The 144,179-nt window shown below is 45.7% G+C and overlaps 1 protein-coding gene across 2 annotated transcripts; it reads left to right on the top strand.

Moving 5' to 3' along the window:
- The first annotated feature begins 38,474 nt into the window (after positions 1-38,474).
- On the top strand, positions 38,475-109,929 carry ZBTB44 (zinc finger and BTB domain containing 44). 2 transcript variants are annotated; one of them, XM_038754643.1, is made up of 6 exons: positions 38,475-38,533; positions 79,364-80,437; positions 86,937-87,021; positions 93,761-93,924; positions 99,230-99,530; positions 108,627-109,929. In XM_038754643.1, exons 2-6 carry the CDS (start codon positions 79,420-79,422, stop codon positions 108,907-108,909), a joined length of 1,851 nt encoding a protein of 616 aa, XP_038610571.1. In that variant the 5' UTR covers positions 38,475-38,533; positions 79,364-79,419; the 3' UTR covers positions 108,910-109,929. The 2 variants fall into 2 exon arrangements, with proteins under 2 accessions (XP_038610571.1, XP_038610572.1); XM_038754644.1 differs by having other exon boundaries at positions 99,230-99,313; positions 108,627-108,844.
- Positions 109,930-144,179: the final 34,250 nt, after the last annotated feature.

The raw sequence follows: 144,179 nt of genomic DNA, 5'->3' as shown, positions 1-144,179 counted from the left end.
GCCACTTGTCAGCTGTGTGACGTGACTTTGGGCAAGCAGCGTCAAATCCCGGCTCCGCCACTTAGCTGTGTGACTTTGGGCAAGTCACTTAACTTCTCTGGGCCTCAGTTACCTCATCTGGAAAATGGGGATTAAGACTGTGAGCCCCCCGTGGGACAACCTGATCACCTTGTAACCTCCCCAGCGCTTAGAACAGTGCTTTGCACATAGTAAAAGCGCTTAATAAATGCCATCATTATTATTATTACTAAGTCACTTAACTTCTCTGGGCCTCAGTGACCTCATCTGTAAAATGGGGATGAAGACTGTGAGCCCCCGTGGGACAACCTGATCACCTGTATCCCCCAGCGCTTAGAACAGTGCTTTGCACATAGTAAGCGCTTAATAAATGCCATCATTATTATTATTATTATTAATAAAGACGATTGAAAGAATGAATGAATGAAAGCACGGCACCAGCTGAAAGAAGAGAAAGAACTCCCTCCTCTTCATGTCCAACTCTTCGCATCTTCAAAGTAGCATGGAAGCAGTGTGGCCTAGTGGAAGGGGCACGAGTGTGGGAGTCAGAAGACCTGAGTTCTAATCCCGGCTCTGCCACTTGCCAGCTGTGTGATCTTGGGCAAGTCGATGAGCCTCTCTGTGCCTCAGTCTCCTCAGCTGTAAAAAGGGGAGTCAATACTGGTACTTCCTCCTACTTAGATTGTGAGCCCTATGTCAAAACTAATGATTTTGTCTACCCCTCTGTTTAGTACAGTGCTTGGCACAAAACAGATGATTAACCAATACCTTAATAACATGAGTAGCAGCATGGCCTAGTGGGTAGAGCATGGGCCTGGGTGTTGGAAGGACTTGGGTTCTAATCCCAGCTCTGCCACTTGTCTGCTGTGTGACCTTGGGCAAGTCCCTTAACATCTCTGTGCCCCAGTTATCTCATCTATAAAATGAGAATTAAGACTGTAAACCATGTGTGGGCATGGATCGTGTCAAATCTAATTAGTTTGTATCTACCCCAGCGCTTAATACAGTGTCTGGCACACAGTAAGCACTCAACAAGTGCTTTAAAAAATCCCTTTAATTTGAAGCCCTACTCAAATCATATCTCCTCCAGAAAACCTTTCAATCAATCAATCAATAATATTTATTGAGTACTTACTATGTGCAGAGCACTGTATTAAGTCCTTAGGAGAGTACAACAGAATTAGTTGATGTGTTCCCTGTACATAATGAGCTTACAGTCTAGAGGGAGAGACAGGCATTAACATGAATAATGCCCGATGAACCTCTCATCTGTCTACTCTCCTTCACTTCTGCATCACTTATGCACTTGAGTCCACTTCCCCAAAGCGTTTGGCTAGTCACCCCATCTCCATTCCCACAGCACTTCCGTGCATATCTTATTTCTGTTGCTTCCTTTATCTGTAATTTATTTTAATGTCTGTCTCTCCCACCTGATTGTGAGGTCTTTGAAGCCAGAGATTGTGTCTACTACCTCTATTGAATTCGCTCAAGTGTTTAGGACGGTGTTTTGAGTATAGAAAGAGGTCTTTGAAGCCAGAGATTGTGTCTACTACCTCTACTGAATTCGCTCAAGTGTTTAGGACGGTGTTTTGTGTATAGAAAGAGGTCAATAAATACCCCCCCCCCCCCAAAAAAAAATCTCCAGTGGTTGCCTATCAATCTTCATATCAAGCAAAAACTCCTTACTATTGCCTTCAATGCTCTTCATCACCTTGCTCCCTCCTACCTCACCTCCCTTCTCTCCTTCTACGTCCCAGCCCACACACTCCGTTCCTCTGGTGCTAACCTTCTCAATGTGCCTCATTCTCACCCGTCCCGCCGTCGACCCCTGGCCTATGTCCTACCTCTGGCCTGGAATGCCCTCCCCCCTCACATCTGCCAAACTAGCACACTTCCCCCTTTCAAAGCCCTACTGAAAGCTCACCTTCCCTAGGAGGCCTTTCCAAACTAAATCCCCCTTTTCCCCTGCTCCTCCTCCCCTCCCCATCGCCCAGACTCCTTCCCTCTGCTCTACCCGCCTCCCCACCTCACACAGCACTGGTATATGTGTGTACATATTTATTATTCTACTTATTTTATTAATGACGTGTATATATCTATAATTCTATTTATTTATATTGATGCTATTAATGCCTGTCTACTTGCTTTGTTTTGTTTGGTTGTCTGTCTCCCCCCTTCTAGACTGTGAGCCCGTTGTTGGGTAGGGATTGTCTCTTCTTGTTGCTGAATTGTACTTTCCAATCCCTTAGTACAGTGCTCTGCACACAGTAGGCACTCAGTAAGTACAATCGAATCAATAAATATGATTGAATGAATGAATGAACCACTGACTCAGTTGATAAATTGAAAGGACACAATGTTTCTGAGAGATTCTTAAGGGATCTACATGGAAAGGATTGAGGAGAAGATCTGGGCTCTAGCCGTGTCTAGGGCTAAATCAGGGATCTGCCAAGGTGCTTATCCAGGCAAGAAAAAGAAGGGGGTCCCTGCCTTCAGATTTGGACCACCTGAGCTAGGCTGGCCAAGAACAGAGTCAGTCAATTATTGAGCATTTACTGTGTGCAGAGCACTGTATTACACACTTGAGTGCAATATAACACTAAACAGACACATTCCCCGCCCACAGCAAGCTTACAGTCTAGAGTGAGGAGACAGACATTATATAAATAAAATTACAGATATGTACATAAATGCTGTGGGGCTGGGAAGGGGGATGAGTAAAGGGAGAAAGTCAGGGTGACACAGAAGGGAATGGAAGAAAAGGAAAAGAGGGCTTAATTAGGGAAGACCTCTTGGAGGAGATGTGCTTTCAGCAAGGCTTTTAGGGGAGGGAGAGTAATTGTCTGCAGGATATGAGGAGGGGGGGCATTGCAGGCCAGAGGTAGGATGTGGATAAATAAGATTGAGGTGTTCCAAGCCCCAGCCTAACCCCTCAGCAGCCACCCACCGAGGTCCAGGAGAGAATCGCATCACAGGGATCACATCACACCTGCCCCCCGAGGAGCAGGAGGAGCAGCTGGCAACAGCTGGCAACAGTTGGCAACCCAGGCTGCCCAGAAGCGGGGGCACCATGCCAGGTGCTGCCAGGCACTGGCCAGGAAGGGACATCTGGAGATTCCCCTGGGACTCCGGGCATTCAGTCTGAAGCATTTCAAGAAAGCTGGCCAAAGGGCCCTTCTCGCCCATCTCGACTTCCACCCCCTAAAAATGCCCAACTCAGAGGTCTGTGCTCTACGGCCTCTCACTTCTAAGCACCTCTAGAGCCCTCCTCCCTGCCCTCCCAGACTCCCCACCCCAACCCTCATTCAGAGCTCAGAACAGCCAGGCCAGACCCAAGGCCGCAGGAAAGACCCAGATTTCCATCAAAGGAAGCCGCCCACGGTGGGAGAGGAGTCCTTAGCAGGAGTGCCTGGAAACCAGCTGTCCCGCCCAACCATTCCCATCTCCCAGAGCCAGGGACCTGCCTCCCCCCACCACACAGAAGAAGGGAAGACAAGAAAAATACCCTGTAACCACCACCTTCCCTCCCCTCACCGAGGGTCCCCGCTCCCGGCATGGTCTGGGCATGCCAGGCTGAGGATATAATCAATCAATCAATCAATCAATCGTATTTATTGAGCGCTTACTATGTGCAGAGCACTGTACTAAGCGCTTGGGAAGTACAAATTGGCAACATATAGAGACAGTCCCTACCCAACAGTGGGCTCACAGTCTAAAAACAATGCTGCTTCCACATGCTTTCGGACTCTTCCATCACCGCCGAGACTTCAAGCCTCCTCTGTGTATTTGTGCTGTTTTTTAATGTTTCATCACTCCTGATGTGTCTGTCTCCAATCCCTTCTCCCCACTTTAACTCTTAGACTGGGAGACTCCAAGAGACAGGTGCATATTCTCACCCATGCTCTGCATCCAATGAGCACTTAATAATTATGGTATTTGCTAAACCTTTACAACATGCCAAGCATTGTTCTAAGCCCTGGGATAGATACAGGCTAATCTGATTGGACAAAGTCCCTGTCCCACAAGGGCCTCACAGTCAGTAGGAGGGAGAACAAGTGTTTAATCCCCATTTTACAGATGAGGAAACTGAGGCACAGAGAAGTCAAGTGACTTGCCCAAGGTCACACAACTAGCAAGTGGTGGAGCTGGAATTAGAACCCAGGTCCTCTAATTCCTGGGCCTGTGTTATTTCCATTAGGTCATGCTCCTTATAATAATAATAACAATAATAATAAAAAACTAATAATACTGCCAATCAATCAGTCAGTGGTATTTATTGAGTGCTTACTGGGCTTACTAAGCACTTGGAAAAGTGCAGCACAACAGAGTTAAGACATTCTCTGCCCACAACGACCTTACAACCTCGAGATGAGCTTACAGTCATCAGCTTACAGGTGAGTAGGAGATCTTTGTAGGACTGGAGACTAGTTTTTCTCTCTCTTTCTCCCTCGGGCCCCCCAACCCCCATCTCTGTCTTCCTCTCTCTTATCCTTCCACTCCAGAATTGTGGAGGCAAGCTGGCTACTCCAACACCAGCCCAGCAGCCCAGAGTTTGGCTGGAAATCCAGTTCAGAGAAGGCTGTGACCCAGAAGACACCATAGAAAATGCCACCCCCAGCTAAACACACCATCACCACCACCAACACAACACAACGCAAGGTCCCCTCATCCTCTGGGAGCAATGGCACAAACCCACCATTCATTCTCACTGCAGCTCAGGACAAAGATGCTTAGAGAAGGCTCCGAAACTCCCCCCTCCCCTCAGGGCAATTGCTCAGAGGGCTGAACCAAGGTGATGGGAGGAACAGCTAGGCCACAGACAGAACGGGAGAGAAGAATTCCAATGTCGGGCTGTCATGCTGAGAGACCAGATAGATAGCCATGCACCTCCCCTCCCCTTGTCCAAGTCCTTTGGCTTTCCCATCTGCCAACAGGGATAATTCCTCTATTCTTGCAGTGTCTCTCTCCAAAACTCTCAAACTGCTTCATCGGAATTCTCCAACTAGACTTCCTATCATCCGTGGGAGGCAGGGAGGGCTGCTGGAAGGAGAAACTTGGGCCCGGGCAGTCAGTGAGTCAATAGCATTCACGGAATGCTTACTGTGTGCAGAGAGCTGTACTAAGTGCTGGGGACAGTACAATATATCAATAAACAGACAAATTCCCTGTCCACAGTGAGCTTACAGTCTAGAGCAGGGGACAGACATTAATATACTGTGAGCCCCACGTGGGACCTTGTATCCCCCCAGTGCATAGAACAGTGCTTCACACATAATAAGTGCTTAACAAATGCCATTATTATTATTATTATTATTATTATTAATATAAATAAATAAATTACAGATGTGGACATCCGTGCTGTGAGCTGGGAGGGGGTGAATAAAGGTAGCATGTCAGGGTGATGCAGAAGGGAGTGGGAGAAGAGGAAGGGAAGGCTTAATCAGGGAAGGTCTCCTGGCGGAGACGTGCCCTCAATAAGCCTTTGAAGAGGGGAGAGAGTAATTGTCTGTCAAATATGAGGAGGAAGGGCATTCCAGGCCAGAGGCAAGATATGTGCGAAAGGTCAGCGGCGAGATAGATGAGATGAGGTACAGTGAGAAGGTTGGCATTAGAGGAATGAAGTGGGCGGCACGGGTTGTATTAGGAGAGTAGCGAGATGAGGTAGGAGGGGCCAAGGTGATTGAGTGCTTTAAAGTCAATGGTATGGAGTTTCTGCTTGATGCGAAGGTGATGGTCTCCATTAGGATTTTCCCCAGAGCCAAATCCAAGGACATGAAAGGATTAAGGGGACTTACAGGAATTTGCATAAGATATACACATTGTGCACATCTACTGTCCTTTGGAGAAGCATATGGAGACAGTGCAATGCCATTACTGATACAGAAGATTCAGAGGGAATCTTCAAAGGAATGCTTGTTATTGCTCCTCCAGTCATTGCTAATTTTTGAACGGTTCTCCTCTCAAGACTTCTCTCCCACTTCCCAGTTCCCTCCCGAGGGGGCAAGAGTGAAAGTGAGCAGAAGTCTCTGAAACGTTGCCAGCATAAAGGTGGACGAACTCACATCCAAGCCGTCACCAAAACCTGCCGGTCTCAGCTCCGCAACATTGCCAAGATCCGCCCTTTCCTCTCCATCCAAACTGCTACCCTGCTCATTCAAGCTCTCATCCTGTCCCGTCTGGACTACTGCACTAGCCTTCTCTCTGATCTCCCATCCTCGTGTCTCTCTCCACTTCAATCCATACTTCATGCTGCTGCCCGGATTATCTTTGTCCAGAAACGCTCTGGACATATTACTCCCCTCCTCAAAAACCTCCAATGGCTACCGATCAATCTGTGCATCAGGCAGAAACTCCTCACCCTGGGCTTCAAGGCTCTCCATCACCTCGCCCCCTCCTACCTCACCTCCCTTCTCTCCTTCTACTGCCCAGCCCGCACCCTCCGCTCCTCCACCGCTAATCTCCTCACTGTACCTCGCTCTCGCCTGTCCCGCCATCGACCCCCGGCCCACGTCATCCCCCGGGCCTGGAATGCCCTCCCTCTGCCCATCCGCCAAGCTAGCTCTCTTCCTCCCTTCAAGGCCCTGCTGAGAGCTCACCTCCTCCAGGAGGCCTTCCCAGACTGAGCCCCTTCTTTCCTCTCCTCCTCGTCCCCCTCTCCATCCCCCCGTCTTACCTCCTTCCCTTCCCCACAGCACCTGTATATATGTATATATGGTTGTACATATTTATTACTCTATTTATTTATTTATTTATTTATTTATTTATTTTACTTGTACATTTCTATCCTACTTATTTTATTTTGTTGGTATGTTTGGTTCTGTTCTCTGTCTCCCCCTTTTAGACTGTGAGCCCACTGTTGGGTAGGGACTGTCTCTATGTGATGCCAATTTGTACTTCCCAAGCGCTTAGTACAGTGCTCTGCACATAGTAAGCGCTCAATAAATACGATTGATTGATTGATTGATTGATTGGTCTGATGCCGTTTTGGAAATCCCGGGAAATCATACCCCCTCTTAGCCCCAAACCTCTCATTCACCTCCACCTCTTTCCTCCCTAGGTGAGGTGGGTGGGAACAGTCAGTCAGTCAATTGTATTTATTGAGTGCTTACTGTGTGCAGAGCACTGTATTAAGCACTTGGGAGAGTACGATATAACAGTAAGCGCTTAATAAATGCCATTATTATTATTATTGTTATTATTAATAAACAGTTACAGTCCCTGCCCACAATGAGCCTACATTCTAGAGGGTGCAGGACAGTCCAGAACCAGGAGTATGTAGGTCTTAGATAGCATCTTACTGATCTGGAATTGCATTTTAATTCCATGGGCCAGAGAGATGGAGTGGAAGCCCCTGGAGGGAGGAGAGGGAAATAGGAGAGGGAAAAGTAAATAGTAAACATCAACTACAGAGATGTTGGGGTGGGAGGAGGTTTTCGATGCATTTTTTTCTGTTCAGTCTTCTGCCTTAATGCGAGTGTGGGTCAGTCAATCAGCAGAAGACAGTGCATTGCCCAAAGTCCTTAGAGAAGCACCATGGCCTGGTGGAAAGAGTGTGGGGCTGGGAATTGGGGTTCTAATCCCAGTTCTGCTGCTGAACGGCTGTGTGACTTTGAACAAGTCGCTAACCTCTCTGGGCTTCAGTTTCCTCAACTGCAAAATAGAGGTAAGACATCTGCTCACCCAACCTCTCAGACTGTGAGCCCCATCTGGAACAGAGACTGAATCTGATCTGGTTATTTGAGCGTGGTGCTTGGCAATCAGTCAATCAATCAATGGTATTTATTAACCAATTACTATGAGCAGAGCACTGTACTAAGCCCTGAACTGTAGTAAACACTTAATCAATTTGATAATTGTCCTGATGATACTATTTTGCTTTGAAGACAATGGGAAACTCTGAGACATTGTTCTCTGAGAATCAGAAAAACCCTTTCAATCCGAGTGGATTCATGTCTAGCAGGGTGAGGAGGGGCTATTATTTAGGGGGCAGTGGGCTGTCATTTGTGAGCTTCAGACTGAAAGCAAGCATTAAGAGAAAGACGACAATAGAGGACTGTTGGATGAGAGATGACAAGCTGGGATGGTATGCGCATTGTGCAGCTGAAATATTTATTCCCAATTAACAGGCAAACATTAGACAATTGTCTCTTTCAAGAGCAGCGTGCTGATGTATACTATGCAATCGGAGAACGCCGGACAGCAAAACCAAGCTCATCAGCTGCTTCCAAGTCTTACCTCCCCGAAACAAAAGGGGCTGTGGTCTTTTAAAGGCCTAACCTCACCATCTTCCCATCAATCAGTTAACGGCATTTATCGTCCTCTGTGTGCAGAGCACTGCACTAAACACTTGGGAAAGTACAATACAGCACAATACGACACACAAGAGCTTAGTACAGTGCTCTCCACACAGTAAGCGCTCAATAAATACGATTGAATGACACAATCACAGCGTAAGTCCAGGTGGACAGTTCCAGATTCAGAAGAGCCAGCACGGCTTATGGGGAGAGCAGGAGACTGGTAGTCAGGAAACCTGGGTGACTGCCGCTGGCCTGCTGTGTAACCTTGGGCAAGTCACTTAACCTCTCTGGGCTTCATTTTCCTCATCTGTTCTCCCTGCTCTCCCTACCTCTTAGGCTGCAAGGCCTGTGGGAGACAGGGACTCTGTCTGGTCTGATTAACTTGTATCTCCTGCATTGCTTTGCACACAGTAAGCGCTTAATAAATCCCATAATTATCACGAGGGAAGTTGAAAGGGGAAAATTGGAGGTTCCGACCACTGAATTAAATTAGGGCAGGAAGTGCCAAGCTCAGAGGCTCTTAGACCAGGAGTCCCGTATGGGACAGGGACAGTGTCTGATCTGATCATCCTATCTGTCCCCCACTTAGCACAGTGCTTTGGCACAGTGCAAGTGCTTAATAGAGCCCATAATCAATCAGTCAATGGTATTTGCTGAGCACTTACTTTCTGCATGCAGAGCATTGTACTTAGCACTTAATAAATCCAAAATCCACTCTCCAGCCCCACTGGCCAGACCCCCTCTCTCCCTCACACCAGGGCCGTGGGCCCGGCTGCCGGGGAGAGCAGCTGGACTCTGTGAGGGATGGTCTGGAATGGCCATGTCCCTGGGTGACCGCCTGGCAGATACCAAAAGGCTTGTGTCACACCGCTCAATCCTGTAGGACTTGGCAAACCCAGGCAAATGTTCAGAGGATGAACTCACTCCCGCTCTGGCCTCGCACAGCTGCCAAAGTCTGAGCAGCTCGGCCTGCGGGGACGAAGAAGGCCTCGCGGTCCGGAAAAGGGGAGGGCTGGAGAGCTCCGAAGGATCGCTGGGCTGCTCCTCCAGCGGGCACGGCCCAGAGCGAAGAGCTGTCCAGGGTGGCTGGCCGTGCCAGCCGGCAGAAGGCATAACGCCTTTTCCGAAACTGGCAGGAGCCCACCTCTCCCAGACCGAGCCCTTCCGCTCAGAGCCAGCCCCTCCAGGAGCCCGCAGGCCAAAGCAGGACAGCGCCCGGGAACCAACTTCATCCCAACGTCTCCCATCCCCGGGCCCCCTGTCCCTGGGAATCGTCTCACCAAAGGGGCCCTTGGCAAGCGTAGGCCCGGGAAGGCTGTGCATACTCAGAGAAAGAGCGTGACGGACAGCTGGGAGCCTCGGCCTTCCGTCTCCCACCCCACAGAGCCAAGATCCCAAATTAGATCCAGTCTGCTCCTGTCCGTCAGCCTGTTCCCTTCTTGTGCCAAGGTGAAAGCTCACTCCTCTGCCACGCGCCCAGACCGCAGCCCTCCCCATCTTCGGAGCCCTCCGAGAAATCCCACCTCCTCCAGAAAGTTTTCTGTGATCAATTCCCAGCACCCCAAACCGTGTCAACCCCCAGCCATTCTCAGCACATATGCATATGTAAATTACTCAATGTTCACTATACACATGTAGACTGCTCAGTTATTGAATATTCAATGTATGTTTATACTCAATAGAACACTGTTATTTATTGTGATAAGTAACTGTTATTATTTACTGAATTTTCTAAGCGCCAAGTGTCAAGCACTGCTCTAAGCACTGAGACAGATACAAGTTAATCAGATTGGGCACAGCCTAATAACAGGCACTGAATCCCCATTTTACTGAGGCACTGAGATGTGAAGAAACTTGCTCAAGTTCACACAGCAGGCAACTGGCAGAGCTGGGATTAGAACCCAGGTCTTCTGTCTCCCAGGGCTATGCTCTTCCCACTAGGCCACACTGCTCCTATTTCTTATTTCACCCCTGTTCTTTCTCTGGCTCCACTCTAAATCATATTTGTTGATCTTCCCCTTTAGATTGTGACCTGAGGGCAGGGATTGTGTGCTATGTTTCCGTGTACTTTCCCAATTGTTAAGCATAGTGCTCGGCTGGCAGTAAGTGCTTGATGAAGACCACTGATTGACTGAATGATCGGGTGCTGTTCCCCCTCATCTGGCTGGCAAGAGTCAGGAAATGGACCACATGACACAGTCTCATTCTTCATCACTGTGGCAACTTCCCGGGCTCAGCCACACTCCAGCACCCAGGCAAATCCCCTAGAATCCCCAGGGCTACTTTTCATACTATGCAAACAAACCCTTTTCTCAGAAATCCATTACCATCTATGAAAACAGCCCTCCACCTGCCTTCTCTCCCTTTATCCCATAAACCTGGGCCTAGGAAAATGGAAAATTTCCAGATCGGTTGTGGGTCAACCTGGAGATTGGGAGAGTTGCTCCAGAAGGTATCATTTGTGGGCAATGGGGCTAGGGCCAGGGCCAATTCCTAGAACATCTTACAGATACGTATTTCACAGAGAGCAAGCATGAGAGCGATGTGGTCTATTGGCAAAGAGAGATTCTGCTATTGGTGTGATGTGTGACCTCGGGCAAGTCATTTAACCTCTGTGAACCTGCGTTTCCTCATCAATGGAGCTAAGGCACCTGCTCTCTCTTCATCTTAGATAGTGAGTGTCCGAGGGTTAAGGATGGTGTCTGATCTGATTGTCTTGTATCTATCCTGATGCTTGGCATATAGAAAATGCTTTATAAATACCATTTTAAAAATAGAGCAGGATTCCCTCACCTTCTCTTATCCTTCCTGGGGATATCTGCAACAGCATCCACTCCTCAGAGACACTCTGCTCATTGTCCCGGCCTGAAACTGCTCCTTGGAAGAGATGGAAAAACCTGGAAAAATTGTGGAAGGAAAATCATTTCAATCCAAGACTTTCCCCCTCCATGTGCCAATTGAGGAAACCTCTGAAAAACCTCTTACGCAATATTTTCTTTTAGAATGATGAATGAAATGCTTTGCAAGACAGACAAGATTTTTCCACATTGTTCCCACTGCCCTTTGCTGGAGTGGGCGGTGGGGAGGTTTCTGAACTCGCTTTCTAAAAGTCCCTTCTTTCTCAGTTTTGTAAACGTAGATCACAATCACTTTGGGATCCGATTGCACATGCCACTTGACTGTTGTACGACCATGGGCAAGTCACTAAACTGCTGTGCTTCAGTTACCTCATCTGTAAAATAGGAATTAACTCCTCCTCCCTCCTACTTAGACTGTGAACCTCATGTGGGATAACCTGATTACTGTATTGGTCTCTTTGTTGACCTCTCTGCCTCCTACCATGTCCCTACTCCAGTCCATACTCCACTCTGCAACCTGGATCATTTTTCTACAGGCCATGTTTCCCCACTCCTCAAGAACTCCCAGTTTCTGCCTTTCCACCTCCGCATCAAACAAAAACTTCTTATTGGTTTTAAAGCACTCAGTCAGTTTGCCCCCCTTACCTCACCTCACTACTCTCCTACTACAACCCAGCCTGTACTCTTCACTCCTCTAATGCTAACCTTCTCACTGTACCTCGATCTCATCTATCTCACCACCGACCTCTAGCCCACATCCCTCTTCACATCTGACAATTACTCTCCCCCACTTCAAAGCCTTATTGAAGGCCATCTCCTCCAAGAGGTCTTCCCTGACTAAGCCCTCTTTTCCTTTTCTTCCACTCCCTTCTGTGCCAACCTGACTTGCTCCCTTTGTTCATCCCCCTCTCCCAGCCCCACAGCACTTATGTACATATCTGTAATTTATTTATTTATATTGATGTCTGTCTTCTCCCCTCTAGACTGTAAGCTCATTGTGGGCAGGAATGTGTCTGTTTTATTGTTATACTGTACTCTCCCAAGCACTTAGTACAGTGCTCTGTACACAGTAAGTGCTCAATAAAAAAGATTGACTATCTTGTATCTACCCCAGTGCTTAGTACAGTGCCTGGCACAAGTACCATTATAAAGAAAAACGTGACGAACTGGCGTCGTTTGACACCTCTGAGTTCGGGCAGCAATAATAATAATAATGATGGCATTTATTAAGTGTCTAGGTTCTCCCTGTGACAATGATCCTCTCAAGTGGTACCCAGCCCTGTCTTCTCCCCCTGTCCCCGGCCCCCAGGGGGAAGGGGAGGCGAGAGGGCTCTGAGTAAATTGATAGAGTGTGTCCTTGTCCAGGATAGATGAGATTGAGGTACAGTGAGAAGGTTAGCCCTGGAAGAGTGAAATGTGCGGGCTGGGTTGTAGTAAGAGAGTAGCGAGGTAAGGTGGCAGAGGGCAAGGTGATTAAGGCCCCCAGAGGCAGGAGCTGAGTTGAGGGGGGAGCAGGAGGGATGGGCCTGACTGATCAAGAGGAAAGGGTTGGCTAGGCCAGCTGTGGGCAGAGTAGCCGGTGAGCCCAAACAAGCCAGTGGATTGAGTCCCTGGAAGAGCCTGTGGGAGCCTAAGATTCCTGAGGGCAGGGATTGTGTCTTTATCCCTACTGTTATCTCCCAAGGGCTCTGCTAAACATGTACTATTGGTAATTGCTTTAAGTTTTCCCTCTCCCAAGTGTCTGGACACCTGTACACTTTACAATGGATGGAACCAGGGAGAAGGGGATGCTAGTAGAATTTTATATAGAAGCAACATTGCCTTGCTGACAAAGCACAGGCCTGGGGGTCAGAATGACCTGGATTCTAATCTCACTCCGTCACTTTTCTGCTATGTGACCCTGAGGAAATCACTTCACTTCCCTGTGCTTCAGTTATGTCATCTGTAAAATGGGGATTGAGACTGTGAGCCCCATGTGGGAAAGGGACCTTGTCCAACCCGATTTACTTGTATCTACCCCAGCATTTAGTACAGTGCCTGGCACATAGTAAGCACTTAACAAATACCATAATTATCATTATTATATAGAAAGGCTATTGTCTGACAAGAACTCAGGCAGCTTTTATGATGAAGGTCAAAATTTCTAATTCTGTGTACTGTCGATTATACTTAATACATTTTCTGTTCTTAGAGTTAAATTTAGATTGAACATAGTTCTGGTTTTCCCCGAAATTTCTGGCTTTTTCACAGCTGTTAAACTTCCAAAAAATGTTTTGCTCTTCTCCTGGGGCCCTTTTTGTAGATAAACGTCCTTGGATCTTCTAGCACCAGGGCACCCCAAGAAGCTGGCTAGTTTTATACTAACTTTTCTAAAAGTCAGGGTTTCAGCAGGTATGTACCCAGCCCTGTATAGATTTGATGCCCCTATGGTCAGGATTTCTATTTTCTCTGAAAAGTGTCTTTCCTCATCCGCTCCTCCAAGAGTTTTGTGTACTATAAGCAAAAGTTGTGTACAGAGGGAATGAAAGAGGAATACAATAGTTCTGGAGCAATTCATTCATTCATTCAATCGTATTTATTGAGCGCTTACTGTGTGCAGAGCACTGTACTAAGCACTTGGGAAGTACAAATTGGCAACATATAGAGGCAGTCCCTACCCATCAATGGGCTCGGCTCAGTGGAAAGAGCACAGGCTTTGGAGTCAGAGGTCATGGGTTAAAATCCCGCTCCGCCAATTGTTGGCTGTGTGACTTTGGGCAAGTCACTTGACTTCTCTGTGCCTCAGTTACCTCATCTGTAAAAATGGGGATTAAGACCGTGAGCTCCCTGTGGGACAACCTGATCACCTTGTAACCTCCCCAGTGCTTAGAACAGTGCTTCGCACATAGTAAGTACTGAACAAATGCCATCATCATTGTTATTATTATTATTAGAATGGGGAGACAGACATTAAAACAAAACAAGTAGACAGGTGCCAATTGAGAAGCAACATGGCCTAGTGGAAAGAGCATGAGCATGGGAGTCAGAAGGACCTGGGTTCTAATCCTAGATCCTCCATTTGTCTGCTCTGTGTCCTTGGGCAAATCACTTCACTTCTCTTTGCTTCCATTACCTCATCTGTAAAATGCACACAGTAAGCGCTCAATAAATACGATTGAATGAATGAACGAATGAGGTTTAAAATGGTGAGGGCTGTGGGTCGTGGGCTGTGTCCAACCTAATTAGCCTATATCTACCTCAGTGCTTAGTACAGTGCCTGACTCATGTTAAGTGTCTAACAAATACCATTTTAAAATAAAATTGAGAAGTGTGGCTCAGTGGAAAGAGCCCGGGCTTTGGAGTCAGAGGTCATGGGTTTGAATCCCGGCTCCGCCACATGTCTGCTGTGTGACCTTGGGCAAGTCACTTAACTTCTCTGAGCCTCAGTTACCTCATCTGTAAAATGGGGATTAAGACTGTGAGCCCCACGTGGGACAACCTGATCACGTTATATCCCCCCAGCGCTTAGAACAGTGCTTTGCACATGGTAAGTGCTTAACAAATGCCATCATTATTAAGTGTCTAACAAATACCATTTTAAAATAAAATTGAGAAGCAGCAGCACGGCCTAGTGGAAAGAGCACTGGCCTGAGAGCCAGAGGACCTGAGTTCTAATTCAGACTCTGCCACTTGCCTACTATATGACATTGGTCAGGTCACTTAATTTCTCTGTGCCTCAGTTACCTCATCTGTAAATGGGGATTAAGAATGTGAACCCATTATAAAACTGGGACTGGGGGACTGGGTCCTATCTGATTATCTTGTATCTAGCCCAGCGCTTAGGATAGTGTCTGGCACGTAGTAAGTGCATGACAAAACCATTAAAAACTGGGGGGTTACGGTACCCCAGGGAAAATGATCCTGGTTCAGGTGAGATTGGGTGACTCTCCACCAAAACATCATTATGGGCAAGAGGACAAATACCAATGCACGAACCCCAAATTCCTGTACCCCTTCTTTTGCTGCCATGACCCTTTGTCTCAAGCCAAGGGGTTTCCCCAAAGGCTAGTACCATTCAGGGGCCTAGGTTCCCATCCCTCCCCAAATATCATCCTCACTCCAAGACTGGCTACGGGAAGCTTGAGAGAAAGCCCTCCTTCCCCATGCCCCCCTCTCAGAGTCCTGGGTCCACGTATCTCCCCAACATCCGGGGTTTCTCCTCCAGCCCTACCGCCAGCCGAAGCCAAGATCAGAGATCCCAGTATGTTTTAATAGTAATTTCAGGGCATTAATTAATAGGAAGCAGTATGGCATAGTGAGTCAGATGGTCATGAGTCCTAGTCCTGACTCTGCCACTTCTCTGCTGTGGGACCCTGGGCAAGTCAATTCACTTCTCTGTACCTCGTTACCTCATCTGTAAAAAGGGGACTGAGACTGTGAGCCCCACATGCAACAGGGACTGTGCCCAACCTGGTTTACTTGTATCCAACCCAGTGCTTAGTACAGTGCGCGCTTAACAAATACCATCATCATCAATCATCATTAGGTGACAAATAAAACAGAAATGTGATCCAAATAGTCTTTCCCTTCCTCTACCACTAACCCCACAGGACCCTTTCTACTTTCTGTGGCTGGTTTCACATTCCTCTGGTCCTCCCCTCTCTTCTCTCAAGGAGTCCAGGGTTTCAGTCTCACCCTCTCCTAGTCCTTTGGATGCTGGAGCATTTCAGTATCTGTTTTCTTGATTTTTTTCCTCTGGAGTCCTGTTCTCCGGACACCTAGAACTTCATTCATTGTATTTATTAAGCACTTACTGTGTGCAGAGCACTGTACTAAGCACTTGGGAAAGTACAGTACAACAATAAACAGACACATTCCCCGCCCACAGTGAGCTTACAGTCTAGAGGGACAAGTTTACAGCCTAGAGGAATGATAAAATGAAAAAATGATGACTTCTGGGAACCGTAACCCTCCAGGGTCATAGCTCAGCTCTTCTCTGAATCCTAACCTCCCAGGTTCACAGCTCTAAATGGACTGCCTTTCAGAAGGCAGGCTTCCCAACTACCTCTGATCTTCCCAACACTATCCTCTGATTGGTTGGGTTCCAGGTTTATCCCACATGAGACTTAAAACCTGCTCTGATCAACCTTCTCTCAGGGAGGGGCACTTAGGAGTGCATCTCTTCCATCATCAAAAACTGCCTGTCTCACCTCCGCAACATCGCCAAGATCCAAACCGCTACCCTGCTGGTTCAAGCTCTCATCCTATCCCAACTGGATTACTGTGTCAGCTTCCTCTCTGATCTCCCACCCTAGTGTCTCTCCACACTTCAATCTATACTTCACGCTGCTGCCCGGATCATCTTTGTGCAGAAACGCTCTGGGCATGTTACTCCCCTCCTCAAAATCTCCAGTGGCTACCAGTCAACCTACGCATCAGGCAAAAACTCCTCACTCTCGGCTTCAAGGCTGTCCATCACCTCGCCCCCTCCTACCTCACCTCCTTTCTTTCCTTCTCCAGCCCAGCCCGCACCCTCCGCTCCTGTGCCGCTAACCTCCTCACTGTGCCTCATTCTCACCTGTCCCGCCGTCGACCCCTGGCCCACGTCCTCCCCCTGGCCTGGAATGCCCTCCGTCCGCACATCCGCCAAGCTAACTCTCTTCCTCCCTTCAAAGCCCTACTGAGAGCTCACCTCCTCCAGGAGGTCTTCCCAGACTGAGCCCCCCTTCCTCTCCCCCTCCCCATCCCACCCGCCCTACCTCCTTCCCCTTCCCCACAGCACCTGTATATATGTTTGTACAGATTTATTACTCTATTTTACTTGTACATATTTACTATTCTAATTATTTTATTTTGTTAATATGTGTTGCTTTGTTGTCTGTCTCCCCCTTCTAGACTGTGAGCCCGCTATTGGGTAGGGACCGTCTCTATATGTTACCAACTTGTACTTCCCAAGCGCTTAGAACAGTGCTCTGCACACAGTAAGCGCTCAATAAATACGATTGAATGAATGAATGAATGAACTCCATCAATCAGTGGTAATCATTGAGCACTTTGTGCAGAGCACTGTATTAAGCACTTTGGGAGAGTACAATAAAACAGAATTGGTAGACATGTTCTCGGCCCACAAGGAATTTACAATCCAGCGGGGGAGGCAGATATTATAATAAATTACAGATTTCCCCACCCCTTAAGAACCTCCTGTGATTACCCATTCACCTGCACAGTAGACAGAAACTCCTTATGGTTGGCTTTTAAAGCAGGCAAACACCTTGTCCCATCCTACCATACCTCTCTGATTTTCTACTACAACCCGGCCCAAACGCACTTTTCCTCTAGTGCCAACCTACTCACTGTATCTCTAACTTGTCTATCTTGCCACGGACAGCCACTGCTGACATCCTGCTCTGTCCTGGATAATAATAATAATAATAATAATAACAATAATAATAATAATAATAATAATAGCACTTGTTAAGGGCTTACTATGTGCAAAGCACTGTTCTAAGCGCTGGGGGGGTACAAGGTGATCAGGTTGTCCCACATGGGGCTCACAGTCTTAATCCCCATTTTACAGATGAGGGAACTGGGGCTCAGAGAAGTTAAGTGGCTTCCCCAAGGTCACACAGCAGACATGTGGTGGAGCCTGGATTAGAACCCATGACCTCTGACTCCCAAGCCCGTGCTCTTTCCACTGAGCCACTGCTTTAATAATGGTTAAATCACCACCCCTAAAGTTATTCCTAGGCTTGGAGAACAATGGCAAATTCACTCCCAATTACCGCCATTGTAGTTTATAGAGGGAGGTGCCTAAGTGCCTTACACTGAGAAGGGCAACCATTCACTGAGAGGGAGGCAACCCTTTGCTGGAGGGAGGTGCCTTCTCTCAAAGGAATTCCCTTTTGACCTCCCAAACCAATAGCTCTGGCCCTGAAGGCAAATTGGTTAAGTGTCCTACCCCCAAGCCTTAACTTGCAAATTCGTTGCAAGTTGCTGGGTGATTTCATGAATAGGTGAGAGAAGGGAAAAGAATTAAAAACCCCAGGCCAATAAAATGACTCTCAATCAGTGGAGCTACCCAAATTCAGCTAGGAACTTATCTTCAATGAACAATACACGTTTTCACAACACTGGCCAATTCATTCGAACATAACTTGTCTTAAACACACTTTCACACCGACACTGGGGTAAAACCAATTCCCCCGTATCAAACAAGTTGTTAATTTCCGCCCACCTTCAGGACAAATGCCTAAATCTTTCTTTGTTCCTGTTCCAACCCAGACATATACATAATCTTACTATAGGCATCACCTCAAATCAATCAATCAATCAATCAATCAATCGTATTTATTGAGCACGTACTGTGTGCAGAGCACTGTGAGAAGCAGCATGGCTCAGTGGAAAGAACACGGACTTTGAAGTCAGAGGTCGTGGGTTCAAATCCCGGCTCCGCCACTTGTCTGCTGTGTGACTTTGGGCAAGTCACTTCACTTCTCTGGGCCTCAGTTACCCCATCTGTAAAATGAGGATGAAGACTGTGAGCCCCACGTGGGACAACCTGATCACCTTGTATCTATCCCAGCGCTTAGAACAGTGCTCAGCTCATAGTAAGCGTTTAACAAATGCCATTATTATTATTATTATTATTATTATTACTAAGCGCTTGGGAAGTACAAGTTGGCAACATATAGAGACGGTCCCTACCCAACAGTGGGCTCACAGTCTAGAAGTGGGCTCACAGTCAAATCTCAACTACTTGGCATTCTCAGAACGTCCTCCATTCTAAGCACACAAAATCCGACGGGAACATGCTCAGGCAATCATTTCAATTCTTAAAGCAGAACGCTCTGCATGTTATCACTCTTACTCAAAGAGGAAGGTGTGCCCAATCCCACATTCACACATGGTTTCCAGTACTTTAAAACTGAACAGAGAGTTTTTCTGGTCATCATCAGGAACTTCTTCAGTAGGGGCGTTAAGAATCAGCTTCCAGCACACACAGATCTTTCAGGTAAGAATGGTTTGGTGCCTGCAACTGCCTAGATCACCCTCCCTGTTCACATCCAACAGACAGTCACTCTCCCCACCTTCAAAGCCTTACTAAAAGCACATCTCCTCCAAGAGGCCTTCCCCTACTAAGCCCTTATTTCCTCTTCTCCTTCCCCTGCGTTGCCCTGGCACTTGAATTTGCATCTTTAAGTCACCCCACCCTCAGCCCCATAGCACTCACGCATATATCTGTAATTTATTTACATTAATGACTGTCTCCCCCTCTAGACTGTGAGCTTCTTGTAGGCAGGGAATGTATCTACCCACTTTGTTATACTATACTCTCCCAAGCACTTAGTACAGTGCTTGCAGATCATTTTTCTACAAAAACATTCAGGCCATGATTCCCCTTTCCTCAACAACCTCCAGTAGTTGCCCATCCACCAATGCATCAAACAGAAACTCCTCACCATCAGCTTTAAAGCACTCAAGTCATCTTTTCCCCTCCTATCTCACCCTTCTGCTCTCTTACTACTCTAATGCTAACCTTTTCACTGTGCCTCGATTTCATCTTTCTCGCCGCTAACCTCTCGCCGAAATCCTTCCACTGGCCTGGAACGACCTCCCTCCTCATATCCGACAGTCAATTACTGTACCCCACTTCAAAGCCTTATCGAAGGCACATCTCCTCCAAGAGGCCTCCCCTGACTAAGCCCTCCTTTCCTCTTCTCCCACTTCCTTCTGCATTGCCCTGACTTGCTCCCTTTATTCATCCCCTGAGCCAGCCCCACAGCAATTTTGTACATATCTGTAATTTATTGATTTACATTAATGTCTGTCTCCCCCGCTAGACTCTAAGTTTGTCATGGGCAGGGAATGCGTTAGTACAGGACTCTGAACCCAGTAAGCACTCAATAAGTACGACTGACTGCTCTGTACACATTAAGCTCTCAATAAATATGATTGATTGATTGATTACGGATATGTGCTATGGGGCTGAAGGTGGGGTGAAATCCTGCTCAGTGGCCTCACATGATTCTCACCAAGGAACCGCCGGGTCTTTCCCAAGCTCCTCTCAAGAGCCAAAAGTCATTCCCTCACAGATAACAAATCCAGCCATCCGAAACATGCAAGCACAGCTGCCTCATGATGTCAGCCGGGAACAGGTCCTGATGCAATTCCCCACCTGCATGCAGCCCCATTCCATAACCTCATCTGTTCTCCACTGTCATCCAACCGCTTCAGCGATTTCTAATTGGGTTCCTCAACAATAACACTCGCTTCTCTCCAACAAAGCTCCTTTTAACCGAGACGTGCTCAGCTGCGTCACTGCGCGCCTGGCTATTTCTGGTTTCACAAGGCTCCGGCGATTCTTCGGGCTGCCGTTTCCTGTTAACACCAGGTCGTGTCACATCCATGTCGGCCCAGATTCATCACGGATCGGATTGTGTTTACCCTCTGCTGGCCGGCAGCCCGTGAAGCCACAGGGTTTCCAAACGGGCTTGGGAACTGCGGCAAAGAGAGGTTTATGCAGGTTCGTGTTGTTCCCACCTGCCCTGCCTCCCTACTGCCAGGCAATGATCTGAGCCTTTGAGAATCAACAGCAAAGAACCCGTAACGCAGAAAATGGCATGTCTGTTTAAACTCCTTTCCCATCCTTCGTCTGTTGAACATTCCTTCCTTATTGGGCCATCAATAAATGCGGTTGGTTGACTATCCTTCCTGAAAAGATGTTCCCTCCCCTCCGTCCTCCTGCCCTTGTTTAATGTAAGTCCTATTCCTTTGCCCAACTCACTTCGGTCAGCCAGTCAGTCAGTAATATTTACTGAACACTTACTGTGTTCAGAGAACTGTACTAAACCATGTTAGTACAGCCATGTTCCCTGCCCACAGTGAGCTTCCAGTCTAGGTTCACAGGAAGTACTTCGGGTTCAGCCGAAGCATGGGAGAAGCAGAGTGGCCTAGTGGAAAGTGCTCGGGCCTTGGAGTAAGAGGACCCGGGTTCTAATCCCCGTTCTGCCATTTAATTACTGTATAATCTCAGGCAAGTCATTTGACTTCTTTGCGCTTCATCTGTAAAATGGGGATGGAGACTGCGAGCCCTGTGTGGAACAGGGATTGTGTCCAACCTGATTATCTTGTATCTATCCCAGTGCTTAGTGCAGTGCCTGACACAGAGTAAGCTCTTAACAAATAACAGGCTAAAAAAAGTCTGGCTAAATCTCTGGGATCGACTTGAGACACGACAGAGGTCATGGGTTCTAATCCCGGCCCTGCCACTTGTCAGCTGTGTGACTTTGGGCAAGTCACTTAACTTCTCTGTGCCTCAGTTACCTCATCTGTAAAATGGGGATTAAGACTGTGAGCCCCATGTGGGACTTGTATCTCCCCCAGTGCTTAGAACAGTGCCTGGCACATAGTAAGCACTTAACAAATGCCATCCTTATTATTATTGATCCATGGTGCTGAGGAAGTGATTTTGAAGCACCAGAGTCTCAGGCTAGGGGTGAAAGAAAGGTCTAGACTTGAAGTTGGGGGCTTTTAAAATGTATGTGAAGATTGATTCTTGGCCTTTGATTGTTCGGCTGAAAATGCTCATTCATTCATTCAATTGTATTTATTGAGCACTCAACTGTGTGCAGAGCACTTTACTAAACGCTTGGAAAGTACTATTCGGCAACAGATAGAGACAATCCCTACCCAACAGTGAACTCACAGTCTAGAAGGGGGAGACAGACAAAAAAAAGTTCCGCCCTTTGTTTACTGGGTAACCTTGGGCAAGTCTATTTCTGTACTTCAGTAGCCTCATCTATAAAATGGAGACTCCCATGCCCCACCCCCCGGGGGCCATGGACTACACTGTGCCCAACCCATGTTGCTTGAATGTTTCACAGTGCCTGGCACCCAGTGAGCGCTTTAACAAAGGCCCTTGAAAAGATCCAAAGAGCCCAGCATTCCCTGTCGGTCAACCTTCACGCTGTGCAACTCTTCCTCCCCTCCTGTCCCCCAACCACAACACGTTAAAGATACGAAGTGAAGATGAACCACACAAAAATGGACAAACGCATGTGGAGAATGAGGGGGAAAAAAAGGAGCAGAGAGAACAGCCCACCCCACCCACACTCACCAGATTCCCAGCGCTCCCCACTGTGAACTCAAACTGTATTCAGTCTTCCTATCAGTTGTCCCTTAATGTGTTCGTTCCACTAAGCACAATGAGACTGGATAAGAGAGTGTGGATGGGCGGCTATTAATCAATCAATCAATCAATGGTATTTATTGAGTGCTTACTATGTGTAGAGCAAGGTGCTGAGCACTTTGCGAGAGTACAATACAACTGAGTTGATAGACCGGTTCCCGGTCTACAAGGAGCTTACAACCTAGAGGGGTAGACATGCGGGGCTGAAGGTGGGGTGAATATCAAGTGTTTAAAAGGTACAAATCAAACAAAAACTCCTCACCATTGGCTTTAAAGCTCTCCATCACCATGCCCCCTCCTACCTCACCTCCCTTCTCTCCTACTACATCCCAGCCCGCATACTCTGCTCCTCTGGTGCTAATCTTCTCACTGTCCCTCGATGTCGCCTGTCTGCCGCCGACCACTGACCCACGACCTACCTCTGGGCTGAATGCCCTCCCTCCTCAAACCCACCAGACAAATTCCCCTTCAAAGCCTTATTGAAGGCACATCTCCTCCAAGAGTCCTTCCCAGACTAAGCCCCACTTTTCCTCATCTCCCACCCTCTTCTGTGTCATCCTCACTCCTTTTGCTCTTCCCCCCTCTCTCCATCTCACAGCACTTCTGTATGTATCTGTAATTTTATTTATTTATATTGATGCCTATTTACCTGTATTGACGTCTGTCTCCACCCCTCTAGACTGTGAGCTTGTTATGGGCAGGAATTGTCTGTCTTTATTGCTGTATTATACTTTCCCAAGCACTTAGTACAGTGCTCTACGCACAGTAAGCACTCCCTTGGTGACCTCATTCGCTCCCACGGCTTCAACTATCATCTCTACGCTGATGACACCCAGATCTACATCTCTGCCCCTGCTCTCTCCCCCTCTTTCCAGGCTCGCATCTCCTCCTGCCTTCAGGACATCTCCATTTGGATGTCTGCCCGCCACCTAAAGCTCAACATGTCGAAGACTGAACTCCTTGTCTTCCCTCCCAAACCTTGCCCTCTCCCTGACTTTCCCATCTCTGTTGACGGCACTACCATCCTTCCCGTCTCACAAGCCCGCAACCTTGGTGTCATCCTCGACTCCACTCTCTCATTCACCCCTCACATCCAAGCCGTGACCAAAACCTGCCGGTCTCAGCTCCACAACATTGCCAAGATCCGCCCTTTCCTCTCCATCCCAACCGCTACCCTGCTCATTCAAGCTCTCATCCTATCCTGTCTGGACTACTGCATCAGCCTTCTCTCTGATCTCCCATCCTCGTGTCTCTCTCCACTTCAATCCATACTTCATGCTGCTGCCCGGATTATCTTTGTCCAGAAACGCTCTGAGCGTATTACTCCCCTCCTCAAAAATCTCCAGTGGCTACCAATCAATCTGCGCATCAGGCAGAAACTCCTCACCCTGGGCTTCAAGGCTGTCCATCACCTCGCCCCCTCCTACCTCACCTCCCTTCTCTCCTTCTCCAGCCCAGCCCGCACCCTCCGCTCCTCCGCCGCTAATCTCCTCACCGTACCTCGCTCTCGCCTGTCCCGCCATCGACCCCCGGCCCACGTCATCCCCCGGGCCTGGAATGCCCTCCCTCTGCCCATCCGCCAAGCTAGCTCTCTTCCTCCCTTCAAGGCCCTGCTGAGAGCTCACCTCCTCCAGGAGGCCTTCCCAGACTGAGCCCCTTCCCTCCTCTCCCCCTCGTCCCCCTCTCCATCCCCCCCATCTTTCCTCCTTCCCTTCCCCACAGCACCTGTATATATGTATATATGTTTGTACATATTTATTACTCTATTTATTTATTTATTTATTTTATTTGTACATATCTATTCTATTTATTTTATTTTGTTAGTATGTTTGGTTTTGTTTTCTGTCTCCCCCTTTTAGACTGTGAGCCCACTGTTGGGTAGGGACTGTCTCTATATGTTGCTAATTTGTACTTCCCAAGCGCTTAGTACAGAGCTCTGCACATAGTAAGTGCTCAATAAATACGATTGATGATGATGATGATGATGAATAAATAAGATTGAATGAATGAATACAAATCCAAGTGCGAAGGTGACACAGAAGGGAGAGGGTATAGGGGAAATTAGGGCTTAGTCGGGGAAGGTCTCTTGGGGGAGATGTGATTTGGGAGAGTGGGGCTCTGTTAGATATGAAGTGGGAGGGAGTTCCAAGCCAGAGGGAAGTCATGGGCAAGGGGAGGTTGAAAGATAGACAGGATCAAGATACAGAGAGTAGGTTGGTGTTAGAGGAGCAATGTGAGTGGGCTGCGTTGTAGGAGGAAATCAGTGAGGTAAGATAGGAGGGAACGAGGTGATTAGGTGCTTTCTGTTTGATGTAGAAGTGGATGGGAACCACTGAAGATTCTTGAGGAAAAGGGAAACGCGGATGAATGGTTTTTTAGAAAAATGATCTGGGCTGCAGATTCTAGTTTGAACTGGAGAGGTGAGGGACAGGAGGTCAGCAAGATGCAGTAAAAAAAAGCAGGTTAGAATAAGTGATTAGGTCAATATAGTAGCAGTTTGGATAGAGAGGAAAAGTGGATTTTAGCGATGTTGTGAAGGTAGAACTGACAAGATTTGGTGACAGATTGAATATGTGAGTTGGATGAGAGAGATGAGTCAAGGCTAAAGCCAAGACAGCGGGCTTGTGAGACAGGAAGGATGGTGGTGCTCTCTACGATGATGGAAAACTCTTGTCGGGGGACAGGGTTTAGGTGGAAAAATGGGGAGTTCTATTGCAAAACAAATCAAACCCATGATCTCCTGGGTTTTCCTCCTTACCACTGATATCTGAGCAATGCTCACTATAATGACCAGGGGCTAGAAAAGATGCACTACTATATTTTCCAAGAGTCAGTTTGCAAGGATTCAAGGGATTCTCAGGTGGACATTCAGGCTCGTGGATACAATCTTTCCATCAGCAGTGTGGTCTTTGGACAGAAAGATAACTCTACAAAATCAGTCCATCAGCGGTATTTATTAAACACCCGATCTGCGTAGAGCACTGTGCCGAGCCCTTGGGAGAGTACAAAATCTCCAACATCAGAAGGGGAATGGAGATTTAGAAAGATTTAGCTCCCAAATCTTGGAGTAGGGGCTTTGTGTCAGAGTGGGAGGAGGAGGATATCAGGAATCCCGCTCTGCCAAGGCTCAAGTCTACCCTGGTGTGGCCCTGAATAGGATTCCAAATGATTCCCCAAAATCGATCAATTGAGAAGCAGCGTGGCCTAATGGATAGAGCATAGGCCTGAGAGTCAGAAGGACCTGGGTTCTAATCCTGGCTCTGCCACTTGTCTGTTATGTGACCTTGGGTAAGTCACTTAATTTTTCTGTGTCTCCGTTTCCTCCTCTGTAAAATGGGGATTAAGACTGTAAGCCCCATATGGGACAGGGACTGTGTCCAACCTGATTAGCTTGTATCTACCTCAGTGCTTAGTATAAGTGCTTGGCACATAGTAGCAGCGTGAGAAGCAGCGTGGTTCAGTGGAAAGAGCCCGGGGTTGGGAGGCAGAGGTCGTGGGTTCAAATCCCAGCTCTGCGGCTTGTCAGCCATGTGACTTTGGCCAAGTCACTTCACTTCTCTGTGCCTCAGTTACCTCATCTGTAAAATAGGGATGAAGACTGTGAGCCCCATGTGGGACAACCTGATTACCTTGTATCTCCCCCAGCACTTAGATCAGTGCTTTGCACATAGTATGCACTTAACAAATGTGAGAAGCAGCGTGGCTCAGTGGAAAGAGCACGGGCTTGGGAGTCAGAGGTCATGGGTTCAAATCCCAGCTCCGCCAATTGTCAGCTGTGTGACTTTGGGCAAGTCACTTCACTTTTCTGTGCCTCAGTTCCCTCATCTGTAAGATGGGGATGAAGACTGTGAGCCCCAAATGGGACAACCTGATAACCTTCTATCCTCCCCAGCACTTAGAACAGTGCTTTGCACATAGTAAGCACTTAACAAATGTGAGAAGCAGCGTGGCTCAGTGGAAAGAGCACAGGCTTGGGAGTCAGAGGTCATGGGTTCAAATTCCAGCTCTGCCAATTGTCAGCTGTGTGACTTTGGGCAAGTCACTTAACTTCTCTGTGCCTCAGTTACCTCATCTGTAAAATGGGGATTAAGACTGTGAGCTCCCCATGAGACAACCTGATCACCTTGTAACTTCCCCAGCACTTAGAACAGTGCTTTGCACATAGTAAGCGCTTAATAAATGACATTATTATTATTATTTAGTGGAAAGAACATGAACCTGGGAGTTAGAGGATTTAGGTTCTGTTCCTGGCTCTGCCATTGCTTGCTGTGTGTCTTTGGGCAAGTCACTTCACTTCTCATTGTCACAGGTTCCTCATCAGCAAAATGGGGATTAAATTCCTGTTCTCCCTCCACCTCAGTCTGTGAGCCCCATGTGGACTGTGTTTGGCCTTAGTATCTTCTGTCTTTTCCAGTGCTTAGTGCAGTTCTTGACACATAGTAAGTGCTTAGCAAATACCATAATTATTTTTCAGCCCTGTTTCTTCCTTAAAAAAAAATACTACAAATTACTGTGGTACTTGTAAAGCACTTAAACTGCTGCTCCGATCTGGCAGACTACCTCCCTCCCCATTTTAAATTACAACTTATCCAGGAAGCTTTCCCCGATTTCCCCTACCCATTCTCCAATTGACTAACCCTAGCCACGATATAGTGCATGTGTGTTCACATTTGTGTTCATAGAATGTTTGCCTGTCTTGAGAAGCAGCGTGGCTTTGCGGCAAGAGCACGGGTTTGGGAATCAGAGGTTGCGGGTTCTAATCCCGGCTATGCCACTAGTCAGCTGTGTGACCAAGTCGCTTCACTTCTCTGCACCTCAGCTGCTTCATCGGTAAAATGGGGATTAAGACTGTGAGCCCCACTTGGAACAACCTGATTACCTTGTATCTACCCCAGTGCTTAGAAAAGTGTTTGGCACATAGTAAGTGCTTAACAAATACCATTATTATTATTATTATTATTGTGATTCCTATGATAGGTCTCTTGAGGATAGGAACTATGTCAATTCTTAATCAAAGGTCCCAGGTCCCTGGTACAAAGCTAAATTCTTGTTGGCTGTCTGATGGACTGAAGATATTTGGAGTCACTGTTAGAGGTTCAGGGATTACCTGGAATTTTGTGTTCTGGGGCCCAAGCTAGTGGAGGTTTTCCCTCTTCTCAGATAAGCCACTCTGAGGCCCCCCTACCCTGCCTCCCGTCAGCCTGGGAGGGGAAAAGGGGAGGAATAATGTTGTTCCTTAGCTCTGCCGTTATACTCTTCCTGGTGTTACTGCTGAGACCTCAGGCTCCTTCAGTGCGACTCGACCCGAGGAAGTGGCCAATGTGGGGGTCTTCCCTTTCACACCGGGAACATCTGGGAAGGAGTCATCGCTAGCCCGGGTTGTTGGTCCGAGGGAAAGAAGACTGGGCCTGGATTCTAGGTCCTGCTAAGGCTAAGGAGAGGCCTTCGGGGGTGAAGGATTTGGATTATAGAACCATCCGGGGCACTTCATGAGGTGGACTGGCTCAGCAGGAATCCTGAAAAATAGTTGGCGAAGATCACGGTGGCTACCAAGACAATTGCCTGGGGGTCATGGCATGACGGCACAGCATCAACAATAAACTGTTGTTTATTGGTTGTTTGTTGTTTACTGGTCACTTTAGAGATAAATGAAAAGCAGTGTGGCCTAGTGGAAAGAGCACAGGCGGACCTGGCTTCTAACCCCGGCTCTGCCAATTGCTTTCTGAGTGACTTTGGGCGAGTCACTTATAACTTCTCTGTGCCCCAGTTTCCCCATTTGAAAAAAAGGGATTAAATGCATTCATTCATTCAATCATATTGATTGAGCACTTACTGTGTGCAAAGCACTGCACTAAGCGCTTGGGAGAGTACGATATAGCAATATACGGACACGTTGCCTGCCCAAAATGAGCTAACAGTCTAGGGGGGGAGATAGACATTAATATAAATAAATAAATCCTTTTCTCTCCTACTTAGACTGTGAGCCCCAAGTGGGATAGGGACTGGGTCAAACTGATAAACTTGCATCTATCCCAGAGCTTAGAATAATGCTTGACACACAGTGAGCACTTAACAAATATAATAATAATAATAGTAATCAATCAATCATATTTATTGAGTGCTTATTGTATACAGGGCACTGTACTAAGTGTTTGGGAGAGTACAACACAACAATATAACACACATTCCCTGCCCACAACGAGCTTACATGCGAGAGGTGCTTAGCACCTGTCTCCCTGCTCGCTCTTTCCACTCTGTGCCCCACTAGGAACATGCGATATGAATGCCAGTGTGCCAGTGTCTCAGCGCAAATCATTATAATCAATTCCTCCACTCAGGTTAATTAATTCAATCATATTTATTGAGAGCTTATGTTGCGCAGAGCGCTGCACTAAGCGCTTGGGAGAACATGATATAACAATAAACAGACATATTCCCTGACCATGACAAGCTTACAGTCTCTGCTCCTGAAGTCTCAGGACCCCCGTTTCATCAGTCATGGCCATTTTCAAAGCCAAGCCACTCTTCGGCAATTGTTGTCATTATCATTATTATTACTGTATTTATTAAGCACTATGTGTCCATCACTGTACTAAGGGCTGGGATAGGTACGAAACCATCAGATCAGTCCCTGTCACACACGGGGCTCAAAATCAAAAAGGTAGGGAGAGCGGATATTTTCATTCTCCTTCTACAAATGAAACTGAAGCTCAGAAAAGTTAAATGACTTGCCCAAAGTCACACAGAAAATCAGTGGCAGGGCTGAGATTAGAAGCCTACTTTCCTGACTCCCATTCCTGTACCCTTTTCATGTCTGACACAGAACCAGGGCCACTTTGTGGGATCTTCCAAACCACTGTCCTATCCCCAATGGAAGAGAATAGAGTTATAGAATAGAGTCCACTAAACGCTATCTATCTGTGGCCAAAGTGGGTAAATATTATTGTATTGTATTGTTCAAGAAAATCAACGGGTTACTAAAACTGACACAACTCTGAATTTCAAAAAAAAGCAATTCTAGTGAGAAAACTTCAGTGGATATTATTGTATCAGTAGTATTCAAAAAGATCAACTGGTTACTAAAACTTACACAACTCCGAATTTCAAAAAAAAGCAATTCTAATGAGAAAACTCTTTGTGCTATTTATCTGACATCCCTGAGAGACAGAGTTATAGCTTGATTTTGTATGGCTGCCTTAACCCCATCCTCGATATTCCCAACTCCTCGGATTGTGGCATCATCTGAGGAGCAAATTCCCAACTTGATTCGTGGTGAAGCTCCACTCCCACAGACTCCACTCAGGAAGGTATAGCTGGCAAGTCTAGCCAAATTTTACAACATATAATTTCTTTTCCCAAAGTCTTTTTACATTACTTCTCTCATATGTGTCCTCATACAAGTCTACCCAAATTTTATACCATATAATAATTTTTTTTCCCCAAGTCTTTTTCCATTACTTATCTCATATGTGTCCTCATAACATCCCTAGGTGAGGAAGGGAAAGGCAGGAAATATTATACCCATTTTAAAGATGAGGAAACTGCAGCATAGAGGGCTGACTTGTCCAAAATTAGTTGTTCAGTTGGGACTAACACCAGGTCTTCTGACATCCAGACCTGTGCTTTTTCCTGCACTGCCTCCCTTTGTAAGCAAAGTGAAGTGGAATTACGATCCATGTTAATGGCCCAGTGAAATCATGCGAACCAAAAATTGCACTTGGCGACTTGAATTATTCAGATTGCCTGTCTGTATGGAACAGATCATGAGCATTTAGCAATTTTTGAAAGCTCTTTCTTGGGGGAAAAAAAACTTGCTGGGGATCCTTAAATGAAAGATTTAATGGAAGTATTTCTTCTATCAAGACATCCTCGGGTCATCAATCTGCCAATGAGAGAGAGAGAGAGAGAGAGAGAGAGAGAGAGAGAGAGAGAGAGAGAGAGAGAGAGAGAGAGAGAGAGAGAGAGAAATGGAGCATCCAGTTCACCACTTCCAGCTCTACAATAACAACAGCAATCTGGAATTAACCTCATTGCCCTAACCTGTAGCAGCTCATTCAACATAATGCACTTCTCTCAAATTCACTTATTCATTCATTCAATCGTATTTATTGAGCACTTATTGTGTGCAGAGCACTGTACTGAGTGCTAGTAAAGTACAATTTGGTAACAGATATGAGAGGAAAAGTCATGTTTCATACTTCCCTTGACCCCATGGCTCCTTCCAGGTATCACTCCCCCTTACCATTTCTCTCCAAACTCCTTGAGTTAGTTGTCTACTACCGCTGCCCACACTTCTCTTCCTCCAATTCTCTCCTTGCCCCCCTCCAATCTGGCTTCCATCCCCTCTGCTCTACAGAAACTGCCCTCTCAAAGGTCACCAATGATCTCCTTCTTGACAAATCCAATGGCTTCTACTTCATCCTAATCGTCCTCAACTTCTCATCGGCCTTTGACCCTGTCAACCATTCTCTTCTCCTGGGAACATTAGTCAACTTTGTCTTCACTGACACTGTCTTCTCCTGGTTCACCTCTTACAGCAGCGTGGCTCAGTGGAAAGAGCCCGGGCTTGGGAGCCAGAGGTCATGGGTTCGTATCCCGGCTCTGCCAATTGTCAGCCGTGTGACCTTGATCAAGTCATTTTACTTCTCTGTGCCTCAGTTACCTTATCTGTAAAATGGGGATTAAGACTGTGAGAACCAAGTGGGACAACCTGATCACCTTGTATCCCCCCCCCCAGTGCTTAGAATAGTGCTTTGCACATAGTAAGCGCTTAACAAATGCCATCATTATTATTTATTTTACCCTCTGGCCACTCATTCTCAGTCTCTTTTGTAGGCTCTCAATAATAATAATAATTGTGGTATTTGTTAAATGCTTACTTTGTGCCAGGCGCTGTACTAAGCACCGGGGTGCATACAAACAAATCAGGTTGGACACGGTCCCTGTTCCGCGTGGGGCTCGCAGTCTCAATCTCCATTTTACAGATGAGGTAACTTAGGCCCAGAGAAGTGAAGTGACTTGGGCAGGGTCACATAGCAGACCAGTGGCAGAGCCAGGATTAGAAACCACTACCTTCTAACTCCCAGGCCTGTCTGCAACCCATTACGCCATGCTGCTTCCTCCTCTGCCTCCCAGTGAAAGTCCCTCAAGGCTCGGTTCTGTGTCTCCTTCTATTCTCCATCTCCACCCAGTCCCTTGGAAAACTCACTTGCCCCCATAGCCTCAACTATTCCAGCTCCGCCGTCGGCTGTGTGACTTTGGGCAAGTCACAACTTCTCTGTGCCTCAGTTCCCTCATCTGTAAAATGGGGATTAAGACTGTGAGCCCCCCGTGGGACAACCTGATCACCTTGTAACCTCCCCAGCGCTTAGAACGGTGCTTTGCACATAGAAAGTGCTTAATAAATGCCATCATCATCATTATTATTAGTACCATCTCTAAGAAGATGATTCCCAAATCTACATCTCCAGCCCTGATCTCCCTCCTTGTCTGCAGTCTTGCGTGGTCTCGTATCTCCCCATTCGTTCATTCATTCAATCGTATTGAGTGCTTACTGTATAAGGGGGAGACAGACAACAAAACAAGACAAGTAGACAGGTGTCAATACCATCAAAATAAATAGAATTGTAGAATTATAGAATTCTAGTGACCAGAGTGACTCTCGTTCACTTAAGGAGGTTACGAGATAATCAAACAGGCTAAGAAACAATACAGCTCAGAGGGAACAGTGCGACGAGAAAGGGGTAGTACATGGCCTAGACTACTCTGCTTCCTTCTCTCCCATGCAGGCGGCCTACTCGGACTGAATTTTTCTTCCTCCAGATGACAAACCCAACCACGACCATGGTGATGAGCAGGATGACGAACACAACCCCCATGATGGCTGGAGATGGGGATGGATCTGGAACCCAGCGCCCGCCGAGGAGCTGGGCCAGACCGTCGTGGTCCAGGATGCAAACGCATTTTCAGGACATCTCTACTTGACTATCCCACCAACATTTCAAATTTAACTTGCCCAAAACAGAACTCCTTGTCTTCCCATCCAAACCCATCCTCCCGCTGACTTTCCTGTCACTGAAGACAACACCACCATCCTCCCTGTCTCACAAACCCAAACCTTGATGCTATCCTCAACTCTTCTCTTTCATTCAACCCACATTTTCAGTCTCTCTCACTAAATCCTGTTCGTTCAACCTTCATTCATTCATTCATTCATTCAATCGTATTTATTGAGCGCTAAACGTGTGCAGAGCACTGTACTAAGCGCTTGGGAAGTACAACTTGGCAACATATAGAGACGGTCCCTACCCAACAGCAGGCTCACAATCTTCACAACATCTCTAAAATCTGCCTCTCCCTCTCCACCCAAACTGCTATCAATAATGATGATTATGGCATTTGTTAAGTGCTTACCCTGTGCAAGGCACTGTACTAAGCGCTGGGGTGGATCTAAGCAAATCGAATTGGACGCAGTCCCTGTCCCACGTGGAGCTCACAGTCTCAACAGATGAGGTAACTGAGGCAGACAGATGTAAAGTGATTCGCCCAAGGCCACTCAGCAGACAAGTGGCGGAGCTGGGATTCAAATCCACGACCTTCTGAATCCCAGGCGCGTGCTCTATTCATTACTCCATGCTGCTTCCAAGCACTTCTCCTATCCCGCCTTGATTAGAAGCAGCGTGGCTCATTGGAAAGAGCACGGGCTTTGGAGTCAGAGGTCATGGGTTCGAATCCCGGCTTCGCCAATTGTCTGCTGTGTGACTTTGGGCAAGTCACTTAACTTCTCTGGGCCTCAGTTATCTCATCTGTAAAATGGGGTTTAAGACTGTGAGCCCCAAGTGGGACAACCTGATCACCTTGTATCCTCCCCAGCGCTTAGAACAGTGCTTTGCACATAGTAAGCGCTTAACAAATGCCGTCATTATTATTATTGTTATTATTATTACTGCATCAGCCTCCTTGTTGACCTCCCTGCCTTCTGTCTCCTCCTACTTCTGTCCATACTTTACTCAGTTAAGCACATCAATTTTCTACAAAACCATTTAGCTCATTTTTCCCCACTCCTCAAGAACCTCCAGTGGTTGCCCATCCACGTCCATATCCCCCCGCCTTACCTCCTTCCCTTCCCCACAGCACCTGTATATATGTATATATGTTTGTACGTATTTATTACTCTATTTATTTTACTTGTACATATCTATTCTGTTTATTTTATTCTGTTAATATGTTTTGTTTTGTTCTCTGTCTCCCCCTTCTAGACTGTGAGCCCCCTGTTGGGTAGGGACCGTCTCTGTATGTTGCCAACTTGTACTTCCCAAGCGCTTAGTACAGCGCTCTGCACACAGTAAGCGCTCAATAAATACGATTGATTGATTGATTGATATCAAACAGAAACTCCTTTCCGGCGGATTGAAAGCACTCAATCACCTGGACCCCTCCTGCCTTTCCTTGTCTTATGCTGTCGAGTTGTTTCCGACCCACAGCGACTCCACGGACGCATCTCTCCATGGAGCAGCGTGGCTCAGTGGAAAGAGCACGGGCTTTGGAGTCAGAGGTCATGGGTTCGAATCCCGGCTCCGCCACATGTCTGCTGGGTGACCTTGGGCAAGTCACTTAACTTCCCTGAGCTTCAGTTAACTCATCTGTAAAATGGGGACTGACTGTGAGCCCCACGTGGGGCAGCCCTATCACACTGTATCCCCCCCAGCGCTTAGAACAGTGTGTTGCACATAGTAAGAGCTTAACAAATGCCATTATTATTATTATTATTATTATTATTATTATTATTATTATTATTATCTCTCCCAGAACACCCCACCTCCATCTGTGATTGTTCTGGGAGTGTATCCCAGAGTTTGCTTGATAAAAATGTGGAAGTTGTTTACCATTGCCTTCTTTTGAGGAGTAAACTTGAGTCTTCGCCTTTGACTTTCTCCCATGCTGCTGCTGCCCAGCGCAGGGGAGTTTTGACTTGTAGCAGGTTTCCTTCCACTCGCCAGCCTCTGCTCAAGGTAGGAATGGAATAGGTATGCCTCTGTTTGATTCTCCCCCCAGCAGCCGAGACTGCTAGAGCACTGGAAACTCTCCAGGGGCCTCAATCAATCATCAATCAATCAATCAATCAAATTTATTGAGCGCTTACTATGTGCAGAGCACTGTACTAAGCGCTTGGGAAGTACAAATTGGCAACACGTAGAGACAGTCCCTACCCAACAGTGGGCTCACAGTCTAAAAGGGGGAGACAGAGAACAGACAGAGAACAGAACCAAACATACCAACAAAATAAAATAAACAGGATAGAAATGTACAAGTAAAATAAATAAATAAATAAATAAATAGATAAATAGAGCAATAAATATGTACAACCATATATACATATATACATATATACACTCTATCCAGACGGGATAGGATGAGAGCTTGAATGAGCAGGGTAGCAGTTTGGATGGAGAGGAAAGGGCGGATCTTGGCAATGTTGCGGCCTCCTACCTTACCTCCCTGATTTCCTACAACTTAGCCTGCACACTTCTCTCCTCTAACACCAAGCTACTCACTGCACCTCAATCTCGTCCATCTCGCTGCCAACCTCTTGCCCACGTCCTGTCTCTGGCCTGGATCACTCTCAATCAATCAATCAATCAATCGATCGCATTTATTGAGTGCTTACTGTGTGTGGAGCACTGTACTAAGCGCTTGGGAAGTACAAGTTGGCAACATATAGAGACAGTCCCTACCCAACAGTGGGCTCACAGTCCTTTCATTTCCTCCGGACGATCACTCGCCCATCTTAAAAGGTTTATTAGAAGCACGTCTCCCCCGAGAGGCCTTCCCTGACTAAGCCCTCGTTTCCTTTTCTCCCTGAGTTGCCCTTTCACTTGGATTTGCACCCTTTAGTCACTCATTCATTCAAATTTATTAAGGATTAATGATGTGACTGGCACTGTGCTAATTACCGGGGTAGATACAAAATAATCAGATTAGGTAAATCTTTTTTTTTAATGGCACTTATTAAGCACTTACTATGTGCAAAGCACTCTTCTAAGCGCTGGGGAGGTTACAAGGTGATCAGGTTGTCCCACGTGGGGTTTGGTCTTCATCCCCATTTTACAGATGAGGTCACTGAGGCCCAGAGAATCAATCAATCGTATTTATTGAGCGCTAACTGTGTGCAGAGCACTGTACTAAGAGCTTGGGAAGCACAAGTTGGCAACATATAGAGACAGTCCCTACCCAGCAGTGGGCTCACAGTCTAAAAGGGGGAGACAGAGAACAAAGCCAAACATACTAACAAAATAAAATAAATAGAAGAGATATGTACAAGTAAAATAAATAGAGTAATAAATATGTACAAACATATATACAGGTGCTGTGGGGAAGGGAAGGAGGTAAGATGGGGGGGATGGAGAGGGGGACGAGGGGGAGAGGAAGGAGGGGGCTCAGTCTGGGAAGGCCTCCAGAGAAGTGAAGTGACTTGCCCAAAGTCACACAGCTGACAAGTGGCGGAGGTCGGATTTGAACCCATGACCTCTGACTCCAAACCCTCTTTCCACTGAGCCACGCTGCTTTTCTGCCTTACTTTCTCTATGTGCAAAAAGGATGCTGAACACTGCTGGATGTTTCACCATGTGGTGGATATAAAGCAAAAAAAATTGACAGTTTTTTTGCTTTTTTTACAAAACAGTGAACTCACCCTCGAGCCACCGATGAGTGGGAGAGGAGACTTCCCTGGGGCACAGCTGGTGACAGGCGGGTGGCATAAACAATGTGGAGCTTGGCACGTGCACACGTGTCCATATTTGTATACATACGGGGTACGCTGTTGATGGCGTTGGCCGGGTGTACAGCAGCGTGGCTTGGTGGGAAGAGCCCGGGCTTGGGAGTCAGAGGTCGTGAGTTCTAATCATCATCATCAATCATATTTATTGAGTGCTTACTATGTGCAGAGCACTGTACTAAGCGCTTGGGAAGTACAAATTGGCAACATATAGAGACAGTCCCTACCCAACAGTGGGCTCACAGTCTAAAAGAATCCCGGCTCCGCCGCTTGTCATCTGTGTGACTTTAGGCAAGTCACTTCACTTCTTTGTGCCTCAGTTATCTCATCTGTAAAATGGGGATTAAGATTGTGAGCCCCACGTGGGACACCCTGATAATCTTATAACGACCCCAGCGCTTAGAACAGTGCCTGGCACATAGTAAGCGCTTAACAAATACCATCATCATCATCATTATTATTATTCTCCGTGCCTCAGTTCCCTCCTCTGCAAAATGGGGACGAAAACCGTGAGCCCCACGTGGGCCAACCTGCTAGCTTTGTATCCATTCCAGAGTTTAGAACAATGCTTGGCACGTAGTCAGTGCTTAACAAATACCGCAACTATTATTATTATTATTCTAATCCCAGCTCCACCGCTTGTCAGCGGGGCAACTTTAGGCAAGTCACTTCACTTCTGGGTAATGAATAAATTTATTCATTATTTATTATGAATGAATGAATAAATATGAATGAATGAATGTGAATGAGTGAATGAATAAATAAAATTTGGTGAATGAATATGAATGACTATGAATGAATGAATATGAATGAATGAATATAAATGATGAATGAATATGAATGAACGAACGAATGAATATGAATGAATGAATATGAATGAATGAATATGAACGAACAAATGAATGAATGAAATATGAATGAATGACTATGAATGAATGAATAAATATGAATGAACGAACAAATGAATATGAATGAATGAATATGAGTGAATGAATGAATAAATGAAATATGAATGACTGAATGAATATGAATGAACGAACGAATGAATATGAATGAATGAATATGAATGAATGAATGGATGAATAAAATATGAATGACTGAATGAATATGAATGAACGAACGAATGAATATGAATGAATGAATATGAATGAATATGAATGAAGGAACGAATGAATATGAATGAATGAATATGAATGAATGAATGAATGAATAAAATATGAATGAATGGATGAATATGAATGAATGAATATGAATGAATGACTGAATGAATGAATAAAATATGAATGAATGAATAAATATGAATGAACAAATGAATGAACAGGGATGAATGAATGAATAAATATGAATGAACGAATGAATATGAATGAATGAATGAATAAATAAATCAAATATGAATGAATGAATGAATATGAATGAATAAATAAAATATGAATGAATGAATCTCAATGAATGAATGAATAAAATATGAATGAATGGATAAATATGAATGAACGAATGAATGAATAGGGATGAATGAATGAATGAATATGAATGAACGAATGAATGAATAGGGATGAATGAATGAATATGAATGAACGAATGAATGAATAGGGATGGATGAATGAATAAATATGAATGAACGAATGAATGAATAGGGATGAATGAATGAATGAATATGAATGATTGAATGAATAAATAAAATATGAATGAATGAATATATGAATGAATGAATGAACGAACGAACGAACGAATGAATGAATGAATGACTCCTACTCACCGTCCCCCTCCCCGCCCCGCTCCGGCCAACGGTAGAGCAGGCGGGCGGGGGCGGGGAGGGGGCGCACTGCGCCTGCGCGGCTCGCCTTGCCTCCCTCTTCGCCCCGCCCCTCCCCAGCCCCGCCGCGGAGGATTGTGGGACACAAACAAAGTGCCCCCCCCCCCCCCCCCCACCCCCCGACCCGGCGCGGGCCCGCACGGGCTGGAGTGAGACGAGCGGCGCCCCCCCACCCCGGCGGGCCCCGCGAGACCGTCCGCGAGACCCTGCGCGCGCCGCCCGCGCCGCCGCCCCCCCCACCCCCCCCGCCCAGCCACCACAGCGCGCGCGCGCGGGTGCGCGTGCGCGCACGGGGCCGCTCACCTTCCCCCCCCCCCCCCCCCACCCCCCTCAGGTCGGGTCGGTCCGGTCCCCTCAGAGGCGGCGGGTCCCGGCCAGCGGCGCCGCCGCCGCCGCCATGGGCGAGCCTTGGGCGGTCCGCGGGCCCCGGCGGGCCGGACCCAGCTAGGGCACGGGCGGACGGACGGGCGGGCGGGCGGACGGACGGGCGGACGGGCCGGACCGACCCACCGAACGCTTCCCCCGGCCCCGGGCCGCCGGGCCGCCGGGAGGAGGAGGACGAGGAGGAGGAGGAGGAGGAGGACTCCCGCGCCCCCGCCGCCTCAGGTAACGGGGAGCGGGCACCAGCGGAGCCGGGACACTCCCCCCCCCCCCCCCCCCCCCCGCCACCCTCAGACCACCAGGGACGGACGGGAAGGCCCGACCTGCACAACCCCTTTCCCACCCCTGCCCTCCCCTTTCCCACCCCTGCCCTCCCCTTTCCCACCCCTTTCCCACCCCTGCTCCACCCCTTTCCCACCCCTGCCCTCCCCTTTCCCACCCCTGCCCTCCCCATACACACCCCTTTCCCACTCCTGCCCTCCCCATACCCACCCCTTACCCACCCCTGCCCTCCCATACCCGCCCCTTACCCACCCCTGCCCTCCCATACCCACCCCTTACCCACCCCTGCCCTCCCCATACCCACCCCTTTCCTACCCCTGTCCTCCCCATACCCACCCCTTACCCACTCCTGACTTCCCCATGCCCACCCCTGCCCTCTCCATACCCACCCCTTGCCCACCCCTGCCCTCCCCATACCCACCCCTTGCCCACCCCTGCCCTCCCCATACCCACCCCTTACCCACTCCTGCCTTCCCCATACCCACCCCTGCCCTCCCCATACCCACCCCTTACCCACCCCTGGCCTCCCCATACCCACCCCTTACCCACCCCTGCCCTCCCCATACCCGCCCCTTACCCACCCCTGCCCGACCCCTTACCCACCCCTGCCCGACCCCTTACCCTCCCCATACCCACCCCTTACCCACCCCTGGCCTCCCCATACCCGCCCCTTACCCACCCCTGCCCTCCCCATACCCGCCCCTTACCCACCCCTGCCCTCCCCATACCCGCCCCCTTACCCACCCCTTCCCGACCCCTTACCCTCCCCATACCCACCCCTTTCCCACCCCTGCCCTCCCCATACCCACCCCTTTCCCACCCCTGCCCTCCCCATACCCGCCCCTTCCCCACCCCTTCCCCACCCCTGCCCTCCCTGTCCACCCCTTCCCCACCCCTCCCCCTGCCTTGCCCTGCCCACCTCCAGACCACCCCCTGTCCTCTCTGTCCACTCCTTGTCCAGCCCTTCCCACCCCGTCTGCCCTATCCACTTCTTGCCCACCCCCTGTCCACTTCTTGCCCACCCCCTGCCCGCCCTGACCACCTTGCCCATCCCTGCCCACCATCCCCCGTCCGGTGCCAATTGTCTCCCCCATGTCTTCGCCTAGGTACGGGCCCCCTCGCCCAGGGCACGTCAGGCCCCGAGGAGGCGGGGGGTACTGGACGGGAGATTCCCCCTCCCCGCCACCGGCACCCTTCCTCCCTCAACCCCCTTGCCATTCCTCCCTGCCCCCGTGCCCTCCTCTCTGGGCCCTCCGCACTGTGCCCTCGGGCCCACCCCCTATGTTCCCGTGCCCACTCTTCCGTGGCCACCTGTGTTTCCCTCCCCCTGTGCCCTCAACTCCTCAGCTCTCTGTGGCCTCCCCTCTGTGCCCTGCCATCGTACCCTCTCTGCCCTCCCAACCTCTTCCTCCATTCCCTCATTACCATCATCATCATCACCGGTGGTATTTATTAAGCATTTGCTCTGTGCCAGAGCACTGTACTACCCTTGGGAGAATACAGTTATAATAGTAGTTATGGTATTTGTGAAGCACTTACTGGGTGCCAGGCACCGTTCTAAGCTCTGGGGTGGATACAGGCCAGTCGGGTTGGACACAGTCCCTTGACCCACGTGGGGCTCGCGGTCTCAATCCCCATTTTCCAGGTGAGGGAACTGAGGCACAGAGAAGTGAAGTGACTTGCCCGAGGGCACACAGCAGACGAGTGGCAGGGCCGGGATTAGAACCTAAGACCATCTGACTCTCAGGCCCGTGCCGTGCTGCTTCGTGTCTCCATCCTTTCTTCTGCGTGCCCTCTTGCCCCTACAGCCCCTCTCCCAGCTTGGCCCCTCTCTTTCTGTCTTCCTCTCCCACTCCCCAAATCTGAGGGGATTTTAATAGGAGAGGCCAAGCCTTCTTCGGTTGAACCCTTCGGTTTTGGTTGTCTTGACTGCCGACCCGCTAACTAGAATAAGGGGTTGCTCGATAAAGCGAACGATGGGTATATTTGAAAGCGTTGAAATAAAATTGCACCTGAAAGGAGTGTGAGTTCCATTAGAACCGGACTGCGTCTGTAGCGGTATCCATAAGTAAGACAATTAATTTTGATTTAGGATGTAAGTGGATTCCTGTTGGGTCCGTGAAGGAATTCCATTCTTCCATGGTGTGAATGTTGGCCGGGGTTAGATACAGTTGCCCAGTTTGAAGGGTCATTGATAAATTATTTAGAGCCCATGGGTTTTCACAGACGGATTCTTGAAGCTTTACAAACGGGATCTCTCTTGAGCAGGTAGTGAAGGTGCTTCTTCCATTTCTTTTCCTGAAACCACCAGACGAATCCACCAGAAGTAATTTATTGAGCGCCTGCCGCCTGCATAGTTCTGAACAGGAAATTATCGTGCAACAGGGGAGTTGGGTCCTTGGAGAACCTCACGCCATCATTACTCTTAATTTATGGGGATTTTATGGGCTAGAGGGTAGGTGGTTTTAAGGTACACAGACTCCTATATTATGTCCCCCACTTGCGGAACGCCTTACATTTTTGCTACTCGCTTTTGTTTGACTATTAAAAACACAAAGAATCACAAAGCTTAGTGTGGCACAGTACGGCGAGACTGTCAGAGGTTGGAAAGTTCAGCAGCAGCACACCGTGGCCAGTTCCACACATATACATAACCACGCTATTTCTGCCAACTCGAAAATCGAGTTATCCAAGAACATGCTCATGTTGTGGAAAGACTATCCTCTATTTCGCCCATTGTGTTATCTCCAAACTGTGTGATGAAAACCCGTGTTATCGCAGATCTGGATATATGAAGTGCTTGGGAGTGTTTTATAGTAATGTGTCAATCCTCAAAGAGTTTACAATCCCCTAGGGGAGACAAGCAGATTCAAATTATTTACCAGTTGTTGGCACAAGAAGGACTGGCTGTAACAAGGATCTGGAAATATGAACAGATTAAATGCTTAAATCAACCCATCACTGGTATTTACTGGTATTTTTTTTTTTAGACTGTGAGCCCACTGTTGGGTAGGGACTGTCTCTCTATGTTGCCAACTTGTACTTCCCAAGCGCTTAGTACAGTGCTCTGCACACAGTAAGCGCTCAATAAATACGATTGATTGATTTACTGAGTGCTTCCTGGGCACAGAGCACCGTACTAAATGCTTGGCAAAGTACAATAATGTAACAGAGTTGTTTGACACAGGTCCTGCCCACAAGGAGCTTACAGACTACATGGGGAAGATGGACATTAGCAAATAGGTATTGTGTGTAGATCAGTACACATAATGGTAAAGGGACTGCTAGGGTGACAGTATGGGGTGGTGGAAATTAACCCAGAAATGCTTTCTGGAGGAAGTGGGCTTGGGTGACAAGATTTTAGAGTGCACCTCCTAGGCACTTCATGGGGCAAAAGATATTTTTCCCTGGAGATTATTTTCTTTCCTTGCAGTGATCACTTAATAGCACAAACCTTAGTAGTTGCAAGTGAGACTAGGGTGTGTGTGTGTGTATATGTGTGTGTGCATAGCTAGATTATTTTACATTTCCCACCTCTTGTTAAGCTACCTACCAATTACGCAGAGCAACTGACTGTAGACTAAGCATCCAAATACCTGGTAAACTAGCACACTGAAACACTGTCTGAATCAGTAGGGGACTGCTTTTAAGATCTTTAATCTGCAGGAAAAAAAGAGATCCGTAGGAGTCAAGAAAAAACACATTTTAAGCCGTCTTTTGCCACTTTTGCCTATCAAGGATTTTTTTTAATTTACTAGTTTTAGAAAATTCCCAATTTGTGATCACAGGCCAAAAAAAAACAAAAAACATTTTATTTCCCAAGAGTGCAGTATGGTGTGTCCTGGTGGGGGCTTTGTGGGTCTGTATCCTTATCGGAGCTGCAAAACTGGCTTATACGCAGGTTGATGGATTTCTGGGAAAAAATGCGGCTAAGTGCTTATCAGCAGGACTCGACGAATAAAACAGATGAAAAATCAAGGCTGAGAAAGGGTGTCTTCCTCTTCCCCTTAATCCAATGTATAATTAGCAATCACAGCAGTAGGAAGCAGAGAGGTTTTGAAGGAAGATATGAAAGAAATAAGCCAAATACAGACAGTCTTAGAGTATTTGACAAGTAGTAATTTTTCTTCACTGTTGAACTAAACCAACATTTTTTGGGCTCCTCATTGAAGGAAGGTTTGTTTCGATAGGTCAAAACTGAGTAGGCATGCAAATCAATAAGTAGGTGGGTCCAAATATTAATATTAATTACACTCCCGGAATTTTGGCAGTTTACTTTCCAAAACTTGGTAGTTGTCTTGAAGCTTCACTACTTCTATCCCTCCTGCACCTTGTCTCTTTTGCACATTTTAGAAATAGGACTATTTTCCTTACCTGTGGATCATCCTTGAAGGGCTTTAATTATAGAGTTAAAGAAAGATAGGGCTGGCAGGGCCCTCGAGATGTCATTTTATCCATCCCACTTTCAGTCAAGAAAGGCTGTGATGAAGCTGTCCCAGAGGAGTCAGTATCGATCTTATTTTGAATGGGATCCATTAATGAGCAATCAACCCAGTCTATTTGGGTAACTCATTTGAGGGTTTAATCATGTTACTTTTAAAGAGTTCCACCTCATATCTAATTTGAATCTTTTCTGCTTAAGGCATCATCATCATCATCAATCGTATTTATTGACCACTTACTGTGTGCAGAGCACTGTACTAAGCGCTTGGGAAGTACAAATTGGCAACATATAGAGACAGTCCCTACCCAACAGTGGGCTCACAGTCTAAAAGGGGGAGACAAAACCAAACATACTAACAAAATAAAATAAATAGAATAGATATGTACAAGTAAAATAAATAAATAAATAGAGTAATAAATATGTACAAACATATATACATATATTCAGGTATATATACATATATACAGGCTGATATACAAGAATCAGCCTTCAAGTGTATGAAACCAATTCCCCCGCGGAGATTACGCAGACTGAAATACCACTAAGGCTCAGGAAACGTTTCCATAACTTCAGAGTAATGAGTAGGTCTGTAATGAGTTACTAAAGAAAGCAGAGAAAGGGGCATCTCTAGGCAGCCTGCTCTGGCAATACAAGAGCCATCATGCCCTCCTACCCCTGGAAGATACCCACTGGGTGGTGACAAGGACAATAATACTACTAATAAATTGTCCTACATTGTAAATACCTCTGCTAGAACAGCATCAGCATGAATGAAAGACACAAGAATGCGCCCGCAAAATAATTTTATAGTATTTTTGTTGGAAAAGCGAACTTAGTTTGTCGATTTCTTGATGTGCTGTAATATGTCCAGCGGTATACCGAGCTGCTCCATTAAAGTGGAGGTTTCGTGTCCTGTTTGCTTTCCCTGCCCCCCCACCAACCCTTTGGCAGTGAATAGCTGGCACCTCTTAATATTAAGCCATCATATGCTTGAAGACTATTATTGGATCATCTCTCAGACATCTGGCAAGCAAAATAATCCTGGTTCCTAAAGTCTTGACATTTAAGTCCAACTTCCCAATCCTCTTATGATTGGGGCTCTCCACTGATCTTTCTACAAGTTCCTCCTGCAATTCTTAAGTTGGTGGGGCCCAGAAGTGGACATGGTTCTAATAAGGTTCTGATTAGTACTATATAAAAAAAAATTACCTCAGAGTTGCAATGTGTTGGATTCCTAGTTATGCGGCTCCATATCCTGTTTGTTGCTTCAACAGCATTAGTCAACTTTTTTCCCGGTTCGTGTTCAGTTAGTGAGCAGTTCGTTCTGCCCTTTTCTGTCACACACTCAAAGCCAGTCCTCCCCTATATTGTGTTTATGCCTTTTTTTTTCTTCCTGCATATACTAGGAAATCCAAATATTCCTTCAGCCATCTAATGAAATCTTTTTCTAAGCATCTCCAATTTATACAGTAAAGTCTGATTATTAAGTGAGCACTCAGCATCCTCCCCTTACTATAACATAGCCAAATTATAAAAGAACTGGAGGGGCTTCCTGCCTCCCATTTGCATCTGGATGGGATCCCTCCATCTGGAGCTTGGACCATAAAGAACAAATACCCAAGGTCCATTTGTTTTTCTGGGCAGGATCCCGTGGCCCATACTTCTTTGCTCTCCTCAGGGTCAGAAAATATGGGATAACCAAATCCATGTTCTTACAGAATAATCAGCATTACTCTGTATTTCCAATTATCGCTTGCTCATTCTTCATTAGTTCTGCTTTTGCTTTTGAAATGGTTAAACGGTCTTCAACTTGCCGCTCTCTGCAGAGCTTCCAGCTTATTTTAAAACTGGGGGCAGGGGGGAATGGTGTCTTTTCTGGTTTGGGAAGAAGAGCAGGGAAACACATTAAAGGAGAACTTCACCCTGTCCCCAACACCAGGAATGGCTTTATCTCCCCAACTGGACCTGGAGCTCAGCTGCTACTGGAGAAACAGCTGAAGTTCCGAGGGAATGCCGAAGCCTAGAAATGGTGACCCTAGGCAACTGCCCAGCCCAAGTTGTGTGCCATATCAGCTAAATGACATATTAAGCACCTTTGTGTGCCATTAGTTGAATGGGAGGCACCTAAGCCAAGGCACAACTGGTAATGTTTTGTAGAAGCTAACTGACGATCTGATAGAAGCAGATGTATACCAAGAGGGAAGTGTTTTTATCCAAGCAGAGAGGAAGGAAAGGAACTTTAAAATTGCTTAGTTTCTTTTTGTGTGTTTATGAAGTAGTGTTGTTGAATTCTTGTTGACAGGAATGTAAAAGAGAGGGGACGGAGACAGCCAGCAGACTAGAATAAAGGCCCAGGGAGTTGGAGGAAGCAGTCTGACCAAAGCAGGCGTAGCAGAATTGGGCAGTCAGGGCAGGTTCAGTTGGCCAGGTCCTGAAAGACTTTAGGTGTGTCTACAGAGTCATAAGGTATAAGGACAATGGTGTGTGTGGCGGGGGGGGGGGGGGAATAAGTTTAGATGCTGATTTGTCTTGTACCTGAAAACAAAGCTCAGAAACTGAAGGCATTTCTGAAAATATCAAAAAATCTTATTAAAAGAAGATTGACAAATACACAAAGGAAAGGTTCATAATCTACTCAGACTTCCATGCCAAGCTTTTATATGAAACTTAAGCTGCCAATGAGCCTTCCTACTTAAGAGAATAAAATCAAGGTTTTGCAGCCCTCTTCCATCATGATCATATTTAAAATACCTATCAGTTAGCCCTTCACTCTATCATTGCTGGAGAGCACTTAACACATCTGGGAACTTGGGGAGCTTTTAAAATTGACTCCAAAGACACTAATCGATATCCAACCTCAGCATTTTTGTATATACACTACTCTGCACACAGTAAGCACTCAATAAATGCCTTTGATTAATTGAGACTAGTCTAATTCATCCCGGTACATTCATGCACCTTACATGATCCTTGTTCTTTCTGCTGCTTCAGGAATTTGTAAATATTTTGTACATCTATTTCCCCCATTACACTGTGAACTCCTTGTGGGTGGGGAGCGATGAATATGTCTTTTCCTTCTGTTGGCCTTTCCCAGGGCATAGGACATTCAGCAGATGCTCGGTAAGTACCATTGCTACAACTTCTAATCAGTCAATGGTATTGATTGAGCGCTTACCATGTGCAGAGCACTGTACTGAGCCTTTGGGAGAGTACAGTACAGTAGAGGTGGTAGATACGATCCCTGCCCTCAAGGTCTTAGTAATAATAATTATGGTACTTGTTAAGTGCTTACTATGTGCCAAGCACTGTTCCAAGCTCTGGGGTAGATACAAGTTAGTCTGGACACAGTCCGTGTCCCACACAGGGCTCTCAGTCTTAATCCTCATTTTGCTGATGAGGTACCTGAGACTGAGTGAGGTGACCTGCCCAAGGTCATACAGCAGATTTAGAGTGTAGAGGAGAAAAGACCTAATTGTTTTCTGATCATTGTAGGAGCCCTTTTAATGGAAACTGTGAAGTTTCCTGTTCTCAAGATATAGAATAGGATCGGTATCCGAATATTGTTTTATACAGAATTTTCAGGGTAAGGCTCTGTTCCACATTGAAGACCAAATGTGATGTTGTCATAGCTTGTTTTCAGAACATTGGTACGGTATTAGTGACTTCCAGGTTTGGGCTTAAGCCGCCTTCTGAAAGTAACTCAAACCCCGAAGGGGCTCTCTTTTGAAAACTTTCGGGGATGTGTATCATGTGATGCTTCAGATCATCAACCTTGAGACAGGAGAGAGGAAACTGGCAGATGAGGCTTATTGCCATTCCATTTCCCCCCCCAGCAAATTCTTCCTTCCCTTTGTACACGTGAAAGTTTAGTTTCTCCAAAGGTGGGCAAGGAGCCATGCCAGATGGCCACTGATATCTGATCCAGATGCCTGTAGGACTATCATTACAGAACTTAAAAAAGGGTTCTTCTGTAGACTTTTTAGCCCGTTGCTTCAGTGCCTTCAAAGCCTTAACCAAAGAGTGGGAACTTTGCAGAAAAATCTCTTTTCTCCCTCCCTCTCTTTCCCCCTCACCCCTCCAAAGGGTGTGTAAATGTACACACACCCCACACCCCCCGCCACCCTCCCCTAACCCTGGATTGCTGTCAGGCCAGTACCTGTCTATGAACTCTCTTTGAACAGCAACTCAGTGGTGCAGTTTGTTTTTACCAAACTCTTTTTATCATTCTCAGTATGATTTAAATCTACAATATGATCCTTTTTGGGGGGTCCATAATCTTTTATTTTAGGCTAAAGATATTTTTGGAGGAGGTGGCCTCCATAGGTAGCCTCCTCTCCTGTTCTTTCCCGTTTTATTGCTTCCCCACCCTCCCTCCTATTGAGGTATATGCTTACTTTTCTTTTTTTAGCTCACATCTTCCCTTTTAGCAAGGATTTTATTTATTTATTCCATTCCAACTCTGCCAACTTGCCTACGTGTCTTTCCTTTATTTTTCTTCACTTTGCATAGTATTCCAAGCCCTCCCCCTCCTTTCACCCAAATAAAAATTATGGCTTTTGTCACCATCCTCTTTCGTAAATACCTTCCTCCTCCCTCCTCCCCCTCATCCCCCCTTTCACCAGGAAGCGTTCCATGTGGAGGCATAAGGAGAAAAGACGGGCAGGGCTCCACCGGAAGAAGGGGTTGGGGGAAAGGGCAAGAAATGGAGAGCTGGAGAGCAAGTATGGGACAGTAACTTCAGAAGATGCTGTTCAAGTGGCATATCTAGTAGCTTTCAGGAGTTGCAGACTATGCTGAGGCCACATGTTGCTCCTTAGTAATAATAATAATACTAATGGCATTTGTTAAACACTTACTATGTGCAAAGCACTGTTCTGAGCACTGGGGGGGGGATACAAGGTGATCAGGTTGTCCCATGTGGAGCTCACAGTCTTAATCCCCATTTTCCAGATGAGGTAACTGAGGCACAGAGAAGTTAAATGACTTGCCCAAAGTCACACAACTGAAGCGGCTGAGCTGGAATTAGAAGCCATGCTCTGACTCCCAAGACCTTGCTCTTTCCACTAAGCCACCCCGGGGTGGTGCAAATCTTAGGTCATGCCTCATCAGTGCTTAGTACAGGGCCTGGCACATAGTAAGTGCTTAATAAATATAATCATCACCATCATCCATGCACTTAATCCCACCTCCTAAGCACCTAATCACTCACTCTCCCCACCTTCAAAGCCTTAAAGAAGGCACATCTCCAAGAGGCCTTCCCTGACTAAGCCTTCCTTCCCCCTTCTCCCATTCCCTTCAGTGTCACCCTTGCACTTGGATCTGCTCTCTTTATTCATCCATCCCTCATCTCCATACGTAGCCCTTGTATACATACATGTTATTTATTTATATTAATGTATGTCTCTCCCTCTAGACTGTAAGATCATTGTGGGCAAGGAACGTGTCTACCAACTCTGTTACATTGCACTCTCCCATGTGCTTAGTACAGTGCTCTGCCCACAGTAAGTGCTCAAATATGAATGATTGCTTGATTTCTCTCCCCCACCACCCACCCACCTGCCACACATGCACACACCCTCAGCCCTTATGACCATGTCCTTATACTAGGTATCTTCCCCCATCTGTAATTTATTTTAGTGTCTGCACATTAGACTTAGAGGCTCCTTGAGAGCAGGAATTATGTCTACTTACTGTAATGTACTCCATCAAACACTTAGCACAGAGCTCTGCACAGATTAAGGGCTCAGTAGGTACCATTGATTGATCTCATCAGTTATTTTGTTGTCAGCATGGCTTAAGGAGCCTGGGCCCTAATCCCATTGTCTGCTGCAAGACCTTGGGCAAGGAACCTAACTTCTTTCTGCCTCAGTTTCCTCATCTGGAAAATGGTGATTCCTTCCTACTTAGGCAGTGAGCCCCTTGTGGGACAGGGTTTGTGTCTAATCTGATTGTCTTGTCTACCTCAGTGCTTAGTATAGCGCTTTGTGCATAGTCAGTGCTTAAGAAATACCCCAATTATTATTTTGGAATATGCCATCACCAGTTTTTTCACCTGTGGCTGATGAAACAGATTTCTTTTTTGTTGTGATCCCAGAAATTTCATTCCGTATGTATACAGAGCAGGGTTCATGTATATGAGATCTTTCCTACAACTTCTACCTAAAAATATTTCCTTGAGTGTGAAGCCAATGGATTGTATAATTGTATGAGGATGGAGAGGGGAACATTTAGAGTTATTTGGTCTAAATTAAGGCCTGTGACAGTCTAAAAGTATAGAGAAATTGAGGTACAAGGGAGAAGATATATTTTAATTAGATTTTGTAAAAACAGTTGAGATGAAGTTACCGATGATAACAGAGGACATATGTATACCTTTTCTGCTAAGGTATGTGGAGCAATGCGAAGTTATCGCTGGACTTTCTGAATATGAATTACACTATTCACATAGTTAAGTACAGCAAGGGCAGTTTGAATTAGAAAACTCTGGTGCTTTCATTTCCTGGCAGTCACGGTGTTTCTGTAAATCTTCATTTTCTTAGATGAGTATGGTTTTTTGACTATTCTCTCCTACATGATGTAAGTTAGTGGAATCAGTTTGATCATTTGCACACCCTTATCTTTTAAAATGGAATTGTAGTTTTTCTCATGCGACTGAAACCTGTTGTTGTGTCTTGTCCATTCTGATGACTCCTTGGAAAGCGAATGGCGATTGCTCATATTAAAATATGGAATAGATGAGCATCCATTATTCATACATGAACCTTCCTTTTGAAGTAAAGACTGGTATCTTTTTTCTTAATTCATTCACAGATCATCAGTGCTTACACCATTTCATATTCATGACACTAGCTCCATGTATGCGTCACCTACAGAACAGAAATTTTAAGTACGTGGAAGGAATGCATCATTTTATTAGTGCCATTTGTCTCTGAAGAAATAAAAGCATAGTTTTTATAGATACTAGAACAGAAACATGTTTTAGTGTTTTGTCAACTCTGGCAATTAAAAATACATCACGATGTTGGGGAAAGGAAAAGAGAAGTAGTAATGTGGCAGTCAGCCTTCCAGGCACTTCCACTCTGAATTCTGAAAGTTTCTGAAGATGAGTGTTCTTTTATTTGACTGCTTTAAGTCTAAGTTCCAATGTCATACTCGTAAAAACCGGTGCTTTTGTTATTGCAGAGTTCTAGACTGAGGTTCATATGGGCAGGGAACGTGCCTACCGACTGTTGTATTGTACTCTCCCCAGTGTTTAGTGCAGTGCTCTGTATGCAGTAAGTGCTCAATAAGTACTATTGATTGTATTGATTTGAGTCTTCAGGAAAATGAAAGACTGGAAAAGAGATGAAGGATAGCCAGATTTGTGATGCCAATGGTGTACTTCCTATTTGTACAAACCAACCATCAGCTGCTCTCTCTTACTGTTTCGTCTTTGTAGAGGATCATCTTCATCTCAAATTGGAAAGTAAAGCATGCATTCAAAATAAGTTCATCAAAAGATAAGTGTTTCGTTGTTTTGAAGTGACTCTTGGGATTTTGTCAATATTCTCCGAGTAGCTTCCTAAAAAAAGTTCAGTCCACGTCTCCCCCCTTTCAGGGTTTGCCTGTCCATCCCTGAGTCAAACAGAAACTCCTTATCATCGGCTTTCAAGCACTCAATCAAATTTCCCCCTCCTACTTTACCTCGGTGATTTTCTACTACAACCCAGCCCAAGCACTTTGTTCCTCTAACCAACTTACTCACTGTACCTGGATCTCATCTGTCTTGCTGCCAATTCCTTGCCCAAGTCCTCCCTTCTGTCCTAGAACTTGCTCTCCCTTTGTATCAAACAGATCACCACTCTTCCCCCCCGCCACTTCAAGACCCTTCTAAAATCACATCTCCTCCAAGAGGCCTTCCCTGACTTAGCCCGCATTTCCCCTAATCACTCTTCCTAATGGATCTGTGCCCCTTAAACATTTGATAGTCACCCCAGCCCCCCACAGGTCTTATGTTCTCCCATTTCCCCTGTCTGTAATTTATTTTAAGGTCTGTCTCCCCCTCTAGATTGTAAACTCCTAGTGGGCAGGGATCGTGACTGCCAACTCTATTGTTGTGTACTTTCCCAAACGCTGAGTACGGATGTTCTGCACATAATAAGCATTCAATAAATGCCACTGGTTCACTGAGGAGAATTAGGATGGGTGCGCGGGGAAGGGTGAGACCAAGAGACAACGAGTCCTTCAGTAAGGGAGGTATCCTAGAGAGGTTTGTCTGTTTTGGTTTTGGGATCGGCTGGCTGTGTTTGTGTTCTGGGGGAGGGCAGAGTACAATTAGAATGAAAAGCAAGGAAAAGTGGTCTGTTCTGGAGAGAATGTTCAGGTCTTAGGTGTGAGGATGTTCTACTGAGAGGAGATGAGGGGATGTGAAGGGCGAGTCTGGCAGTAATTGATATCTCAAGTGAAGGTCTCCCGAAGTGCTAATAATTCCCCAAATCTTAGAGCGGAAGGGAGTGGCTCAGGGTGGGGAATGACTTGGAATTGGGCAGCTTTCCAGGTGTGCAAGAGCCCAGGTTGCCCTTTTTATGGAGGTTTAACATATGGGAGGGCAAAGTGGTCTCAGGAGTAGACCTTTTGAGGGAACTGGTTCCTTTAAAACAAGCTCCCAGTAATAGTGATATTTATTAGACTCTTCTAGACTGTGTTGGGTAAGGACCATCTCTATATGTTGCCAACTTGTACTTCCCGAGCAGTGCTCTGCACACAGTAAGCGCTCAATAAATACGATTGACTATTTATTAAATGCTTACCTTATGCAAAGCACTGTGCTATGTGCTGATTTAAATACAAGATGATTAGATTAGTCACAGTTCCTGTTCCTAATGGGCTCATAGTCTAACTGCGACCTGAGGAAATTATGCAGTCTTTTTCATTCCCTTCTCCTATTCCATGCCTAGAATCTCTCTTTCACCAGAAGACCTGAGCTCCAGTGCATAATAATAATAATAATTGTAACCATTGTATTTGTTAAACACTTAGTATGTGCCAAACACTGTTCTAAGCGCTGGGGTAGATATAAATTAATCAGGTCAGTCCCCGTCATACAGGGAGCTCACAGTCTAAGTAGGAGGGTGAACAGGCATCGAGTCTCTATTTTATGGGTAAGGAAGCCAGGGCACAGAGAAGTTAAGTGACTTGCCCCCAGTCACACAGCAGGAAACTAGCAGAGACAGGATTAGAACCCAGGCCCTTCGACTCCCAGGCCTGAGCTATTTCTGCTACACCACAGTCCCCTTTATGGTGCTTTGTCCGATCTTTGGAGTAGGAAGACACCCAAACTTTTAACTTTCATATGCAGACATATTGATTTGAAGTCTTATTGTTAGGGTTTTGTTCCTTATTTCACCATCTCCCTTGAAATTGGAGAACTTGGCCTTTTAATCAGGTGAAATCCGAGTTTAGTTCTTTTTTGTTGTATTGGCCTCACTCAGATTCCAGGACCCTTGCAGGGAATACATCTCGCTTTAAATGAATTGATTTGATTGCATAGAGGGCAGTTGGGTTTTTCATGAATAGTAGACCCTGACTGTTGAAGTTTGATTTAATTCCTTTTTCATGTCAAGTGAATTGGTTTACAGAACAGCCTAATCTCTGTCAATCTTCTCCTGCAAACATGTTTATTCCAAGGGAAAATTAAAGGAAGTGGAATATGAAACGGTGCTGAAGCTTGGAAGAAATGAGTTGGTTCACTTCTCTGTTTTTGACTGGGGGAAAGGAGGTGAATTCATATAGTCATTGCTAGTATACATTAACCCTGTTAATGGTGACCCTTACCAACTGTTGAAATGTGAAACCAGTGGAATTCGAATTACCAGTGTGAACTTCTAAGAGCTTAAGAAAATATTTGAACTTGAAAATTCTAGTTTTGCCCTAAAATCGTAGATTTCTGGGTATCGGAGTTACCAAGTCAAATGGAACAAGGTTGCGGAAGGAAGACCGAAAGAGGCCTGGCTAAGGAGGTCACGAAGGGAAATGGGAGAACCAAAGATAAAAGCGAGTGTGTGTGGTGGGTGGGGGAAGAGAAGCAGGGAAATGGGTGTGGAAAGGTGATATAACAAAAAATCCAGTGGCTTCTAGTTTCCCTACAATATATTTGTATATATTTAAGATTAACCGCATTTAAAAGAAAGTAGTTCAGATAGCAAATGGGTTATGATTACCAGTACTTAAAGTTTTGATGTACTGAACGTCCATATTTATTCAACTGTTTTGATTTCTCTTTTATTGTATGCAGTTACACAGATATTAAATGCCTCATACCACTGGTCTGGAAGCATAGGAAGAAAATATGTGAACTCTGCAGTTTTTTCCCTTTTCCATTTATTTTTGCTCAACAGAGTGGATTGCAGTGCTTAAGGGTGGGAAATTATAACTAAGAGCTAAGTTGATAAGGTTCAGCCTTCCTCTTACACTGGGCAAGAAAGAGAAAGACTGGAAGTTCTGAAAATTATGTCCTAGTTCTGCAAATTCACACTGATGTGTTTCAAATTAAAAGCAAAAATTCCACCAACTTAAGTTTTTTTCAGACCAAAAGACTATCATAAGAATCTTAGAATAGCTCTTGGAATCAGAAACCCATAAATACCACCAAGAAGAAGAAAGGTTAATGAAGATGTTTAATCTTAAAATGGATCATGTTCTTGATTTGAATTGACATTAGTTTCATCTAGTACAGGGGCAAGAAAACCAACCAGAATCCACTGGTGAGTTTTATATTGATCTTTCAGGTAGCCAAAGTGCCAGCTTTATTTTGGGTGAAGGGGCTCTGTTTGAATTGTTTAAACCAGGCTCCCTATTTCACTCATCCCAGATTTTTGACAAGGCCAAAGAGTTTCCAGTCAGGGCAGAAGGGATCTAAAATGGTAACCTTCTGGCCCATTAGCTCTCTGGTTCCTCCTAGTCCCCATCTTCTCTAAGATCCCTGTTCCCTTTTTGCCCCAGCCCTCAAATTGAAAAGTTGGCTCTTCTGATGTCAGGCAGTATTTTGAGTTACAGTGAATTCCAGGGCTTGTAAATGTACCACGTTTCAGATTTAGAGCACATCGATTTCAGCTTCATGACACCTAGCCTCCTCTGTGGAGTTTACTCCTTTTACTGTGTATAGTGGAGGACTAATAGCAGTTGTAGGGAAATGGGGAAATCATTTTCAAAGCTGAGAGAGGAGAAAGTATAAGGGAGAGGAGTGGGAGTAACCAGATGGAGGGAAGGGGATTTGCCTGATTACAGAGCACCAGAGAAGGTCGACACACCCGATATGCTTGTAATAACAATAATAACAATGGTATTTGTTAAGCGTTTCCTTTGTGCCGAGCACTGTTTTAAGTGCTGAGCACTGTATCCACCCCAGTGCCTAGCACAGTGGCTGACGCATAGTAAGTGCTTAACAAATACCATAATTATTTTCTGGCGTAGTGTATAGAGCGCAAGCCCGAAAGTCAGAAGGTCTTGGTTTCTAATCCCAGTTCCGCCACTTGTCTGCAGTGTGATCTTGGGCAAGTCACTTCACTTCTCTGTGCCTCAGTTACCTCATCTGCAAAATGGGGAATGAAACTGTGAACCCCACGTGGAACAGGGACTGTGTCCAACCCGATTTGCTTGTATCCACCCCAGCGCTTAGCAGCCTGGCTTAGTGTAAAGAGCACAGGCTTGGGAGTCAGAGGTCATGGGCTTCTTATCCCGGCTCCGCCACTTGTCAGCTGTGTGACCTTGGGCAAGCCACTTAACTTCTCTGTGCCTGTTACCTCATCTGTAAAATGGAGATTGACTGTGAGCCCCACATGGGACAACCTGATTACCTCGTATCTACCCCAGTGCTTAGAGCAGTGCTTGGCACATAGTAAGCAGTGGGAGCCAGAGGTCATGGGTTCTAATCCCGGCTCTGACACCTGTCTGCTATGTGACCTTGGGCAAGCCACTTAACTTCTCTGGGCCTTAGTTACCTCATCTATAAAGTGGAGGTTAAGACTGTGAGCCCCACGTGGGACATCCTGTTTATCTTGTATCTACCCCAGCGCTTAGAGCACTGCTTGGCACACAGTAAGCTCTTGACTCAATAGACGCATATGAATTTGGTTATGTCACTCATTGATGGTGGATTGAGAACTTGAATTTGGTGAAAATGAGGTAACTGTGTTTTCGAAGCCAATATCTCATTTATACCTTTGTTCCTATGAGAAAATCGGTTCCCCCTTGCAGCATTTTGTCTTGACTCAATTTTTAGGAGCTAGATGAATTGTTAGTCCCAAGGTTGGCCCATAAAGAGCATTTACCCATTTCTTCGTCAAAACATTGTTACAGTGAAATGATACAAAAATGACTGGTAGTAGAAAAAGGTCCACAGTGACAGTCCTATCCAAAAATGACCATGTCACTGACTCTTGTCACTCCTGTGATCTAGAGTTAGCCATTCAATCCAACTGCTCTTGCATTTTCCACGGTAATTTCAGAACAGCGCTTCCATTGAAGATTTCTTTTCAATCTGTGAAATCTGTCTAAAGAAGTTGCCTCCTCCTCACAAAATAATTACCTAAAGTTAAACAGCAATTACATTAAATTGTTGAGGAGCATTAAAAAATACGCTATCTTCCCATGCCTTTACAACACTGGAAAATGACTCCCTTTATAAAGGAGTCATTTTATTCTATTTAGGTTAGCTTTGATTTTTATGTTCACGCTGAAATCACAGGATTTTTTCAAGAAAAAATTAAAACGTGAAATACATTGGTATAAAGGAATTGGTTTCTAAAGAAATGATAGCAAAAGTGCACATTCCTATCTTGTTTTAACTTGTCCTGAGGTTTCAAAAGTCCCTTTCCTTTTCTAAGATTTGTATTGAATTCACACACGTTTCCGTGTTTATCTGACATGAGTATTTTCTCCAGGTAGTTTTTATTCAATCTCAATGTATAATACCTAATTTTCGTGATTTTTTTTTTTGCATTCTTTGTAATAATCATTGAAATGAAATGCATTTTTCCCAGTCTTTATCTCTAGCTTTTTTGGTCCCCTGTTCATTTCTTTTGAGTTTATGTTCATCTGCCTGAAGTTAAATTAGCTGCTTCATACATCATCAAGATTTAGAACAGAGAAATAATGTGTAGCACCAAATCCTGAACCCAGTAGACCTTCAGATATTAATCCGTGATGGTTTCATTAAATAAGGTAAAATCATCAAAGGGAAAACTCAGTTCATTCAAGTGTTTTCATCTAGGGAGTTTGATAAATCCACTGTGTGCTTTTGGATATCATGAGGTGTAATTCACGTGGCTCAGTGGAAAGAGCCTGAGCTTTGGAGTCAGAGGTCATGGGTTCAAATTCGAGCCCTGTCAGCTGTGTGACTTTGGGCAAGTCACTCTGTGCCTCAGTTCCCTCATCTGTAAAATGGGGATGAAGACTGTGAGCCCCACGTGGGACATCCTGATCACCTTGTATCCCCCCAACGCATAGAACAGTGCTTTGCACATTGTAAGCGCTTAACAAATACCATCATTATAATTATTATTATTATTTCTAGTGATGATGGGAGAGCGGATAAGCCACGGTCCTGAGCCCTCAGGATTGAGAACCTGGGTAGAGGAATCGGTTCCGTTGCTGGTGGCTCGTACAGCAGCCCCTCACAAGTCTCCAACAGTCGTATTTTGTCTGGGGCATGGACTGTAACCAGTCAGTAGGAAGGCACAGGTGCAGCGTATTGCACAGTGTGCATCCAGGGCCTTTACGGAGAGGGCCGATGTTTGGCCGAAGTGACTTCAGCGTAGGGGCGATTCTGTACCATGAGCCACTGTGGTGTTTGCCCGCTGTAGCCAGCTATTTTTCAGTATTCCCGTTGGGCCTGTCTTTGCGGCAAAAGAACCTAGGTGGTTATTCAGTTAGAGGCACTTGGTATTCACCCCACCCTCAGCCCCACAGCACTTGTGTACTCATCAATCAGTCGATCAATGGCATTTACAGAAAGCTTACAGTGTGCAGGGAGTGCATTGTACTAAACACTTGTGAGAGTGAGAACAGCATAGCAGAGTTAGTAGACACATCCCCTGCCCGCAGCCTTACTGTCTGGAGCGGGAGACGACGTGAATATAAATAAATATATAATATTTGGATTTATACATAGTGCCATGGGGTAGAAGGTGGGATGAATGCCAAAAGCCCCAAGGGTCATAGACGGCACGGAAGGGAGAGGGAGCCGGGGGGTAATGGGCTTAATTGGGGAAGGCCTCTTGGAGGAGGTGTGACTTTAATGAAGCTTTGAAGGTCGGGAGAGTGGTGGTCTGGCGTATATGGTTGGGGAGGGAGTTCCAGTCCAGAGGGAGGACACTGGAAAGGGGTTGGTGGGTTGGTGACGAGATAGATAAGACCAGGGGCCAGCGGAGGGAAGTAAGGTAGGAGGGGGCAAACCGATCGTGCTCTTTAAAGCCATTGGTAAGAAGTTTTTGTTTGTTTCGGAGGTGGATGATCAACCAGCGGAGGTTCTTGAGTGGAGGGACATGGACTGAATGGGTTTTTTTTTAGTAAAATGATCTGGGCGGCAGAGCGAAGTATGAACTAGAGTAGGGAGGGGCAGGAGGCAGAAAGGTCAGTGAGGAGGCCAGATGCAGTAGTCAAGGCAGGCTAGGGTAAGTGCTTGGATCAGCAGTGTGGCAATTTGAAGAGGAAAGGGCAGATTTTAGCAATGTTGTGACAGTAGAACCAACAGAATTTGGTGACAGAATATGTGGGTGGAATGAGAGAGATGAGTCTAGGACAGTGCCAAGATTAGAGGTTTGTGAGGTAGGGAGGTTGTTGGTAATGTCTTCAGTGATGAGAAAGACAAGGGGAGGACAGGGTGTGAATGGGAAGATAAAGAGTTCTATTTTGGGCCTGTGTAGTTTGAGGTGTCTGTGGAACATCCACAATTTATTTTAATGTCTGTTTTCCCCTTTACACTGTAAGCTCCTTGTCGGCAGGGGACGTGTCTTCAAACTCTGTTGTATTGTAGTCTCCCTCGTGTGTAGTACAGTGCTCTGAACACAGAAAGTACTTAATACATGCCAGTGACTGATGGTAAGAGATCAGAGAGGTAAGATTGGAGGGGGAGAGCTGATTAAGTGCCTCAAAGACATTTGTAAGGTGTTTCTGTTTGATGTGAAAGTGGATTAGCAACCATTGGAAGCTTTTGAGGAGTGGGGAGATGTATTCAGAATGATTTTTTTTAGAAAGGTGATCCGAGCAGCAAAGTATGGCCTGAGTGGGGATAGGCTGATACAGTATATCCAGGCAGGATATGGCAAGTGCTTGGAATAAAATAATAGCAGTATGATTGGCGAGGGAGGGGTGGAATCTAGGGTTGTTGTGAAGATAGAACAGGATTTAGTGACTGACTGGATATGAGGGTTGAATGAGAGAAGGGAATCAAAGGTGGGCTTGTGGGACAGGAAGAATAGAGAGGTTGTCCGTAGTGTTGGGAAAATCCATGGAAGAAGAAAGACAGGGAGTTCAGTTTTGGACGCGTTAAGTTTGAGGTTCCGGTGGGACCACCACGTAGAGATGTTCCGAAGGCAGGAGGAAATGTGAGACTACAGAGGAGAGAGGTCGAGAGAGTGCTTTGGAAGGGAATAAGTTCTCCAGTGGAGTGGGTGTAGATGGAGAATAGGAGGGGACCCAGGACTGAGCCTTGAGGAATCCCCCAGGTGTGGTGGATTTTTTAGACTGTGAGCCCACTCTTGGGTAGGGACTGTCTCTATATGTTGCCAACTTGTACTTCCCAAGCACTTAGTACAGTGCTCTGCACACAGTAAGCGCTCAATAAATACGATTGATTGATTGATTGATTGGTGCGGTGGGAAGGTAGAGGAGGAGGGAGGAAGCAGAGTAGCCAGAGAGATAGGAAGAGAACCAGGAGAGGACAGCATCAGGGAAGCCAAAAATAAGGTAGTGTTTCCAGGAGAAGGGCATGAGCCACATTGTTAAAGGCAGAAGAGAGATGTAGGAGAATTGGGGTGGAGCAGAATCTGTGGGATTTGGCAAGAAAAGGAAGTCATTGGTGATCTTGGAGAGGGAAGTTTGCACGGAGTGGTGGGGATGGAAGCCAGATTTCAGGGGGTCAGGGAGAGAATTGGAGAGGAAGTGGAAGCAATTTGCTCAAGGAATTTGGAAAGGAATGGTAGGAGGCAATAAATAGAGTGTGAAGTGGTGTCATGGGAGGGTTTATTTTATAGGATGAGGATATATAGCCATGTTAGAAAGCAGTGGGCAAGAAGCCACTGGAGAATGAGTCGTCAAGGAGGGAGTCAAGTGTTTAAGAAAGTGCCAACAAATGGAATTAGAGGCGCATTTATAGGTGGTAGATTTTAAGAGGAGGCAGGAGATCTCTTGAGATGCTGCTAGGGAGAAGGGGCAGGAGGAGCAAGTGACTGGAAAGACCCAGGTGACATTTTTTGGAATTGATGCTTGATGGTTTCATTTTACCAGTGAAATAGATAGCAAGCTCATTAAGGGCAAGTGATCCCGGTTCCCAAGAGTAATGTCTTTCCACTGGACTGCCAGCATGACCTTAATAGCAATCAGTGGCATTTACTGAGCACACACTGTGTGCAGAGCATTGTACTAAGCGCTTGGGAGAATACATTACACACTCCCTGCCCGTGACGAGCTTACGGTCTAATAGGTATTCACATTGTAAACCAGCCCATCTCCTTTTACCTGTCTAAATGATTTATTTCCATGTCTGTCTCTCCCTCTCAAATGATAAACTCTTTAAGGGTTGGGATCACGTTTTCTAACTACTGTATTCTCCCAAATGCTTAGTGTAGTGCTCTGAACCCAGTACGCCCTCAGATAATTTTGATTGACGGTGCTGATGGTATTTACCAAGCACGTACTGTGAGGCAAGCTCTGCTAAGCACTTGGGTAGATACAGGGTAGTGAAATCAGACACATCCCAGTCCCACACTGGAAGAGGGAGAGCTGTTATCTTACTCCTGTTTTACAGATGGGGGAAACTGAGGCCCAGAGAAGGCAGGTGACACACCCAAGGTCACTCAGAAGGCAAATGGCACAGCTAGGACTAAAACCCAGATATTCTGGTGCCCAGCCACATGCCCTTTCCACTGTCCTGGAAACTCATGAAACATTTCTGAGTTTCTTGTCCCCATTTTCCCTCATATTTCCTCATTGTTGATTATGTTGTCTTATGTCCCTTTCTCCTCTCCCTGTTTCTCTTTTCCTAAAGACGCTTTTTTCCTCTTTCTCCCTGCCTCTTCATCTCCCCTTCTCCCTCTCCTCTGCCACCTCTCCTCCTCTTCTTGTATCCTACAGCCAAGCCTCTGCTTCCAGGCTAAACCGGAATCCCTCCACCCGGTGCTTTACTGGTCAGCCCCGGGCTTCTCGCATCTGGCTGCCTGTTTCCTCAGTCTATACCAGGTCCAGCCACTTCTGGCTATTTTGACTCGAACTCTGCTTGGCCAAATAAAAGCCCATCACTTGAGCATTGTGCCAGATCTCAGCAACCTCCGGACCTCTGGCTATCTCCTAGTTGCACAACCTCGGGATTGCTCCGACTGACCCCTGCGGTCTGACCCCTGCCTCCCACCTCCAGGCCGGGCCAGGCGCATTCATTCCATACCATGCTGGTTCCCCCCCAACCTCAATATTTTCATCCAGTCCCAGATCCAGCTGCCTTCAGGCTTCCCTGGGGACTGACCCATTGTTGGCCCTTCTTCCAGGCTGTGCCAAGTCTGTCAAATCTGGGTCTCATTGCGTATCTCTGCCAGTCAGAGCCCGGGGCATTGTTTATCTTGATTCCTAGAGTTTGCTTCTTCCTAAAAGCTTATAAATCTTCCTAGAAATGACCTTATCTATATTCACAATGTCCCCGAGGAGGGGAAGAGGGTCGATCCCTGTTTTACACCTTGGAAACCGGGGACGGAGAAATTAAATAACTTTCCCAAGTTCTCACAGGGGGTCAGTGGCAGAACTGGGATTAGAACCCAGGTCTCCTGACTCTGTCAAGTACCCTTTCCATAGATTGCTTCTAAAAACTGCCAGTTTAGGCTTTTGCTTATCATTTGGTGGGATTCCAGTGACAGATGTCTATAAAAGTGTTGTTCTAATTGTGCTTAGGTGATAAACTGGCTACTTTTAGACATATTTGAATTGGTTGCAACTATCTATTTTAGTATCAGTGTGAGTTGTATTGTGTGTTTAGCTGGACCCTCATGTACTTTGGAGAGTATGCTGCTCAAGGTGTAGGAGGTCGTATATGGCAAACGTTACAAAGTAGAATAAGATTTTGCCATTTTAATCCTGCAGAAATGAATTTATCCTTCAAAATACAGGTTGATCATTTTGTGCACTGTTCTTGGGGTAACTCTTGCAACCCTTGATTTGATAGCATAATGTGAGAGAACCTTTAAACCTAAAATCCTAAAATACAAATCCTTGTGTGATAAAATCTTAAAATTGCCCTTTTTTAATAGTATTTAAGTGCTTTCTATATGCCAGGCATATAGTAAGTTCTAAGCACTGGGGTAGATACAAGAGAGGTCAGACACAGTCCATGTCCCACATGGGGCTTACACTCTTAATCCCCATTTTACAGATGAGGCAACTGAGGTACAGAGAAGTTAATGACTTGCCCAGAGCCATACAACAGACAAGTGGCAGAGCCAGGATTAGAACACAACACTACTTCTGTAATTGCATTCCCGTACCTCTAGGCACCTAATCCATTCCTCCTTATGAGTATTCTGTTATTGTATTAAATCAATGGTAAGTGTGATAAATGCTTTCAGGGCTCTTCTATTGGTTTTACTCATCTGCTTGGCATTTACAAAAGTGGGGCAGGTCAAACATCAGTAGAAAATGTGGGGAAAGGCAGGACAGTATTTGTGCACAAGTTCAACTGGATTGTAGTCCCCCTTAACCCAGAAAGTTCCAAAATTAGCAAGTTGTGTGCCGGCTTTTTGACCTTTGAATCACCCCTAACGTCTCTGTGTCACTTTCATTTTCAGTCTCTTGGTAAATTTTACCAAGTTTTCTTGCACAGCACAGCACTTCCCAGATTGGCTCCTTCTTTACCATCCAAACAGCATCTACCGCGCTATAAACTCATGACACTACCACCTCAACCATCTCTCTTGTTTCCTTTCCTGCAGCCTCACCCCTCCCCAGTCTGTTTTACACTCTGCACCCTTAATCATCTTTCAAAAATGTTGTTGGGCACGTGTTTCTCCGTGACTCTCCAAAAATGTGAATATTTACCCATTTCTCTCTACGTCAAGCAGAAACTTTTGATTCTTGGTCTCAAGCCACTCTACCAGTGCACTCTTACCTAACAGCTCTCTAAACTCCTGCTTCATGCTCTTAACAATAATAACAAAAATGGTATTTGTTAAGGGCTTACTATGTGCCAGGCACTGTTATAAGCACAGGGGCAGATACAAGATGTCCAGGTTGGACACAGTCCGTGTCCCACATGGGGCTCACAGTCTTAATCCCCATTTTACAGATGAGTTAACTGATCCTCAGAGAAGTTGTGACCTGCCCAAGGTCAAACAGCAGGCGTGGAGGAGCCAGGATTAGAACTCAGGTCCTTCCGACTCCCAGTCCCATGCGTTATCTACTGGGCCATGCTCCTTCTTCCTCATGCCTGGACCAGCCTTCCCCTTCAAATCTGCAAATCCACGACTCTCTCCCCATCTTTATTTATACTTATCTATTTTCCCCAGCACATTCCTATAGTCAAAAGTTTCAGCCTTGTTCTTCTTTCTCCTGCTCCCACTGTCTGAAAGTCATTTGTGTCTGTCTCCCCTATTGGATTGGGGGGGTCCTTAGGGGCAGGGACCTGGCCTCTTGCTCTTCTTGTACTCCCGAAAGCATTTAGTGCAGCGCTGTGAATGCAATAAGTGTACAGTAAATGCAGTTGATTTAGTCGCTCCAGTAAAGTATGTTCTGCAAGTCTGCTAAATGGCAGCGTCTAAAGCAAATAAAATCTACTGGGTAAATGTGACAACTGTGAAAAAGCTTTGTCTGTATGAAAATAGGTGTGAATGGAAAATTGGATGGGAAGACTCAGTGGAGTGTGAGGATTTTCCCCATTTTGCTGCTGCATAAAATAAGTAGTGTTCAGAGAATCACAAAAGTACCTAAAACATGCAACTGCCAGCACTGCTGAACATTTAATTTGTGTCTAGGGCCCAATATCACAGAAAATATCCAAGGGTTATGCTGTTCCTATTTGTATTCGATCAATCGTATTTATTGAGAGCGTTCTGTGTGCAGATCACTGTACTAAAAGCATTGGAGAGTACAGTATAACATGGTGGGTGGACATGTTCCCTGCCCACAGCGAGTCTACAGTATAGATAGATATTGATTAAACTCTTTGGGACTCTAGTTTATTTTTAAACATTAGAGGAGGCAGGCTTTGAGGGTTTCACACAACTGGGTGGTTGATGTGAGACGTCCCAAAGCTCTTTCTTCCAAGAGATCCGACTCGCAACGATCTAGGCCCATTGTACTTTTTAAGGTAAACCCCTTTTTTTAAGTCTCTTAGGGGGCCTCTGTTTGTCTTTTCAGACTTATTTCAGTGGGACCAAAAAAAAAAAAAAGCGGTAGTATTACATGTTCTTTTGAGATATAGATATTTTGAGTAGATGTCTGCTTGATATTTTCACTCACTGGTATAAAACCACTAATGTTCAAAAATCCAAGTTTAGTAGCTATTTTCCATCGTGTTAGTTTTCGATTTGCCTGGCTTTTCATCATTTTGACAAGTTTGAATGATATTTACTGTAACAAGTCACATCTTTTTTTCCATAACCATCTATTTCTTTAGGTAAATTGGCTTGTCACTTTCAGAGTTTTCGTTTATTGATTTAAACAGGTTGAATATAAAAACTGGGGGTCTGTGTGGATGGCTTGACATCCACCCTTTCCTCCCCATCCAAACTGTGATATTTATTATTATTTATAATAATAATTGTGGTATTTGTTAAGCACTAACTATGTGCCAGGCACTGTATTTAAGCGCAGGGGTAGATACAAGTTTATCAGGTTGGACACAGTCCCTGTCCCACATATGGCTCACAGTCTCAACCCCCATTTAACAGATGAGGTAACTGAGGCACAGAGAAGTGAAGTGGTTTGCCCAAGGTTACACTGCAAGCAAGCGGCAGAGCCAGGATTAGAAACTATGTCCTTCTGACTCCGAGGCCCGTCCTCTGTCCACTGTGCTATCCTGTCCCACCTCGACTTCTGCATCAGCCTCCTTGCTGACCTCTCTGCCTCCTGTCTCTCCCCATTTCAGTCCACAATTCACTCTGCTGCCCGGATCGTTTTTTTACAGAAATGTCCGGTCCATGTTTCTCTGCTTCTCAGGAATCCCAGAGGTTACCCATCTACCTCCGTATCAAAGAGAAACTCCTTATCAAGCACCCAATCACTTGTCCCCACCTTCCTTACGTCCCTGATTTTGTACTACAACCCACCCTGGGCATTTCGCTCCTAATGCCAACCTCTTCATTGTACATCAGTTCTGTCTGTCTCCCCTCCGACCACTTGCCCACGTTCTGTCTATTGCCTGGACATCCCTCTCTCTTTGTATCCGCCACACGATCACTCTCCCCACCTTCAAAGCCTTATTGAAGGCACATCTTGGAGAGGCCTTCCCCGACTAAACCCTCACCTCTTCTTCTCCCACTCCCTTCTGCATCTACCTCGCACTTGGATTTGACCCCTTTATTCACCCCAACCTAAACCCCACAGCACTTACACACATATCCATAACTTATTTATATTAAGGTTTAAGTCCCCACTATACTTTTAGCTCATTGTGGGCAGGGAACGTGTCTTCCAACTCTGTCGTATTGTGTTCTTCCAAGCGCTTAGTATGATGCTCTGCGCACAATAAATGTGATTGATTGATGGAAGGCCCGGATCCTCAGTGCTCTGGTTGGTGCTGTAGCCATACTCATCTGGAACTCTAGATCGGAGCGCTTCACTTCAGAGGGCTGTAGACTTAGATCTGTTGTCTTTGACTAATGAGAAAAACAGGGTAGCGCGTCAGCCTCCCCGCCACCCGCCGCAACCTTCCAAGACCAGGTTTAAAATGTACCTCAGATGGTGGTGTTGGAGCACTTAACCTAACAGGTAGAGGGCTAGTGCTCTTTTAAGGGTATGCCCAGTGCTTTGTGGGCTGCTGGTTATTCCTCAGCCACTCTTGTCATGACTGCCACCCATCTGGACTGATTCTGGACAGACCTGGTCACACTCCAGGAGTGCCGGATTGGGAACCTAGCCCCGTTCCATTTAAAGGCCTCCAGATAGTGGAGGAGGTGATTTCCGAGTAGCAGTGAAAAAGCATCATGTCCACAAATGTACCCGAAGTGCTGTGGGATGAAACCATTTTCAATATAAATGGCTGCTTTTTACACCGGCCGTTTGGAGAGTAATCGTGTTTCGAGATATCCTAATCATGTATTTTTTAAAAAAATGTGTTTTTACTTGCCTGCCAAGTGACTGCAAATCCCAGCCATTTGCCTGGGACAGAGTCTGTTTTTGACTCTCCTGGCGAGCAGCGGGTGAGAGAGAGATGCTGATAGTAGCAAAACTCCTAGGTAACAGTCAGCATATATGTACACCCACATATATAGACATCTTATGCATAATATTAGGAGTTGCAAGGTGGAAGAAAAGTGAAGGTGGGGGGTACAAGTCTCCCTCCACCATCAGTACTAGCCTTTAATAACCTAGTCACTGCACCTTCACTTGCTCTGTGGCCTCTCTTTTTTTTATGGCATTTGTAAAGCACTCTGTGCCAGGCACTGTACTAAGCACTGGGATAGATAGAAGCTAATCAGGTTGGACACAGTTCATGTCCCATATGGGGCTCACAGTCTTAATGCCCATTAAGGGGATAAGGTAACTGAGACACAGTGAAGTGATGTGCCCGAGGTCATACAACAGACAAGTGGAGCAGCTAGGATTAGGACCCAGGTCCTTCTGGCTCCCAGGCCAATACTGTATCCACTAAATGACAAAGAAGAGCACATGATGGCCCAATTGGAGGAGGGAGTTTTAAGAAAATCGTACTCTTTTTCTTTTTTTTTGAAAGTTCAAGCTTCAATTAAATTTCTTCATTACCCAAAACTTTCCCGTGGAACTGGTAAAACACTGCTGAAAAACATAGCCATTTCAATCCGAAAATTTTTTAAGGTGCTAGACGTATTAAATATTAGAAATAGTTTTGTGTTTGTGTGATCTTAACTGCACAATTTTAAATATTGATTCGTGTTAGCTCTTCAGATGAATTAATCTCTACTAAATTCTGTCGGTTTGACATTCACAGCATCATTAAGCTATGCCCTATCCTCTCCATCCAAACTACTACCACATTAGTCCAAGCACTCATCCTATCCCACCTTGATTACTCTATCTTGTTGACCTCCCTGCCTGATGTCTTTCCCCACTCCTATCCATACTTCACTCGGCTGCCCAGATAATTTTACTGCAAAAATGTCCCCACTCCTCAAGAACCTCCAATGGTTGCCCAAACACCTCCGTATCAAACAGAAACTCCTTTTTGTCGGCTTTAAAGCATTCAATCACCTTGCCCCCTCCTCCCGCCTTCGCTACTCCCCTGCTACAACCCAGCCTGCACAGTTTGCTCCTCTAATGCTAACCTTCTCACTGTAGCTGTCTTGTCTGGCTTCCTGCTGACCCCTTGCCCAAATCCTGCCTCTCTCTTGGAACACCCTCACTCTTCATATCTGACAGACAATTACTTTTCCCCCGACCTCTTCAAAGCCTTATTGAAGGCACATCTCCTCCAAGAGGCCTTCCCTGACTGAGCCCTTTCCTGTTGTCCCACTCCCTTCTGTGTCACCCTGACTTGCTTCTTCTGTTAATCCCCCCGGCCCCAGCCCCATAGCACTTATGTACATATCTGTAATTTTATATATTTATATTAGTGTCCATCTTCCCCTCTAGACTGTAAGCTCTTTATGGTAAGGAAGTGTGTCTGTTATATTGTACTGTCCCAAGGGCTTAGTACAGTGCTCTGCAGACAGCATGTGCTTAATAAATACAACTGACAGACCGATTGACTGCTGAAACCACCCCTCATATATGTTGCAACTAAGTAGTGTCTTAGAGGTAAACTCCTACCTCTGACAGTGGCTGATGGAACAATACTGTATTACCGTTCTGGTTATGAAATCTTAAGATGATGTTTTGGCTTTTCAGCAATTAACATTTTATATTTAATTTCCATTTGAAATTTGTGTATTTTCCCCTGCATCCCATCTCTCAAACGCCTACACTGTCACTGCTAGTATGGATTCAAGGTATTTCTGTATTTTATCATATTTTTCTCCCCAAAGTAATATAAAATTTCATTTCAAACTATATTGCAATTGCAGTGTTATAACTTGTCTCTTTATAAATTAGGAAGTTTTCCTCTTCATAACATGTAGCTACTGAAAATTGGTTTCAGTAGCTGTATCCGTGCATACCTAATGAGACAACTGTTTTAGCTCCAGGACAGAAACACATCTCTCTTCTAAACTAGTGTGTAATATGAGGAGTGGATAAGATGTGCCGAATGGTAGAATTTTTCAAGGAGAATGTGTGATTAATAAAGTTTCTGGGAAGTTGTGATACCTTTTCCAGTCAGAGCAGTTTTATTAAATGTCAAATGAATGTGGCCAAAGGGGTTCTCGTAACTGGGTAAAACCCAGCAATCACATTTCCACTTCAAGGTTAGTCACCAGGCCTAAAAATTAGACCTCTGGACCTAATTTAGTTCTTCCATCCCTTCTAGCTACTCTTCCTGCCAGCAGTTGATCAGAACTGGTCTCTTTAACGTGTGACTGATTTCCCCTTAGTAACCTCACTTATGAGTCAGAGCCTGAGGCAGGTACTATGACTAGCTGCAATTGCTTTTGCCCTTAGGATTCTGAAAAGTCAAGAGAAGGCTAAGCTTAGAAATCTTTTGCCCAACGTATCCCGTTCCAGAGGTGGACGGTGAGATGCTCCTCATTTGACCATGAGATGGAACCACATACCAGCCTCGTTTGCCACACTTTCAGGGACCGAACTGTGGGATTCCCCACCCCGCTATTGCAAATGAGAGGTGGAGAGGGTGGAGTCTGTGTGGTAATGGTAAGGAAAAGAGGCAGGGCAAGGGAGTTGTACAAGAAATTTGTGCAGTGGGAGTATACGTGCTCAGACCTTGCCCTAAATATGTCAATCAATCAGTAATAATGACCCAAGGGCTGTGTTAAGTACTGAGGTAGGTACAGGATAAAGCATTTATACAAGCATTTATTGAGCACAGGTGGGGTGCAGAGTAATGTACTAAGAGTTTGGGAGAGCACAGTCCCAGCCTTCAGGGAGTTTACAATTTAACAAACAAGGCAGATACTTAAGTTACAGACAAAGTAGTTCCGGGTATTTAAGACATGGACATAGCAATTCCAGTCACGAAAACATAAGTGCTTATGTGGCGTGGAAGGGCTGCTGTTGCAGTTTTGCGGGGAGGTAACGTGAGATTTAGAGATGGATAGGGAAGGTCTCCTGGAGAAGTTATGGCTTAAAAGGACTTTGAAAATGGGAAAGAGCAACCTGCTCTTATTAAATGGTATTTGTTGAGTGTCTGCTGTATGCGGTGCACTGTACTAGATGCTTTGGGAAAGTTAAAGAGAATTAATAGACACGATCTCTGCCGTCAAAGAATTTGGAGTCTAGCAGAGGAGACAGACATGAAAATAATGTTGTGGCTAACAATGAATTGGTATCTTGAGTTTTGGCCATGGGAAGATCTGTGTTCCTTTCAGAGACATGAGAACATTAAAAAATGTCATTACTAGGTCAGGCCAGGATTTTGACTTCCAAAATTGGCAACGGCATTCTTGGAGGAAGTGTGATCAATCAGTCAATCAATCAATCATATTTATTGAGCGCTTACTGTGTGCAGAGCACTGTACTAAGCACTTGGGAAGTACAAGTTGGCAACATATAGAGCGGGTTTACTGTTGGGAAGATTACTGTACTAAGCGCATGGAAAAGTACAATACAGTAGAGTTGGTAGACACCATCTATGCCCATAAGGAGTGTACAGTCTTTGACGTGACAGACTTAAAATAAAATACAGGTAGGGAAATTAGTAGAGTAAAAAGATACATAAGTGCTATGGAGATGGGATGAGAATCATAGTGCTTAAGTGTGGGGCAGGCAAGTTCATAGATGATGCAGAGGGGAGGACAGATAGAGAAAATGAGGCCTTAGGAAAGGCCTCTTGGAGGATGGTTATGGTTCTTGGCATTGATCCTAGTTTGTAGGGATTGTGCCTCATAGCGTCCTTGACTTTTCCCTTCTGCATTCCACACTTCTCCACTGTAACCCATTGTGGGCCAACAGGTACAAGAAGTCTAGAACCACTCTTGAGCCTGATGATGTTCTTGGCTTGCCCGAAAATAGTTTTCCTCCGATTATGAAGAGGTTGCCACTAATGGTAAAATCAGCATGGCCTAGTGAGAGGCAAAATGGCCAGGTGAAAAGAACATGCATCTTAGGAATCAGGAGACATGGGTCCTAGCCCCAGCTCTGCCACTGGCAAGTCACTGAAACTTTCTTTGCCTCGGTTGTCTCATCTGTAAAATGATTGTGAGCCCAACGTGGCGCAGAGACTGACTGATCTGATTATTTTGCCTCTACTGGGTGCATAGCATATTGTCCCACTAGATTATAAATGCCTTGAAAGCAGAAGACATGTCTTAGAAGGATTATCCCTTTGCTGACATGTTTTCTCTCTGCAGATGCTGTTGTTTTGTTTCTATACCTCACTGTCAGTCACTAAATTAATGGTGTTTATTGTGCTCTTCCTCTGTGCACCTGGGAGAGTACAGTCCAACACAGTTGATAGACATGTTTACTGCCCACAGGGAGCTTACAGTCTAGAGGGGGAAACAGAAACTCAAGTGGTTGCCTGTCCACCTCCGCATCAAGCAAAAACGCCTCACCATTGACATTAAATGCTCCTCTAATGCTGACCTTCTCACTCTGCCTCGATCTTGTCTATCTCACTGCTGACCCCTCGCCCACATCCTGCCTCTGGCCTGGAATGCCCTCCCTCCTCAAATCTGACAGACAATTACTCTCCCCCCTTTCAAAGTCTTATCTAAGGCACGTCTCCAAGAGGCCTTCCCTGACTAAGCCCCCCTTTTCTCCCACTCCCTTCTGCATCACCCTGACTTGCTCTCTTTGTTCATTACCCCTCCCAGCCCCACAGCCCTTATGTACATATCTATAATTCATTTATATTAATGTCAGTCTCCCCCACTCTAGACTGTAAGCTCATTGTGGGCAGGGAATGTCTGTTTATTATTATACTGTATTCTCCCAAGCACTTAGTACAGTGCTCTGCACACAGTAAGTGCTTTGTAAATACAATTAAATGAGTAAGTGCTGTAAGGGCTAAGGGTAGGGTGACTATCAAGTGCTTAAAGGGTACAAATCGAAGTGCAAGGGTGATGGAGAGGGAGTAGGGGAAATATTGAGGGCTTAGGAGACATGATTTTAATAAGACTTTGAAGATTCAGTCATTCATTCAATCGTATTTATTGAGCGCTTACTGTGTGCAGAGCACGGTACTAAGCACTTGGGAAGTACAAGTTGGCAACATATTGAGACGGTCCCTACCCAACAGCGGGCTCACAGTCTAGAAGGGGGAGACAGACAACAAAACAAGACATATTAACAAAATAAAATAAATAGAATAGTAAATATGTACAAGTAAAATAGAGTAATAAATAAATATGTACAAACATATATACAGGTGCTGTGGGGAGGGGGAGGATGGGGAGGGGGGAGGGGGAGAGGAAGGAGGGGGCTCAGTCTGGGAAGGCTTCCTGGAGGAGGTGAGCTCTCAGTAGGGCTTTGAAGGGAGGAAGAGAGCTAGCTTGGCAGATGTGCGGAGGGAGGGCATTCCAGGCCAGGGGGAGGACGTGGGCTGGGGGTCGACGGCGGGACAGGCGAGAATGAGGCACAGTAAGGAGGTTAGCGGCAGAGGAGTGGAGGGTGCGGGCTGGGCTATAGGAGGAAAGAAGGGAGGTGAGGTAGGAGGGGGCGAGGTGATGGACAGCCTTGAAGCCGAGAGTGGTTCATCTTCATCCTTGAAGATGAGGAGAGCAGTGGTCTGTCGTATAAGAAGCGGAAGGGAATTCCAAGCCAGAGGGAGGATGTGGGAAAGGGGTCAGAGGCAAGATAGATGAGATTGAGATAAAGTGAGTAGGATGATGTGAGAGGAGCAAAGTGAGCGGGTTAGGTTGTAATAGGAAATCAGCGAGGTAAGGTAGGAGGGGGCGAGCTGACTGAGTGCTTTAAAATCAAGGGTAAGGAGTTTCTGTTTGATGTCAAGGTAGATGAGCAGCCCCTGGAGGTTCCTGAGGAGTAGAGAGACTTGGACTGAACACTTTGGATGGAAAGGAAAGGGCAGATTTTTTCCATGTTGTAAAGGTAGAACCAACAGGATTTGTTGACAGATTGAATATGTGAGGTGAATGAAAGAGATGAGTCCCGGATAATGCCAGGTTTACAGGCTTTTGAGGTGAAGGGTGGTAGGGCCGTCTTCAGTGATAGGAAAGTTAGTGGGAAGGCATAGAGATGAGTTCAGTTTTGGATACGTTAAGTTTGAGGTGTCGGGACATCTAGGTAGACATATCCTGAAGGCAAGAGGAAGTACAATATTGCAGAGAAGGCGCAAGATCAGGATGAGATATAGATTTGGGAATCATCTGCATAGAGGTGATAGTTGAAGCCACGGGAGAGAATGAGTTCTTCAAGGGAGTAGGTGTAGGTAGAATAGGTGGTGGGAGGCAGAGGAAGAGCTGTGAAAGAGATTGAGAATGAGCGGCCAGAGAGATAGGAGGAGAATCAGGAGAGGACAGTGTCACTGAAACCAAGGTTAGATGTTTCCAGGAAAAGTGGGTGGTCCACGGCATCAGAGGCACTGAGAGTTCGAGGAGGATTAGGGTGGAGTGGCAAAGAGATAATTGGTGACTTTAGACTGGCCTGTGTCCTTGTAACAAAGGGGACAGAGACCAAATTGGAGGGGGGAAGTAAGTGGAAGCAGAGGGTGTCAGCCATTCACTCAAGGAGTTTGCAGAGGAATGGTAGAAGAGGTGATAACTGAAGGGAGCCATGGGGTCGTGAGAGGGTTTGTTGTTGTTTTTTAGGCTAGGGAACACATGAGCATGTTTGAAAGCAGGAAGAAGCCATTGGGGAGTGAACAGTTGAAGGTGGTGGTCAAGGGGTGGCGGGGGGGGGGGGGGGGAGACACATGTTTTGATAAGGTGTGGAGGGATGGAGTTGTAGGTGGAGGGGGTGGATTTTGAGAGGAGGTAAGAGATCTCTTGAGATACTGTGGGAAAGATGGGAGCGTCAAAGAAGGGGCAAGACGAGGGAGGGTCTGGAGTGGAGCAGGTGAGATTATAGGGAGATCATGCCCGATAGTTTTATTTTTATCAATATAGTACATGGCCACGGTAAGCAGCATGGGAGTGGGAGTCAGGACCTGGGTTCTAATCCTGGCTCCACCACTTGTATGAGAAGCAGCGTGGCTTAGTGGAAAGAGCACGGGCTTAAAAGTCAGAGGTTCTCACCCCGGCTCCGCCACTTGTCAGCTGTGTGACTTTGGGCAAGTCATTTAACTTCTTTGTGCCTCAGTTACTTCATCTGAAAATAGAGATTAAGACTGTGAGCCCCATGTGGAGCAACCTGTTAACCTTGTCTCTCCCCCAGCGTTTAGAACAGTGCCTGGCACAAAGTAAGCGCTTAACAAATACCAGTATTGTTATTACTGTCTGATGTGTGGCCTTGGGCAAGTCACTTCACTTTTATGCCTCAGTTCCCTCATCTGTAAAATGGGGATTAAGGCTGTGAGCCCCATGTGGGACAGGGGCTGTGTCCAACCTAATTGTCTTGTATCTCCCCCAGCGCTTAGTACAGTGCCTGGCACATAGTAAGCGCTTAACAAATACCATAAAAAAAATGGCCAGGTAAGAGATGGATGACATGTGGTTTTAGGAGGGAGTTAAAGATCCCAAACAGCTGGTAAGGGAGATGGGAGTCTTTTAGACTGTAAGCCCACTGTTGGGTAGGGACTGTCTCTATATGTTGCCAACTTGTACTTCCCAAGCGCTTAGTACAGTGCTCTGCACACAGTAAGCACTCAATAAATACGATTGATTGATTGATTGATGGAAGGGGGCAGAGTTAAAACAGGGGAGGGTGGATTTCTGATGCACAGGATCAGCCTGGTGTCTGGATTTCCATGGGTAATGCTCCACAGCTTGAGCCCCAGAGCAAAGGAAGTGTGTTATGGAGGCCATCCAGGGCTGCGGGTCGGTGGTACAAGATTGGTGGAGGGATAGGGGAGTGAGTGAGTTAGGTTCAGTGGAGAAGACAATTTCAAAGGTTATTCTTGAGAAGTAGAGGCATGATTTCCCATTCCAAAATTCTATAGTCTTTCCTCCAACAGGCTTTGTTTTTCTAAGTGAACACCAATCCAACACTTAACTGTAGTTGCCGTCTCTAAAATGAAATCGTCCTTTTGCTCTTTTTTTGGCCTCCCTTCCCCCCAGCTCATGACAATGTTAAATTTTAGTGAGTTGTCAGGATTGCAGACTCTATCCAACATGCAATTAGGTGTTAATGATGTGCTAAAGAATGGAAGACTATATGGACATCAGTTTAGATATTCTCCCCAGGCGCATAAGGGATTTATAATCTAAAGGGAGTCAAGGGTGATAGAGGTAATGAGGGTGAGGGGGAAATTTGTTAACTAAAAATATTACGACCAAAAATAATAGTTCATTTGTGACTGGTGTGGTCCTCAGTTTCCTGAGGTTTCTGCTTACCTCTGCCCTATTGGGGGAATAGGTCTTAGCTTTAGCAAAGGAACCTCTGGGCTTTATGGTGTTTTCCCCCTCTGCAAAACACACACACATTAGCAGACACCACTAACATAAAATTTTTCCTCTGCTCTTTGCTTTTGGTTTCATGCCAGCAGTTGTTTCAGTATCCTGGCACTCACATACTTCTGAAGAAGATCTCCCCCACTATGTTTTCTTGTTTATTCCTTATGGGTGTCAGACCTGCCTCTTAGAGGAAATAATCATTTATCCTTTCCAGAAAACCTCTCAACTCCGTTTGTCATCTGGATTAATTAGCCTCACACAGCAGCTGGGTGACTCAAGTCTCCCATTATTACTATCGGCCCTAGGTTTTCAGCCTCCTTGCTCTCTAACTTTTTCTGATCATTTTTCTCTTCCGTATAAAGTGGTCTGTAGAGCAGTTCTGCAGTGATATTTTCACTTGAGGTGGCATTTTATATCTAAAGGAATTCCACAGTGGTAATCTGATCTGATAAATGTATTTTATTATTACTGGTTTTGTGGTCCATGACATACAGTTCCTGATTTTTGAGGACCGATACATTCTTGCACTGGGCATACATAATTGAAACTTGACCTGGGACTTTTTTTATATACATAGAATTATTTGTAACTTGCATTTGCTCTTCTTCCCTCTATGGTTGCCATCTTCATCAGCTGACTTGCTGACAGGTCCTTCTCTGCGTTAAAACACATTTCTCCCTCCTTCCCCCTCCCCAGCCTTCTGTGGACTCCACTTTACCATCCAATTATTGCCCCACCTCCCGCCTCTCATTCCCGTTCAGACATCTCAATTGGATCATCATTTAAACATGCTGTCTCTGCTTCCTCTCCTTGAACTCCCTGGAACCCTCTTACAGTCAGGTTTCTGCGCTCTTCACACTACTGAAACTGCCCTCTCCAAGATAACCAGTGACCTCCTTGCCAAATCTAACATACTCTATTTGGAATTGCTCCTCCTCATCTTTCAACACTGTAGAGCATTCCCTTCTCCCAGAAACACTATCTAACATTCAATTTTCTGACAATTCTCTCCCAGTTCTCTTCTTACCTTTCTAATGATCCTTCTCAGTCTCTTTCACTGGTTCTTCATGTGCTTTCCTTTCTGTAACTGTGGGTGTCCGTCAAGCCTCCATTCTGAGTCCCTTCTCTTTTTCATTTAAAACTCACTTTCTTGGGAACCCCATCCACTCGCATTGCTTTAAGCAGTGTCACCTAATATTGGGAGTCAGGAAACCTGGGTTGTAATCCTGGCTCCACCCCTTGACTGCTGGGTGACTTTGGGCAAGTCATTTCATTTCTGTGCCTCAGTTTCTTTATTTGCAAAATACCTGTTCTCCCTCCCTTTTAGACTGGGAGCTCCATGTGGAGCAGGGACTGTGTTCAAACGGATTGTCTTGAATCTACCCCAGTGTTTAGCGCAGTGTTTGGCTTATTTATGTATCATGTTACATGTAAGTGCTTACTATGTGAAAGCACTAGCCCTTAGTACAGTGCCTAGCGCATAGTAAGCTCTTAATTACCATTATTATTGTTATTATTACTACTAGACCTTGGGGTAGATATAAAATAATCAGATTGGACACAGTCCCTGTCCCCCAGGGGTCTCGCAGCTTATGTGGAAGGTAGTAGGATGTAGTCCTCATTTTACAACTGAGGAATCTGAAGCTCAGAGGATAATAATGATAATTAGAAAATTGTATTTAAATGCTTACTATGCGCCATGCCCTGTACTAAGCACCGGGGTATTCATTCATTCAATCAATTGTATTTATTGAATGATTACTGTGTGCAGAGCACTGTACTAAGTGCTTGGGAGAGTACAATACAAAAATAAGCAGACACATTCCCGGCCCACAACAAGTTTACAATCTAGAGGAGGTGGGGAGGAAGACATTAATATAAGTAAATAAATTATTGATATGTGCCTAAGTGCTGTGTGGCTGGGAGGGGGGAAGACAAAGGGAGCAAGTCAGGGCAACGCAGAAGGGAGTGGGAGAAGAGGAAGGGCAGAGGGGGGCTTAGGGAAGGTCTCTTGGAGATGTACCTTCAAAAAGGCTTTGAAGGCGGGCACGGGAGAGTAATTGTCAGTTGAATTTGAGGATGGAGGTCATTCCAGGCCAGAGGTAGGACACGGGTGAGTGGTTGGCAGCACAATAGATGGAATAAAGGCACAGTGAGGAGGTTAGCCTTAAAAGAGTGAAGTGTGTGGGCTGGGTTGTAGTAGGAGAGTGGTGAGGTAGAGGAGGGTCAAGTTGACAGTTGAATGGTTTGAGCCAGTGGTGAGGAGTTTTTGTTTGATGTGGAGGTGGATGGGCAACCACCGGAGTACTTTTGAGGAGTGGTGAAACCTGTCCTGAACTTTTCTGTAGAAAAATGATCTGGCCAGCAGAGTGAAGATGGAAGTGAAGTGGGGAGAGACAGGAGACCGGGAGGTGAGCAAGGAGGCTGGTACAGTAATCCAGGCTGGGTAGGATAAGTGATTGTATTACCGTGGTTGCAGTGAGTGATTGTATTAACGTGGAGACTGTGAGCCTGGTGTTGGACAGGGACTGTCTCTGTATGTTGCCGACTTGTACTTCCCAAGCCCTTAGTACAGTGCTCTGCGCACAGTAAGCGCTCAATAAATAGGAATGAATGAATGGAGAGGAAAGCGTGGATTTTAGCAATGTTTTGACAGTGGGACCGACAGGATTTAGTGATGGATTGAATATGTGGGTTGAGTGAGAGAGAGGAGTCAAGAATAAGTCCAAGGTCATGGAATTGTTTGACAGGAAGGATGATGGTGCTGTCTGCGGTGATGGGGAAAGTCAGAATTTGGTTGGGAAGGTAAGTTATCCTGGGTAGAGCCATACGTCAGGTCCCACATGGGCCTCACAGTCTATGTAGGAGGCAGAACAGGTATTGAATCCCAATTTTGTAAGTGAGAGAACTGAGGCACAGAGAAGTGAAGTGACTTACCCAAAGTCACACAGCAGAGAAGTGGTGGAACCAGGATTAGAACCCAGGTCCTCTAATTCCAGGCCCATGCTCTTTCCACTATACCACACTACTTTCCCATATAGTTGAGCACTTCATAAATGCCACAATTATTATTACCACCACCATTTCCGAGCAGCTTGGCCTAATGGGTAGAGCATGGACCTGAGTGTCAGAAGGACACGTGTTATCATCGAATCGTGGCTCTGCCACTTGCGTGCTGTGTGACCTTGGACAAGTCAGTTAACTTCTCTGTGCCTGTTACCTCATTTGTCAAATGGGAATTAAGGCTGTGAGCCCCATGTGGGACATACTGTATCCAACCTGATTAGCTTATATCTACCCCAGCACTTAGAACAGTGCCCAGCACATAGTAAACGCTTAACAAATACCATAAAAAAAGACTCCCAAATGGAGATCACTGTTCCTAACTCTCTCTCCTCTGCAATCTCTCATTCCACCTGTCTTCAGAACATTTCTACCTGAAAGGCTCACCGCCTCCTCAAATTCAACGTACCCAAAACAGAAATTCTGTTTTCTCATATTCCCTCCTAAATCCTCTCCTCCTCCAACTTTTTCATCACTGTTGATAATACTGCTATTGTCCCTGTCCCTCAAGTCGATAACCATCCCCGACTTCTCCCTCTCTTTTAACCCCCATATTCAATCTGTCATCAAATACTGTCACCAAGAGCATTTGGTAACAGAGTGAATATGGGGGCATATGAGGGCATATGCACATATACCCCCCACATTTCCAGACTCCATGTCCCTTCCTTTTATCCAAATAGCTACTACACTGGTCCAAGAAGTCATCACATCCCAGCCGGACAACTGACTGCATCAGGCTTCTAGCTGTTCTCCCAGCCTCCAGGCTCTTCCCACTCCAGTCCACACTTCACTTTGCTTCCCAGATCAACTGGGGACAGGAGTGGTGAATAAAGGGAGCGAGTCACGGCTACGCAGAAGGGAGTGGAAGAAGAGGAAAAGAGGGCTTGGTTAGAGAATGCTTCTTGGAAGAGATGTGTCTTCAGTAAGGCTTCGAATAGAGGGGGAGAGTAAGCGTTCTTGGCTATTTTTATCCGTTTTGGTGAGACACAGTGGATTGAAGGGAGTTACAGACTTACCACTTCTCCCTCCTTCTTACAGACTGGGAGCCCCATTTGTGTGGTATCTTATTATTTCGTATATACCCCAACATTTACTACGGTGCTTGGCCCATAGTTAAGCGTCTACAGTGATTACAAGGAGTGGTTCAACTTCTTGTAACCTAAGATGACTTCTTCCAGTTCTCCCATAAAGTTCCTTTTCTTAAATTTCTGATTAAGCTATTATTATTGTGGCTTTTTGCATATTTGGAACTTTAAAAATTCCTTCTTTTTTTTAAAAAAAAGTTGACTGTTGTACTGGGAAACTGTTTTTACTTTCTATCTTTCTAATAGTAGTAGTAATAATTCTGGTATTTAAGTGCTTGCTGTGTGCCAGTAGGGCTTTGAAGATGGGGAGAGGAACGATTTCCAGGCAGGAGGGAGGGAGGGAGCCAAGAGGTCAGTGGTGATGCAATGCACAGTGAGTAAGTTGGTGTTAGAAGTGAAGTGAGCAGCTGGATTGTAGTGTGAGAGAAATGAAGATAAGTAGGGAAAAGGGAATTGATTTGAGTGCCCTAAACCTGATGGTGAGGAGTTTCTCTTAGATGCGGAGCTGGTTGGGCACCTGTTGGAGGCTTTTGTAGAGTGGAAAGAGATACATGGAACAGTGTTATAGAAAAGCAGTATGGGCAACAGAGGGAAATCTGCCGGAGAAGGGGGAGGTTGGAGGAGTCGAAACCGGATCAGTCAGTCAATCAGTGGTATTTATTGAGTGCTTACTATGTGCAGAGCACTGTACTAAGCACTTGGGAGAGTGCAGTTCAAAAGAATGAGCAGACCTGTTCCCTGCCCATAACGAGTTTATGTACTAGAGGATGTGACCACTGCTTGGACTGGTGGAGAGGAAGGAAGGGGCAGATTCTGGAGATGTTCTGAAGACAGAACTCCAGGATCTGGTGGCTGACTGAATATGTGGATTGCAGGGGAGAGATAAGTCAAGAGTGATGCCGAGGTTGAAGACTTGTGAGAAAGGGAGGATTTGGGGGTATCTGTCAACATGGATGGAAGAGTTGTGTGTGAGGGGTCGGGGGAGAAAGTTTGGAGGGGATATTAGGAGCTTCCTTCCCTACTGTTTCACATATGCACTTGAGCCCCTCAAATTTCCTTTCGTTACGAAGAAAGTTTCTGAGAGTTCACACTCCCTGAGATGCACATGTCTCATTTCCCTACGTTAGAAGAAAAGCCCATCATTTTAAAAATAGTAACCAAATGTTTTTATTTATATATCTTTTAGGTCATTGCGGAACGCCTTGCATCCCTGAAGAGCTTTAGTTGAAGAGCGAGGAAAAGATGGGTGTGAAAACATTTACTCATAGTTCCCCTTCCCACAGCCAGGAAATGCTTGGAAAGCTAAATATGCTTCGCAGCGATGGACACTTCTGTGATATCACCATCCGTGTCCAGGACAAAATCTTCCGGGCACACAAAGTGGTTCTGGCAGCGTGTAGCGATTTCTTTCGCACCAAACTTGTTGGCCAAGCAGAGGATGACAGCAAGAGTGTGTTGGATTTGCACCACGTCACAGTGACTGGCTTCATCCCCCTCCTCGAGTATGCTTACACAGCAACACTGTCAATTAACACAGAAAATATTATCGACGTGCTGGCCGCAGCCAGCTATATGCAAATGTTCAGCGTCGCCAGCACCTGCTCGGAGTTCATGAAATCAAGCATCTTATGGAATACTCCCAACAACCAGCAAGAAAAGGGACTAGAGACAGGACAAGAAAACAGTGCTAACTGCAATTTTACCTCTCGAGATGGCAGCCTCTCTCCCGTTTCTTCAGAATGCAGTGTGGTAGAAAGGACCATCCCCGTTTGCCGAGAGTCCCGTAGAAAGCGTAAAAGCTACATTGTTATGTCTCCGGAGAGTCCCCTCAAGTGTAGCACCCAGACAAACTCCCCCCAAGTGCTGAATTCCTCAGCTCCCTACTCCGAGTCAAGAAATCAACCAGTCGACTCCTCCTTATCCTTTCCCTGGACTTTTCCGTTCGGAATCGATCGGAGGCTTCAGTCGGAGAAGGTGAAGCAGGCCGAAAACCCCAGGACTTTAGAACTCCCAGGTCCTTCTGAGGCAGCCAGAAGAATGGCTGACTATGTGGCTTGCGAGAGCACCAAGGCTAACTTGCCGTTGGTGACCGAAGAAGACGTGCGGGTCAAAGTGGAAAGGTTAAGTGACGAAGAAGTTCACGAGGAAGTTTCGCAGCCCGTCAGTGCGTCTCAGAGTTCCTTGAGCGATCAGCAGACGGTCCCCGGGAGTGAGCAAGTTCAGGAAGATCTTCTGATTAGCCCTCAGTCATCCTCTATAGGTATTGTCTCCTTTTCGTTTCAATCCGGAAGGGTAATTACCGCCACGGAGAGCATCCCATTCTTTTCTACACCGGGAGGAACTTACTTTTTCTTCTGAAATATCCTAACTGGGTCACACTGGAAAACATGGTTGGAGGAAGGAAATGTATTGGGAGAGCAAATGGGGGAGCTTTTTCTGAAGTCACAGGGATTCATCTTTTGCCAAATCTGTGCGTTATCCTTTTTATTTGTGTTATCCTCTGTCTGCCCCAGTGCTTAGTACAGCACTTGGCATATAAGAAATGCTTAAATACCACAATGATTAATATTAGCATTAGTCGCAATAGGGAAAGAAAGGAAAAGAGGTATAAAGCATGAAATTTAACATGGAGAATCATTTTAGAATGATCCAGTCCAGCTCCTCCAATAGAAGTGCTTTCATTTTTAAAATCCCTCCTTTACTTTGGTCATTGTATTTTTTTTCCTTATGTTTTGAATATGCATATAGTAATAATAACAATAGTATTTGTTGAGCACTTACTCTGAGCCAACCACTGAACTCAGCACTGGGGTAGATGCAAGTTAATCGGGTTGGACGCAGTCATGTCCTACATGGATCTTCTAGTCTAAGTAAGAGGGAAAACATCTGTTGAGCCTCCATTTTAGAGATGAGGAAACCGAGGCACTAAGAAATTGGTTGGCTTTTCAAGGTCACACAGCAGCCGCTTGGCAGAGCGGGGCTTAAATCCCCAACCCACGATCTTTACCCTCAACTGTGCTGCTTTCTCATCCTCCTGAACATGGGAATTTGATACGTGGTAGTTACTCAAGGATTCGAAAAGCCCAGCGTTGAACAACAGGATTTGTCCAGGCGGAACGGTTATTGCCAGAAGGGAGAGGTCCGTTAAACAAAAAGAAAAAAGTAGCTTTCTAGAAAAACACATAGAAGTATTGCATTCAAGAGTATTTTACCTTTCAACGTTGAATGGTTTAATTTGTAAATCCTTAAACTCCTGGATTCAGAAACTTGTGAGGTTGCTTTGGAACCCTCCACCGTAGCTAGCAGAGTATTTTATTAATAACAATCCTGAATTGTTCTCATGCTTGGGGAAATTCTTTAATAATCTGCTGTCACTGCCACACTCCCTACCAGTCGATTATTTAAAAAAAAAATCATTTTTATGAAGCACTCCTTCCTTCCCTCGGGTCTTTTCTTTGAATGACAGGAGTTGGTGATTCTGTGGTTGTCTCTGAAGGTATTAAAAGCCTAATAAAGTGCCTGAGAAACAGTGCAACCTCAGGCACCTACCCCCGCAGGTCTGAGAGGGTCCCATGGGGTAAAAGGAGAAGGTGTAAATTAGACTCTGTGTATTTCTCTCTGTTGATCTTATGCTCACATCTTCTCATCCTGGTCCTGACCTCCCTATTTTGTGATTATTCCTCCCCCCCTCGTCTCCCTCTCCATCCCCCCATCTTACCTCCTTCCCTTCCCCACAGCACCTGTGTATATGTATATATATATATTTGTACATATTTATTACTCTATTTATTTATTTATTTATTTTACTTGTACATATCTATCCTATTTATTTTATTTTGTTAGTATGTTTGGTTTTGTTCTCTGTCTCCCCCTTTTAGACTGTGAGCCCACTGTTGGGTAGGGACTGTCTCTATATGTTGCCAATTTGTACTTCCCAAGCGCTTAGTACAGTGCTCTGCACAAAGTAAGCGCTCAATAAATATGATTGATAGATTGATAACTTTCTAAAGGATTGCACAGTTATGTAGACAACAGTGACCACTCTTCTCCACTGCTCTTTAATGCCCTATCAATGCTCTACAGCTATGGACCAAGAAGCAGCATGGCGCAGTGTAAAGAGCATGGGCTTTGGAGTCAGACGTCATGGGTTCAAATCCTGGCTCTGCCAACTGTCAGCTGTGTGACTTTGGGCAAGTCACTTAACTTCTCTGGCCTCAGTTACCTCATCTATAACATGGGGATGAAGACTGTGAGCCCCCCGTGGGACAACCTGATCACCTTGTAACCTCCCCAGCGCTTAGAACAGTGCTCTGCACATAGTAAGCGCTTAACAAATATTAATAATTAATTAATTAATAATTAATTTATTATTAATTAATAAATAATTAACAAATATTATTTATTATTTATCACCACCCTCTCCTTGAAGGCACTTCCAGCCACTTCAGACTCCCTAACTCTGCTTGTCCACCTTTCCCCGTGCCGACTCTCTTAACAGCTGCCACCTTAAGCTTTCTCTTTTGTTGTCTCTCTATATCCAACCCTTCTTGGGCCTAATAATAATCATCTTTTTTATGGTATTAGTTAAGCGCTTACTATGTGCCAGGCACGGTACTGAGCACTGGGGTGGATACGAGCAAATCAGGTTGGACACAGTCCCTGTCCCACGTGGGGCTCATAGTCTTAATCCCCATTTTACAGATGAGGTAACTGAGGCCCAGAGAAGTGAAGTGACTTGCCAAGGTCACACAGCAAACAAGTGGCAGAGCTGGGATTAGAACCCATGAGTTTCTGACTCCATTCATTCAATCGTATTTATTGAGCACTTACTGTATGCAGAGCACTGTACTTACCTTGTATCTACCCCAGTGCTTAGAACAGTGCTTTGCACATAGTAAGCACTTAATAAATGCCATTATTATTATTATTATTATTATTACTAAGCACTTGGGAAGTACAAGTTGGCAACATATAGGGACAGTCCCTACCCAACAACAGCCTCACAGTCTAGAAGACTCACAGTCTAGAAGGCATATGCTCTATCCACTGCACCATGCTGCATCACAGTCATAATAATAATAATTGTGGTGTTTAAGTACGCACTATCAATCATTCATATCTGTTGAGCACTATGTGCAGAGCAATGTAATAATAATAATAATAATGGCATTTATTAAGCGCTTACTATGTGCAAAGCACTGTTCTAAGCGCTGGGGAGGTTACAAGGTGATCAGGTTGTCCCATATGGGGCTCACAATCTTTATCCCCATTTTACAGATGAGGTAACTGAGGCCCAGAGAAGTGAAGTGACTTGCCCAAAGCCACACAGCTGACAAGTGGCGGAGCCGGGATTTGAACCCCTGACCTCTGACTCCAAAGCCCGTGCTCTTTGATGATGGTGATGGTATTTGTTAAGCGCTCACTATGTGCAAAGCACTGTTCTAAGCGCTGGGGGGGATACAAGGTGATCAAGGTGTCCCACGTGGGGCTCACAGTCTTCATCCCCATTTTACAGATAGGGGAACTGAGGCTCTGAGAATTTGAATGACTTGCCCAAGGTCACACAGCAGACGTGGTGGAGTCGGAATTCGAACCCATGACCTCTGACTCCAAAGCCCGTGCTCTTTCCACTGAGCCACGCTGCTCTGCTCTTTGTAGGCTTCAATCATGCTTCCTTTTCTGCCTGCATCTTTCCCAGCTGAAAGGGTACCAATCTTCGTACCTGTTTTGATCATGTTCATTCCTCTGAGTATCATCTCTTAAAGTTCCGATTCCTACAAAAATTATCCCCAATTACGGTAAAAACTTTCATTTCCAAAAATATAGCTGTTCTTACTTCTGAGACATTTGTGCTTTCCCAGTAGATCTTTATTTTTATGTTTGATAATGTGTTTCTCAGCAAGTACCAATGTGAAAAGAAGGGAAATGAGGAAATACTGTAAATGAGGAAGGGGAAAAAAATTGTACCCAGTAAACAGGTTGTTTTATCCATAAAGCACTTAACCCTTAAATTCTGCAAGTGACAATATTGTTAGTAGCTTTTTCAAAGCCTTTTATCTTTTAGTCATTTTATTGACAAGTAATACCATGAATGTAGCCATATGTCACTTAAAAACCCCCCACAAACTTGGATATCCACATTCCCCTGCTGGCATTGCTCATGTGCATTTCTGGAAATTGACTTTTCACTATAATGCCAAATATGGTGCGATATTTTCCCCTTTCCCCACTACCACTCTCTTATTCTCACTCTCTCCGAACAGCTCCCTCTGTTCAACCACACAAAATGCACTTGCACCGTTGGCTTTGTAATTGAAATATATAGGTAAAATTTGTGCATCTCTTCATCCTTTTACTTGTTCATTCATACCGAGCCCTGAACCAAGCACAATATCGCAGAGTTGGTAGACACATTCCCTACGCACAGATGGCACTTATTATTTTTGTTGTGTATGCGTCAGTGGAATTTATGGAGTTCCTACTGAGTACAAAGACTGCAAGAGAACGTTTAACAAGTAGCAAACTGGTTTCATTTCCTTTTTTTCCCCAGTGCACTGTATTGTGCACGTGCTAATTAATGAAACAGGCAAAGGCAGGCTATCGAAGAAGGAAAGGAAATGGGTAATCCACATACTGAGAAAACAGACCCTCAATGATGAGTGGACTCTGTGAAACTACTTGATCTAGTGGAAGGAGCATGGGCTGGTGAATCAGGGGACGTGGGTTCTAATCCCTGCTCTGCCAGTTTACCTGCTGGTTGAGCTTGGGCAGATGCTTCACTTCTCTTTGCCTCCGTTTCCTCATCTGTAAAATGGGGATGCAATACCTGTTCTCCCTCCTACTTAGGGAGCCCAATGTGGGACAGGGACTAGGTCTGAACTGATTGTCTTGCATCTACCTCCAAGCTTAGTACATTGCTTGACACATAATAAGCACTTAAATACGGTGCTCTGCACACAGTAAGTGCTCAATAAATACGATTGAGTGAACTTAAATACCGCAATTACTATTATTATCGTTAGTTTTAGAATCGGCAAGTGACCCCTCAACACTTCTTATATTGGGAATGGTGGGGCCCGGAGGATGGGGCTCTGATGAAACAGCGGTTGAACTGTCTGTATCGTACTATCTGGTTTGCCAGGAGATGTCCCTGCAACTTTTTCTGAATTTCGAAAACAAATCACAAGCTAAACCGAGCCCCAAATGTGGTATTCTAAATAACTAGCTCAAAGATATCCGGCCGCTAGCACATCCCAATGTCTAATATTAGAGCCCTGAGTAATTTGGCCTTCTCAATCCAGAGAAATAAAGTGGGCCTGGTGGACTTCACAGAAACTGTTGGGGCATAGTACTTCGTGTACTCATTATAAAGCCTGTCTGTTAAACTCAGACTTATTTTTAAATTTGTTTTTTAAGGAGAATCGCTTTTCTTCAGATCATCAAAAATGTCCCAGAATTCATCCAAAGTCTACAAATAGTTATTGGACTTGACCTTAATTTAATTTGTTTGCCTAGTTATGACCTATTCATGTGGAACTTCAGAATCTTAGGTAAAGCTCCATTTCTTAGGTACACTTGATTTGTCTTTGCTAGGAATTCATTTGGCAGGGTTGATTTGTGTTTGTTAAGGAATTGTGTGAAGCTGGGCAAGAGTGTTAGGTGACTTTTAAATAAACTAATCTTGTTTTAATCCAAAAGGGGCTATGCCAACTCTGGAGCTGCAGCGTTGCCTAGGCATCTGAAAGTAGTGCCCATGCGGTGTCATGTAAAGTTGAAACCTTCTTTTGATTTTCTAAATAAAATTCAGTACAACCAGGCTTCTTTATTGTTCATCCAGAGCTCCTTCTTCAGTTTCACTGTTGGTATTTGATGTTCAGTTCCAGGCAACAGTTGATTTTAATTTTTCTGTCTAGTGATTTTAACCTCCTCTTCTGCCCCTTTCCTGACATTTGAAGTAGATTTTCAAGCATGTCATCACTTGTCTATAAGGGATTCATTTACTGTTCCTGCTGAGATACATTTTCTTCCTGTTGTACATATCTCCTGTTTTTCAGTGCAGCCCTCAAGTCGTAGATTTTTCTGAGTTAGGCTTTAAAAACTCATCTAAATCCTTCCATCATTAAATGCAGTAAACAGGCATTGGAAGAGGAGAATCATCCCAAATCACTATCTAAAAATAGTATTTAATAAGTGCTCACCAGCAAATGTCACTGAGCTAGAAACTGCATAAAGCAAATTTCAAAAACTGTATTTCAGTCGACAGGGTAAAGCAGCAGCACTTTGGAAAGCACGCTAAAAGAGGTTTTCCAGGAGGTTGGTGTTAAATGCTGTAGGCAAGCCTAGTACATATCAAATATAGAACATATATCTTGAAGATGGTGGTACGTATAAACTTTTGGTTTAATATTGATGCGTAGATTCTTTTAAATGCATTGGATTATTCATGATCTCTGTATAACGTAAGACTGAAAAAGTTTCCCTAAATTATTTTTGCAATAGCAACTCCTATTCAGTCACGTGGCTTTGTTAAGCATCATATGTTTCTAACCTTAATGGCTCTCTATTATTAATAACCTGGATTTATTTAGGATATCTTGGTGGTTGGAAAAAATACATTTTGGGCTAACATTTTGAACTTCGAAAAATAAGTCTGCTGATAATGTACCTGAACAGTAAGCAGTTCTGGGAATGGTTTACCTGTAAGAGACTGACTGAGTTTATTCTAATTAGGCATTATCTTTTCTTTCTTTCTTAAATAGGCTCAATAGATGAAGGGGTCACTGAGGGATTACCTACACTTCAAAGTACCTCTGGCACTAATGCTCATGCAGATGATGATGATCGGTATGTACCAACACAGTGTGAAACCCTTCTCCTCCTCTGAGGGCTGAACTATAATTAGCACCAACTTCAATTTGGACAGTTTAGCTGCTCAACACTCACACATGTGTATATACACCTCTCTTTGGGGGAACAAAGTACAGTTTGGTTGATTTTTATGGACTTCGTGTGAGTGTTCTGTGTTGAATTTGATGGGAAGAAGTTTTATGATGTGACACCATTTCAGAGAAAAATTATTTGTTAAAATCGTAGCTTGCGAAGTGTGTGTAGTCTGCTGTCCCCCTCCATTCCCATTTATAGGACTGAAAAGGGACATGAAAGAGAACCAGGCCAGAGGAGGAGGGCAGAGGGGTCCTGAGAAGCATGGTGGTCTCAAAGCTGGCGATGAAGAGGGAAGGGGAGGAAGGGAAAGGATATGGTTTGCCTCCCTTGCTCTCATTGATCCTACTAGTGGACCTCCCATGGCTCTCTCATGGGTCTTTGTGGTTTCCCCTCACCCTTTCCCCCCCCATCCCCTGGAACCCTCCCTAAGTTTGAACCTTCCTGCGACTCCTCCTCACCTCACTCCTGGAATGAGAGAAGGGACAAAGAGGAAGGAGGTACAACTGATGCCAAGGCTGGAGAGAGGGGTGGAATTAGAACTGACAGAGTATTGGACCGGGAATAAGAGCAGGAGTGGTCCAGCAGCCACCCATTGCTTTTTGATGAGCTGCAGCAACAGTTCCAATGTAATTCTAATCAATCACACACATGAGCTTGGCTTATATTCACCAAAAAAACAGAAAAATCCAAGTCCTTCAGGTGCCTGAATGCCCTCAGTCCTGCCGTTTCTAACTAGTGGACCTTGCAGTATCATCATCTGCATTATTACAACTAGCCAAGTCCAATGATTTTACAAATCAATCAGTGGTATTGAGCACTTACTGTGTGCAGAGCACTGTATTAAGCACTTGGGAGAGTGCAGTACAACAGAATTAGCAGACACGTTCCCTGCCCAATATGAATTTTCAAATTTACAGATAGGTTAGTCTTGCATTTTAAATACTTCTGAGCTCTAAAAGTATTTAAGAACCCCGCCTTTTCTTATATCTTAAACTTCCTGTTGTAAGTGGAAGTGTGACAAAATGGTGTCCCAGAGACTGTCATTTTGGCAAATGCCAGAATGGTAGTCATGAAGTCCAAAAAGCTTTTCGAGTCTGCCTGGTTTGAATCCAGTCCTCAACGTGGTGGTCGTAGCTGGCCCATCAGACGTATGCCAACAAACTTCTCAATCTTGGATTGAGTCAGCCCTAGAATTGTGAGTTGCTGCCAAAGGAGTTCTGGTCCCAGGCTGTCCCTAGTCCAAGGAGCCATCAGGAAGTTGAATCAATCAATCAATCATATTTATTGAGTGCTTACTATGTGCAGAGCACTGTACTAAGCGCTTGGGAAGTACAAATTGGCAACATATAGAGACAGTCCCTACCCAACAGTGGGCTCACAGTCTAAAAGGGGGAGACAGAGAACAAAACCAAACATACTAACAAAGTAAAATAAATAGAATAGATATGTACAAGTAAAATAAATAAATAAATAAATAGAGTAATAAATATGTACAAACATATATACACATATACAGGTGCTGTGGGGAAGGGAAGGAGGTAAGATGGGGGGATGGAGAGAGGAACGAGGGGGAGAGGAAGGAAGGGGCTCAGTCTGGGAAGGCCTCCTGGAGGAGGTGAGCTCTCAGCAAGGACTTGAAGGGAGGAAGAGAGCTAGCTTGGCGGATGGGCAGAGGGAGGGCATTCCAGGCCCGGAGGATGACGTGGGCCGGGAGTCGATGGCGGGACAGGCGAGAACGAGGTACGGTGAGGAGATTAGCGGCGGAGGAGCGGAGGGTGCGGGCTGGGCTGTAGAAGGAGAGAAGGGAGGTGAGGTAGGAGGGGGCGAGGTGATGGACAGCCTTGAAGCCCAGGGTGAGGAGTCTCTGCCTGATGCGCAGATTGAATCAGATCTGGGCTCACTCCAGTGAGTCTCCAAAGGTGAGCAAGGTCACGGTGGACAATCATGATGCTATCTGCTCCAGGCACTTTTAGAGCATGGCTTTGCCAAGCTTCAAAGATGTCCTTGCTTGGAGATTCAGTCTCCATGCCCTAGAGGTCCAGCAGCAACTGCCTGTTTATGTGCATCTCTTCTCTCCCCCTCCCTCTTCCCCACTTTCATTTAGGGGAAGCAGCGTGGCTCAGTGGAAAGAGCCTGGGCTTTGGAGTCAGGGGTCATGGGTTCAAATCCCGGCTCCACCACTTGTCAGCTGTGTGACTTTGGGCAAGTCACTTCACTTCTCTGGGCCTCAGTTACCTCGTCTGTAAAATGGGGATTAAGACTGTGAGCCCCACGTGGGACAACCTGATCACCTAGTATCCTCTCCAGCGCTTAGAACAGTGCTGTGCACATAGTAAGTGCTTAATAAATTCCATCATTTAGAGCTGTGCCCAGGCCAGAACTCTGAGGTTCGCTAAGTCTGTCAGGCTAGCCTGAGCGGCATAGAAAACCAGTGGCCACCTCACCTGAAACTCGGTTGCTGGCAGAGCAGGGCCGACACCGTAGAACGGACCCGGCTCCTGCGAACGGCCGAACTGCTCAGGTGCAGGCTCAGCTCACAGCACAGAGGGTGGTCCTGCAGGCTGGTTTGGCCAGGGGATGAGGGTTACTGGCAGCAGGAGCAGGAGAGCCGTTTCCTCCTTAGATTGTGGGCATACTCTCTCGAGGCATTTTCCCATTAGGTTTGTCTTCAGCGGATGATTTCTTAGGAAGAAGAGACGAGTGACTCAACCTTTTGGAGATTTTGAGGCCCCACCCGGGCCAAACTGCCTTGCAGGCTAGGCCACGCAGTCTCCCAACCATCTGGATTGCCTGTTCTCTCTCAGACCACCCTGCTGAAGGGATCTCACACTTCTCTAAATGGTGTAGTCTGTGAACAGTGCTTCTCCTTTAGCCCTCCTCTGCGAAGGAGAGGCTTGCTCTACCAAACCGCACATCAAAAGAAAACCTTTTGCCAGGAACCGTACCCTAATTATTTAGAGCAGGCAGAGCTGTCTGAATTTCTAGCCTCAAAACCTTGGATTGTAGCTCAGCTAAATGAACCAAAGCTAGTGTTTCCACGGGATAGGATCAATGGAAATTGCCAGCCCAGTCCCAAAGCATGGAAACCTCACCGCTAAACTGCTTCCAGACAAAAATGGAGCAAATTACAATAACTTCGGAGGTGTTTTTGATGTCATCAACATTTGTTAAATGCCTGCAGTGTGCTTTAGCAAAGCACTGTAGGAAGCATAGGGGTGTTCAAATGGAAACCAGACACAATTCCTGGCCTACAGAGGGCTTAATAGGCTTAAATGGGGAGAGATGCAAAAGAATGTAATCAGAACCTCCCCCCACCCAAAAAAAAAAACAACAAAAAAGTTGAAACTTAAAACAACTCAAAAGTGCCATTAGTAACATTATCTAAGTATTTACCCCAGGGCAGTCTATAGGCATTTCAGGCATAATCATGGTGGGTGGGAAATTGCCCCAACCTTCCCAAGAGAAGCAGCGTGGCTTAGTGTAAAGAGTACAGGCTTGGGAGTCAGAGGTCGTGGGTTCTAATACCGGCTCTGCCATTGATCAGCTCTGTGACTTTGGGCAAGTCACTTAACTTCCCTGTGCCTCAGTTACCTCATCTGTAAAATGGGGATTAAGATTGTGAGCTCTATCTGGGACAATCTGATTACCTTGTATCTACCCCAGCACTTAGAATAGTGCCTGGGACATAGTAAGTGCTTAACAAATACCATTATTATTATTATCCTGAATGTGGTTCAGGTGGACTGTGCCCCCACAGGGGGTGGGGCTTCCCTCTGATGATAGCGAGGACCACCTTTCCCTCTCCCTTTCTGTCTCGCTCTCCTTCCCCCTCCCCCAAGGACCCCAGAACCCCAATTTAGGTCCCATTTTCTCTCCATTACTAGCTCTCAGCCACAAAATGGTAATCCAAACCTACGCAGCAGAGTTATGGTGTGGTGTCAGTATCCCATGATGTGGTTCAGAATTAGCCAGGCATTTCAGACAAATATGAGGTTTGCTGTCCACACACACTGGAAATTAGTCCCTAGGCCAGCTCTAAATTTCTAACACATGATCTGTAGAAGTAAAGTCACTTTTAGACAATAAAATGTTTGAATTCAGAGTATTTAGAATGCCAGTGGTGGCCAAACTGTGGCTCGCAAGCCCCAGCCCCTGGCCCAGCTGTATCTGGCTTGTTGCCACCGCTCACTACCCTCCCGTCACCCCATCCCCACTCTCTTCACGCTGTCCAAATTCAAGGAATTTTTTTTGGCTCTGCAGACCTCAGCCGAATTATACTTTTGATTTACTGCTCTTCAGTTTGTGAGACTTGGCCGCCCTAAGCTATGCCACCTTTGATTTGAGCCTGGCTTTCTAAGAAGAATTCCCACTCGGGCTAAAAGCCGCAGTCATTGTGCGCAGTGACCACATTTCACTTGCCCTCTGGAGAACTCAACATGTCCTTCCAATATTTTTGACCAGTTGGTGGGGGTAAAATAAGCTTTTAAATATCTTGATCTTCTGTAGGGAATTTTACTCCAGTTTAAAGCGCTGCACATGCGGGGCACCAGTGTAATGAGGTGACATCACAAGGTGGGCTGGATTAAGGCAGGGCCAAATATAAAAAGGGGGGGAGGGGCTCAGAGGACAAAAACCCAGGGCCCCTGTCCCCCTCCACTTATTCCCGCCTACACCTGGAGCAGCTGTCTCCCCACAGCTTGGAAGCACAACTCTTCCATTCAGGCCACACAAGGACTTCAGGACCGGGCTGATCCCTCCTCTTAAACGCAAGATCTCCCTCCTCCCCCTTCTACTTGCCTCTGTCCCCTTCTGTCTCCTGCCACCCTAGCCAGAAGCTGTCCGATCTCATCCTTCCTGGAACGCACCCCTACTTTCACCCCAACTTCTGCCCAGAGCATCCCCCAGCTAGAGCTCAAAGGCAAGCAGTGGTGATGGCAGAGAGGAAGAGAGCCAGAAACACTCTCACCCTTCCTCAACACCCTCCTTTCTCCCCAGAAACAGCATGATGTCTGGGTTTGGGGTTGGAGTTGGGAGGCGGCAATTTGGGCCCTGAGTGGCTGGAGAGGGAATGGGGTCAGACTGAACCAGACCACGCCAGAGAGGTGCACTACACTCCCTTCCAGCCCTGGCTGTGCTGCTTCTTTTTTTTTTTTTTGGTATTAAGTGATGATTAGTGTTTGCCAAGCACTGTTCTAAGTGCTGGGGTAGACGCAAGGCTGTCCCACCTGGGGCTCACGGTCTTAATACCCATTTTTTACAGATGAGGTAACTGAGGCACAGAGAAGTTAAGTGGCTTGCCTAAGGTCACACAGCAGACAAGTGGAGGAGCCGGGATTAGAACCACGACCTCTGTCTCCCAAGCCCGTGCTCTTTCCACTAAGCCACGCTGCTCCTCACAAGCCCCCCGGCATGCAGGCCCCTCAACTCCCTGCCGTGCCGGACTCTCTGAAGCCACATCCCGGGTTGGAACTTGGCAATTCCCCTTGTGGGTTGGTTTGAAATTGGGCCTAGCCATGGTGGAGAGGTGCTGGGACTCCAGATAATGTACCCCTTTCGGCAATAATTTTTTTTGCCGGAATCTTGCTCGGGTGAGTTATGCTATTCTTTCATCCCTGAGGATGGGAAATTCTTGCTGGCTTCAACACGATGGAAGGGTCAGATCACTTAGGGCAAGTCAGTTGCAGCTCCAGAATTAATGGATTGCCCAGTGGCATCGTGACCAGTGAGGATTGGGAGAGAAGGCTTAAAAAACTGAAAAACTTCAGTGGGTTTGAAGAAATGCAGCTAGCTTTCAGTGGGTTTCAACTAACTTTTACTAATAAAACAGCACAAGTGCTGTGAATTCAGGCATTCTACAGATTGAGAATTTATTTGTATGAACTTTGATGGAGAAACCTAAAGTGAGCCACACTTGGGATGTGGCATTACCAGGGAGAGTGTCTGAGCAAAAAAATGGTTCCAAAAAGTGGAAAGAAGCTGTTGAACCATCAAGGGCAATGTGGGGGAGAACTCTTGGATTTGCCCTCGGCCTCTTAAGATTTCCTACTCTGCTTAAAAGTCCTGGTTTTGAAAGTTGTGTCCTTGTTTACACTCTTCCATAATATGTAGTGGTTGGATGGAGGCCCAAATTTCACAATTATGTTTTATAATCTTGTGTAGAAAGTGTGAAATTTTGTAATGGGATGAGCGAAAGCTAATTCTCCGTAAAATATTATTTTCAAACTTACTACACGTGAAATCTACAATGGGTAATTAGGATCCAACCCAGAGATTGAGTAGATGAGAAGACATGTAGACTATGAAATGCAACTATATATTCTGTCATGGGATTTTGTGTCCAGCAATTATAAAACATTTCAGTGTAATGAATGCTAATGTGCCGCTGAGAAATCTTTGGGCTCAGGGAAGCTCTTTGTCTAAATTAAGTGACTACCATATGTCAAAACATTTCTTGTGGTATATTAGTCATGTCAAGGCTAACAAGATTCTGGGCATTGTGAATTTGCAGTACAGATTGTTCAGTACTACAAGTGGAGGATTTTATTCTCTACCAATTATTAAACATGTATTTGAAAGGCATTTAGCATTTGTCTTAACCATCATGTAAGTGAAAGTTTGGATCCTTTTTTTTTTCTTTTAGATTGGAAAATGTTCAGTACCCCTACCAGCTCTACATTGCTCCTTCTACCAGCAGCACAGAAAGACCAAGCCCAAATGGTCCAGATAGGCCTTTCCAATGTCCAACTTGTGGGGTCCGATTCACCCGCATTCAGAACCTCAAACAGCACATGCTCATCCACTCAGGTAATGTCAGTTTCTCTGTGGTATTTGTGGGTAATTTAGAGAGCACATAGATTTCATTTGATAAATGATCGCTCTTAGATTTTATATCCAGTAGAGGTTTCTGAACTTTGGGAAAAAAGCCCTTCATATAAATCATCCTCAGTCGATGGAAGTAGTTCGGCCTCTAAAGGTATTGTAATTTTATTTGGAACATTAACCAGCGTATTCAGGGCATAAAGACTTTGAATCCTACTGTAATTTTTCATCTGTAGGGCCCTTTTACTGACTAGCTTTGTGGTTCCCACATTAATTTTCTTAGGGCAAAGGGGAAGATTCTAAATAAACCAGGAGCATGATGACCTCCCAAAATCAGCCTTTCTAATCTGAAAAAAATACCGGAGGCTGGTATAAGAAGACGTGGATTCTAGTCCGTGCCGAGTTAAAGACTGTACCTGTCCTTGGTAACTACCGTAGCACAGAGTATGCAGATACACCGTCATTATCAGGAGCACCAGTCGCTGCATAAAAAGAGCATTGTACCAGGCACATCAGAGGCCAAAAACACCATCTGTGCTCCTTAGAAGCTTGCAGTTAACAGGGAGAAAAACAGGCAGATGATGTGCACTAAAGGAGTAAGCTCACAGATTCAAATTATACAAACAAAACTAAGCAATTAAATAGATAAGACCTCTGTTTGTAAAGGTGGCTGATAGAATGGAACGATCAGGAAAGAGGAGGATGTGGCTATTTAGGAGGTATGGGAGGGAGGGATTCAGTATGGCAAAAGTGATATGGAATTGAGTTCTGTGCAGAAGGAAAGGCATGACTAGGTGATTGGTGTTGGGAAAGGCTCAGGTAACAGGAGAAAAAAGAATGGATAAGAGGGAGGCAGCTGGCAGAAAACTTCAAAGCCAAGACTGACAGCCAATTTTAAGGTGAAGTTTAATGATGTTAATTGAGGTGATCAGTGCAAGAAAGTCGTTCTAAAACCCAAATCACCAACATACCTGGAAAGAAGGTGCTTTGTGAACCTAAAGTATTATTTTCAGTAGTACAGTATCGACCTAGAGTATTTTTTGAGCACCTACTGTATGCCGCAGGATAGAGAGAACATCGATTCCTTTGAAATGTGGTGTTGGAGAAGACCTTTGCGAACACCGTGGACTGCCCGAAAAACAAACAAATGGATATTAGAGCAAATTAAATTAATATGGTCTTTGGAAGGCCAAATAACTCGACTTAGATGAGCGTGTTTTAGACACATAATCAGGAGGACTAATTCTCTGGAGAAAACACCAATGCTAGGAAAAGTCCAGGGAAAACGTGAAAGAGGCAGACTGGCAGCTAGAAGGATAGAGACCATAACAGTGATAACGGAAGAACCATTAGAAAGGTTGCGGATTATGGCAGAGGACAGGACGTTCTGAAGAAAGTATATCCCTGCGGTCGCTATGAATCGGAAACAACTCGATGGCCCTTAATAATTAACTGTATGCCGAGTGTCATACGAAGCTCTTGGGAGAGTGCAATAGAGTTAGTAGACAGTCTCCACCCTAACTCCATCGATGTTGTTATGGATTTAGGGGTGTAGCAATGGGGCCTGATAAAATTGGTGGTCCCTTCGGTGGTGTTCCCAAGCTTCAGAGATACCACTTGTTCATTTCCAGATCTCTGGCCCAGTGGGAATCCCGGAGAGAAGCAGCATGGCCTAGTAGATAGAGCATGGGCTGGAGAATCAGAAGGACTTGGGTTCTAATCCCAGCTCCTCCACTTGCCTGTTGTGTGACCTTGGGCAAGTCACTTAACTTCTCTGCTCTTCGGTTACCTCATCTGTAAAAAATGGTGTTTAAAACTGTGAACCCCGTGTGGGACGCGGACTTTGTCTAACCTGATTAGCTTGTATCTATCTACCCCAGTCCTTAGTACGGTGCCTGGTACATGGTAAGCTCTTAACAAATACCAAAACCAACAGCACAAGAGAAGCCTGCTGCTCCTCCCCGTGTCCTCCCCCTGTCTCATGTAGGTTCCCCCTCCATGGCCCCTGTTTCTTCTGTCTCTGCTGCTGTGGAAACCGGGGGGAACCCCAGAGCTCTGATGACATGAGCACCTCCCAGGGCGCTCCCCACACCATTTGTCATAGTTCCCCTCCCGCCTAGGAAGGTATCTTGAGTAGGGGAGAGTCCCAGGGGGTGCCCAAGGTCCTGTTTTCATTGTGCAACAGTCAAGTTTCACACATAGGGGAGCCACCATTTCTCCTCAAACCCACGTCATAAAACACTGACTACAATGAGCTAATAAAATGTTTTTTTTTATTTTAGAAAAAAAGTGGCCATCAAAACTGGGATGCACGGAATCCCCAAATCATATGTAATTGAAAAGTCCAGTGACCTCCCCTGTTATCAATTTTTTCATAGACTAGCCAATAAGTATCAAAAGGGGTTGGCTTTTCACCCCCATGCTCTTTTCCCCTGCTCACTTTCTGGGGATGTACTTTGGAGTGATGAAATAAGCAAAAGAAAGGCAGGGGGATTAAAGGGGGCGGGAGGAAAGAGGCCTGGGTAATCAGACTCTGAAAATTTGAATGAACTGAAGAACACAAAACATCCAAATGGACAGTTAATGGTTTGAAGTAAATTTTGGAGCTTCATGAAAGAATTTACTTTTACTTATATGAACACATTTCTTTTTGAGTCTCTCAGAAAAACTGTTCTGGGTCATTGGGAAGTCACAAATGTCACAAAATGTTCTGTTCCCCTGTCGATGTACAGAAGAGCATTCACGTTGCTGCAGTAAAGTGAGAGTCAGTCAGATCCCACTGTCAAAAAATGGCATAAACAAGGAGCTACCGTTGTTATGTCTTTCTTAGATGCATTCTTAGAGGTGGGTGATGGAGTTGATGAGAACAAGCCGATGAGGTCTGGCCCATTCACTGCAGCAGGAGGAATTCCAAAGTGGACATCCCAACCCATCCCATCCCAACAGTATTCCAAAGCTCCTCTAAGACAATCACATGCCAGAAGCTGAACTGTCACTTCGACTTTGTCTAGTGCCTCTCTTTCCTCATTTCTCCTAACAAAAGTGGGATAGCAAACCATCCAGCATTTTCCATTAAGGCGTAGATATTGGAATATATAGTACAGGTGTAACCCGTGATACACCCGGGTTATGTCCCTTGAAAATGTCGTTGTATAGTGGGTTCTATTTTTCCAGTGATCTAACATGTTATACATTAGGATCCATTTTTCAACTTCTCGGGAAGTTAATTTTGAAATTCCTTTACCCATGGTTGCAAAAGTAGAAGCTCGTCTGCCGTGACTGTGGCTTTGGATTTTCAACTTCAGTGAAGAATTTATCCTTCTTATGAGAGTACCTGGTAACAGGCTAACTCCTGAAAACCTCTGTTCACCTTAGACCCTAACAGAGAGACGAGTTCTGCTTCAGTCGTATTTAGCAGTTCATCTGCTTTCTTGAAAACTGATGCAAGACTTTTAATCTCAAGATTTTAGCTGCTGGTGCCAAACCACAACTTTTTCTGCATCTGTTTGGGCATCTTGTAGCAATAAAGCCCGGTAAAGTCCTCGCTGGCCAAAGGTTCATTTGATGGAGATGCAAACAGAGCCCGGGCTTTGGAGTCAGAGGTCATGGGTTCAAATCCTGGCCTTGCCACTTGTCAGCTGTGTGACTTTGAGCAAGTCACGTAACTTCTCTGGGCCTCAGTTCCCTCATCTGTAAAATGGGGGTGAAGACTGTGAGCCCCCCATGGGACAACCTGATCACCTTGTAACCTCCCCAGCGCTTAGAACAGTGCATTGCACATAGTAAGCGCTTAATAAATGCCATCATTATTATTATCATTATTAAATACAGACTGAGCCCCCCTCCTTCCTCTCCCCCCCATCCCCCTGCCTTAACTCCTTCCCCCCCCACAGCACCTATATATATGTGTATGTTTGTACATATTTATTACTCCATTTATTTTACTTGTACATATTTATTCTATTTATTTTATTTTGTTAATATGTTTGGTTGACTGTCTCCCCCTTCTAGACTGTGAGCCTGCTGTTGGGTAGGGACTGTCTCTATATGTTGCCAACTTGTACTTCCCAAGCAGTTAGTCCAGTGCTCTGCACACAGTAAGCGCTCAATAAATGCGATTGAATGAATGAAATAACTCAGCGATATCTGCAACCACTCCTTTAAGTGGTTCCTCTAAGCTGATTTCTCAGTTCCGATAACTTCTTTCATTGTCTGCTCAGGGGGTCTGTTTCTTCCTCGCTTTCAAAATCTGACAAAAATCCTTTTAGACTGTGAGCCCACTCTTTTAGACTGTGAGCCCACTGTTGGGTAGGGACTGTCTCTATTTGTTGCCAATTTGTACTTCCCAAGCGCTTAGTACAGTGCTCTGCACATAGCGCTCAATAAATACGATTGATGATGATGATGATGATGATGACAAACTGTTGTCGGTGGCTTCATTTCAGCCCTGGTGGGGAGTGGGTGGGAGGGCTTTCCCCACCCGCGGCCCTCATCGAAAACACGGGGCCAGGCGTGGTGTGTGTGTTTGTGTGCGCGCACGCACATTTGTGCAGCAGTTGCCATCTGGAATGTGCCTGGGAGTGCTACAGCGTGACCAGATTCAAATGCATAGTTACAATCCGTTCAACTGGGAAAGTAGAAAGGAGTTTTGTCATCTATGGCTAACTGCTGTGAGCCTTTATAACCCGGTTTACTCTTCGCAGAAGTGACTCTTTGAAGGAGACAGTGCATTAGTATAGCTTTGTAAAGTGTTTCACAAGCAGGTTTCACATGCAGTGTTAAGACTATTTTGAGTAATTGGTTTTTGCCACCACTGTAATGCTAATGCATAGTTTCACCATCATCAATGGTATTTATTGATTTAATAATAATAATTGCGGTATCTGTTAAGCCCTTACTGCATGCCAAGCACTGTACTAAGTGCTGGAGGGGAATACCAGGAAATTGGGTTGGACACAGTCCCCGTCCCACATGGGGCTCACAGTGTTAATCCCCATTTTGCAGATGAAGTAACTGAAGCACAGAGAAGTGAAGTGACTTACCCAAGATCACACAGCAGATAAGCGGTGGAGCCGGGATGACCAGGCTGTGCTGCGTCTCTGAGCGCTTTCTGGGTGTACAGCATTGACCTAAGCGCTTGGGAGAGTACATCGTCGTGGCAGCTGGCCCGACAGTTTGCCATAAAATGTCCATTTGATAGTGTGGGATTCACCTCAAAATATTTCCTTCAACAGGCAAAAATCATTTCTTGTTTCTCCAAGTGACACTGTCTCACGCTGTCATCCCACAGGCATTAAACCATTTCAGTGTGACCGCTGTGGGAAAAAGTTCACCCGGGCTTACTCGCTAAAGATGCATCGCCTGAAGCACGAAGGTAAACGCTGTTTCCGGTGCCAGATATGTAGTGCCACTTTCACTTCCTTCGGGGAATATAAACACCACATGCGGGTTTCCCGGCACATTATCCGCAAGCCTAGGATTTACGAGTGCAAAACATGTGGCGCCATGTTCACCAACTCTGGCAATTTAATCGTGCACCTGAGGAGTCTGAACCATGAAGCGTCAGAGCTAGCAAACTACTTCCAGAGCAGGTGAGGTGCCCAACAAAAACCTAACCAGGGAAACTGCTTTTCTAAACTCTCTTTTCCTGCTTTCAGGGCAGCCTGTTGTGCTCTGTCAGGTTGCCAGCTAACTGCAGTCACATTCACTCTTACCGCCACTGTCCGTAATCTCTGATCTGCTCTATAAAAAATGTATTAAAATGTCTACCTTTGGCTTCTTAATGTCAAGTACTAAGATTATTTTTGTTTTTGCAGTCACCAGCTCACTTATCCTTTCAGTGGTCCTTTAATGCTAAAGAAAAGGTGATGAAGAAAAGAATTCTTCCTAGTTTCTCCTGTCTATAAATCTTAACTAGAAAATGTATTAAATGCCTATTGATTGTAGCAGGTTATGCTGAACAATATTTAATGACTTAAGTCTCAGGATGGAAATGGATATTTGACCATTTTTTCCTACATTTCATATTTCTTTAGGGGGCTCTTGTTTAAATTTAGTGTATTAGCTGGGTTGGTGTGACAGGCAAAATGTGGGATGCACCCTGTGCTATATTCAATCTTAAAACTCAAGTTTCATTTTTTCCTTCCCCTAATCGTACAGACAAACCTGACTTGCACTCCTTTCCTTGTTTCCATTGTTTCCTCTTTCCCTAAACGACCTTAGGGTATAAAAAAAAAATGGAAAGGGGACATTTCCAACTTCCCCTGGCAGTTGTTCTTTACTTGGACTTGTGCCTGTCATATTTTGTAGAATTCATTTTCTAGTATTACCGTGTCTCTCATTCAGATGCCTGTGAACTCGCTGTTGGGTAGGGACCGTCTCTGTATGTTGCCAACTTGTACTTCCCAAGCACTTAGTACAGTGCTCTGCACACAGTAAGCGCTCAATCGATACGATTGAATGAATGCCTCTTTTTCAGGAGGTTATACATCTCAGCACTTTCCCAATTGCTTTTTTCTCCTCAAAACCTTAAACTTTCGTTATTTATCTGTTGTGTATTGATTTTGGGTTCTGAATATCGTATGCCTTTTTTAATGAAGAGCACAAGCCTGGGAGTCAAGTGGACCTGGGTTCCAATCCCAGCTCTGCCACTTTTCTGCTGGGTGACCTTGAGAAGTCACTTCAGTTCTCTGTGCCTCAGTTTCCTCATTTGTAAAATGGGGATTAAGTCCTACCCCCTCCTATGTAAACTGAGCCCAATGTGCGACAGAGACCGTGTCCAACCTGTTAATCTTGTATCTGTGCCAGTGCTTTGAACAGTGCTTGTCATAGCTCGTCCGAGAGGCCTTCCCCGATTTTTCCCGCCTCCTTCCCTGTTGCTTTTATTCCGTCCCTCGCCATTTCCGCCCCCGTCAACGACGTCTCGTAGGCTGGAAGCACGCCACTACCTCCTGTACTGCCCTCTCCCACGTGCCCGGTACACGGTGAGCGCTCAATAAGTACCAGTGTTCAGTAGATGCGCCCCCTGAATGAACCTCCTCCAAGAGGCCTTCCCAGACTGAGCCCCCTTTTTTCTCTCCTCCTTCCCATCCCCCCCCAGCCCTACCTCCTTCCCCTCCCCACAGCACTTTATATATATATATTTGTACAGATTTATTACTCTATTTTACTTGTACATATTTACTATTCTTTTTATTTTGTTAATGATGTGCATCTATCTTTAATTCTATTTGTTCTGACGACTTGACACCTGTCTACATGTTTTGTTTTGTCGTCTGTCTCCCCCTTTTAGACTGTGAGCCCATTGTTGGGTAGGGACCGTCCCTATAGGTTGCCGGCTTGTACTTCCCAAGCGCTTAGTACAGTGCTCTGCCCGCAGTAAGCACTCAATAAATACGATTGAATGAATGGATGAATGAATATAAATGTTTAACAGATACCATTAAAAAATGGGGACGAAATACAACTTCCTCCTACCTATATCGTGAGCCCCAAATGGGACAGGGACTGTGTCCAACATGATTTTCCTCTATATACTCCAGCACTTGGAACATTGCTTGGCACATTAATAAATGGTATTTATTGAGCGTTTACTAAGTGCAGAGCATTGTGCTAAGCACTCATGGTAAACGTTGAACAAATGTCATTATTATCATTATTACTCTTTGTTATTAATTATAGTCCTGCTGATGAGCACAGTTATTTGCATCTAAACAGTTTTCACAGTTCAGAGTGTAGATAAGCCTGTTACATTACATACTTTTTTTTCCTAATTAGAAATACGATTTCATTTGATATTGACCTCCCAAATATGTCAGGGCTGTAGTTCAAAGATTAACTGAAAGCGATTTTCCTTTGATTCCTGGTGTCATCCTATATTTGACTTTGTTCTTCCTAATACATGAGGGCTCCCTGGAAGCTGAAACCCTAGAATCATTGAATTGAGTAAAGCATAAGCGAATTTTCATTATCGACGTTTATGTGATTTACTGCTAGATACACAGACTTTAGGCTGACTATATGCTGAGTATATGAGAAACCAAATGATCGTTTATGAGATAAGGAATTTTTCACTGTTCACAATTAACAATTGAGATATTAAGGAAAACCAGGAATTTTTTTTCCAATTTAAATGACATCCTGTGTAGGGAAAAGCCTTCTGGGATTTTGGAAAGTTTCCAGGAAGTTACAGTTCTCCAAAAATGATCACCAACCTCTGTCTTTCACCAACTCCTTGTTCCGTTGCCAATCTAATTTGGCATATCATCCCCTCATATACATCCATTCAGAGGGAACGCAGTGACGAAAAAGGAAGCATTAACCCACATACGTTACCAAGCACCCCCACCCCTACCTCCCAAATCACAAATAAAAGAACAGAAAAGAAAGAGGACAAGCAAGAGGTTTCAGGATTTGCCAAAAAAGGGGAAAGAGGATGCTTCACCCAAGGAACCAAGACACCCCAGGTAGAGCCCAGCCCAGAACCATTCATTCAATCGTTTTTATTGAGCGCTTACTGTGCAGAGCACTGTACTAAGCGCTTGGAAAGTACAAGTCGGGAACATATAGAGACGGTCCCTACCCAACAACGGGTTCACAGAAGCCCTCAGGGGCAGAAAGGCACTCAGACTAAGGCTCAGTCCTTCCAATTCTCCCCGATTCCCTCCTTGTATTGAGAATGGATGAACTAGGCATTTTTCTGACCTGAGGGACCCTCTCAGGAGTCGGAGCAAGGAGCAGAAAATGTAGGCCTGTGAAAGGGCTGACTGGTCAACGTGCGTAGTTGTACCATAATTCACATCTCTACTGCAGTTCCTTTACTGACCCACAATGTCCCCTCTAAGCAAAGGGGAGCAAGGGCTGGGTTATAATATGGGCAAACAATTGATAAAGTCATTGTGTAGGGAAAATAATTTGCATTGTGCCATTTGGGATTCTTAAATTGTGAGTAAAAGCTTCAACTTGGTGTTGAGAAGTGTCAATTGCATCACTCTGAGAAAGATTGGAAAGCTCTGAATGGGAGCTATGCATTTTTCAGTCAATCAATCAATCAATCGTATTTATTGAGCGCTTACTGTGTGCAGAGCACTGTACTAAGTGCTTGGGAAGTACAAGTTGGCAACATATGGAGACAGTCCCTACCCAACAGTAGGCTCACAGTCTCAAAGGGGGAGACAGAGAACAAAACCAAACATACTAACAAAATAAAATACATAGAACAGATATGTACAAGTAAAATAAATAAATAAATAAATGGAGTAATAAATATGTAAATAAATAAATAATATGTAAATAAATAAATATGTACAAACATATATACATGTATACAGTCCTGCAGTGTGTAGTCACCTAACCTTAAAATAAGAAGTATAGGTACATATCTACACTGAAGTGGATACAATGGTGGCTACTTTAAAACATCAAGGACTTAATCTGAAGAATTTATGGGGGAAGACTCCTCTATATAAGGCCCAATCAGTTTTTCCTTTTAAAGATGATTCTTCTTCCTTCCTCTTTGTCCTTGCTTGTGTCTACTTGCACTTTGCCAGTATAGAAAGTAGCTTATTTGCAAAAAAGTCGGAGAACACAGTGGTTTCTTTGTGCAGGATTTGTAAAAACACCGTTGCGTGCATGTGCGTCTCAGTCCGGCATCCGGTTTGCTTAAACAAAAGCACATTGATCTCTAGGTTTTTGCTACCAAAATACCCAATAACATGGCAGCCTTTTGCCAGGCTAAGGAGTAGCCGAGTACCCTTTAAGTGCCCAGCGTGATTCTTTCCATAAAAACAAAGAAAATCTTACACTGCCACCACGCTGAGTTGATCTCCTTGCTGGAGGTGTTTCTTAACTGAAATCCAGTATGCCCCATATTGTTGTTTGAAGATTGATGACTTGAGATAATAATCAATCATATTTATTGAGCGCTTACTGCGTACAGAGCACTGTACTAAGCACTTGGGAAGTACAAGTTGGAATAAGCAACCAGAAATGCAGTGTAGGTGGTAGTCGGAAAAATCCAGTGGGATAAGCAAGTTCTACACTTCTAAACTCTTGGGTCTCCTCTGTGGGCCAAAATGCACAAAGACACAGATCTGGCCAAGTCCCTGAGCCTTAGACATGTCAAGGAACATATCAAATAGTTCTAGAGTGACTGGAGTCTACAGCTAAACCCTACAGGGGCCAAAGATCTGGAGCAGGGCCCATGGCTGACCAGTCTCCCTGTCACTTTGGCCGAGGGAGAGGACTGCATATACCGCACCATTGCTGCTCTGTCAGCTGAGCGCCGCAGGCCTCTTTCTCTTGAAGAGACCCAAAATGCCTCGGTTGCTCCCGTGGCCCACCTTTCTACAGGCCTAGCCCGGATCACCGAAGTTCTACCGGGAGAGTTATCCAGGATTGCGCCTGTAGCATTCCAGAGAGGTGATGCTCCCTCTTATTGTTCCTGGATGCCAGAGAAAGGGATTCCACAACTTCCCATCATCTTCCATCCAGTATAGAGGTGATGCTCTCTCTTATTGTTCCTGGATGCCAGAGAAAGTGATTCCACAACTTCCCATGATCTTCCATCCAGTATTCAAGTGACAGTGTTTTCTTTAAACAAGCACATAAATAAATAAATAAAATCTCCCTTGCTGAGCAGAAACTGGTTTCCTCTTGCTCGGCCCTCAGCGGAATTGGAAAGTTGTTCTTCATCTGGATTGCCTTTCATATACATGCATGTCATTAAATATGCCCATTTGCTTTTCTTTATAGCCTTATTTTCTATCCCTTTTTAGGCGTGTTAATGGTCCCCTTTATATTTACGGTCAGTCAGTCGTACGTATTGAGCGCTTACTATGTGCAGTGTGCTGTACTAAGCTCTTGGGAGAGTATAATGTAACTAAGTTGGTAGACATGTTTCCTGCCCACAGTGAGCTTGCGGATGCTATATAGATATCATACACTAGAAAGCAAAATTAGATTCCATATGCTACTAGGATCTGACCATTGATAAATTTAAAGAACGGTGCCACAATCCTTACTCATATTCCACCCGAAAGGCTATTTTCGACATGTCAGAACCTATTCCTGAATCCGACTCTATAGAAACAGCTATGTAGCCTCCTATCTGGGAGTTTCAGTCCAAAAAAAAAAATCTGCTGCCTGAAATATTTGAATAATCAAAGCCAAATTATTTTGATAATAATTCTGGAATTTAAGCGCTTAATGCGGGCCAGGCACTGTACTAAGCACTGAGGTGGATGCAAGCAAATTGGGTTGGACACAGTCCCTGTCGTACATGGGGCTCACAGTCTTAATCCCCATTAATCCCCTCCCTCTGCCCATCCGCCAAGCTAGCTCTCTTCCTCCCTTCAAGGCCCTGCTGAGAGCTCACCTCCTCCAGGAGGCCTTCCCAGACTGAGCCCCTTCTTTCCTCTCCCCTCGTCCCCCTCTCCATCCCCCCGTCTTACCTCCTTCCCTTCCCCGCAGCACCTGTATATATGTATATATGGTTGTACATATTTATTACTCTATTTATTTATTTATTTATTTTACTTGTACATTTCTATCCTACTTATTTTAATTTGTTGGTATGTTTGGTTCTGTTCTCTGTCTCCCCCTTTTAGACTGTGAGCCCACTGTTGGGTAGGGACTGTCTCTATGTGATGCCAATTTGTACTTCCCAAGCGCTTAGTACAGTGCTCTGCACATAGTAAGCGCTCAATAAATACGATTGATTGATTGATTGATTGATTTTACAGGTGAGGAAACTGAGGCACAGAGAAGTGAAATGACTTACCCAAGATCACACAGCAGACAAGTGGCAGAGCCTGGGATTAGAACCCACAACCTTCTGGCTCCCAGATCCGTGCTCTATCCCCAGTGCCTGCTGCTTGATAATCTTGGTTTCGTTCAAATTCCTTGCATAGTAGTTACAGGCTGTGTAGACCAAGAAATTTTATCTATTATTCATTCATTCAATCATATTTATTGAGCACTTACTGTGTGCAGAGCACTGTACTAAGCGCTTGGGAAGTACAAGTTGGCAACATATAGAGACGGCCCCTACCCAACAGCGGGCTCACAGTCTAGAAGGGGGAGACAGACGACAAAACAAAACGTATTAGCAATATAAAATAAATAGAATAGTAAATATGTACAAGTAAAATAGAGTAAAAAATATCTACAAACATATATATACAGGTGCTGTGGGGAGGGGAAGGAGGTAAGGCGGGGGGGAAGGGGGAAGAGGAAGGAGGGGGCTTAGTCTGGGAAGGCCTCCTGGAGGAGGTGAGCTCTCAGTAGGGCTTTGAAGAGAGGAAGAGAGCTAGCTTGGCGGATGTGCCAATACTAATACTACTATTAGTAGTTGAGCACTTGTTGAGTCCCCAACTCTGGGTGCAATGCACTCTACTAAGAGGTTGGGAAGAGCAAAATCAAAAAATGCCCAAAAGGAGCTCATATTTCACTTTCCATCGACTTTAGAAAAGCTTTTGATTACATCCCACACCAGTTCCCGCCAGTTAGCTAGGAAGGGAGGCATAGTAGAAGGAAGTAGCCATACTGTTGTTATTCAGGATAATGGCATATAGAGCTAACTCTGGAATAAAAGACAAAGGATAAGCAAAGCTTTGGTATCAAGCTGTGGGGCATGGAGAGGGGAGACAATAGTCAACCCCTACCTGAATATGTCAGTAACCGGTTTTCTGATTCAGGAAGGGAGTGTCTGAAATACGTCACGCATTAGTAAGGAAGAAATCCAGTACTCTGCTTTACCAAAGGCTTATTTTAGTATTGCGTCTAATTTGAGAGATTTTACCCATTTCCAGTTTTTAGATTATTTGGGAGATGAGTGACCAGTTATGGTAGTATCCTCAGAGGACTGAAAATGCAGAAAATGGTTTAAATAGGAAAGAATAATTCTTGAGCTGCCTTTGTGTCCAGTGAAAATTACAGTAGCAACCAGGGGAGATCTTAAATATGCAAGAAGTGCCATATTTGATTCAGGAAGGGAGTGTCTGAAATACATCACGCATTAGTAAGGAAGAAATCCAGTACTCTGCTTTACCAAAGGCTTATTTTAGTATTGCGTCTAATTTGAGAGATTTTACCCATTTCCAGTTTTTAGATTATTTTGGAGATGAGTGACCAGTTATGGTAGTATCCTCAGAGGACTGAAAATGCAGAAAATGGTTTAAATAGGAAAGAATAATTCTTGAGCTGCCTTTGTGTCCAACGAAAATTACAGGAGCAACCAGGGGAGATCTTAAATATGCAAGAAGTGCCATATTTGATTTAGACACTCACATGCCAAGAAGCAAGATAATCCCCAAAAGTCCCTCCCAATGTAATGATTTTGTGTTTCTCTAGTCTGTATTCCATGTTTCTCTATCCTTTACCGCTCTGTTCTGATTGATACTGACCTTCATCCTTTGAGGTTCAGACTGTCCAATTTTCCAAGTTGTTTTAAATTTTAGTCCTCTCCGAGAGGACTACCCTTTTTCCACCTCATGTGTGAGCACCCTTTCTATGTCATTGTCAAGGTGAATCTTTGGTGCCTACTGTTGTTATTTTTCAGGATGTTAGAGACCTGTGGTTTCCATCATCTGCCCGTTAAATCTTTTTTTTTCCCAATGTAATCACCTTGGTAGTCCTGTTCCAGCCCTGAGACCTCACCATTGACTTTTGTTCAGCCCATTAGTTACTCAGTTAACTTTCCTTTTTTCCCCTCAAGTTCTACATTTAAAGACTTGAAATTTAGCACGCTGGCATTTCCTTCCCAAATCACAGTGCCCTCTGTCCCCCAGCACAGTTTCAAGTAGTGTGTTTCCAAATAAGAAGGGTGTCTATCAACCTAGTTTTCATTTCCCTCTCACAGGATAGTATCCAGAATTCTTTTGAGAAGTTCGTAACCATTTTCCCTTGGATATGTCCAGGAATCTGGGCTCATAGTCGTTTACTTTTTAAAGCATTTGAAAATCATTCACGGTTTTTGAACTGGAAAGAAAGAGATGGCTATTAATCAAGCAATCAGTGGTATTTATTGAGTGCTTGCTATGTTTAGATCACTCTACTAAGTGCTTGGGAGGGTACGATGCAGAAGAATTAGCAGACCCCCTTCGAAGCCTTATTGAAGGCACATCTCCAAGAGGCCTTCCCAGACTAAGCCCCACTTTTCCTCATCTCCCATTCCCTTCGACGTTGCCCCGACTTGCTCCCTTTGCTTCCCCGGCCACCTAGCCCCACAACACTTACGTACATATCTGTAATTTTATTTGTCTGTATTGATGTCTGTCTCCCCCACTGTAGACTGTAAGCTCGTTGTGGGCAGGGAATGTGACGGTTTATCATCATATTGTGCTCTCCCACCTGCTTAGTACAGTACTCTGCGCATAGTAAGCCCTCAGTAAATACGATTGAATGAATTCCCTGCCTATAATGAGCATTAGGCTTCCAGAGGAAAATTAAACTAGCAGATAAAGTTGAATAAAAACACGTAAAGCTGAGTCTTTTGGTTGCCCACTGTGAAAAACTGAATTTCAGTCTTCAGCCAAGAATCTGGCTACCTAGATTCTAGTAATTCAGTTCTGAATTACATTCCTTGTCACCAAAAGCATTTTTGGGTTAACTCTTAAGGAAAAGGATTTATCTGGATTTGCTGTTTTATAAAAGTAACGTTGTCTTCTCATCCTTTATCCCTCGTCTAGTGATTTCCTAGTGCCGGACTACTTAAATCAGGAGCAGGAAGAGACCCTTGTTCAATATGAGCTTGGAGAACACAGTTTTGAAAGCAACTCCTCTGTCCAAATGCCTGTCATTTCACAGGTCTCGTCGACTCAAAATTGCGAAAGCACTTTCCCCTTGGGGTCTCTTGGTGGGCTGGCAGAAAAGGAGGAAGACATGCCAGAGCAGCCAAAGACCAGCTCCAGTGCTGAGGCAGCCAGAGACGACCCTCCAAAATCAGAGCTGTCTTCTATTACTATTGAGTAATTTCACGGTTTGGCTTCATTTTTTGTTTTTTTTTTTGGAAAGTGCCTGTGCTTGGTCCTGTATATTTTTTAATTTAATTTAAAACCAACAACAACAACAAAAAAAAAACAAACATAAAAGGGTTGGGGAAAAGAATTCCCCTTTTACTCCGCTAGCTATGCTTTAAATAGAAAACGACAACAGATGTCACATTCTCACGACTGAGCGATCACTTCTTTAAAGACTGAGTGCACAGTAAGACCATGTCAAAACAGAATAGAAGCTGTGATACACTTCCAGAGAACCAACTGACTCTAAAACACTGACGAATTTCTTCTTCCACTGTTAGGGCAGGTTATGTTTCTCACTGCTCCGCCCCGTTGGGGAAAGAAGAAAGCTGAAGACTCCCTAACCTGCCTAAGATGCAAGAATGCATCGGATATCAGTGGCTGAGTAGAGTTTTAACCAATGTCCCGAGTAGGTGTCTAACCCTCTACTTGGAACGCGGAGTGACATTTTGTAGTAACGCCTGCTGTTTTCTTCAAGTGTTTCCGGTAAAGCTTTCCTGGCAAATGGTTATGTGTAAACATTTCTGAAATTTAACAGAATTGCCTTTTTGAAGCTTCATCAACCTTTTTAAGGTCTCTTGTGACGAGTAGATTCATACTGGGACAAGTGCTCCCACCTTTGGTGGTTCTCCTCCCCCTCCCCACCCATAAGAAATTCTTTCTTGCTTTGCTTCTGCGGAGGAAGGCAAGGAACTTTAGTTAGGATCGGTCTTAATGGTTTGCTTACGACAAAGCCGTGAGTCTAGGTAGGCAGCGAGAAGAGTAAGTCCAAGTCTAACAGAGATCCTTTGGGATTCTGCAGTTCCGTGTACATATTCATGTGCACAAAGACACATACAGAAATGACCTCAGCTGTGATTGTTGATTATTGGCTCATTTGTTTCTAATCCAAATCGGTTTTCTTCCTGGTAGGAGTGTCCCTAGAGAGGTTGAGGGGCTGGTGGAAGTTACCCAGTTTATGGGGGCGTTTCAACAGTGAGTTATTTGTGGGGGGGGGGGGGGGTTCCGGGGGTTCCCCCCCTTCCTTCCCCTCAACTAATAAACCGAGGCTTACAGTGAGCCCTGCCCCTCCCAGCAAGCAGGACTCTGGACAGTGGCTGTCAGGTGAGGGGGGAACCGGGTGTGAAGCTGGGCCAGGTGGTCCAGGCAGCCAGCCACCCAACTCTTGTCCCATCCAGAGTGCCTTTCCCTGGGGAGGATGTGGCGCTCCTACCCCCTGCCCCATTTACAGTCTGCTATTTCCAGCAGCCGATGGTTCCGTACCAAATTTCCTGAAGAAAAAAAATATTGGCGTTCTTTTGCGTTAATACATACATATTGGTAATGTGGGGAGTTTTTAGTATATTGTCTTGGATTTTTTTTTTTTTTTTAAGAAAAAAGGAATTCTTAGTGGAGGCCAAGTTCTTTACCCAGCAGGGGAATTGTTTACAAAAAGCCCATTTTGACAGTGGTAAATTGCCCCTGCTCCAAAACATCTTAAACCATTTCCAAGTTTATTAGAAGTCATATCTACAGCCCCACGCAGGATGAGAGCAATAAAGTAAAGGGTTTGCAGTTCCACTTTTCTGGGTTTACGAAAGGCTCTAAATTGATTGACATTCGTAAGGCTGTCCGCACCAATCGGAGAATCACCACAAGGGCCGAAATAGCGTGTAAAGCCTTAAATTGGCGACTGTGCGTTTGTCTTGCCGATTAGGAAATTAACTCCCAATAATAGAGTTGGGATTTTTGTTACATTAGTGTTGGGGGACTCCAGAGCCATGTAAGCATCACTATCCTCAGTTTCACCAGGAAAGTGGAACTTTTGTTCCTGGACCTTGGTTGATCCCCATGTCGCCAAGTGGCATCGACAGCTCTCTTGGTCTGAACGCCCACTGGAAGTCACGGAGAGCTGGGACATAATGGCAAGGTGCATAATTAAAGGGAGGCTTGAGTCAACTCCGTAAGGGTACCGATTTCCTGTTTCAAAAGAAAAATTTGCCCATTTTCAATTTGACCAAATTCTGTTCCACTCCTTTTCAGATTTTCTAACATCTAACAAGGGATATTCTTTTTACTACCTAATGAAAAACATGTTACCGCACCAAATACCTTCCAGTTTTCACAGGTCAGTCCCCAGGAAGTGGAAGTTAAAGTGTTGTTAAGCATTCCAAAGATTTCGAATATGATTTTCTATTCCTCATCTTTTCTGACCTCCCTCTCCCCAACTTGCACCAACTCCCTGCTTAACTCCTTTGAAGCCAGTGGCATTCGGCTGCTTCCACAAAGCATATTTATTCAAGCCTGACAGAATTTCAGGTAATAACGGCCTCTCGCTAATTTGTGCTTCTCCGGTGTTGATGTTAGCTGGATGTTTAGTGTCCAACCTAATGAACACTTGCAGTGGACTGGGCTGCCTTTTGCAGAGCTTCAACTGGCTGGACAAGGCAGGGGTTCTTTTGGTAATTTTCCTCGTGAGTTTGTCTTGATTCGTCCATAGTATTTTGAAAGAAACATCTTTTTTTAAAAAAAAAGATGACTATAAAATCATAAGAGCCAAGATAAGAAGGAAACAGGCAGTACCATTCACTGAGAAGTTTGGCACAGTACATAAGGGTGGGGGAAGGAGTGGGGAGATATGTTAGAGTGTTCTCCCCTGCTTTCTTTTTCAGAAAAACTTAGCTTTCCCTCCTCTGCACTGTGTAACAGCAGGGATCAGGTGATTGTTTATAGTTTGGGAGGAGAAGCTGAGGTCACCTCCCTAAGTAAGGCCTTTTCTCTTTAACATCTTTACACCACTAAAGGGGTCGGAGGCCCGAACACGTGGCAGCTGTCGTAGCATGCTCACGGCGTACTTTGCCTTAAGAGCAGAGCACTGCTGATGCGTGTCAACAAGGAGCAGTGATTTCTGTGTGGTAAATTCTGTGAATTCCAAAGATTTGGGGTTTTGTGGAAAGTCGGCAGCCCAAATTTTAGCACACCCCATGACTTATCGAGAGATGGTCTTTTAAATGGATCTGATTGTGCTTTGATTACTTCCTTGCTAGATTTTGCTTAATGAACGTTTTAACAAGTATTTTGCTAAAAGGATGCAAGTCAAGAGCGTGGTTTCTAGGTCACTGAGGTTTTACATTGACACGTGAAGGTTTGGGGGTACGCTCAATTCTCCTTCAACGCCGGGGGGCTGTGGTCCTGCCCAGCCCCGCTCGGGCACCCCCACCTTTTATCCCGAGAGCCACATGTAGTCCAAAGAGCGCTCCAAATTGCCCTCCGGCGTTCGGCCCCCCAAACACGTGTTCTGGGAGAATTTAGTGCCTTTCATTTTCTGAGATTGGGGTTTTTGAAAGCCAAGATCAGAGGCTGTTTTTGACAGTGTTGACGCCTTATTTTTCCTGAAAGGCACGGAAGTGGGTTTTTCTCAAGAGGATGTGAAAAATCTAATGACGGAGTGAGCCGTGTAAACCTAGTAGTTTTCATATCGGTAGTGATTAAAAGCCAGTCAGTTATAGCGATGCTTATTAAAGTATTTTCTCTCCAAAAATAACTACGTCAAAATGTACTCTCGTTTTAAACATTGAATGCAGCTGTCTCCTCCCGATGTCCCAGGAAGGTGAACCTGAAGTCACATACCCAACTTTTAAAGGGCTTAAAGTTTTAGCACAAGGGAAACTGCCTTTCTAAAATGATCTCCTTCAGGCTAGTCCTTTCCATCTTTCAACCATCAGATATGTAGTGGACCCTTGGACGTGAATAAAAGTGCCAGATATTTTGGAGCTGCCGGATTAGGTTCATTCTGTTTTCAGTGACAATTTCCTGTGGCAGTGGGAGAATCGAGCAGGACAACGTCATTGTTAAAATTCAGTCTCTGTTGCTGTCCAACCCTTTGTTCCACAAAAAGCACAATGGCATTCACATCACCAGTATGTTTCTCCCAGGCCTTTTAAATTGCCTTTGGAAAGAGGGCCGTCTCGATCTGTTGATAAACATTTCTAAGAATTATCGTCCTCGAAATCATTTAATTGATGGGCTCGCTTTTAATCGTAATTTTAGGTCTTGCAGAGAATTTGTATTCCAATCAAATTCCCAGTTTTACTTTCATAAAGGAGAGTTTTGGGGTGAAATCAATCCTACTTTGATTAAGCAGTGAAATGTGTCAGTGATTATAATAAATTTAAGACTTATATTTGACAAAGTTCATTGTGAATGTGTCACTTACTGCCCATTGACTTGCCTGCTAAAACTCGTTGCCCGTATTTATTTGAACAGTGCCCGTTTTGTAAGTCGAACATGTCGTTAACCCACTGACCGTACTGCAGGTGACCCATTTATCGTCATCTGGGCACCTTTGGAAGCAGCATTAACCCTTTTAGGTCTCTGGGGGACAACATCACATCAGCAAATGGTACTAAAAGATGCTCTGGAGGCCCAGAAAGGTGAATCCCACTTCCAAATGCCCTGGGAGAATCTGTTTCTGCCTCTCTTATTTGAAAGCTCTGCCTCTGTTATTCAAAGCTGTCTGTAGTCCTCGCTGGGACCCTACCAGCACTAGAGAGAGAAATTGCTTTTCATTCCCACAGGGGGTACTCCACTTTAAACTTTGGGGGGAGTTCTGGAAATCAAATCACACTTGTCGGTTCTGTTCTAATTCCCTCATCTCTGTACAGTGAGAAAAATATCTGCGGACGATGAAGTGGGTAAGGTTTGCAGGATTCCAAGTATTAGCCGCATTCATTTTATAGGCAGTTTTCGCTCCACATTTTCATTTAGGGGCAAGTTCAAGCGTTGCTAGAGTGGAAAATCTATTTTTCCGAAAGGGCTATTGGCGTAAGATATAGTCAGTGCATCCAAGTGTGAAACGGACCCACCTTTCTTTAGGCTGTTTTTCCTTTGATCTTAACTCTCGCCTGTCTAAAAACGTGGCTATCTAAAACCTTACCCCGTCGAGCCATATAAAAAGGGTGTATGACCTGTCCACGTGAAGGCGGGAGGTCCTCGGTCTGCGCCGTATTTTCAGGGGGCCGAGATGGTTCAGAAAGTGAAACACTTCGTGAAATCCAACGGCCATCCTGGCTCGGGGAAAGGGCACTTTTAATCTCATAGAAGCAGCTTGGCCTAGTGCACAGAACATGCGTCTGGAAGTTAGGAGGACCTGGATTGTAATTCTGGCTGTGCCGCTTGTCTGCTCTGAGACCTTGGACAAGTCACTTCATTTCTCTGTGCCTCAGTTACCTCATCCGTAAAACGGGGATTAAGACTGCGAGCCCCATGTGGGACAGGGACTGTGTCCACACTGATTAGCTTGTATCTATCCCAGCGCTGAGAACGGTGCTCGGCACATACTAAGTGCTTAACAAATACTATTTAATAATGATAAAAACTGAGATCATCCCTTTACCACCATCCTCCAGCCCTCCCATCCTCCCCAGCTCATCATGGTTATCTGAGGCACAGACGAAAAAGAAAAATGTTCCCCTCATTGTCTGTCAGGTTCCTCAGTCATATTTTGCCTTCTACTATTAAGTTAGTGCATTTTTAACTCTCTTCCCAAACTGGCATTCTATTTCTGTTGCCCTGCATCATTTCACTGTCTGGGGAGCTGCGTTTGTACGGTGCGGGGAAAAGAAACTATAACAGTTCACAGATATCAAGGGATTCCGTGAAACACATAAGGATTTTTGTATAAAGATGAGAGAGTTGTGAATCATTTTCTTAAGGCTATGAATCTCCTAGGATAAGTTGCCGTTGGAGTGTTGGAGTGTAAATCATCATACAGAATGACTTGTACTTCCCAAGCGCTGAGTACAGTGCTCTGCACACAGTAAGCGCTCAATAAATACGATTGATTGATTGATTACAGCACTTTGGCCTTCAGGCAAATGGGTGTAGACACAATTTAGTTTATCCTTGTTTTTTTCAAGGGCTTTTTGTTTCCTCGACATTCCAAAATCCTCCAATCGTTGGCTTTCCCTGTGAAACTGAGTTTATTGGCTGATTAACCTTGACGCTGATTAACTTCTTAAATTCCCCTTTTAAGGGACATGTCCCATCCCCAGGTGGAATCTGGTAACAGTGTTTTGGGAAACTCCTCTTTCCCACCCCCAGTTAAAATTGTTGAGCAAATGACCGCCGTCCTGCTTTGGGAACCGCGGGATGCCAAAGTCCGTCACGTGACTGGGCATTAAGTGGCAATTGGCAGGAGTGGAAGCTGGGCCCGCTTCAAAAGGAGGCCAGTCTCCTAAGGCACTTCTGGTCATTTACTATTTTAGAACGTGCACTTCACTTCTCAATTCTCCCTGCAATTCTCCTTTTAACTCTCAAGTTGGCAGGTGTTACGTAAGGTTTCTCATACTGAGAGAAGGGTCGATGAGATTTCCGAAAATTGCACTGCGTCACCTTCCGGGTGTCTGCGAGAAATGACATTAGGAAGCAAGACCGTGAACTTTGTTCATTTTTGTTTACAAAGTGATGGCTTCTGATGCTGAACGTTGAAAGAGTTGGGTTTTTTTTTTTTTTTCCCAGTGAAAAGAACCGTGGTCCCAAACAGAGTAAAAACTTGAGTTTTGGGCGGGGATCTGAATTTCCGAGACTACGTTTAATTTTTCGGGAGTTGCTGGTGCCCCCTCGGCATGTCGGATGTTGCCTGCCTCTTTCTAGGGCGCTTTTTTGGCACCTTATTACCCAGCCTGGAGGATTGTGTATGTCCCGCTGTCACATACACCATCTTTTCAAAAGCCATTTTATAGAAGTCCTAGGTCACCTATTTTAATATTTAAAATATATATATATATATATATCTATATATTTGTGAAAGATGCTTTTAGAAGAGACCTCTTTTGTTTTTTATTCTATAAAATGCCCATTTTTTTAGACTTTCGGAAGCAGAGGTGGTGTCTTCTCCACAGCCGCTTCGCTTGGAGTTGAAATCGCAGGGCCTAGTCCGAGGGCGCTAGAAGAAATCAGTGGTGGATGGCGCACGATGTCCTGAAGAGACAGGTGTGAAGGGCGGGGAGGGGGAGAAGGGGGAATGTCTTTGGGCCACAAAATGGATTTTTCGGTCACACTGTGTTTTGGGTTCCGGACCTACCCACCTGCCGCCGCAGTAGTTTGAGGAGGGGATAGACCGGGCTTGACCTCAAGCCTGCAGCTCTTTGGAGTGCAGCCAGCCAAGGCGGAAACCGTCCCCCACGCGCCGTCTTCCCGCCGGATGGCTGGGATCGCTTCGTTTCGCTGATGCATGCTTTACTATTTTACCTACAGCCCCCCGGCAACGAGGGAGCGGGGCCGGGGCGACCCGTCCCCGCGGCCCGTCACGGCATCCGCACTCATTCCGGGCCCTGGCGTTGGGCGAGACCCCGGAGGGAGGATGTTGCCGGGGGGAAAAATGTGAATTTCATTAAGCCGGTGGGTGTCCGTGTGTACCCTGAGCAACCGTGTCAGTCCCCACGTCGCCAGCTCTGTATCCAGTCATCTCGTTCACAGTACGGCTTCTCTCGGTGACCGTGGCCACGGCTCAGTTAACTTGGCATGTTTGACTTTCGACGAAGAGGTGTTTCGTTTTTCTTTTGGTTTCTTCGGTTTGGGGTTGGTTTTGTTTTTTTAACGTATACGATGTTGAGATACACTTCACATTTTATATACTAGTATCTGGCTATTAGTATTTTTCCGGAACCATAGTTCTTGGTGGCTATATATATATTTTTGTGACTTTTTTTGTAAACTAAGTGCCGTTTCAACGTTACAATCATTTTTAGAGTTATTGTAATCAATGTGAATATCATGTTTTTCCAGATCTGTTCTGAGCCTGGTAGTGATTGCTTTGTGATCATATGTGTAATGTATATATTCTGTATAGGTACATTGTATTGAAATACTAGCTTGTTTGATATAAGGAAAGTATGTATTGAGTACCTTTTTGCTAGCCTGGTTGTTTAATCTTTAAAAAAAAGGGTTTTAAAATGCAAAAAAAAAAATCCTCCAAACTGGTCCTATTATAAAGTTGAAAATTGAGGTGCAGTTGGCGGGGGAGGGCAGGGAAAAACTAGTTTTGAGTGTCTTTGAATAGAAACATGAAACTAAGGATTTTTTTCATTAAAATATATTATTAATGTTTTATGGAGCAAAACTTTCCTGTTTTTCTTGAACCGGATATGTCTTTCTCACTTCTCCCGCCGAGAGGTGAGATGATGGAACTCGAATAACTCCCGAGCCCCGGGTCTAGGAGGAGCCTCTTCAAGGAAAAACCAGTCCTAAACAATACTAGCCAGACCATTTTCTACCCGGCGTCTGAAACTTTCCCTAACGGAAACTCCACAACCTCCCTTCCGTATACAAAGGACAGGTTAGGTGAGTATCTTCTCAACTTCACAGAAGCAGCACGGCCTCAGTGGAAAGAGCGCAGGGCTGGGAGTCGGAGGACCTGTGTAGCAATCCCGGCTCTGCCACCTGCTTGCCGCGTGACCTTGGACAAGTCACTTCACTTCGGTTCCTCAGTTTCCTCATCTATAAAATAGGTAATATCTGTGATCATCATCATCAATCATATTTATTGAGCGCTTACTGTGTGCAGAGCACTGTACTAAGCGCTTGGGAAGTACAAGTTGGCAACATACATGTACAGGTTGGTGATCCCTCCTCCACTTAGTCCATGAGCTCCTTGAGGGACAGGGACTGTGTATGACCTAACTTGTAGCTGCTTAGTACAGTCCTTGGCACACAGTAGACATTTAAATACGACCGTTAGTGTTGTTAGTATCTCTCTTCTCTTCTCGTGCTCTTCCCCTCTCTTACCCTAGGGCCACCCTCGGCCCCTGAACCTGCTTCCCCAGGTCATTCATTCAATCGTATTTATTGAGCGCCTACTGTGTGCAGAGCACTGTACTGAGGTCATGCCGGTTTCTCCCTGCCTCCGGGGATAGCGCAGAGGTCTCCCCTCAAATCCCAGCTCTGGCTTTATTGGCCCCAGTTGTGGTGGACAGTGGAGAATAACAACACTGTTTGTGGTGTTGTGTAGTCGCTTACATCATGCCAAACACTGTACTAAGTGCTACCATAGATATAACAATAATAATAATAATAATAATAATGGTATTTGTTAAGCACTTACTGTGTGCCAGGCACCGTACTAAGTGCTGGAGTGGATAGAAGCAAATAGGGATGGACACAGTCCCTGGGCTTACGGCCTCAAAGGTAGACAAGGCATGCCCAGTCCCTGTCGTATACCTTGTGCTCAAGTCTAAGTAGGAGGGAGAACAGGTATTTAATCCCCATTTTGCTGATGAGGAAACTGAATCAATCAATCAATCGTATCTATTGAGCGCTCACTGTGTGCAGAGCACTGTACTAAGTGCTTGGGAAGTACAAGTTGGCAACATATAGAGACAGTCCCTACCCAACAGTGGGCTCACAGTCCAAAAGCACTGAAGCACAGAGAAGTTAAGTGACTTGCCCAAGGTCACACAGCAGACGAGTGGCAGAGCCGGGATCAGAACCCCTGTCCCTTGACTCCAGGCTCGTACTCTTTCCACTAGGCCACACTGCCCCCTCAGTGCCTGCAGATGGTCAAAAACAAATCCCTGAGAAAGTAATTTTAGCATCTGACTTCAACTCAGAGCCAAGGAGGACAAAGAGATGGTGAGAAAGTCAAGTGACCCGATGTTAAATTGTAGCTGGAAAGGGTAGAAGTGCAGCTAACTGTGGTAAGCAGAGGGCAATCCTTTTATCCATGATAAAAATGGATTTAAGTAGAAGTTATTGCTCCTCCTCATGGCAGTAGCAGTAGATTTAATCAGTTAATCAATGGTATTTGAGTGCTTACTATGTGCAGAGCACTGTACTAAGCTCTTGGGAGAGTACAATACAACTGAGCTGGTAGACACATTCCCCGCCCACAAAACAAGTTTACAGTCTGAAGCCTTACGATTTAGACTTCTCGTGGTGTGGCTTCAGGGAAATGAAATCTGGTTCTGTCAGGGACTCGCACCTCTGAACCGGCAATAGGCCACTGCCAGGCCAGGGTACTTTCCGAGCGTTTAGTACAGTGGCCTGCATGCTGTAAGTGCTTAATAAATACGAATGAATTAACTACCCCTACCTAACTCCAAGGCGAACACGTCCTCTAGCCGTGCTCGCCCTCCGCTGAGGCCTCAGAGCAAAGCCAGCTACTCCCAAGGCCGCCAGCTTAGAAGCTACTCCTCGGTTGGAGGACGCACATTCTCAGAGGCTATTTGAAGAGCAGCCTCCAGCGAAGGAAGCTGGGTGCCGAGAGAACCACTTCAGGCCCGCTATCCCCGAGCCAACAGTAGCAGCAACGCTTCACAAAACGGTGTGTTTGGGAAGGCTCAGCCCTGGATGGGTTCTCCAGGGGGGCCTGACAGTCAGTCAGTGAAAGCTTACGCTTTGCAGAGCATCGTACCAAGCGCTTGAGAGAGAACGACACAGGGAAGAGACACGATCCCGTGTTTTAAGTATTCCAGGAGAAACTGTCGGCGTCGCCTTGAGGAGCCAAAACAGATGGCTGAAAGGTGGCTCGGAGCTGCTACAGGAGCGGATCAGAACTTCCGGGTAGCTTCTGTCTTCCAGGTGAACAGTTTTGGTATAGGTAACTTCTGAACTGAAGAGCTGCACTTCACAAAGTCGTGATACCAAAAATTATAACAGAGTTATAGAACCTCAGATGCTTGAGTTGAAATGAATCCTTTCTTTCCCCTAAAATGAAAAGAACTTGAGCTGCACCCCAACTTGAAATTCTTAACAAGCTTAGCAAAAACTCAAGTAGTAGCCGGTGCTTGAGAAAATAAAATTTTCCAAATCGATTTCATTGGGGAGCCCACACTGAGATAAATACAAGGGAGGCTTGGGAAACAGACCTGGATTTCAATCCATCTCCGATGGGAAACAGGCAAAGGAGCACTTTGCCTTGCCCCCTCTTAGCAGGTTCCTCTGGAGAACAGCTCTGGTTTCTAGGGCCACTAAGGCCTGCCAGGTGGAGACAGATGCTTGGAGTGAATGTGTCTCCAAGGAAAAACTGAAACCTGCGGGAGGGACCCCAGAAGATCCCTTCCTTGGCAGTGTCCTGGTGGTCTCACCTCCATCCCCTCCTTGGAGAGGATTTTTGATTTGTTTTGCTTTTGGTCTATTGAAAAATCTCCCCGAGTGTTGGAGCTAGGAAAGAGGGAGAAATTGAGCCAAGCCTAAATTACAAACCAAGTCTTTTGATTAGTCTTGCTCTTAGGGTGTTTCATTAGTCCCAGTTCTAAAGTTTGGCTGAAATCTACACTCCCTGGCCCAACCCATAACAGAGAGGCCCCTGAGCCCACTGTTGGGTAGGGACTGTCTCTATATGTTACCAATTGTACTTCCCAAGCGCTTAGTGCAGTGCTCTGCACACAGTAAGCGCTCAATAAATACGATTGATGATGATGATGATGATGAGCCAAGGAGCCTCTCGCTCCCTCCCTCCTCTCCCAGGTGGAGAAATGGGGCCCTGGGCTGGGAAGGACCACCCAAATATTGACCAGCAGCTGTTCCAACTCCTCCTCCGCCACTCCACCCACCGGGGCAGGAGTCTTAGGCTGTTGTGGAAGCTTAGCAGCCTCCCACCAAGAGTAACAGGGCTGAGGTGGTTATCTCCTTTCACTTCCTGGAGAACCTGAGGGCAGGTTTCAACTGTGACAGCACCCAGAGGGTTCAAACCCCAACCTGTCAGTTCTCACTTGGCGGGAGCGGAGTTGAAAGAACTCAGCCAAAGCAAGGCTACCAAGGTGCCCTGCTGTCGTTGTGTTATCTGTCTAGACAGTTCCGACCCGTAGCGATGCCACAGACGCATCTTCCCCAGAAGCCCCCCTTCCATCTGCAAGCATTCTGGTAGTGAATCCATAGTTTTCTTGGTAAAAATACGGAAGTGGTTTACCATTGCCTCCTACCTAGCACATGGTCAGGTGTTCAAACCTCTGCTCCGCCAATTGTCAGCTATGTGACTTGGGGCAAGTCACTTCTCTGTGCCTCAGTTCCCTCATCTGTAAAATGAGGATGAAGACTGTGAGCCCCCCTGAGGGACAACCTGATCACCTTGTAACCTCCCCAGCGCTTAGAACAGTGCTTTGCACATAGTAGCCCTTAATAAATGCCATTATTATTATCATTATTATACAGGGTGCTAGGCATTGGAGAAGAGTCGATTCTACTGGAATCTATGTCCACAGAGGGCTCAGCCCAAGTGGGTAGATGACAGGTACGTGAGAGAAAAGTAGAATGTGTTGCACAATCAATCAATCAGTCGTATTTATTGAGCGCTTACTGTGTGCAGAGCACTGTACTAAGCGCTTGGGAAGTACAAGTTGGCAACATATAGAGACAGTCCCTACCCAACAGTGGGCTCACAAGACTGGATCAATTATGTGAGGAACATTGGTGAAAGATAATTGTGATCCCAACCCTAAAGAACCTTCAAATCTTAATAATAGCTATTCTCTCACACCAACCCAAAGTAATAAATCTAAGGCAAATGTACTCACCGGGCCTCGTTCTCATCTCGCCATTCATTTGTTGCTCCCTTCCCCATCACATTTACTGGATCACTAGTCTTCCTATCTTTTTGCAAATCATCTCCAGGAGGCCTTCCCAGATTAATCTTCCACCTCCCTCCCCGACACCTTCTTCCAGTTCAACACTTCTGTGACACTTATGCATCTGAAACTAGATTGCAAGCTCCTTGAAGGAGAAATTGTGTCTGTTATACTCTCCCAAGCACTCAGCACAGTGCTCTGCGTGGAATAAGTGCTGAATAAATCCTACTAATTATCATTACTATTATTATATTGTTAAGCACTTAATCTGCGTCAAGCACTGTTCTAAATGCTGGGTAGTTCAAGTTCATCAGATTGGATGCGTGGGACTCATAGAGAAGGGAGAACAGGCTAGTAGAATAAAGCATCCAATTTAGCAGCTATGGTTATACACCCAATCACTCACCTGTTCTCCACATAATTTACACTTATCCCTTTGTACTTTTGGTATCAGGTGGGATAGTGTGCTCTAATTAGCGTCTGAGTGCCTACTCAAAATAAATACTGACTGCAGAGCACTGAATTAAGCACTTAAAAGTGTCCAATAAAATTAGGAGGTCTGATCCTTGCTCTCAAGGAATTTGCAACATGACAGGAAAGGCAGACCCTAAAAAAAATTACAAATGGAAGGCAGGTGAAGATACTTGAGTGCTCGGGACAGTTGAGAGTGTCTAAGTGCCTTTGTCCGGCGCAAGCACTGAAGTGGCAATTGGGAGATTTGAAACTGAGAAATCCCCGGGCACATGTGATTTCAGAAGGGCTTTGAAGATGGGCAGAGCTTTGAACTGTTTGATATGAAGCAGGGTGTGGGGTGGGGGTGGGAAATGAGCAAAAATAAATGGATGGAATAAACTAACATATATACAGGGGTGACAGTTGGGAGGAAGGGATTGGTCAGGGACTCTCTCCCCACGGTGGTTTGTTTAGGAGGCTTAAGAGGAGGGAGAAACTTTGCACAATCAATTAGTTATATTGGTTGAGAGCTTCCTGTGTGCAGAGCACTGTACTAAACACTTGGGAGAGTACAATATAACAGAGTTGATAGACACATTCCTTGCCCACAACAAGCTTATAGTCGAGGGTGGGGGCAAACAGACAGGAGAAGGAAGAGTAGAGATCTGATGGTACGATTTATAGGAGGTCTTGGATCCCAGCAGGGAGCGGTGGCCATGAATGTTTTTCTTTTTAAATTGTATTTGCTAAATGCTAACTACGTGCCAAGCTCTGTTCTAAGTGCTGGGGTAGATACAAGTTAATCAGGTCAGACATAGTCCCTGGTTCTCATGAGACTCACAGGCTAATATTGATTCCCCATTTTACAGTTGAGGAAACAGGCATACAGAAGTCAAGTGGCCTGCCCAAGGTCACACAAGAGGCAAGTGGCCGAACTTGGATTAGAACCCAGGTTCTGTGACTCCTTAGGGCCATGCTTTTTGCACACGCTGCTTCCCTATGTTTGTAAGAGGGTCTGGTTTATTAATGATAATTACGGTATTTGTTAATCGCATACTATGTGCCAGGCACTGTTCTAAGCGCTGGGATAGATACAAGGTAATCAGGTGGTCCCACGTGGGGCTCCCAGTAATAATCTCCATTTTACAAGATGAGGTAACTGAGGTACAGAAAAATTAAGTGGCTTTCCCAAGGTCACACAGCAGGCAAGTGATGGAGGCAGGATTAGAACCCATGACCTCTGACTCCCAAGCCACTAAGCCACACTGCTTCTGTTTAGTGTGGTGCCCATGCTGATAGGCTCAGAATGGGATCAAACCAACCTTCGGGCCACAGATGGACCTTTCCGATTTCCAGCAGGGTTCTCTCCCCCTGTCCTTCCCTCATTTCCCCTCTCCCCTTTACCCTCAGGGAGTATGGCAGACCTATCCACCTGACTTGCCAAAGCCATGTTTTCTGTGACTCAAAATAGAGACAGGTGCAAGCTTCCAGGGAGTGTGGCTAAAAAAAGGGATCAGGAGGAGGTAAGGGAAAAAGGCAGGAAAAGGAAGCCAAGAAATACAGAAGCAGTGTCACCTAGTAGATGGAGCACGGGCTTGAGAGTCAGAAGGACCTGGTAAATTCTAATCCCAGCTCCGCCACATGTCCGCTGTGTGACTTTGGGCAGATAACTTCTCTGGGTCTCAGTTCCCCCCATCTATAAAATTGGAGTTAAGAAAGTGAGCCCTATATGGGGCAGGGACTGTGTCCAACCTAATTAGCTTGTATCTACCCCAGTGCCTGGAACATAGTAAGTGTTTAGCGTATACCATTTTTTTTAAAAAAAAACACATGGATAAAATGACCACAGCCTACAAACCTGCGACGGAGCCCACATTCTCTCTCTCTCCTTTTCCCTGCCAACCCCACCCAACACCCCAGTCCCCTGGATCTGTGTTGGGTTGGCTATGGTGGGAAGAACAACTCGAGGTGGCCTCTGCCTCTGCCCTGTAGCGATCCCAGGAAGGGTTTGACAGGCTATTACCCACTCTTCAGAGGCCGCTCGCCACACCAGCTGGCCAGGAGGGCCACTGCCTTGCAGTGCGAAGCCCACGCGGGTGATTCCCAGGGTCGATCCCGGCGGAGAGGTGGAGGGAGGAAGCGAGGCACCATTTCAAGCGTTCCGCCGTCGGTTCTTCTGCCCCCACAAAGGCAGCAGGGCTGTCCATCAGGTAGTTCGTCAAGCCCTGACCGCGGACGAGCTCCATCCGAGGAGAGCGACGCCTTAGGCCCTGGCCCGTCGGCGGCCCACCATCTAAGGCACAGAGAGCTGGCATTTCACTCCTCTTAAATGCGCAGAACCGAGGCTCAGAGAGGTGAAGTGGGAAGAGGCAGGGCAGGTCACCTTCCCACCTCCTACTGGTCCACCCATCCTCTCAGAACTCTCCCCAAGGGTTCTCGGTGTTATCATTTTGGCTTTTGGACTCCAGGTATGAGGTTGAGATTGGTATTCTCCTGGTGGGATCTCCCCAGGGGGTTCTACATCATCAACACCCACCCTCTTCCCTCCGCCGGTGATTCTCCTTAACCTCTGCCAGTGTCCTTTGAAGTTCTTCCCTTCCAAGTATCTCGTCGGCATTTCCAGGCTGTGAATGAGGCTGGAGTTCTAAGGACAGAGTTTCACTTGCTCCCCTAGGAGGTTCTCCCTTTTCTGTCTGCCTAGATCTCTTCCAGAATAACTGGAAGGCTCTCCGCGGTAATAGTAATAATAATTGTGGTATCGTTTAACGCTTACTATGTGTCAGGCCCTGGATTAAGCGCAAGGTTGATACAAGCAAATCAGGTTGGACAGAGTTCCTGTCCCCCACAGGGCTCACATTCTTAATCCCCATTTTACAGATGAGGTAAGAGAGGCCCAGAGAAGTTAAGTGACTCGCTCAAGGTCACACAGCAGACAAGTGGCAGAGCCGGGTTTAGAACCCAGGTACTTATGAATCCCAGGCCCATGCTCTGCCCACTAGATCTGGCAGCTTCTCTGCAGGTGTAGCAGAGGCACTTCCTTTCTAAATAGGAGTTTGAGGTCAGATTTCTGGGTGTGAGGTCTCCCATTCTGCTCCCCTCAGGGTCTGAATATTAAATTATCTCCAAGAAGACCATCCTAGAGCTCAGCCCAAGTCCTCTGGGGTTACACCTAGGTGTGACAGTTCTCCCTTTTAATCCATATTGGGGGGATGGGGTGGAGAGGGTTTTTCATTAAGATCTCCCCCCACCCTCATTGTCTGTCCTAGAGCTCCATCGGTAAACTTTCCGAGAGTCACCTGCAAGGTTTCTACACATTTGCTTCTGGCTTTTTAATCAATCAATTGTATTGAATGCTTACTGTGTGCTGAGCACTGTACTATGCGCTTGGGAGAGTACAATATAACAACTGCTTTGCACACAGTAAGCACTCAATAAATACAATTGAATGAATGAAGTCACAATCCTTGTCCATAACAAACTTACGGTCTACAGGGTAAGACGGATATTAATATAGATAAAAAAATTACCGATAGGTGCCTAAGTGCTGTTGGGATGAATAAAGAGAGCAAGTCAGGGTGACGCAGAAGAGAAAGGGAGGGCCCGGTCAGGGAAGACCTCTTGAAGGAAATGGTTTGAAGGTGGGGAGATTGTCTCTTTGGGCAACACTAAATGACCTTCCTCCCCCTTGTCCCCCTCTCCATCCCCCCCATCTTACCTCCTTCCCTTCCCCACAGCACCTGTATATATGTATATATGTTTGTACATATTTATTACTCTATTTTACTTGTACATATCTATTCTGTTTATTTTATTTTGTTAGTATGTTTGGTTTTGTTCTCTCTCTCCCCCTTCTAGACTGTGAGCCCACTGTTGGGTAGGGGCTGTCTCTATATGTTGCCAACTTGTACTTCCCAAGCGCTTAGTACAGTGCTCTGCACACAGCAAGCGCTCAATAAATACGATGGATTGATTGATTGACCTCCGGGACCATTCTGGCCTGGATTTAGGCCCGGAAGGCCACAGGCCTTCCCACTGATGTCAGGAGTTCATGGGTTTTAGGCCTCTGAAATGGCCACCTGGCAGTAGAGAGCGATTTGTTCCGGGTTAAGAGGGAAAAAATCTCCAACAACAACAAAAAGGTTGAGAGGCGACATCACAAGTGGCGACTAGGGAGCGGCAGAGGATTAGGTTTGGAAAAGGCTCCGAAGCTATTAGAGGCCACATTACAAACATCCACCAGAGGACAGCCGAAGACCCGATTTGAAAAACAAAAGCAATGCCGTGCTTGCAAAGAAATATTTTCCCTCCATCCAGAAAGAAGTTCCTTTGCATTGCTGCACTTCATTTTTTTTTTCAGCGTCAGGGTAAAGGGGGGAATGCCCTTAATTGTGTAATAAGCAGCGTGGCTCAGTGGAAAGAGCACGGGCTTTGGAGTCAGAGGTCAGGGGTTCAAATCCCGGCTCCTCCAATTGTCATCTGTGTGACTTTGGGCAAGTCACTTCTCTCTGCCTCAGTTACCTCCTCTGTAAAATGGGGATTAAGACTGTGAGCCCCCCGTGGGACAACCTGATCACCTTGTAACCTCCCCAGAGCTTAGAACATAGTAAGCGCTTTATAAATGTCATCATTATCATTATTATAAAGATTTTGAAAATTCGATTTCAGATTTGGAAAGGGATTGGTAGCGTGGCCAGGATGGCTGTCCCCAGAGACTACTACGGAAGTCCTGAGAGCCGTTCTCCAAATGATAGGTCCCATGGTTCATCATCATCAATCGTATTTATTGAGCGCTTACTATGTGCAGAGCACGGTACTAAGCGCTTGGGAAGTACAAATTGGCAACATATAGAGACAGTCCCTACCCAACAGTGGGCTCACAGTCCATGGTTGATGCTTGTTTGAGCAAAGGTAGCCCGATAGAGGGGCTACCAATCGAAGTGTTCTCTCCTTTACACAAAACCTCAGCTAGGTCAGAGAGAGAGAGGGATGGGGGAAGAAGTGGAGAGAGGAAGAGGGAGGTAGGAAGGTAGGTAGTTTCAGAAACAGTAACTGGAGCTGGAGGAGTTGAGGTCCTGTGAAAGACAGGAGTCCCTGATGCCACAGACCTAGGAGCTTCGTGAAGCGCACAGGAAGCAGATGGGGGCCGAAAACTTGGTCAGAGATGGAAAGCAGGTACGGCCCGTGTCGGTGCTGCAGGTGAGATAGGGGAGAGAGCCCAGGAAGTGTGGTGGGCCAGAAGAGAGGTGGATGACAACAGCCTGGTGCTCGTCGGAGCCAGGCTGATTAAGGTGGGTTGTGTGTGGCTGGAGAAGCAAGAAGGGGCTGGGAGGCCGTTGCCCCCCAGGAGCGGGGAAAGCAGGGCTTCGGTTCCAAGGCCCTGAAATACCTGACCTCAGGGAATACCGGGGGCCAGTGAAGGGGTGGCCCGTGGAGGACGGTTGGGAGGAGACCCTCAGAGAGTTGGAAGCGGGGAAAGCAGGGCTTCGGTTCCAAGGCCCTGAGATACCTGACCTCAAGGAATACTGGGGGCCAGTGAAGGGGTGGCCCGTGGAGGACGGTTGGGAGGAGACCCTCAGAGAGTTGGAACTGGGTTTGGGGGTGACTTCAGTGGCTGGAGAGTAAATGCGGGGGTGGGACAGGTCTCTCTGATTCACCGGCCCTGGTATCGGTGCCTCTCACGCATGGTGATGGTGGGTGGAGGGAAGAGAAAGGTCTGAGGGTGGCGGGAGACTTTGGGGGATTTTCCCCGGCAAGTTCCAGGACCTCAGAGCAGCAGTGGGAGGTAGGCCTAGGGGCAGGTCGGCAGCCACAGAAGCAGCTCAAAATCTCGACCTAGCTGGGCCGGGCCAGCTAATTCTGGGGATCTGGCTGCAGGCTGGGGATACAGTGAGGGATGCTGGGGTTCACAATACAGCCATGCACAGAGTCACCTACAGTAGTGGACAGAGGGGGGTGGTCAAGCACACTGATGATAGAGACTGGGGCGCACTGGTCAGTCACTGGTATGTACTTTGGGCAGAACTAAGCACCTGATGGAATACAACTTAATAATATAATAATAATGGCATTTATCAAGTGCTTACTATGTGCAAAGCACTGTTCTAAGCACTGGGGAGGTTACAGGGTGATCAGGTTGTCCCATGGTGGGGCTCACAGTCTTAATCCCCATTATACAGATGAGGTAATTGAGGCCCAGAGAGGTTAAGTGACTTGCCCAAAGTCACACAGCTGACAAGTGGCAGAGGCAGGATTTGAACCCATGACCTCTGACTCCAAAGCCCGTGCTCTTTCCACTGAGCCACGCTGCTTCTCTGAATGAATGAATGAATACTTGTCTGCTGTGTGACCCTGGGCAAGTCACTTTACTTCTCTGTGCCTCTGTCAAATGGGGGTTGAGACTGTGAGCTCCATGTGGGACAGGGACTTTGTCCAACCCAATTGGCTTGTATCTACCCCAGCGTTTAGAACAGTGCCTGGCACATAGTAAGTGCTTAACAAATACAGTTATTATTATTAATTAGATACTATCACAAGCTAAGGCCTACTGGGGGAGACAGGTTTTAAATAACAGGGCAGATGGAAATAACTGAGTATTATGCTATATACATAAATGCTGTGAAGAGTGTGGATTCAAGGGCACGGAGGATGCATAAGCGGGGAAAAGTAGGAGGGGGAGGTGAGAGATTAGTCAGGGCAAGCTTCCTGATGGAGAAGTGATTTTAGTAGAGCTTTCAAGATGGGAGTTCTGGTCTGTCTGTCAGATGTGAAGGGGAATGGAGTTCCAAGTTGGAGGGAGGGTGTGAACGAAGGATAGACAGGGAGAGAGGGGAGACTGTGGCACAGTGAGTAGGTCGGTATAAGAGGAGCGAAGTCTGCAGGCTGGATTGTAGTAGGAGAGGATCGAGGATAGGTAACAGGGAAAGAACTGATGGGCTGCTTTAAAGCCCAATCTGATTCCTTTGAAAACCCACCACAGGCCTTTTTCTGGGGGAGACTCCGGGGATGGGGGCGTGCACAATCAATCAATCAATCATATTTATTGAGTGCTTACTGTGTGCAGAGCACTGTACTAAGCACTTGGGAAGTACAAGTCGGCAACACATAGAGACAGTACCTACCCAACAGCGGGCTCACAGTCTAGAAGGGGGAGACAGAGAACAAAACCAAACATACTAACAAAATAAAATAAATAGAATAGATATGTACAAGTAAGATAGAGAAATAAATATGTACAAACATATATACATATATACAGGTGCTGTGGGGAAGGGAAGGAGGTAAGATGCGGGGGATGGAGAGGGGCACGAGGGGGAGAGGAAGGAAGGGGCTCAGTCTGGGAAGGCCTCCTGGAGGAGGTGAGCTCTCAGTAGGGCCTTGAAGGGAGGAAGAGAGCTAGTTTAGTGGATGTTAGTTCAGGGAAGAGGGGAAGAAGTTGTGTGTGAGAGTAGGGAGGCAGGTACTGCCGAGCCCAAGCAGTCCTAGAGGACGGAGAAGACTGTCAGATGTGAGAGGCCTTCGTCCCTGACCAAGTGAGAAACCGGCTTTAATGCCGGCTTTAAGGCATCAAATCAGCTCTCTCCCTGTCACCTTGTTCTTGTTCCTCTCCCACTACATTCTCCAGTCACTGAGGCCTCCCCCCAGTCCTGGCTCTGAGGGTCTCCTTCTGCCAGATCTCCCGAAAACTACCTCTCTTCCACAAAAATCCCATCATTCATTCATTCAATAGTATTTATTGAGCGCTTACTGTGTGCAGAGCAATCAATCAATCAATCGTATTTATTGAGCGCTTACTATGTGCAGAGCACTGTACTAAGCGCTTGGGAAGTACAGATTGGCAACACATAGAGACAGTCCCTACCCAACAGTGGGCTCACAGTCTAAAAGGGGGAGACAGAGAACAGAACCAAACATACCAACAAAATAAAATAGGATAGAAATGTACAAGTAAAATAAATAAATAAATAAATAAATAGAGTAATAAATATGTACAACCATATATACATATATACAGGTGCTATGGGGAAGGGAAGAAGGTAAGATGGGGGGATGGAGAGGGGGACGAGGGGGAGAGGAACGAAGGGGCTCAGTCTGGGAAGGCCTCCTGGAGGAGGTGAGCTCTCAGCAGGGCCTTGAAGGGCCTTGAGCACTGTACTAAGCACTTGGAAAGTACAATTCGGCAACAAATAGGGACTATCCCTACCCAACAATGGGCTCACAGTCTAGAAGGGGGAGACGTAAAACAAAACAAGTAGACAGGCATCAATAGCACCAAAATCTAATCTCAGCTCCACCACGTCTTCTGTGTGACCTTAGGCCAGTCACTTCGCTTCTCTGTGCCTCAATTACCTCATCTCTAAAATGGGCATTGAGACCGTGAGCCCCACGTGGGACTCGATTTGTTTGTAACCACCCCAGCGCCTAGGAGAGGGCCTGGCATATGATGATAATAATAATAGTAATAACGGTATTTGTTAAGCGCTTACTATGTGCCAAGCACTGTTCTGAGCGCTGGGATAGATACAAGGTAATCAGGTTGTCCCTCGTGGGGCTCACATCCAGAAGCAGCGTGGCCTAGTGACAAGAGCACGGGCCTGAGAGTTAAAGGACCTGGGTTCTAATCCTAGCTCTGCCAAATGTTTGCTGTGTGACCTTGGGCAAGTCACTTAACTTCTTTGTGCTTCAGTTCTCCTGTACCTCCTACTTAGACTGTGATCCCCTGCGGGACGGGGACTGGGTCCAACCTAATTAATGTATCTCTACCCCAGGGGTTAGAACAGTGTTTGATGCAGAGTAAGTGCTTATCAAATATCAATCAAATATCAAATATCAAATCAAATATCTTATATTTATTATAATAAATATATCAAATTAAAAAAAAAACTCTGCAGCCTCCCTGCCAATCGGAGCAATAGCAGTCGTGGAAGAGCAGCATGGCCTAGTGGAAAGAATACGAGCCTAGGAGTCAGAGGACCTGGGTTTTAATCCTGGCTCGGCCACTTATCCGCTGCGTGACCTTGGGCAAGTCACTTCGCTTCTCTGTGCCTCAATTACTTCATCTGTAATATGGGAATTAAGTCTGTAATCCCCATGTAGGACAGTTCGCTTGTATCTACTCCAGCTCTTGGAACAGTGCATGACACACAGTAAGAATTTAACAAATACCATCATTACCCTTATTATCAAGAGGGGAAGCAGGCGGAGAAGCAGAGCCCAGGGATGGTGGGTCACCTGCGAGGCCCCAGTGATGTGGGGAGGGGTGGGTGGTTCATCTCCCTCGGGGCCTGGGGAGGAAGGCGTCCCAGACCAGGGTACTGGGGTGCGGATGTCCCGCACTCAGAACCGGGCCCTGGAGGCTGGAGGCAGGGGTGGGAGGCTGAGCCTGGACGGCTCTTGGCGGCTGCAGTGTCCTGAAAGGAACTAGAACAGTGCTTCACACATAGTAAGCACTGAACAGATAATAATAATGGTAAGGATAATAATAATGATAATAACACAGCAGAGCCTCTGGCTTCACACAGTGATGTTTCTTACCAGCTCTCAGTCTAACAGCATGATACCGGAACTTCGTTTCTAAGGGGTTTGCAAGGTTACCCCATGGACAGCTGACGCAGTTATGATCCTCTGGAAAAAAAAAAGACGCTCATCCGTCATGTCGAGAGGGGGGCACAATTGGGAAGAGGTTAACTTGGCAGTTTTCCAGCCTCAGAGCATAGGTTCATCAGAGAAAAGGAAGCCAAGGGCATGAAGAGAAGGGAAGTGGAGAACCTGAGGGAAAGAATCCGAGGGATCAAACGCTGAGATTCAAGAATAAGAATGCCAATAAGAATGCCTCTAATACCAACCTGCCAACCCAGACTGAGCCCCCCTCCCCCTGCTTTATCTCCTTCCCCTGCCCACCGCACCTGTATATATGTATATATGTTTGTACATATTTATTACTCATTTTATTTGTACATATTTATTTTGTTAATATGTTTTGTTTTGTTCTCTGTCTCCCCCTTCTAGACTGTGAGCCCACTGTTGGGTAGGGACCGTCTCTATATGGTGCCAACTTGTACTTCCCAAGCGCTTAGTACAGTGCTCTGCACACAGTAAGCGCTCAATAAATACGATTGAATGAATGAATGAACTAACATTTCCCCTGAACCTCCGGCCCATTTAAACTCTCTCTCTCTCTCTCTCTCTCCCGCCCCCCACCACAACCATTCCTCTTCCAGTCTGACAGCTGCCTGGGAGTCTATTTTGCTTAGATGAGGGAGACTTTAAGCTCGTTGTGGGCAGGGAAGTGTCTGTTTATTGCTATATGGTACTCTCCTAAGTGCTTAGCACAGTGCTCTGTACACAGTAAACGCTCAATAAATACAATTAAATGAATGAATGGTTGGGGAAGTGCCGGCTGAGGTCTCAGGATGGAATATTTCATTGTAACTGGATGCAACGGACCTGGTAGAAAGAGCACTGACTTGGGAGTCAGAAGATCTGCGTTCTAATCCCGGCTCCACCACCTGCCTGTTGTGTGATCTCGGGTGAGCCACTTAACTTCTCTGTGCCTCAGTTTTCTCCTCTGCAATACCTGTGCTCTCTCCTTCTCAGACTGAGAACCCCACGTGGGATGTAAACTGTGTTCAATCTGATTATCTCATATCTATGTCAGCACTTAGTACAGTGCTTGGCACCTAGTAAGTGCTTAACAAATACCGCAATTATAATTATTCGTCGAGGCTGATGTCTTTCAGGTCCCGGGCCCAGGGTGGATTAATTCATATTGTGCCAAAGCCCAACTGCAGGATAGTTGTTCCATATCCCCTCCACGGCCTTGTTTCCCCCTGCCCTCCCATACGGAGGGGAGGCAAGAGGCCAGCATCCCTGCCGGGAGGCGAAACACAACAGCAGCAGCCAAAGGTAAGAAAATGCCAGTCGACTTGGCAACCAGCACTCTCTCCAGATGGTCACTGTCCGGAGGGGCCTTCAACGACGGGGAAGCGGGATTGACCCACAGCCCAGACAGCCTTGGATTTTTACCATTCCTGCCCCACTTCCTGCCACCCTTTTCCAAGACAGATCAACTCTTGAGTTTGCCCCTTCGCCTGGAGCCTCTAAAGCCGGCCCCCGGCAAGTGGATCGTTCTCCTCCAACCCCCCAAGTAGAGTATGATTAAATGGGAGTGGCAGGGATTTGAACAACATGGGAAGGAGCATGGGCTAGTGGAAAGAGCACCAACCTGGGAATCAGAAGACCTGAGTTCTAATCCCAGCTCTGCCACTTGTCTTTTTTGTGACCTTGGGGAAGTCACTTAACTTCTCTGTCCCTCTGGACTGTTGTAAGCTTGTTGTGGGCAGGGAATGTATTCATTATACTGTACTCTCCCAAGCACTTAGTACAGTGCTTTGCACACAGTAAGCACTCAATAAATACGATCGACCGACTTAACTTTTATCCACCCCAGCACTTAGAATAGTGCTTGACACATAGTAAGCACTTAACAAATGCCAAATTACTATAATTATCATTTCCCCTGAAGTTCCCTACCAGATGAGGGCTCACAGAGAGGAACTCTGCCCTCAGGTACATGGAATAGATTCCCAGTTCTGCTCACCGGCTCCGGGGTAAAAAGTGCCACCACAGAGACATTTGGTTTAGAAAGCTCCTTTTGAAGGATCCCCAACTTGGGGGATGGAAGAGAAAACAACTGTATTTATTCATTCATTCATTTAATCAAATTTATTGAGCACTTACTGTGTGCAGAGCACTGTACTAAGCGCTAGGAAAGTACAATTTGGCAACAGATAGAGACAATCCCTACCCAACAGCGGGCTCACAGTCTAGAAGGGGTAGACAGACCACAAAACAAAACAAGTCAATAGCATCAAAATAGATAAATGGAATTATATACTCATCATTAATAAAATAAATATGTACTAACATAAAGCAGTCCTGTTTTCTGGAGCGCAAATTGGGATGGGAGCAAGGTTTCCAAGAGGGGAAGGGGAAATGGTCTCGATGGTCTAAAAACGGGGAGAAAAAGGAAGGAAAGGGAAATAGTTGCACAAGGAGAGAGACAGGCACTGAATCAGAAAGAGGAAGAGATAGATGGGGACACAAGGAGAAAGGGAGACAGTCACAGAAAGACCAACCAACCCCTCCCTAGTCCACAGAGGACACAATGGGTGTGCTTTGAGAACCTCCTGAAGGTGAGTCTGTGGGTCGGTCCTCAGCAGAGATCATGGCGTAGTGGATAGAGTGTGGCCTGGGAGCCAGAAGGTCAGGGGCCCTAATCTAATCTAACCACTTGTCTGCTGTGTGACCTTGGACAAGTCACTTAACTTTCCTCTGCCTCAGTTACCTCATCTGTAAAATGGGGATTGAAAATGTGAGCCCCACATGGGACAGGGAGATTGTGTCCAAACCTGTTTGTATACACCCCAGCACTTAGTACAGTGCCTGGCACATAGTAAGTGCTCAACAAATACCACAATTATTATTATTATTATTAGGTCAGGTGGCAGTGTCCACTCATGGGGATGCTCTGAAGCATGGGGACAGCAAGAAGGCCTCTCCCTCAGGCCAGAAGCAAGTCTTGTGCCCTGTCAGTCGCTAGCCTCTGAGCCAGCTGGGCTGTGACTTCCCTGAGTGGCCGGCAAGCCAGTCACCGAAGTCTTTATCAATCAATCCATTGATTGTATTTATTGAGCACCTACTATGTGCAGAGCACTGTAGTAAGTGATTGACAGGGTACCATACAGTAGAGTCGGTAGAAATTGTCGGAGTCGCACATTGTAAGGAGGGCCCGCAGGAGTCGTGACTGGGTGTTCATTTCCCACCATTCATTTGATCATATTTATTGAGCACCTACTGTGTGCAGAGCACTGTACTAAGCGCTTGAACCACCGTCACCCTTGTACCCAGCCCATGGCTGGAGGAAAGAGCAGGTCTGCCTGAAGAATCTCCAGACCCAAGACACCCAATGAAGTGGAGTAGTGGATAGAGCAGGGGCTTGGGAATCAGAAAGTCAGGAACTTTAATCCCAGCTCCCCCACTTGTCTCCTGTGTGACTTGGGCAAGTCATTTCACTTTCCTCAATTTCCTCATCTGTAAAATGGGGATTGAGAATGTGAGCCCCATGTGGGACAGGAACTGTGTCCAACCTGATTTGCTCGTATCCACCCCAGCGCTTAATATGGTGCCTGGCACATAGTAAGTGGTTAACAAATGCCATAATTATTATTATTATTCCTTGAGGACACAGGAAGAAAGGCCAATTTAGTGTGTTCCCAGCGGACAGGATGTCTCCTCTCTCCCTTCCCTCCCAAAAGAGGCCCTTCGAAGGTTGGCCCTACACCTCTCCTGGAGGTGGTCACTTCCCCCACCCACTGTGTCTTGTCAGTTGGCCAGGATTCCTTGATTAACTCCTCCCTCCTCCTTCTCCCCACTCTCCGCTAGATAGCGAGCTCCTTGAGAGCAGGGATCATGTCTATTATATTCTCCCAAGTGCTTAGTTCAGTGTTCTTTAAACACAGCATTCAGTAAATACCACTGATGGATGCTGTGTTTTATGAAATAAATCATTTATGTAATGGATTAAACTACTGGTGAGTCAAACTCCTCACCATTGGCTTTAAAGCACTCCACCACCTTGCCCCCTCGTATCTCACCTCAATTCTCTCATTCTACAACCAAGCTCACGCACTTGTCTTCTCTAGTGCTCACCTTCTCACTGTGCCTGGATCTTGCCCGTCTTGCTGCCGACCCCTAGCCCACGTCCTGTCTCTGGTCTGGAATGCCCTCCCTCCTCTAATCTGACAGATAATTACTCTTCCCCCCTTCAAAGTCTTATTGAAGTCATCCAAGAGGCCTTCCCAGACTAAACCCCACTTTTCCTCATCTCCCACTCCCTTCTGCGTCGCCCTGACTTGCTCCCTTTGCTCTTCCCACCCCCCCCCCCCCCCCCGGCCCCACAGCACTTAGTACATATCTGCAATTTTATTTATTTGTATTGATGTCTGTCTTCCCCACTCTAGACTGTAAGCCCGTTATGGGCAGGAATGTGACTATTGTTGTATTGTCCTCTTCCAAGCGCTTAGTATAGTGCTTTGCACTCAGTAAGCACTCAATAATTATGACTGACTGACTGAATGAATGAATGAATGAATGAAAGCTCTGTTCTGCTGCTTGTCCTCTGCCCTTGATGCCCCTGAGGACAGCCTGTCACACCGTAACTTCAGAGGTTATGCAGTGAGAAATGCATCATCTTGTGAAACTCCCTCCAAGATCTCCTTCCCCTCCCCACAGCACCTGTATATATGTATATATGTTTGTACGTATTTATTACTCTATTTTATTTGTACACATTTATTCAATTTATTTTATTTTGTTAATATGTTTTGTTTTGTTGTCTGTCTCCCCCTTCTAGACTGTGAGCCCGCTGTTGGGTAGGGACCGTCTCTATATGTTGCCAACTTGTACTTCCCAAGCGCTTAGTACAGTGCTGTGCACACAGTAAGCGCTCAATAAATACGATTGAATGAATGAATGAATCCTTGGCCTGCCTCTCCCGGGAATAGCAGGGCTTTCCCACTATTGACGGAGGATTCGTTCCCCTCCCAGAATGCCCCGTTAGCTTCTGGAAAGCGAAGGTGAAACCAGCCCCGTTGCTTCATGAGGACTGTAGTTTTATGCTTCTGCTTCTGCCCCGACAATTCTCCTGCCAGGCCCAGTTTGAAAACCTTGTAAGGTACATCGCTTCAGCTATAACCTTGCGATCAAATGGATGCCGGGGAAGTAACCCCGGTACCCTGCTCAGTCAGTCAGTCAGTCAATCATATTTATTGAGCGCTCACTATGTGCAGAGCACTGTACTAAGTGCTTGGGAGAATACAATATAACAATAAGCAGACACATCCCCTGCCCACAACAAGCTTACAGTCTAGAAACGAGCTTATGTCTGGAGAACCAGCTCTTTCTCTTGACCTGTGTAGAAGAAAATTGGGTACCCTGACTGAAGAACCAGTGTGCCATGAATGTGGGCTTTGGAACTTGTGATTGTAACTCCCCCATTAAGGGCAGGGAATGTTTTGCTTCTAGTGTTCTCTTCCAAGTGTGTCGTTTTCTTCCATCTCCGTAGATGCTCAGTGAAGACCACTAACTTTGATTGTATCCAGCCTCCCCGTCTTGACTGCAAGCTGGTTGTGGGCAGGGAATGTGTCTGTTTATTGTTATACTATTATAACAATATATAACAAGTATATTATATTTTCCCGAGCTCTCAGTGCAGTGCTAAGCACACGGTAAATGCTCAATAAATACGAATGAACAAACTTGGCCCTTCCTCATAAGAATCCCTTCAGGAGAAGCCATAACCCTTCCATGATGGCTCCTGTTGCCATGACACCCCTGGGCAAGTGATCCCCAAGTCAAGCCAGTCAGTCAGTCAATTGCATTTTTTGAGCTCTTATTATTTGCAGAGCAATGTACTAAGCATATGGGAGAGAACAGTAGAATAATAAGCCGACAAAATCCCTGCCCGCAGCGAGCTTATGGTCTAAAGAGGGTCACAGACATGAATATGAGTCAAGAGAATCATGCCCTGCTGCTAGGCTGGCCCTTGGCCTTTAGCTCTGCCGTTTCCCAGCGGTGAGCTCCTCCTCAACGGCTGTTCTCATCTTACCCGATTGCTTCACGTGAGTGGAAAAGGCCCGACTGTCCGGCTCCCTCCCCGTGGGGGAGAAGGAACACCAGGTCCAGGCGGTGGTTTGAGTATTGCCCAGTGTCACCGAATTTTCATCCTCTGCCCTATGGCCTTGCCAGCCACCGACACCAGAAAGACTTCGACTGTGATAAATGCCTGGCCGTGTGGCCGGGGGACTTTACTTGTGGCGTAAAAGCTGAACCCAAGCCCAGCGACTAAGAGCCCTGTGGCAGAGAAGGCACCTGGTGGTCTTCCAGACTATTAAATAATAATAAATAATAATGATAGCATTTACTAAGCGCTTACTATGTGCCAAGCACTGTTCTAAGCGCTGGGGAGGTTACAAGGTGATCAGCTTGTCCCACAGGGGGCTCACAGTCTTAATCCCCACTTTACAGATGAGGCAACCGAGGCCCAGAGAAGTTAAGTGACTTGCCCAAAGTCACACAGCTGACAATTGGCAGAGCCGGGATTTGAACCCATGACCTCTGACTCCAAAGCCCGTGCTTTTTCTACTGGGCCACGCTGCTTCTCTACTAAACTCATCAGTGCCTTCAAATGGCAGGCCTCTTCCTTGCAGGTAGGGATTCCCAAGACGGTCCGAACCCTGTGGGAGTCTTTCTCTCCTTCTCTTCCCCACCTCCGATTATTTCAGACCTGATCCTGACTTTATTGCCGTAGAGCGCTTGAGAAACTCACTCTTTTGCTCTCCTTCTCTCCCCAACCTCCCTTGCCCCACCTCTGATGATTTCAGACATGATAAGCACTTTATGGTCAAAGAGCCCTCAGGAAAATCCAGTGCTCCCTAGAAAGCGAAGGAAGGAAGACCCTTCCCCATGCACAAAGAGCTGGTATTTCAGGCAGAGAAATCAGCTCCCCTCCCCGCACCCCTTTCACCCCCCTCCTGGATTTTCAGGCTGGCAGAAGGAAGCCGAGGATCTCATCCCCGTCTCGCCCAGCTGAGCAGGTTGGAGGGCTGAAAGGAGGCGGATTTGGCACAGACATTGAGTCCAACACTTCCAAACTTGCGCAAAAGCTCCCCAGGGGCGAGAGGAGAATGGGGCGGGAGAGGGGTGAAGGACAGGTGTGGGATGAGTCACGATGGATACGTCGGATTTCACATCTCTCTCCCGAGACGGCCCAGCCCCGCAAATATAAAAGAAATATAATAACAAAGGGTGTTTCTTAAGTGCTTATTCTCTGCCAGGCACTGTACGAAGCGGTGGGGGAGGTGCTGGATAATCAGGTTGGACACACAGTCCAAGTAGGAGGGAGAAGAATCAATCAATCAATCAATCGTATTTATTGAGCACTTACTATGTGCAGAGCACTGTACTAAGCGCTTGGGAAGTACAAATTGGCAACACATAGAGACAGTCCCTACCCAACAGTGGGCTCACAGTCTAAAAGGGGGAGACAGAGAACAGAACCAAACATACCTAGGAAGGGATGGATAAGAGAAGCAGCCTGGCTCAGTGGAAGGAGCCTGCGCTTGGGAGTCAGAGGTCATGGTTTCTAATCCCCGCTCTGCCACTTGTCAGCTGTGTGACTTTGGGCAAGTCACTTCACTTCTCTGTGCCTCAGTTCCCTCATCTGTCAAATGGGGATGAAGACTGTGAGCCCCACATGGGACAATCTGATCACCTTGTATCCCCCCACCCAGCACTTAAGACAGTGCTCCTTTTACTTGCACATATCTATTCTATTTATTTTGTTTTGTTAATATGTTTTGTTCTCTGTCTCCCCCTTCTAGACTGTGAGCCCACTGTTGGGTAGGGACAGTCTCTATATGTTGCCAACTTGTACTTCCCAAGCGCTTAGTACAGTGCTCTGCACACAGTAAGCGCTCAATAAATGCGATTGATTGATTGCTCTGCACATAGTAAGCGCTTAACAAATACCATTATTATTATTATATATTGACCTAGAAGCAGCATAGTGGACAGAGCATGGGCCTGGGAGACAGAAGGTCATGAGTTCTAATCCTGGCTCCGCCACTTGTCCGCTGTGTGACAAATCACTTCTCTGTGCCTCAGTTGCCTCATCTGTAAAATGGGGATTGAGACTATGAGTCCCACATAGGACAAGCACTGTGTCCAACCCAATTTACTTTCATCCATCCCAGCGCTTAGTACAGTGAAGCAGTGTGGCTTAGTAGAAAGAGCATGGGCTTGGAAGTCAGAGGTCGTGGGTTCTAATTCCGCCCCCACCACTTATCAGCTGTGTGACTTTGGGCAAGTCACTTCACTTCTCCGTGCCTCAGTTACCTCATCTATAAAATGGGGATTAAGACTGTGAGCCCCACATAGGAGAGCCTGATTTCCTGGTATCTACCCCAGCACTTAGCGCTTGGCACATAATAATGGCTTCACAAATACCATCATTATTATTGTTATTGTTAAGGGAACCAGGATGGAGGAGAGCAGCATATGTTGTTGTCATCATCATCATCATCAATCGTATTTATTGAGCGCTTACTGTGTGCAGAGCACTGTACTAAGCGCTTGGGAAGTACAAGAAGAAGGAGTTCAGTTAGACAAAAGAAGGGCCAACTTACTGTATTTCGATCTTATCTGTCTCACCTTTTGCCCACATCCCCCCTCCGGCCTTGGAACTCCCTCCCCATCATATATGACACAGATCACCCTTCTCCCTACCTTCAAAGCCTTATTAAGATCACATCTCCTCAAGAGTCCTTCCCCCAGCTAAGCCCTTATTTCCCCTACTCCCTCTCATCATCATCAATCGTATTTATTGAGCGCTTACTGTGTGCAGAACACTGTACTAAGCGCTTGGGAAGTACAAGTTGGCAACACATTCTCTCCTTTCTGCATTGTCTTTGCCCTTGGCTCTGTACCCTTTAAGAACTTGACGTTCACCTTCAGCCCTACAGCATTTACAAATCTATGCTTGATGTAATAATAATGATGATGATGGCATTTGTTAAGCGCTTACTATGTGCCAAGTACTGTTCTAAGCCCCGGCGTAGATACAAGATAAAATTTTCACATCTGTCTCCCGCTCTGGAGAGTAAGCTCCTTGTGGGAAGGGAATGTGTCTATCAACTCTGTTGTATCAATTAATCAATCAATCAATCAATCGTATTTATTGAGCGCTTACTGTGTGCAGAGCACTGTACTAAGCGCTTGGGATGTACAAGCTGGCAACATCTAGAGACAGTCCCTACCCAACAGTGGGCTCACAGTCTAGAACGGGGAGACAGAGAACAAAACCAAACATACTAACAAAATAAAACAAATAAATAATAATAAAATAATAAATATAAAAAATAATAAAAATAATAAAATAATAAAATAATCGATCAATCAATTGTATTTATTGAGTACTTACTGTGTGCAGAGGACCATACTTGGGAGAGTGCAGAGGTGTCACAGGTGCAGATGCAAACCAGGCTGTGGGTTTAAAGAGATTGTTTCATAATAATTATAGTAATGATGGTATTTATTAAGCGCTTTACTATGTGCCAAGCACTGTTCTAATTGCTGGGGGGATACAAGGTGATCAGGTTGTCCCATGTGGGGCTCACAGTCTTAATCCCAATTTTACAGATGAGGGAACTGAGGCACAGAGAAGTGAAGTGACTTGCCCAAAGTCACACAGCTGACAAGTGGCGGAGCAGGGATTAGAACCCACGACCTCTGACTCTTTCCACTGAGCCACGCTGCTTTGGAGAATGAGAATAATAATAATAATAATAATAATAATAGCCACATGTATTAAGCATTTACTATGTGCCAAGCATTGTCCTAAGGGTTGGGGTAGATACAAGCTAATCAGATACTGTATCGGATAGTCTCTGTGACACAGTCGAAGAGGGAAGGAGGACAGGCATTTAACCCCCACTTTACACAGTAGGAAACTGAGGCCCAGAGAAGTTGAATGAGTTGCCCAAGGTCCCACAGCAGACAAGTGGCAGAGGTGGGATTAGCACCCAGGTCCTCTGTCTCCCTGGCCTGTGCTCTTCCCGCTAGTCCATCAGTCAGTTAATCAGTGGTGTTTATCGAGCGCTAACTGTGAGCAGAGCACTGAACTAAGCATTTGGGAGAGTGCAGTACAACGAAGTTAGTAGACGTGTGCCCTGCACACAGTGAGCTTCCATTCCATAGGGAAAGACAGACATTAATAGTCTTTAGGGGGACACATAGATAGAGGAAGATAGGGGAAGATAGAGAAATACTGTGGCCTACTGGAAAGAGCATGAGCCTGGGAGTGAGAGGACCTGGGTTCTAATCTTAGCTCCGCCACATTCCTGCTGTGTGATCTTGGGCAAATCACTCAACTTCTCTGTGTCTCAGTTCCCTCATCTGCCAAACGGGGATTCAGTACCCATGCTCACTCCTACTTAGACTGTGGGCCCCATGTGGGATCTGATTATCTTGTCCCCACGCCAGTACTCAGTATAGTGCTTGGCACGTAGTAAGTGCTTAACAAATAGATCAGTATTAAAATAAATAACTAATTTCTCGATATGTACGTAAGTGCTGTGGGGCTGAGGGTGGAGTGAATACCAAATGCATGCTGCTTTTCCAGGTAAAAGGCAATTCTTTGTACTCTGGGGACAAAAACTACAGTTTCCCCAAGTGGCCACGGTAGGGGGGATTGGTTTTCCAGCCAGGTCAGTGAGGAATACTGAGAAGGAATCTGCGGTGTGGCCTGGGTTACACCTTCCACAGGGGCCGCTGAGATCAAAGAACAATTGCTGCTCTTTGGTAGTTCTAATTGCTTCTCTAAGACATTATCCCTGGCACTCTAATTTCTCTCCCATCACCTCTGATCAGGTCAGCGGGGTTATTTTCTTGCCAAATTGGGATCCATTTGGTTGCCAGTGAGACTCCGGCACCAACAGTTGTTGAAGAAGCAATGTTTGATGCGCATTTGCTATTTTCAGGTGGCTTTGCTCACCCACTCCATCCCAAAATGACCCAGGTGGCCCCGGTGTGTCTGTTTCCTGGTTGAAGCCGTGAGTTGGAAAATGGGCCCAGTACCCGGCTCTAGTGGAAAGCAAAGTTAGCACTTTCACTCATGTGCCCAGAAGCCTTGAAGAAACACTAATGAACCCTGGTGGAGACCTGGGGGTTACTATCTCCCATTTTACAGACTGACAAACTAAGGTCCCTTAGTTTGTCCCTTACACATACATACACATACACATACTTACACATAAGGGTGTTGAACTCTCTCATCTAAATTCCCAGAGAGCTGGAAATTGAAACGAGTATACCTCTGCATTCCAGTGGGCAGGAGTTTGGTCAGCTAAGAAACCGTTCAGGTGCGAGACATCCAAATCAAGGAAGGTTCTCTTTTTTTACGGCATTTGTTAAGCACTTACTATATGCGAGGCACTGAACTAACCACTGAGGTAGATACAAGCTGATCACATTGGACACAGCTCCTGTCCCGTGTGGGGCTCTTAACCCCCTTTTTACAGATGAGGAAATTGAGGCACAGAGGGATGAAGTGACTTGCCCAAGCTCACCTAGCAGACAAGTGGCAGAGCCAGGATTAGAACCTGGGTCCTTCTGGCTCTCAGGCCTGTGCTTTACCCAGTAGGTCTTAGGTAAGGCCCCACCTTCCAAGCACTTAGTACAGTGCTCTTTACACAGTAAGCGCTCAATCAATACCGTTTATGATGACGACGATGATGAGAGATACCTCGCCATGCAATGACACCATCATCCCATGCCATGCCTGACATCCCACAGTGGTGCAGTCCTCCATTTTTGCAGTCTTCTCCTCAAGAGAAGCAGCATGGCTCAGTGGAAAGAGCCCGGGCTTGGGAGTCAGAGGTCGTGGGTTCTAATCCCGGCTCCGCCACTTGTCAGCTGTGTGACTTCACTTCTCTGTGCCTCAGTTCCCTCATCTGTAAAATGGGGATTAAGACTGTGAGCCCCACGTGGGACAACCTGATCACCTTGTATCTCCCCCAGTGCTTAGATCAGTGCTTGGCACATAGTAAGCGCTGAATAAATGCCATCATTATTATTATTATTAATTTAATGAATGAATTTAAGATTTTTTGAGTTAAGATGAATGGCACGAAAAGTACTTCTGAGTTTGTACCCTATTTTAGCTTTGCAACACATCGGCTTTGGCATTACAGCTTTAGCCTCCTTTACGACTCTAGTCCCGATGGGACAGGTGCTGTGGTCAGGAGGCACACAAGCGCAGGCCTGGATGATTGCAAGCTTAATTCCAGGAGATTCAGAAGCCCCTCCCTCTGCCGTTACACTGCTGCTATGGGGAAGTGGCCTAGTGGCCAGAGCCTGGGCCTGGGAGTTGGAAGACCTGAATTCTAATTCCAGCTCCACCACCTGTCTGCTGTGTGACCCTGGGCAAGACACTTAACTTCTCTGGGCCTCAGTTAACTCATCTTTATAATGGGGATTAAGACTGTGAGCCCCAGGTGGGCAAGAACTGCGTCCAACCTGATTATCTTGTATCTACTCCAGTGCTTAGAGTGCCTAGCACATAGTAAGTGCTTAACAAAGACCATTAAAAAAAATAAGGACATTTGGGACATCA

This window comes from Tachyglossus aculeatus, chromosome 11, assembly GCF_015852505.1.
Source record: "Tachyglossus aculeatus isolate mTacAcu1 chromosome 11, mTacAcu1.pri, whole genome shotgun sequence".
NCBI lineage: Eukaryota > Metazoa > Chordata > Mammalia > Monotremata > Tachyglossidae > Tachyglossus > Tachyglossus aculeatus.
The sequence above is the reverse complement of the archived record's forward strand: the minus strand, read 5'-3'. Positions and strand labels throughout refer to the sequence as shown.

Coding starts and splice junctions, on each gene's coding strand:
- ZBTB44 (XM_038754643.1), top strand. CDS start 79,420: ATGGGTGTGAAAACATTTACTCATAGTTCCCCTTCCCACAGCCAGGAA. Junction 87,022..93,760: donor CATGCAGATGATGATGATCG/GTATGTACCAAC, acceptor TTTTTCTTTTAG/ATTGGAAAATGTTCAGTACC. Junction 99,531..108,626: donor GCAAACTACTTCCAGAGCAG/GTGAGGTGCCCA, acceptor TCCCTCGTCTAG/TGATTTCCTAGTGCCGGACT.